The 121896-nt window shown below is 33.7% G+C and overlaps 6 protein-coding genes across 8 annotated transcripts; 3 read left to right on the top strand and 3 right to left on the bottom strand.

Moving 5' to 3' along the window:
• Nucleotides 1-311: 311 nt before the first annotated feature.
• LOC133329837 (eukaryotic translation initiation factor 4H) lies at nucleotides 312-8070 on the bottom strand. 3 transcript variants are annotated; one of them, XM_061538296.1, is made up of 5 exons: nucleotides 7977-8070; nucleotides 4391-4687; nucleotides 4092-4324; nucleotides 3191-3424; nucleotides 312-473 (listed from the first exon to the last, which is right to left on the bottom strand). In XM_061538296.1, exons 1-5 carry the CDS (start codon nucleotides 8009-8011, stop codon nucleotides 313-315), a joined length of 960 nt encoding a protein of 319 aa, XP_061394280.1. In that variant the 5' UTR covers nucleotides 8012-8070; the 3' UTR covers nucleotide 312. The 3 variants fall into 3 exon arrangements, with proteins under 3 accessions (XP_061394280.1, XP_061394281.1, XP_061394282.1); XM_061538297.1 differs by having other exon boundaries at nucleotides 4170-4324; XM_061538298.1 differs by having other exon boundaries at nucleotides 4224-4324.
• A 4121-nt stretch (nucleotides 8071-12191) lies between these two features.
• LOC133329844 (eukaryotic translation initiation factor 2 subunit 1) lies at nucleotides 12192-13327 on the top strand. Its single transcript, XM_061538310.1, has 2 exons — nucleotides 12192-12912; nucleotides 12985-13327. The coding sequence occupies exons 1-2, from the start codon at nucleotides 12218-12220 to the stop codon at nucleotides 13325-13327; spliced, it is 1038 nt and encodes a 345-aa protein (XP_061394294.1). The 5' UTR covers nucleotides 12192-12217.
• Nucleotides 13328-20240: 6913 nt separating this feature from the next.
• On the bottom strand, nucleotides 20241-26669 carry LOC133329840 (protein DDI1 homolog 2). Its single transcript, XM_061538305.1, has 5 exons — nucleotides 26396-26669; nucleotides 22812-23292; nucleotides 22619-22741; nucleotides 22262-22424; nucleotides 20241-20473 (listed from the first exon to the last, which is right to left on the bottom strand). The coding sequence occupies exons 1-5, from the start codon at nucleotides 26667-26669 to the stop codon at nucleotides 20246-20248; spliced, it is 1269 nt and encodes a 422-aa protein (XP_061394289.1). The 3' UTR covers nucleotides 20241-20245.
• A 2884-nt stretch (nucleotides 26670-29553) lies between these two features.
• Nucleotides 29554-47812, top strand: LOC133329835 (CCR4-NOT transcription complex subunit 9). The gene is made up of 5 exons (XM_061538295.1): nucleotides 29554-29677; nucleotides 44223-44603; nucleotides 44671-44865; nucleotides 45752-45843; nucleotides 47602-47812. Exons 1-5 carry the CDS (start codon nucleotides 29630-29632, stop codon nucleotides 47780-47782), a joined length of 897 nt encoding a protein of 298 aa, XP_061394279.1. The 5' UTR covers nucleotides 29554-29629; the 3' UTR covers nucleotides 47783-47812.
• Nucleotides 47813-58253: 10441 nt separating this feature from the next.
• Nucleotides 58254-59020, bottom strand: LOC133329839 (NADH dehydrogenase [ubiquinone] 1 beta subcomplex subunit 8, mitochondrial). Its single transcript, XM_061538304.1, has 3 exons — nucleotides 58914-59020; nucleotides 58537-58766; nucleotides 58254-58470 (listed from the first exon to the last, which is right to left on the bottom strand). Exons 1-3 carry the CDS (start codon nucleotides 58996-58998, stop codon nucleotides 58255-58257), a joined length of 531 nt encoding a protein of 176 aa, XP_061394288.1. The 5' UTR covers nucleotides 58999-59020; the 3' UTR covers nucleotide 58254.
• A 2519-nt stretch (nucleotides 59021-61539) lies between these two features.
• Nucleotides 61540-65265, top strand: LOC133329843 (protein suppressor of forked). The gene is made up of 10 exons (XM_061538309.1): nucleotides 61540-61599; nucleotides 61675-61997; nucleotides 62056-62331; nucleotides 62779-62890; nucleotides 62973-63164; nucleotides 63641-63832; nucleotides 64026-64439; nucleotides 64505-64612; nucleotides 64671-64974; nucleotides 65033-65265. Exons 1-10 carry the CDS (start codon nucleotides 61567-61569, stop codon nucleotides 65263-65265), a joined length of 2187 nt encoding a protein of 728 aa, XP_061394293.1. The 5' UTR covers nucleotides 61540-61566.
• The last annotated feature ends 56631 nt before the right edge of the window (nucleotides 65266-121896 follow it).

Here is a 121896-nt window from a genome sequence, read left to right as displayed (position 1 = left end):
CTTTAAACATATATACCAATATATATGTAGTTATAGTTATTAAGATCTCTCGCTTTGTTTTCTTATGTTTTTGCATATAATTCTCTCTCTCGTTTTTTTGCTTTAGATTGTTTGTTTGTTGGTTGTATTTTGTTTTCATTTATTTTCTCATCGAAAAATAGTTAAAATTGTGTATTTTTTTACTTTGTTTATGTATATTTTTATTTTAGTTAATTCTTGTTGTTCAGCTTCTTCTGCGCTCTGCTTTTATTTGTTAATTTTTATTCTTTCTTAGTTTTGTTGGTTTGCTTTGTTTTTTCTTCTCAGCAGCATTTAATTGTCTTCATTCTGCTCTCTGGCTTCTTCTTGGAGTTTTTCTTCGCGTGGTTTGGCATTACCAAATATAGCAGCTGACTGCTTTGTCTCCGCAAGCCCATTGATGGGTGCATTTACGGTACGGGGTTTCAATTGAAGTCGGGGTCTCTCACTGTCATCTGTAAAAAATGAATAAAAAAACAAAATTAAAATAAAAAAAAAAAAATAATTGGAAAATGGATTTTTAAAAAAATATATTTTTAATCACCCCGAAATTCAAATATATTTTTTAACATAGGGGATGATAGATAACAAGCAACGGCTCTGATTAGCTTTTACATGGCGAAGCCCAGGCTTATCTTGGTCCCCCTTTCATCTTAATTTTGGACACTGACCTCCCCGCGGTGTCACCTGGGGTAGCTATTTTCATCACCCTTTGAAATAGTGAGTTGATATGTACCGCGAGTTCACCCATAAGAACTATAAAAAATGGGTTGAGACGTCGGGTTAGTTGCCCACTCTCGGAAAACCCAACTTACTATGAAAAAGCAAAGAACAAGAAAACCAAACCCCCCTAATGTTGACGACACACGCAAACGTATAAAGGACCACGATTTGCAAATCTGCACTTGGAATGTGCGCACGTTGTACAGAACACGAGCAGTTTCCGCTTTAGCGGATGTATTCAAGAAGTAGAAAGCCGATATTATATCCTTACAGGAAATGCGATGGAAAGGGACTGGCGTAAGTAAATCAGATGATTACGCCCTGTATTATAGCTGCCATGAAACGAGACATGAATTTGGCTGCGGATTTATGGTTAACAGGAGAATAAAAGACTTCGTCTCCAGATACACTAAAGTAGATGAGCGAATTGCTGTAATCCGCATAAAAGCGAAGTTCTTCTACATCAGTCTCATTTGCGCCCATGCTCCGATCGAAGATAAAGATGAACAGACCAAAGACATATTTTACGAGCGCCTAGAAACATCATATGACCGCCGCCCTGGCCATGACATTAAAATTCTGTTAGGAGATTTTAATGCAAAAATCGGAAGGGAAAATATCTTTGGCCCCACCGTCGGAAAATTCAGCCTCCATGAAAAAACATCAGACAACGGCATGAGGTTGATTGACTTCGCGACAGCAAAAAACACCAAATTCAATCATCTCGATATACACAAGGTCACTTGGATTTCTCCAGATCGTACAACGAGAAATCAAATCGATTATGTTGTAATAGACGGAAGGCTCGATCCTTGGAGCGAATATCGATTCGGACCATTACCTTATGGCAGTCAAGGTACCCACCCGTCTTAATGTAGCAGTAAAGGTACGATCTAATGTAACACGGAAATTTGCCGTCGAAAAGCTAAAAACACAACAGATAGCAGAAGCCTACTCCGCTCAACTTACCCAACTGCTTGACGAAAGTACCCCTTGTCCCGATAATAATATAAAAACACAATGACAAAGAATTGCCCACTCCCTACAAACTGCAGCATAAGCAAGACTTGGGTACCAAAGACCACCATCAAGAAATCCGTGGTACGATCGGTAATGCTACCGATGGTAAAAACGCAGCGTTTAGGGCAACCCTGCAGACAGTAGCAACACGTAATGTGATGGAGAATTATTGGAAGAAAAGGAGAGAGGAGAAACGTGTTTTCAGAAAAAAGAAGAAAGAACAAGAAAAACGTGAATGTGAGCAAATCGATGTAAACGATTCAGAATGAAGTCCGGAAATTTTACCAACGAGTAAAACGCCAAACCGAAGGTTTTGGTGCAGGCACATCCTTCTGTAGAGATGACGAAGAAAACCTGGTAACAGATACAGACAGGGTGTTGAGGATCTGGAAGGAGCATTTTGAAAAGCTTCTGGCGGTGAAGAACATACCCCAGAACTAATAAGAGATGATGGTGTATACCACCTAGCCAAGACGAGGTCAAAAAAACAATCAATCGGCTCAAGAACAATAAAGCAGCTCGTGCTGATGTGTTACCAGCCGAACTATTTAAGACTGGTGGTCAGGAGCATGCACCAGCTGTTTGGTACAATTTGGCTAGAGGAATGCATGCCCAATGATTGGAACCTCAGCATCCTGTGTCACAAAAAAGGAGACAAGACGATATGTGCCAACTATAGAGGAATTAGCCTTCTACCACACCACTCCGAAAGATCTACGGGCCGATCTGCGTGGTGGTTGTGTGAATGAATGAGAATGCCCCAGCTCAAAAGGCATATAAAAGCGAGCCTACTGATGGTTCTCGTAGAAGGGGGAGGCCACGAATTAGATAGAAAGACCAAGTAGAAAACAACATCTTGGAACGTGGTCTTCAGATCTTTCTAGAAATTCCTTAACAAATGCATTAGCAGGCAAAAATTCTCTCGAAATTAGTCGATGAAACATACTTTCTTGTACTACGATTTTAAAAGATGATCTACCTTATATCTTATAACAACGTAGAAAGAAATTTCCATCGCTTTTTGATTTTATGTAATAATTTATATCCTCAGCCGAGGTATCTGGTGCAAGCCTAGAAACAAATATCATTTTCATGGTGGGAGCCATAGGTAATGGTCTTTGACCATGTTGGAGGGAACTGCTAGTGACAGCTACGGAAGACGCATTAGATGTTTGAACTGATGATTCCCGATTTTCCTTGAGTAGGTTTTGAAATCTTTTCCAGACTAGCACTACTAATACTCACAGATTTTGGATTAATCACTTCATTTACATCCTTAACGATTTCCGAGGCTGAATGTGACACAACACTAGTATAAGTCTGGACACAATCAGTCTCCGTTGTATCTGTTATATTGACGGATGGTGATTGTGTCACTGTATTCCCAACAAAAACTGTGGGTTTGCGACTTTTTTTGTTTTGTACTCACCTATACTACCAAGGGGTGCAACAGCAGATGGTGGGCGATCATTTTGATTGAAATGACCACCACGTTGTTCCCGATCGCCGCCACGATTCCTACTGAAATTATTATAACGATCGTTGCCGCCATCTCGACTCTGGCCACCAAAACTGCCCTCACGATGATTACGATCCTGATTGCGATCATTGTAGCGATCGTCGTTATTGAAATTACCATAACGGCCACGGGCTGCAGGACGGTCTATATAATGCGATATTTTTTTTAAGTACAAAAATATATAAAAATATTATTTTGAATTCAATGAAAATAAAGATTTAGAAACTAAGCTGCACTATAAATTAAATTTTGAGCATTTTGTATAAAGATCCGAAAGAGATTTTCTTCGAATTTAAAAATTCAATTTAAAATTTCATTAAAAATTATTCATTCGTATTTAAATAGTTTGTGATTTGAATTGTTTTTAATTTATGAAATTTTCTAGTGCAGCTTAATTTTTAATTTTGTTTTTATATCGATTGTTTTGAAAATAGAGAGTTTTGTTACAAAGACAATTTTGTGTGGGGGAAATACATAGATGGAGGATTACTACAGGCGGGTGTAATTTTGATTTGATTTCAAGTTGATTTTTTTTGCTGGTCATGCATTCCAAAAATGTTTGTAGGCAAAACGATAGTTAAGGCAATTAAATGATGTGTGTATGTATGTGTGTTGTGTATCCAAAAAACGGTTTCGAAATTAAAAGTTGAGCAATAACAAACAGAGTAAGGAGGGATTTTTAAATAAACTACTGGAAGAATTAAAAATTTTAAGTAAAACAAAAAGTAAATAAAAAAGTTAAATTAAAGTGCAAATTTGAGTTCGTTTTTTTTTCTGAGTACTGAAATTATTGCATGGCATATAGATTTACCGGAATATCCTCTATTCATACCACCGCCGCCTCCACGATTTCTATCATTGTGACCACCGTGATTATCATTGTACGAACCTCTATTGTCGCGATCACCGCCACGATCGTGGCCGCGATCACCACCTCTATTACCTCCACCACCACCGCCGCCGCGGGAAAAGTTTTGATGGCGACCACCGCCGCCACCACCACCTTCTTGTCGTGGTGGACCACGTTTTTGGAAGCCACCGGCACTATAATAAAAAAAAACAACAAATAATTAAAAAAAAATTCGCAATTCAAATGCCAAGCTAACTTACCGATCATTTTTCCTACGCTCGGCAATATCAATACGCAACGGCGCTCCATTATCATCGACATTGATTAGCCCATCGAGACGTAAAACTTCTTCCAGTGTTTCCAATGTTTCAAATTCCACATAGCAAAAACCCTTGAAGACATCTGTAACGCGATCATTGACCAAACGAACATTTTTCACATTGAAACCTTGACATTGGAAAATTCGTACAACATCGCCTTGTACCAGACGTTGGGGTAAATTGCCCACATATGCGGTGTATGGGGGTTCAGTGGGTAGCTGCTTGCTACCATAATTTCTGGAAATAAAAAGTGAAGAGGAAAATTATTTAATCAATGAATACAAAATTAATGGAGTATCATTTCAGGATTAGAAAAAATCGCCAAATCCCCAAAATACAAACATGTTAGGGGCTACCCCAAATTTGGACCAATATTGATAATATTTGGCGGGAAGATTTTGTAGCTAATAGGAACCCAACATACCAAAATAAAGCCAATTCTATTGAGAACACTGTCCAAAATCCTTAAGATCCGCCTATTTTGAGGGTATCGCTATATAGGGTCTAACCCAAAAAGTTGACCAATATTTATAATTTTTAGTAGAGAAGTTTGGTACCCAATGTGAACCCAATGTACCAAATTATAGCAAATTCGGTCCAAAAACGCACCGAATCTCCCCGAAATATCGACATTTTTGGGGTACCTTTATATGGGACCTACCCGAATAAGTGGACCTATTTTGATAATTTTTAGTGGAAAGATTTGGTTCCTAATAAGAAGCCAAAGTACCAAATTACAGCGAATTCTGTCAAAATACGTGCTCAAAAAGTGCAAAATATGAAAATTGTACGTGTATCTTTATATGGGGGCTATCCCAAAAAAGTTGAACAATATTTATAATTTTTAGTGGAGAGGTTTGGTACCTAATAAGAAGCCTATGTGTCAAATTAAAGCGAATTAATTTCGAAGGTACCCAAAGTATCGAAGTTTTGGGGGTACATTTATATGGGAGCTAAACGATAATGTGGACCTTCTTTATAATTTTTAGTGAAGAGGTTTGGTACCTAATAAGAAGCCAATGTGCCAAATTATAACGAATTCGGATGAAAAACACAATCAAAAACTCGGAAATGTATAAATTATAAGGGTATCTTTATATATGCGAGCTACTAGAAAAAATCGACCGATATCGATAATTTCTATTGGAGAGATTTGGTACACAATAAGAGCCCAATGTGCAAAATTGTAGCCAATTCGGATGAAAAAGATGCTCAAAAACCACAAAATATCGAAATTTTGGGATTTCCTTATATGAGGCATACCCGAAAAATACGACCGATATTCATAATTTTTATTGGAGACATTTGGTATCCAATAAGAACCCAAAGTACCAAATTACAGCGTATTCGTTTGAAAAACATGCCCAAATTCCCAAAATATCGAAATTTTTGGTGTTCCCTTATATGGGAGATACCCGAAAAAATTAACCAATATTGATAATTTTTAGTGTGGAGATTCGGTAGCCAATAAGAACCCAATTTGACAAATTAAAGCGAATTCGGATGAAAAATGCTATTAAAACCCCCAAAATATCGAAATTTGGGGGTGCCTTATATGGGGACTAACAGAAAAAATCGAGCGATATTGGCAAATGTATGCAAAATTTTGGCCATTTATTTCAATACAACAGAAAAAATCGAGCGATATTGGCAAATGTATGCAAAATTTTGGCCATTTATTTCAATACGACAGAAAGACCTGGGCAAATCGTCAGAATTTGAGGCTGATGGGTAATAGACACCTAGAGATGATATCCCCATCTCTTGCTCCCTAATCCATTATATGTAGTTTCCGTTTTTTTTTTTTTTTTTTTTTTGGATTCTTTCCCCACATACAGACGGACCTGGATAAATCGTCACAAAATTTTAGGCTAATGGGAAATAGGAACTTAATAGGTGATTTCCGCACTATCTTCTATAATTCCCTACTTCATTATAAGAAGTTTTCGATTTTTTGGGGGGTTCTTTCTGCATCTTTTTATTTTTGTTATTTGAAACGTAAACAAAAAACCCTCCCAAGTGTATAAAACCAGTAAACGTATCCACGTGCCGAAAAAAACAAAACCTCAAAACAACAAGATATTAAAACAAAAAACTGAAACACAACCAGTCGGAGGAATACCACTACAAATGCATTTGCTTATCATGGAAAATAAAATCGCATGAATGACTATTGGTTATTGTTTTGTTCGTTCGTTTCATTTGAAATCGTCATTATATAATGCCGAAGAAGAAGAAACAGGGACTTCCCTTGATTCCGGTTGCGGAACACCGGCATCAATCAAAATAATAACACACAATTTATATTGATTGACATTGAAAACATAAATAAATAGAAGAGGAAGGGAATGTCATTTAAAAAATTGGAGAAAAAAGGCAAGTGATAGAGGCTTGGTCAGATTTGTTTTTCAAAATTGGAGGCAGGTGATTATCCGAAACGACGTCATTAGGAACTACTAATCAGCAGTGTACCAAAATAAGACCACACACACACACCATTGGGAATAAAACATATTCGTCATTCACACGAAAAAAAATCATCATCACCACCAGCGGCAGCAGCAGAAGCAGTGGCCACAGCTAAAGCACTGTCAAGGTGCGGGCGGCCGGGTAGGTAGACAAATCTAGCAAAGAAACATAACAAATAAAGCCGAAAAGTAAAGCAAAAAAATTCACACCACACACACACATACTCACTCACTACTACTACTATGTGGGATATTAATGATGATGATGATGACGATTTATGACCGATGACGATAAAGAGGAGTTTGCAGGGCAAGTATTTTTTGGGCAACTGCAAAGTAAACAGAGCTCATTGACAGCTCTGCCCTAGGGTGGCAGAGAATTTAATGGAACACATTTTTCCGATTCTGTGTTTCGTTGTTGTTCGCCGCAATAACATTTGTCGTACTTTGACATTTTCCACCCTAAGCCCTCGCAAAAAAAAAACCTTTATGATCGGGCGGAAGGGCATACACAAAGAAGATTTTGCGGCATCAACAAGAAGCGGCAGGCAGCATCAGAAATATTGGCATTATATACTTCCTGATTTGCAACAAAAGTTCCCACCAAAAATTTCCACGGAACTATTTTCAATACAGGCAAAGCAGCAGTAAACCCAAAAGCGGCGGCAGCTCATTGAATTAAATTCATACGGCAACGTTGTCGTTTGGTTGGTCGTTCTGTCGCTTGTTTGAAAGAGTCGTCGGTCGTTTGGTTTCCATCATCATCATTATATCTCTTCTTCATATATTCTTCTTCTGCTACACAAGGGCGGCGAAAATCTTTTTTACCCATTCTTACACACAAGCACACACGCACACACACACTTATATACACCCAAACACACCAGAGAGAAGAAATTCTCGTCACTATTTTTTTCGTTCATCATTTTTTCACTATATTTTGCACATTTCCCGTTAAACTTCATACACATTGCTGACAGCAGCTTAGGGACAATAAATTTCATTAATTTCCAGTTAGCTTTTCTTATTAAAATACACAAAAATTAATAAATATTTACCTAGGTTGATCAAAACCACCTCTTCTTTCAGCCATGTTTTATTTTTATATGTCGGCTAACCATTCACGCATATGCGGCGAAATTCTTCTTCCTCTTCTATGGCGTTGAAGCAAGTAATCATTATTTGATAACTATATCCGCCCACAAGGTAGGCACAATGCACTGGGAATTGATAGCATACAAAGGTGGCGTTAATAAGTGGATGATTTGTTATTTTAACTTTTTAATATTTGTTTCTTTATTAAAAATAATAATAAAATAGGGAACTATATGTGCTATGTACAGGGAATTAATAGCACATAAAGTTGACATTAGGAATTGGATAATGGTTTTTATAGTTTGTAATTATTTTATTAACAATAGATATAAAATAATATTATTAAGCTGAATACTGTGCTATGCACATTGAATTGATAGCACATAAAGGTGGCGTTGGGAATTGAATATTGGGCTTAAGTTGAGTTTAGGGGCTCATCTCCAATTTTTCTGAAATTTTTACCACAGGTAGATCTCGTCTCCCTGATCACGAAAATATATGACATTCATGGGGGAAACCCATATTTCCCGAGATATGGACCTCTGAAGTACCGTAATTCATATGCTCATAACTTGGACATTTATGGGCCGACAATCGTAATATTGACGGATATTTAGATAAACATGTTTATTTAAAAGAAAATTTCGATCGCATAACTGAATTTTCTATCTGTCCATAGGAGAAAGTCTTAAATCCCCGGCCGAAGGCCGGCTATATAAGAAAAACTTTGAAATAAAGGAAATTTTAATCGCGTAGCCAATTTTTCCACCTGTCCATAGCAGAAAGTCTTAAATCCCCGGCCGAAGGCCGGCTATTTAAAAAAAAAAAAATAGTTTAAAAAATATTGTTGATGCGTTAGCCGAATTTTCCGCCTGTCCATAGGAGAAAGTCTTAAATCCCCGGCCGAAGGCCGGCTATTTTTTATAAATTTTTACTTAAAACGAATTTAAGTGGAAATATAATGTGTACGCTTTACAATCATACCAATATTACCTTCACCGATTCATAAATAACGAAGTTATGAGCATAGGAATTTCGGAACTTTAGATTCCTCCATGAAAGTCATATATTTTCGTGATCAGGGAGACGAGATCTACCTGTGACAAAAATTTCAGAAAAATCGGAGATGAGCCCCTAAACTCAACTTGTTCCGAATATTGTGTTGCTATAATTTGTAATAATTTATGTTAAAAATAGAAATATAATAATTCTATAAAGCGGAATACCCAAGCTATTCACCGTGATTTGATAGCATATAAAGTTTACGTTAGTAAATTGGATGATTTCTTTAATTATTTGTTTTAATTATAAATAAATGATAATAAAATGGGCAACTATATTTGTTATGCACAGGGAATTGATAGCACATAAAGGTGACGTCAATGGATAAGGCGTTTCTATAATTCGGAATTATTTATATTAGCAATTGAAATAAAATAATATTATAAAGCTAATCACACAAGCTATTTATAAAAGTAGCGGTAGTAAATTTGATGATGTGTTTCTTTAATTTTGTAATAATTTACAAATAATTTATTTTTTTTTTATAAAAACAACAAACTGGGATTCAGCCTGACCATTTTGCAAAAAATAAAAATGAAAATAAAATAATATTATAAAGCTTATTACACAAGTTATTCACTGTAATTTGATAGCACATAAACGTGGTGTTATTAAAGTAGATGATGTCTTTAATTTTAATTATTTGTTTTAATGAAAATAAATAATAATAAAATAGGCAACTTTGTTTGTTATGCACAGGGAATTGAGAGCTTTAGTGACGTTAGTAAATTGGATAATGTGTTTTTTTAATTTTGTAATAATTTATAAATAAATGAAAATAAAATTATACTACAAAGCTAATTACACAATCTACTCACTGTAATTTTATAGCATATAAATGTGCCGTTAATAAATTGGATGATTTCTTTAATTTTTAATTATCTATTTTAATTACAAATAAATAATAATAAATTGTCTGTTCCCGCACTGCAAGTATCTACTAGTTTTTACTACGATAACGAATTTTCCTTTATGATGTCGAAGAAAATAGTAAAATCGAGTAGATTCTTGCAGTACGGGAACAGACCAAAAATAGGCGACTTTGTTTGTTATGCACAGCGAATTAATAGCACATAAAGGTGACGTTAGTAAATTTGATGATTTTTTTAATTTTTAATTATCTATTTTAATTACAAATAAATAATGATAAAATAGGCGACTTTGTTTGTTATGCACAGCGAATTAATAGCACGTTAGTAAATTTGATGATTTTTTTAATTTTTAATTACTTGTTTAGTGAAAAATAAGAATAAAAAGCAATAATAAAATCGCCAACTGCATTATTTATGCACTATGAATTGATGACACATAAAAGTGAGGTTAGTAAATTGTCTGATTTGTTTCCTTAACATTTTATCAATTGTTTTTTAATTAAAGATAATAATCGAAAAGTATCCAAATATATATGTTATGCACTGAGAATTGATACCCCATAAGGGTGAAATTGAATGATTTGAACTTTGTAATAATTGTTTAAATTATAAATAATATTAAAAAAGCACAACTATATTTGCTATGAACTGCGAATTGACAGCACACTGAGGTGAAATTAATAAATTTGAAATTTTTTTCCTTTAATTTTGGAATAATTTTTAATTAAATATAATTAAAGCCTGACTACGCAAATATAATCAATTATATTAATAATAAAATATTACCATGATTCTGATTTCAGATGTTATTCACGTTGATTTGATAGCACATAAATGAAACGATAGTTATGGTGTTTCTACACGATATGTATTTTACATATGTGCTGTCACTTTTTTACATCGAACTCGTCATGTGAAACATACGTAAATGTCAATGTATCAAAACGATATGCAATTACATATGTATTTTTTCCGAATAGGACGCGCTCTATTTTCGTATGTGAAACATAAGGAAATCATCTGTTTCAATGAAACACATTGTTGGAAGAAAATATTTCAATTGTAATTCAAAAAAATGATGAAAAGGCAACAATTACAAATTATTATTTCGTTTGTAGGTGTTTAATAAAAAAATGATGTTGATTTAAGAAAAAATAAAAGTGTTTTTTTGTTTATAGGTTATGTCATATGTAAAATACATATGCCGATTTGAAAACAAAAATAAATGTTTTGTGTACACTGCTAATTTTGACACACATAAGGAATTACATATGGATCAAATAAGTGACAGCACATAAGTAAAATACATATCGTGTAAAAACACCATTAATAGTATGTCATGGTACAATTATTCAAGGTATGCCATAGCAACTTATAAATTACAATTTTCAGAAAATATATTCGAAAATTGATTTGTTTGAAGATGAATTTTACAACATTTGTAAGAAGTATGTATGAATCAATATATGAATCATATCACCAACTCGATTTAGAAATGAAAACCTGATATTCTATTATTTTTTTTCGCGTTTTTGGTAAAATCTTAAAAATACGTCAAATGAACGGAACGACTTGTTGCATTTGTTTTCATTTATTCTGACATTATTGCCCATAAGGTAGTGGTGTATTTTCTCCTTTCTTACCAAAGCTACCCTACTTTGTGTAATTGTACCAGGGTTAAAAGTCTGTTTCAAATTTTATATTTACTTTTTAAATAAAAGTTGAATAAAAATCCCATTTGGAGTACGTAACCCACTAGATTTTGAATGTCAATGACGTGGCGTATATTTTATTTAACATATACGTTAGGAAATTTACATTTAAGATCGAATGGATTTGGTATATCTAAACGTATCGTTAAAAACAATCACGTGGGCATTCGCTGTGCATTGATAACACAACAGTGTGGCATTTTAGTGCGTTTGGAATATTTTTGGCTATTTATATTGTTGGCTCGCATCCCAACTGGTGAATATTTATACCACCGCCACCGATTTCCGAATTTTTCATTGAAAAATTTGCCTCCATCAGCTGTAGCCTTATTCGTATAAAATAAGGCAACACAGCAACCGCATAAATTGATTTTGACATTCCAACGCCGTTGGTCGTAAAACGATCTACGCAACCCTTTTTATCCGCCCGTAAACGTTGGCACGTTTTTGCTATTTTATTTTAAGTGAAATTTTTTTCTGCAAATTTCAATTACCAGCAACAATTGCAATAAATAATTCCTACATCGTGAACGAGAATTTTACCGGTATTTTGCAAAAATGGCATTAACGTCACGTTTCTACAGTGAAAAATATCCCGAAGTGGAAGATGTTGTCATGGTCAATGTCCTCTCCATTGCCGAAATGGGCGCCTATGTGCATTTATTGGAATACAACAATATCGAGGGTATGATCCTGCTCTCGGAATTGTCCCGTCGTCGTATTCGTTCCATTAACAAATTGATTCGTGTTGGCAAAACCGAACCGGTCGTTGTCATACGTGTGGACAAAGAAAAAGGTTATATTGATCTGTCAAAGCGACGTGTGTCACCCGAAGATGTGGAAAAGTGTACAGAACGCTTTGCAAAGGCAAAGGCTGTGGATCTACTATTGCGTCATGTTTCCAATTTGTTGGGTTACGAGACCAGCGAACAGTTGGAAGAGCTATATCAGAAGACTGCCTGGCATTTTGAAAAGAAATACAATAGCAAATCGGCTGCCTATGATATCTTCAAACAGTCGGTGGAAGATCCCACCGTGTTCGATGAATGCGATTTGGATGAGAAGACCAAGGAAGTGTTGCTGAACAATGTCAAGCGTAAATTGGTATCGCCCACATTGAAAATCCGTTCCGATATTGAGTGTTCGTGTTACGGTTATGAGGGTATTGATGCTGTGAAGGCGGCTCTCAACAAGGGTTTGGAATTGAGCAATGAAGAGTTGGTTATACGCATTAATTTGATTGCGCCACCACTGTGAGTGTTTGGAATAATTATTTTGTTGGAATTTGGAATTTTAATCGTTGTTTTGGTTTTGTTGTTTTCCAGTTATGTTATGACCACCTCAACCACCAAGAAGGCAGAAGGTTTGAAAATTTTGGAACAGGCCATTGAAAATATCCGTACCAAAATCCAAGAATATGGTGGTGAATTTAAGGTGGTTATGCCACCCAAATTGGTTACTGCCATTGATGAGGCCGAATTGGCTCGGCGCTTGCAAAAGGCTGAAGCTGAAAATGCCGAAGTTGGCGGTGATGATGATGAAGAGGAAGATGAAGAAGGCATGTCATTTGATCCCGAAAATGAATCTATTAATAATAAGGGTGGCCGCCACTCAGCCAAGAGTAATGATGACGATGACGAGGATGATGATGATGACGATGAGGAATAAATATGAACAAAGGCCCGGTGTGTAGTTGTTGAAGAAGAAAAAAAACAATAGTTGTTGTATAATTTTTTTCAGAGATTACAACAACAATTACTAACATGTTAAGCAGACCAACAACAAACAATTAATATTTATTACAATATTGAAACGGCTTTTGAGAAAAAACATTTTTTTACTTCGTGTACAGTTTCCATAGATTCCTTTTTTATATATACAAACAAACACACATACATACACATCAATCAACATCAAGAAAATATGATTTTTCTTTTTTTGTGCAAATTTGAGAAAAATAAAATGAAAATGTTTAACCCAATCGACAAACATTACAAGGTGAAAACCCAAAACCAAAAGACACAAATTTGGCGAATTTGGATTTTTTTTTCATTTCAAAGGCGCTAAAAGAAACGGTAAGGATGCTGAAGAAAGACAAAGGAGTTAGAAGAAGGGCAAAGGAGTTACATTGTCTATAAAAGTTCAAGAGGTCTCCAATTGACTATAGAAGACCAAGAGGGATCCTACTGTCAATAGAAGACCAGAAGGACTTTTAATATCTATAGAAGACCAAGAGGTATTCTATTGCCAAAAGAGATCTTGTTGCCTTCTATTATTTAAGGAGACCCTGAGTTCCTCTATAGAACATCCAGAGACCATATATTGCCCACAAAAGTCTTTGAGGTCCTTAGAAGATTTTTTTTAATTTTTAAATTGAAAACAAATTTATTTTTTATCTTATTTTATTTAAATTGTATAACCTGAGGTCTTCTACTATTTAAGGTGACCCTGAAAAAGTCTTTTTAAATTGAGGTGTGATACGTCTTGAGATCATCTATTGTCTTTAGAAGGTCTTGAGATTTCTTCTACTATGTAAGGAGAACCTGAGGTCCTCTATAGAAGACCTTGAGACCATATATTGTACATAAAGGTCTTTGAGGTCCTTAGAAGACTTTTTTTAAATTGAGCTGATGTACGTCTTGAGATCATCTATTGTCTTTAGATGGTCTTGAGGTCTCTTCTACTATTCAAGGAGACCCTGAGGTCCTCTATAGAAGACCCAGAGACCATATATTGTACATAAAGGTCTTTGAAGTCCTTAGAAGACTTTTTTAAATTAAAAACTAAATCATTTCTTTTTTAGTAGTGTTGGCGGGTTATTTGGGATACTATTTGTATTTTGTTTTTGCAAAATAGTCAGGCTTAATCCCAATAAAAAACAACTATTTATTAGTGGGGAATGTATGGCATTGTCCGCCGAGGGGTAAGGCAGGGAAGACTATAGTTCGGATCTCGCCACTGATCCTCATCAGTTCCCTTAGTTTTTTGTTGGGATATTCTCCCCAGAAGCTATTTCTTTTTTAGGATAATAAAACATTTGTTTAAATTGTATACCTTGAGGGAATAATAAACCATTTACTTAAATTTTATACCATGAGGCCTTCTACTATACAATGAGACACTGAGGTCCTCTATAGAAGACCCAGAGACCATATATTGTTCACAAAAGTCATTGAGGTCCTTAGAAGACTTTTTAATTTTTAAATTAAAAACAAAATAATTTATTTTTTGTGAATAGTAAACCATTTATTTAAATTGTATACCATGAGGCCTTCTACTATTTAATGAGACCCTAAGGTTCTCTACAGAAGACCCAGAGACCATATATTGTCCACAAAAGTCCTTGAAGTCCTTAGAAGCATTTTTCTTTATTTTTATAAATTAAAAACAAAATCATTTCTTTTTTGTGAATAATACACCATTTATTTAAACCACCACTTTCAAAACAGATTTTAGTTTTACATTTTGTTTTTGTTGCTGTCCTTAATAACTACGCTTTCAAACTCGGTTCTAAAAGCTATTTGCAAAGTAGATTTTTTTTGCATTATTTATTTATTTTTTTTTTGTAAATTTCGTTGAAGAATTTTATTGTATCCTTTCTTATTGGGGGGAGTATGGGGGAGGGTGTTCACTTGGTCTTAAACTTAAATATCTAGTCTTGTTCTTCTTATGCTATATTTTGTTGTTGTTGTTATTTGTAGATATTTAACGAATCTACATTTTTTGTCTACTAATTCGTTTGAAAAATTTCGTTAATAATTTGTTGTTGCTGTTTTTTATTATTACGAGAAATGCGCTTCAAGCCTGAGGTAGTTAACAGGACTATTAACATGAAATTGGATGAAATAAAATATGTGATATTTATCTAAATGTGAATCTACCTAGATTTGTCCATAAAGTGTGTAAATCGACTTCAAACAAATCATCCGGTTGACTATGTCTGTACTTCTAGAAAACGCAACTACGTAATTCTATGCTCAATTTTGTACGTTGTGCAAAATTTGATGTCAATCTGACTAACATGAGGAGTATGATGCCCAATTTGCTTGATATCGGGCGAAAAAATATATGTAAGCTATATCCACATATTAAGCGATTTCAAACAAACTTGTCACAGGTTAGGTTATACTAACTTTAGAACGTTTTGTTCCTATTGGTTCCTTGGTGCGTCAATTACATAAAATCAATCTATAATAAAATGGAGCTATATCTAAATCTGGACCGATTTTCACGAAACAAGGCAGACATCACTCTAGGCTCAATTCAGTACGTTATGCCAAATTTCGTGCAAATCGAAAGATATATAGCGACTTTGGTGAACCATTTACATGAAATCGGACGAAACTATATGTGGGAGCTATATAGAAATATGGACCGATTTTATCGAAACTTGGCAGACATCACTCTAGGCTCAATTCAGTACGTTGTGCAAAATTTCGGGCAAATCGAAAGATATATATGGATGTTGGTGCACAATTTACATGAAATCGGACGAAACTATATATGGGAGCTATATCTAAATCTGGACTGATTTTCACGAAACTTGGCAGACATAACTCTAGGCTCAATTCAGTACGTTATGCCAAATTTCGTGCAAATCGAAAGATATATATGGATTTTGGTCACAATTTACATGAAATCGGACGAAACTATATATGGTAGCTATATCTAAATCTTGACCGATTTTCACGGAGCTTGGCAGACATCATTCTAGACCTAAATGATTAGGCTGTACCAAATTTCGTGCTAATCGAAAGATATATAGGGACTTTGGGGCCCCATTTACATTAAATCGGACGAAACTATATATGTGAGCTATATCTAAATCGGGACCGATTTTCATGAAACTTGGCAGACATCATTCTAGGCCCAATTAAGTACGTTATGCCAAATTTCGTGCAAATCGAAGGATATATAGGGACTTTGGGGCACCATTTACATGAAATCGGACGAAACTATATATGGGAGCTATATCTAAATCTGGACCAATTTTCTTGAAACTGGGCAGACACCATTCTAGACTCAATTCAGTACGTTATGCCAAATTTCGTGCAAATCGAAAGATATATAGAGACTTTGACATTTACATGAAATCGGACGAAACTATATATGGGAGCTATATCTAAATCTGGACCGATTTTCACGAAACTTGGCAGACATCACTCTAGGCTTAATTCAGTACGTTATGCCAAATTTCGTGCAAATCAAAAGATATATAGGGACTTTGGGGCACCATTTACATGAAATCGGACGAAACTATATATGGGAGCTATATCTAAATCTGGACCGATTTTCACGAAACTTGGCAGACATCATTCTAGACCTAAATGATTAGGCTGTACTAAATTTCGTGCAAATCGAAAGTTATATAGGGACTGTTTACATTAAATCGGTTAAATATATATATGGGAGCTATATCTAAATCTGAACCGATTTTTCCCAATTTCAATAGGGTTCGTCCTTGGGCTAAATAAGTGACCTATGCCAAATTTCATCCAATTCGGATCATAAATGCGACCTGTACTTTGTTTACAATTTAACATGGACAGACGGACGGACAGACGGACATGCGTAAATCGACTCAGAAAGTGATTCTATGCATATTCTCAAAAGGAACCATGGGTCTATCTCGATTATTTTTGCCTGTTACAAACATATGCACAAAGACATAATACCCTGTACCACAGTGTGGTGAAGGGTATAAAAACAAAATGTTAGGCTTCTTCGCTGGATGTTATTAGCTTTTGTTGCAAAGTGTTTTTTCGTTATGAATTGGCTATGGTGAGTTTTTGAATATTTAAAAAAATAATTGGAATTAAAAAAAAAATGAAAAATTAAAAAAATAAATTTAAATACAAACTTCGAACTTTTAATAAAAAATCTGAATTTTTTCATTTTAATTTTCATTTTTATTTTATAAACTTAAATTTTTTTAACAAAAAATTTAATTTTTAAATAGATAATTTGAATATTTTTATAAAAATATTCAAATTTTTTGATAAAAAAATAAATTAAATAAGAAGAAAATAAAATTTTAAATAAAAAAAATTGGATACCTTTTAAATAAAAATTGGACTTTTATATTTTTTAAATAAAGAATGCATTTTATTTAAATAACAAATTTTGGAAGTTAAAGAAAATTGAAAAATTAAAAAATAAATTTAAAACAAAATTCGAACTTTAATAAAAAAATTCTGAATTTTTTTCATTTTTATTTTATAAAAAAGTTATTGAAATTAAATTTTTTTAACATAAAAATTTGATTTTTAAATAGAAAATTTGAATATTTTCAAAAAAAATATTGGAATTTTTGGATAAAAAAAAATAAATTATGAAGTAAATAAAATTTTAAATAAAAAATGGATTTAACCGTGCCTGCGTCTACAACTTCAGAAGTGTTGGCGGTTTATTTGGGATACCATTTGTATTTTGTTTGTAAATGCCTTGTTAACCTCGAAGTGAGGCTCCAGCGAAATTCTCATGCAGTTTATGTCGTTGGTCAGCTAAGTACTTCGCTTTGTTACAAGAGACATTTGGGTATGAAAGGTTTTTTGTATAGAAGCAATAGCTTCTGGGGAGAATATCCCAACAAAGAACTAAGGGAACTGATGAGGATCAGTGGCGTGATCCGAAACTATAGTCTTCCCTGCCTTACCCCTCGGCAAACAATGCCATACATAAAACTAATAAATAGTTTTTTTTTTTTCTATATTAAAAAAAATATTTTTGTTTATTATATAATAAACAAAAATATTTTTTTTTAATTTTTTTAATATTTTTTCTTAGAGATTTTTTTTAAAAAAAAGGATTCTTAAAAATTGAATTATTTTTAATAAAAAGTAAGCTTTTCCAATAAAGATTTGAAATAAATGTATATTTTTTTAAATGAAATTTTTGTTTTTTAAATACATTTTTTTTGAATTTGAAATATATTTTCAAGTTTTTAGAAACGAGAATTTGAAAAAAATTTACCAAAATAAAAAAATTATATTTTTTTTTATAAAAATTATATATATATATATTTTTTTTTGAAAAAAATCATTTTTTTATTATTTTAAGTAAGATGATGTCTTACCCTATAACAACCTAAAATATCAAATTAAAGCCAATTCGGTGCTAAAAATCCCCAAAATACTAAATATTTAAGGATACTTGTTATTTGGGGGGCTATCCTAAAATGTGGACCAATATTGATAATTTTTGGTAGTGAAATTTTGATACACAATAAAGAATTAAAAATATCAAATTACCATACAATTTGTTTGAAAAAGTGCCCATAATCGTCAAAATATCGAGAGAAAAAAACATGTACCGATATACCATATTTTTAGTACCACCAAACATCCTAGGAGTAGTAGCAATGTATGTGCAAAATTTCAAAGCTATGCGAACTCTATCGTGATGTCCGACATGCATAAATCGTCATAGAATTTTATTCGGATTGAGAATAGAAATAGACTTTATGGGGTCCTCCAGTGAATATTTTGAGATCTTGCAAACGAATTCACAAAATTTAAGGTGGAGGGTATACAACATATAACAAATTGAGGTTATGTTTTTTTTCTATAACAAAATTATAAATTTATTTCTTTTCCTTTCACATCTATAGGATTAAAAAAAAAGTATTTCACCATAGCCAAAACTATAGATAAACAATTTTGTTTCCTCAAACCTAGTTTTTACAACTTTTCATTTCCCCCGAACAATATTTTTCTGTTTAATTTTTAAAAATATTTAACTTAAAAAAAACTTAAATATGTGTGTATATAAGTTTTGTTTTTTAAGAAGTTTTTTTTTGCTACTTAATAATATAACATGTGACATTCGTTATACATATTATACAATTTTTCGTTTTGTATTTGTTTTTGTTTTGTTTTTTAGTCTCACAACATTATACTAAAATTTTTATTTAGTTTTATTTTTTTTAATTCAAAGTTCATTCATTGTTGTTTTGTATGTGTGTGTGTACATCATATAGTATATATTTTTTTGTTGTACTTAAAATTTAATTTACTTAAAAATTATTTTCCTTTTTATTTTTTGTTTTCTTATAAAAAGAATGAAATCGCCAAACGAGGTATTACTATTTTTATTTATTTTTTTATAAATCTTTTTTTATGCTTCTGTGCTGTGTGTCCTTTTTTATTAAAATTTTAAAGATTTTGCTAAAAGACCTGCTGTAGCTTGCAATTTATTCCCATTGGAACGGCGTAATTCCTCCAACACCTCCTCGCGAGTAAAACCCATTTTAATGAGATCAGCAACATCCGATTCATTGAAATTATCACCACTCGGTGGTGGTTGAGAGGCTGATGAATTCGAATTGGCTGTGGATGATGTTGCAGCAGCTGCTGTCGATGTTGTTGTGGTTGAGTTGGAGTTGGAGTTAGAGTTTACAGTAGCGGATGAGGTGCAGGCTGTATTTTTTTTTTTTTTGAAAGCAAAAATAAAGAAAAAAATGCAAAACATAGACACACAACACCCACCATATATATTTAGAGATACGTATACAATTTTTTAATAGAGAAATAATTAAGTGTTTTGTTATGTGTTCTATCTGTTTGTGTGTGTGTTTTGTTTTTTTGTTCATTTACCTCCACCACTACCACTAGCCGCATCTCGTTTACTCTGTTCAATTGCCTCCTTAATGGCCTGAGCTTCCGAATCATTGGCAGATTGTTCTAAGGCTTTGAGTTCGTCATCGACATTGCCCGAGAGGCGGGCACAATCGGGCAGTTCATTTTCGGCCAAAAATGGTGTTTCGGTGCCGGTGGTACCAATGCGCAACACATCACGTTGCAAATCGATGTTGCACTGCAAACAAAAAAATGAATTCAGCAATGTTTTAATTAAAAAATTATATTCAGCAAGGTTTTAATTAAAAATCTGAATATACATATATATTTATATTCAGATTTTTTTGTAATTTAACTCAATACAGCAAGGTTCTATTTACAGGAAAACTCAATTCAGTTAAGTTCTTCTGCATTAAACACCAATTCAGCAAGGTTTTCATAGAGGAAATCGTCATTCAGCTAAGTTTTTAAACTAAAAAACGAACATTTTCAAGTTTTTCTATATAAAAAAATCAATTCAGCAATATTTTTCTATGGAAACCGAAATTCAGCAAAGTTATTATGCCAATAAATTCAATTCAGCCAAGTTTTCCTTTGGAAAATCTCAATTCAGCCAAGTTTTCCTTTGGAAAAACTCAATTCAGCAAGGTTTTTATATGGAATTCAGCAAGGTCTTTATGGAAAACTCAATTCAGCAAGATTTTTTTAATGAAAAACATAATTCAGCTAGGTAGTTGTATAGAAAAAATAAATGTAGCAATGTTTGTGCGGAAAAACTGAATTCAGCAAAATTTTTTCGTAGAAAAACACAATTCAGCAAGGTTTTTATATGAAAAATTTGCTATTCAACCAACTTTCTTTAGGGAAAACTCAATTCAGCAAGATTTTTTTTGAATGAAAAACATAATTCAGCAGGGAAGTTGTATAGAAAATATAAATTTAGAATGTTTTTGTGCGGAAAAACTCAATTCAGCAAAAATTTTTTAGAAAAACTCAATTTAGCAAGGTTTTCAATAGAAAACATTAATTCAGTAAGACTTTTCAATAGAAAACATGAATTCAGCAAGGTGTTTTTAATGAAACACACTGAAAAAACATTTTCATGTTTTTCTATATAAAAAAATCAATTCAACAATATTTTTCTATGGAAACCCCAATTCATCAAAGTTATTATGTCAATAAATTCAATTTAGCCAAGTATTTCTTTAGAATTTCAGTTGTTCAAGTTGTTTTTTAACGAAAAACTCAATACAGCAATGATTTTGTATAGAAAAACTCAATTCAGCAACAATTTTCTATAGAAAAACTCAATTCAGCAAGGTTTTTATATGAAAAATTGATATTCAACCAAGTTTCTTTAGGGAAAACTCAATTCAGCAAGATTTTTTTTAATGAAAAACATAATTCAGTTGGGTAGTTGTATAGAAAAAATAAATTTAGCATGTTTTTGTGCGGAAAACTCAATTCAGCAAAGTTCTTCAATAGAAAACATCGATTCAGCAAGGCTTTTCAATAGAAAACATGAATTCAGCAAGGTGTTTTTAATGAAACACACTGAAAAAACATTTTCAAGTTTTTCTATATAAAAAAATCAATTCAACAATATTTTTCTATGGAAACCCCAATTCAGCAAAGTTATCATGCCAATAAATTCAATTCAGCCAAGTTTTTCTTTAGAAAAACTCAATTCAGCAAGGTTTTTTAATAGAAAACATTAATTCAACAAGTTGTTTTTAACGAAAAACTCAATTCAGCACGATTTTCTATAGAAAAACTCAATTCAGCAACGATTTTCTATAAAAAACTCAATTCAGCAAGATTTTTTAATGAAAAATAAAATTCAGCTAGGTAGTTGTATAGAAAAATGAATTTAGTAATGTTTTTGTGCGAAAAAAACTCAATTCAGCAAAATTTTTTCGTAGAAAAACTCAATTCAGCAAGGTTTTTCAATAGAAAACATCAATTTAGCAAGGCTTTTCAATGGATTTTCCTTGCATTGAAAATTGTTGTTTTTAAAAAATCCTACCTGATGTCTCTTGAGCATATCCAAACCCAACAGCATATCCATGGGTTGTTGTTCCAGCACCGAAAAACTCGAGGCCAAATAGTCTTTTTCAATTTGCAACTGGACCATGTGGATGCGGCCAATGATGCGTTGGGTGCCAACACCTTTGGCAATGCCACTCCATCTATAAAAGTATTAAAAAAATTATTGACATATTTTTCTATTAAAAAGAATCTTAGATCAATGGTAATAGACAGAATGCCTTACAGTTTTAATAGAACTGAAAGTAAAGCGCTCATTATTAAAATTCAAAAAAATAGATTTTGAAATTAAAACTTTGTTTTGATTAAAAAAACGTAATGTAAAGGTTTTCCGTACCTGGTGTCAATTAAATGTGTGACATTGCAACGTTTGGCGCATGCTGAACTCATTATGGTGGTTTGGGCCCCAGAATCAACAAATGCCTTGACCGGGACACCATTTACCTTGCAGTTAATGTAACTTGAAAAAAGAACAAGGATAAAAATTATTAATTACAATTAAGTGTTTTGTTTTTTTAATAAGAACCCACAGCATAATAACTGTTCCAAATATTTCCGGATTAAATTCCAATGCCGCTGCCATATTCTCTTGAATATTTTTCTGTTTTATTTCCTCTTCGATTAGACGCTGGGCTTCCGCATCAAATGGATCAGCATTTAGCATACGCAGACGTTGTGCATTACGTTCCTTGCGTGCATCAATTTGTTCCTTTAGAATCGTTTTAAATGTATCCAAATTACCCGACAACAGGGCATCGGCCAAACGTGGATTATTCTGTTTTAACAATGCCAATGATTCGGGATTTTCCAAGAACATTTGACGCACGGTGGCTGGATCGTCATCATAGTTGACATTAAATTCATCCGAATCATTGTAATTGATTAGACCACTGGCCGAGGGTAAGGAACGAAATGCACCACCAGCAGCCAGACTTGAACCGGTTGTTGAGCCTGTACTAGTGCCTGGTATACTTATATTGCTAAAGTCCAAACTGCGTATAGCTGCTTCGTCTGTAAGAAGAAGAAATAGAAAAGAAAATTAATAAAAGTCTTTTTGTTGTTGTTTATAAACTTAGAGGAAGAAGAAGAAGAAAACAAATTGTTTGTTTTGGTGAAATTTGTTTATTTGCCGTAATGGGTATTGCACGTACGTATGTGCCGTGCCACCCACCCTCACAACATATATTTGAACTTGACATTGAACTCTATTAACTGCTTCAATGAATTTTCGGGGAATTCACATTGAAAATAGAAAGTGGTGTGCAACCTTGAAAAATAATACAAATCATGGGAAAAAAAATATTCGGAAATATTTTCAAAGTTCTATCAAGGTGAGGAAAATATTTTTAAAGTTAATAGGGCCCAACAAGGCCTGGTTTTGAAAAAAATTAAATTATTAAGGTCGATCTCAAGGTGTTTTGAAATTTGAAAAAAAAAAAACATTTTTAAATTTTTTTCATGATCTACATTTACAAAAAAATAAGCAGTGGGAAATGTATTTTTGTCAAGGCCTTGTTGACCATGGCCTAGGATTTCAAAAGAAAATACTTTTAAAGGTCCAACAAGGCCTACGTTTTATAAATGAAAATATTTTCCAACCTTTTGAAAAAATTAAGGGAACTGATGAGGATCAGTGGCGAGATCCGAAACTATTCTTCCCTGCCTTATCCCTGTTTCAAATGCCATACATTCCCCACTAATAAATAGTTGTTTTTTATAAAAACAACAAACTGGGATTAAGCCTGACTATTTTGCAAAAACAAAAAAAAATATATATATATATTTTTCTGGATTATCGATGCATGGTTTCAAATTTCCGATTTGTCAGGCTTTTTAATTTTTTTTTTGCGGACTGATGATCCGTTTTTTTTTTTATCAAAAATGTACTTTTTTAAAGAGTGGATTAAAAAAAAAATATTTTCCGAACTTTCGATTTGTGGACCTTTTAAAAATATTTTTTCCGAATTTTTTTATCAAAAATATATTTTTTTGAGTCTATTGAAAAGTGGATATAAAAGAATATTTTTTCGGGACTATCGAGGGCTGGATTAAAACTTCCGATTTGTGGATATTTAAAAAAAAAATCCGGATCGAAGATCCGCAAAATTTTTATCAAAAATATTTTTTTCTGAGTCTATCAAAGAGTGGATATAAAAATAATAATTTTTGGCTGGATTTATACTTCCGATTTGTGGATATTTTAAAAATATTTTTTATCCAAAAATATTTTTTTCCTAAGAGGATTTTTAAAAACATATTTTTTCGGAACAGTCGGTGCATGGATTTAAATTTCCGATTTATGGACATTTAAAAAAAATATTTTTCCGAAGTAAAGATCCGCAAATTTTTTATCAAAAATATTTTTTTTCTGAGTCTATCAAAGAGAGGATTTTTAAAAACATATTTCTTCGGAACGGTGCTTGGATTTAAACTACACTTTAATTCGGTAATTCGGATTGGTAATTTTTTTATCAAAAATATTTTTTTTTTTTTCTGAAATGTATGATCCGAATGAGATGAAATTTGCCACAGTTCACTTATTTGGCCCAAGGACGAACCCTATTGAATTTGGAGAAAATCGGTCGAGATTTCGATAAAGCTCTCACATATATTTTCGTCCGATTTTAGGTGCTCCAAACTCTCCAGATTTGTCTGATTGGGACAAAATTTTGCACAGGGTACTGAATTGAGTACAGATTTGCGTATGCGAAGTTTTGTTGAAATCGGTTTAGATTTAAATATAGCTGCCATATATATTTTCGTTCGATTTTTTGTAAATGGTCCAAAAAATTCTTAGGAATTGTCCGATTGATACCAAATTTAGTACAACGTACTCAATTAAGTACACCTTGTTGTATGCGAAGTTTTGTTGAAATCGGTTTAGATTTAAATATAGCTGCCATATATATTTTCGTCCGATTTTAGGAGCTCCAAACTCCCCAGCTTTGTCCGATTGCAACAAAATTGTGCACAGCGTACTGAAGTAGGGAACGAATGCCGTATATGAAGTTTCGTTGAAATCGGTTCAGATTTAGATATAGCTCTCATATATATTTTTGTCCGATTTTAGGTAAATGTTGCACAAAACTCTTATTATTTATTTAATTGTGACGAAATTTTGCATAGCCTACTGAATTGAGTCTAGAATGATGTGTGCTAAGTTTCGTTGAAATCGGTTCAGATTTACATACAGCTCTCGTATATATTTTCGTTCGATTTTATGAAAATGATGCACCAAACTTCCAGGATTTGTCCGATTGAGAGAAAGTTTTGCACAGCGAACTGAATTAAGAATACGTTGACGTATGCGAAGTTTTGTGAAAATCGATTCAGATTTAGATATAGCTCCCCTTTACATATTCTTCCGATTTTATTTAAATGGTATACCAAACTCCCAAGAATTTTTCGATTTATCCAACTAAACTTCTCACAACGTTTTTCAAATTTGCTTCTCATTATAAAAGGGGTAAAAAATATTGTTCCTTATCACTTCTTCAGTCCCCTTGAACGACCTCACAAAATAAGGTAATCTCTTAAAAAAACGAATCTGCTTTTTTCGGGCATATAATTTGGAAACATTTTAAACTTGTCTACAAAAAATTCCAATCCACTCTTGGTTGTGGTACTATAATAGAGAATTATTGTATTATTAATGTTTTTCGAAAAAGAAAATTTAAAAAACATATACCTGTAATTTAGTGTCATTATATTCAACATTCTATCTTAGATCATTGACCTACTTCTCTTCATGTGGCCAAAGACATATTGTTTTCGTATAAAATGTAGCATCTTTGTAATTTGGACAAAACAAGGCGCAGAGAAAAAAATCAGACAAGCCAAATTAATGGACAATGACACATGCAAATGGTTAGCATGCTGATGATGATGATGAAGTAAACATGCCAACACATGTACGCACACACCACAAAATACCCGAAAAAATGTAAATACGCATTAAGAAAAAAATGACTACAGTTGGAGGATTTCGTTTGCGCGCCCACTCAATTATTTACTTGCATTGCTCATCACACATTGCACTGGATGTACCAGAGAAGACATACCGAAAAAATTACTTTATAAGGTTATTTTTAATGTTAAAATTATTGCTACTTACCCAAATCCATAGGTGTTGGTGGTGGACGGCTGACAGGTTCACGGCGTATTTCACGTTTTTGCAATACCACACAATCACCATCTTTAATGCCAAAATGTTTCAGTGGTTGTTTGTTATCCATCAAGGGTTTACCATTGAATATGATTAACATTTGGGCACCCGCTATACCCGATTCCACCTCACAAAATGCCTTGAAATTTTCCAATTCCAATTCTTCGCTGACATCGAGAAAGAAGACCTTATCGGTCGAGGTGGTGGTTACGGTAATTTTCATATCGGAGATGGATGATGATTATTGTGTGTGGTTGGTTCAGACACCACTAATCTCAATACAAATGGACTTTACTTTTATTATTTTTAAGGTAATAAAACCACAAAAATGTATTCGGCTTTGCTTTATCAACAAAACAACAACACCGGAACTTGAAATGACCCCACAAAAATTTTTCCAAACACTTTTCAATGAACTTTGTTTATAATTTCGAAAAATATCCAATATTTATTACGATTGATGGTTGCACTGGGGACACGCACACCTGAAATGTTAGAAAAAAGAAATTGGACTATTAAAAATTGTTGAATATTCAAAAGCAAGAAAGCCAACAAAGTGAAAACAAAAGAACAATACAGCAAAAACAATAACAACAACAACAACTCAATCTCATATCACGCACAAACACACAACAGCCAACTGGGGGAAAAAGAAGAAGCAGAATATTTATTAATTATTTTGGAAAAAACATTTCATTATTTCTGCATTCTGCTGCTACTATTTACTGCTTGCTGCTGCTTCTGTTGGTTGGTTGTTGTTGATTTGGTTTGTCCTCGTTGTTGTTGTTTTGATTTTTTTCTTTTCTTCCTCTGCATTTGTATGCGTGTGTTTGTCGGCATTTTTTGGCACTTTATCTCATAATTTCACAAGTATTTTCTTATTCAATATTATTTATTATTGTTTTTGGTTCTCCGATTTCATTAATCTCACCTTTTTTCTTGTATTTTTACAATAAATTTGTTAATTTCCAATCTCTGATCGAAATCGTCGTGTGTTTTGTTCAATAGACGAAGCCAACTCCAATTTTTGCAACGTCGCCCGGCTTGATAATGCAGTTTGTTTTTTGAACGGCGTCGTCATAACTTTGAATTGGTTGCTTCTTCTTCTATCTTTGTAAGTTGTAATCATGCACAGGGGATGGTTAGCACACAGACGGGAGATAATGACAATTCTAACCCTATCGTTATAGTTTACGATATAACATCTTTGTCATTTTAATTGACATTTCTGTTGTATGTCAAATAATAAAAAATCTTATGTAATTTCCCATTTACGTGTTTTATGATATATTTTAATTCAATCTTCAACAAAAAACATAAACATCAAAATCACTTTAAAATCCTCGCTAACGAATCCGGGAACCAAAAGTGCAAAACCTTGGAAGATGTGGATACGAAAGCGTATCACATGGCAATCTGCTTCTGCCAATGATATGAAGATAAAGACCTCAACATGATCAGCGAGAAAAAGGTACGAAAGGGAATATCCCATCACGGCCTCTAGGCAATTTCCGGTCGACCCAATTCTTAACCCAGGTACTGTGGCCACCTCTGACGGCACCTCTACCAAGGCTACGGATAAGGAAATCCACAAAGCATGGGCCAAACAGACGAGATCGAAGATAGGAGTTGTATCAGGGACAGCATTGGCGGCTCAATACCTGTGACAATGCATAGGATAAGATCGACGGAGGAACAGCAACCGAAAAACTTTGCTTAAAAAAGGGTAGTAGCCAAGATCGAATGTGAAGACTTTTATTGGAATGAAGAAAGTACCTCCTAAATTTCGGTATTTTGAAGAGTTTGGTCATATTTTCCAACCCGAATTAACTGCAATTTGGTATTTTGGGTTCCCATTCACATCTTCTTACCAAATATTATCAATATTGCTCCAAGTTTTATCATAGCTCCCATATAACGGTACATCCCAAATTTCGGAATGTGGAGAGTTTGGATCGTTTTCCAATCGAATAGGCTGAAATTTTGATATTTGCGATATACATTGGCAAGGAAATCTCCATACCTAAAATTATCAATTTTGTCTTAAGTTTCAGGGTCGAACCCATATAAAGGTACCTTTCAAAATTCGGTTTTTTTATAATATTGGTAATGTTTTTCAACCGATTTGTCTCCAAATTGATATTTTGGGTTCTCATTGGCAAGGAAATCTTCATACCAAAAATGATCAATTTTGACTTAAGTTTCAGGGTAGGTCCCATATAAGGCTACTTTCTAAAATTCGGTTTTTTTTATAATATTGGTCAACCGATTTGTCTCTAATTTGATATTTTGGTTCACGTTTTTCTTTTGACCGATTTGTCTCTTCGATTTTTTGATATTTTGGGTTTTTCACATTGGCAGCAATTTGGTAGAATAGCGTACATGTAACGGTACCTCCCAAACAGAATAGACGGCAAATTGGTATTTTGGATTCTCATTGAGTAGAAAATCTTCTTACCCAAATAATTGATATCGTTCCACCAATCGATCGATATCATTATATTCTCATGTTTTTCTAAAACCATGTTTAATGAACCTTTTTATGGAAAACCATATATTGGTTAATTTTCCTATGTTTTTCTAATTCTACTTTATTAATTTTTTTGTTTCGATATTATAAAGCAAAAATTGTTATCATAGCAAAAAAAAAAATTAAAATTTGTAGGTTATGGAACAGACATTGCAGTAAACCATGTATTTCTACGTTACGTTACTGCATTAATTCCTCTACTCTGTCTCTCTCTATACACACAAATTACAACTCTGACAACTATATGCTTTGCAACGGCGTTAGCTAACATTTCCATTTTAACGGCGTCAGAAAAACCATCTGTCTTCGGGCACTGTTTGGGCATTACTCAAAATAAGAAGAAGCATTGATTGTAGCGATTGTGACGGAAAAAAAATTTATACGGAAAAGCGAGAGAAATAAAGTGGAATCGCCAGAAAAAGTTATAAAAAGATTTGTGATTTAACAACAAGAGGAAGTGAAATATCAGTGCGAATCTAGTAAAAAAAGAAAATATAATATCCCTAGAAAAGCAATAAAGCCTGTGAAAGAAAATAAAAGAAGCCAGTTAGCTAAAAAAAGCAAATAGAAAAAAGTCAAGTCAAGAGAAATCTGGCGAAAAAAAGTGTTTCTGAAGAAGAAAAACGAGCAAGCACGAGCAAAAAGTTTATTTAATGATGACGGACGGCGGGTGTATGACTCCACAAAGTGAACAGGAAAAGGTGAGTGTGTGGATTATTTCGATTATTAGTTAGTTAAATAATTTTAATAAAGTATTTTGTAGGTATTTGTAAGAAGAAGAAAAAAGGGCAATAGGGAAATGAGAAATATTAGTGAGGGTATGGAAAAATAAAATAAAAGCAACAGCAGCAGCTTTGGAACTTTTATTGGCCCTGCCAGCCATACGCTTACACATCTATATATACACACATACAGTTACGTAGCCAAAAAAAAACCGGTGTGTGCGTGTGTTTGATTATCATATATTTTTTTTGGTTCCGTATGGCCTTATTTGCGTTGTTGTTTGTGTTTTTTCTTCTTCTCTGTTTCTTTTTTTCCATTATTCTTTTTTATTTTATTTCATTAATATTTTTATGTGGTTGCCAGGTATTGTGGTAATGGCTTGAAAAGCCAAAAGAAATAAAAAAAACAATGACATTTATTTTTGACAACCAACTCCCACAAATTAAATGGCAGCTGTAAAAAAGTGACGTTTAACAAAAAGGGGTGGCAAGACAAGGCAAAACCAAGCAAAGCTTTCTCTTAAGGATTTAGTTTAGTTGTTTCTCCTGTTTCTTTTTAAATTTAGTTTTTTTTATAATTGCTGCTATCGTAGTTGCTGTTGTTGTTTTCCTTCTATTTTCTTTGCATTGTGCTGCGCTTGCAGCAAAGTTGTTATTGCAAGTATCAACGACCCCAATTGTGAAAAAACCTTCACTCACGACTATTCACAACATGTATAGTGCAAGCAATTTGCAATGAACGTCAACATTTTTACAACAATAACAAAAACAACAACAACGTCATCAGCAACAACATCACAGCGCACCTAGTACCATCCAGCCACCAAGCACTGAGAATAGAAAACAAGAGAAAAAAATTTTTGTATAAAATTAAAAGAAAAGCAGGCAAAAAAACAAAAAATAGAAGCATCGAAATGGCAACAACAATTAAAACTATTATTTCAACACCTCCGCCTCCACCACCAATCACCATCCATACCATCATTCTTAAAATCCATATCATTCATTGTGCCTGATGCCTCCTCCTCCTCCTCCTGCAGCCTCCTTAACTATTCCGTTCAGTTCAGCAGCAAAACAACATGAAATGCTAAGAAAAATAGACAAACAAGTACGGACAGACTCAGGCAGGCAATGCTAGATTTTCTTCTAGCCAACAGAGAGACGAAAAAAAATGCAAAAAATCTCTTGTGGGTATTTTTTTTCTTTAAATTTGATTTACAATTTACATTTCTTTTTCTAATGTAATTTTTCTAGTTTCTTTTAGTAGTTTTCCTTTCGGCTTTTAATGGAAAATAACAAACAAGATTTTTATTTTGAGTTTTTTTTTTTAATTCAGCCCACTGACTTTTTTGACCTCTAGACATAGGATTTTTTTTGAAGATAGCCAATGGAAGGATAGATAACCCAGGCAATGAATTCTGTTAATGGTTATATGTAAGAAAATTTTCCATATTTTAATTCAATTCAATATTAATTTTTATTTATTTACATAGACATACCTATGAGCAGAAAGGAAATAATCTAGAGTTAAGGAATCAGAGTGATAATTTTTTGAAGAGCAAATTGATAGTCTTTTAAATTCAGGACCACAATAGGCAGATAGTCGAAATGGAAAGGGGATAACCTAGGCAAAAGAATTGCCAATACTTTTTTTATTTTCAATACTAATTTAAAATCCAGGCGAGGGAAATTTAATAAGGCAATGAATTCGGTTAATGGCTGTCATGGCACCATGAGGTCGGTTATATGGAAGAGAAACTTTAATATTTTTTTAATTTTTAATATTCATATAGATGTGCAACAGGAGTGTAGTCGATATTAAAAATCTGATGAAAATGAAACCTCGAAAATATCAAATTACAATCAATTCGATTGAAAAACGTGTCCGTACTCCCAAGAAACTTTTGGGGATACCATTATATGGGAGCTATGATAAAAAGTGGACCAATGTTGATAGTTTTTGCGTGGAAAGATTTGGTACCCAATGAGAACCCAAAATTCTAAATTGCGGCCAAATCGTTTGATGAACATGCCCAAAATCTCGAAATTAGCGAAATTTTGGGTGTTCCGTTATATGGAAGCTACCTTATGAAGTAAACCAATATTGATCATTTCTAGTAGGAAGATGTCTTGCCCAGCAAGAACACAAAATCCCAAATTACAGACAAATCGACTGAAAAATATGACCATATTCCCCAAAAACAGAAATTTTAGAGGTACCATTATATGGGAGCTATCATAAATTGGTAGGAAGATTTGGTTGCCAATGAGAACCCAATATACCAAATTACAGCCAAATCGTTTGAAAAACATGCCCAAAATCGCGAAATTAGCGAAATATAGGGTGTGCCCTTTAATAGGAGCTACCTTAAAAGTTACCCAATATTCAGGATTTTTTGTAGGATTATGTGTTACCTAGTCAAAACCAAAAATCCAAAATTACAGCCAAAATGATCGTAAAACATGCCCAAAATCTCGACAAAACACGACAAAAATCCCCAAAATACCGAAATTTTCGAGATACCGTTATACGGGTGGCTATACCAAAACGTGGACCGATATATCTCTTTTTCAATACCAAACATTCTATGAGTAATAACAATGTATATGCAAAATTTCAAAGCTCTATCTTAAATATGGCAGAGCTCTATTGTGATTTTAACGGACCGGACGTTTATTATTCTCCGCCCCTCCTCTTGTAGCACTCAATAACATTATGTTCAAGGTATTCTATATTTGTAGTAGATGTTGTTTTTTTTAATAATACTGATAAAAGAATTGTTTGTAACCTTAAAAAATGCCGATATTCATTCCCTACCTCTCCATAACCTTGACATTGATTGTGTGATGCTACGCATGAATCTGTCTCACACACCACTTAACATCTACAGTAGTTGAAGTTTGTGAATTGTGGCTTTCAGACTGGCGTGAACAATATTAGTCAAGTATGCTTCAAAAATTTGAAAAAAGAACCAAACGGAACTTATAAATTGTCTCTGAGAACAAGTTGGAAAATATCTTATTTTTGGATAGTATATTTTTTACAAAATTTGAAATTTTATAAATATAATTTTTTTTTTTTGGAATGGGCTTGGATTCCAGATATTTTAGAATTCGGTATTAGGTGTGGATTATTAATATAGTATATTTTAAAAAAATCCATCATATGTTCAGATTTTTGTAAAATATTTTTCCAATCTCTCTTTAAAATAAAATTTTCGAAGCAGGGATTTAATCTCCTCCTTTTTTCCTATTTCAAAGCTGCCTCTAGTATTCTATTAAATGGGCTCATGTTGCCATATAATTAGGCCCAGTAGTTGTAGTTGGTATTATTTTATTTATTTATTTTTTGTAATTTTCAAAACCCACACTCCAATTAACACTATTTTTTCCCAGTTGATGGTCAACTCTAATTTAGGGGGGTTATCAACCATTATTTCTTTACCAAACATTGCATGTGTACACACAAAAAACAACAACAACAATTTATATTTTGACAGTTAATTAATGTTTTTCTTTATTTTGTCTACTCTTTTTGTTGATTGTGACTTTTTTTGTATCTGTTTTTCTAACAAATTGCCTACCAAATAGAAAAAATATGATTTATTTACATGTGTTTGAGTGTGTATGTTGATTGTTTTCTTGTCTAGATTGTGGGTGGATAAGTGAATACAGTCCCTGTAGGAAATGTCTATAGTAAATCACTACTGACTTACTATTGACATTTAACATGTGCTAGGTAGAGCCTCAGCGTCACATATGTGAGTTAATAGTTTGTAGATATAGACACATATGTCACTTGGAAACTTTTTATTATTTCGTTTGCTCAATTTTTTTTCTTCGCCAATTATTTAAATTTATAAATATATTATCCAATTATCTTTAATAACTTTAAACTCGCGTTTTTAACAAAATTTCTGTCCATTGCCGTCAAAATTATTTGTAACGCAAGAAAAAAAAAGAAGAAGCATAACCATGCTCAGAAGGCTGTTAACATAACAAATGCTTCTTCTTATCACATGAGACAAGTTGTTTGATATATGGACACATGTCGCCACAATAGTAAACAAAACCACACTAGTATATATTTTATAATTTCTTTTGCTAATTTTTGTTTATTTTTCTATTTCAATTTACTTTCAATTAATTAATTAAATTCTCCAATTGCCTTTAATCACTTAAAAATCGTGTTTGTAACAAAATGTCTGTCCATTGCCGCCAAATTTATTTGCAATAAATGAAAAGATAAGAAGAAGCATAAACATGCTCAGTAGGCTGGTTAACATAACAAATGCTTCTTCTTATTACATGATATGTAGAATATGGACACATTTCGCAACAATAGTAGACAAAGGGATACAGCACACCACATTTCCTTCAGGGGTGACTCAAATATTGTTGAGGTTAGGTTTTGAAAAAGTTAGCTTTTTCCTTATATGTAAATCCCCTTAAATAAATTTAACATCCACTTGGTGCAATTGATCTTCAATCATTGTAATGTTTTTATTTATTTATTTTTTAATTCTCTTCATTAATTAGAAGTCTCTTTTTATTATTTGAGAACAAAAGTAAGGTTAGGTTGAAGCAAAAAATGCACATAAATTCCTTGCGATTCGTGCAGTTTCATGGATATTTATTTTTTTATTTGTATGCATTTCGTTAACTTTTTTCGTTAAATTTTCAATTTCCAAAAAAGTGAGGTTAGGTTGAAAAAATTAATATTTTTCGTACATAACTCCACGTGGATTTAATTACACTTTGATTTAATGTAATTGATCCTTAATCACTGTAGTTAATGAGAATTCTCTTCATTGATTAGAGGTATCTTTATATTCATTTGGGGGAAAATGTGAGGTTAGGTTGAAGCAAAAAAATTCACATAAATTCCTTGCGATTCGTGCAGTTTGATGGATATTTATTTTTTTATTTGTATGCATTTTGTTAACTTTTTTCGTTAAATTTTCAATTGTTTGTATGCATTTCGTCAACCTCATTTCGTAAAATTTTCCAATTTCCAAAAAATGTGAGGTTAGGTTAAAAAATAATTAATTGTTTTCCCACATAACTCCACGTGGATTTAAATGCAAGTTGATTTAAGGTATTTAATCATTGTAATATTAATCAATTTGTTCTTCTCTTCATTCATTTTTATATTTGGAAAAAGTGAGGTTAGGTTGTCACAATAAATTTTCGAAAAAATAAAATTTTTCCTATATAACCTTGATAACATGCAATTGTTACTCAATCTTTGTAATATTTTTCAATTTAGTGTTAACTTCATACATGTGTGTGGTTAGGTTGAAACAAAAAATTCACTATAAATTTCTCGTGAGGCCTCTGTAAAGCATAAAAAATATGGTTACTTAAATTCCAACCACTTTTGTTTGTTTGTGTCTATTTTTATAATTGATTTTTTGTTGATTTTCACAGTTTGCCAGAAGTGAGGTTATGTTGTCAAAATGTAATTTTCTTTTCCTTGTAATTCCTCATGAAGAAACTAAACTTCCATTATGTGCAATTGATCCTCAATCTTTTTACTATTCTTTACTTTTTTTAATACTCTTCATGAATTATAAGAAAATTTTTTAGGTTGTGCAAAAAAAGCTATACATCAAAATGCTTGTGCTACTTAAAATAGAATTGAGGAGCGGGTTATAATATTGTACATAAATTCTAAATTTAATTTTTAAATCAGATTTTTTTAATCTAATTTTGCAGTGGGAAGAAGTGAGGTTAGTTTTTAAAAAGTAGCATTATTAGAACCTTCTGCTCTCATTTTAACAAAAAATTATCCCAAAATCGTTTCCTTAATTAAATTTTTAATTCAGAAATTTATTTTTTTAACCTAATTTTGCAGTGGGAAGAAGTGAGGTTAGGTTTTTAAAATATAAACATACTTTCTCCCCTATGAATTAGCATTATTGAAACTTTCTGCTCCCATTTTAACAAATATAATCACTGCAATAGTTTTCTGTATTGCAGCTGGCAATATTTTTCCATTTCGTTTCCAACAAAGAACTCAGTTTCTATTTCCTGGTGACAGACTGGCCTGGCCCACTGTATCTCTGTGTGTTTATGTGAAAATTGTTATTGTTATCATTTATTTTTCTTCTTCTTTCAATTAACATTTTTGTTGTTAATTGAAATCCAGTCGGCCTAACCATTCCCATTTTCAAAAACAAAAAAAAAAATATTATGAGATAATTTATTAATTAGGCAGGCAATTGTAGTTCTCCGCCCTCACACAACAAATGTTAATATTTAATAATCAAACAACAACAACAACACCACTTTATATTTAATTACACAAAAAAATGCTGATTTAAATAATTGTTATTCTTTTTTATTATTATTTATTCTTAAAAGAGAAAAAAACCTAGTAAACAATAAATTACAGGTATTGGTTTTGTTGATAATAGTAGTGGTAGTAGTGTGGGCAATGCTCGATCAAGCATCGACCTTGCCAGTAGTGTTCAGTTAGTTCACTTTGTGTCTGTCCGTCAGTCTATCGTGTCTAGTTGTTTTGAAACTAAATAACATAATTTTATAAACAAACATTCCTCCACAACTATTGACATATAGCAGCAGCAGTAGCAAACTCATTCATGTACTTGTACGCATGCATAAGCAAAATGAAACCCCCACACTATCATTCATTGCTGTGTTGTTGTTTTCTTTCATTCTCCTCCCCACATATATTATTTATCTAAAATATATGTTAGTCCTTGCGCCCCCATTACCCCACCTTTGTTCGTCTCTCTCTTTGCTCTTTTGCCTTCTTTGAACATCTGTGTATTCTGTTTTTATCAACTATTTTTTTTAATATTATTGCTTTGCCAATTGTTGTTGCATTCACAATAATAATAACAGCAATAACACAAACAACAACAACATGATATAGTGAAGTGTCGTCATGCTCAGCAAAATAAAAACAATAATAACAAAAACAAACACAGCCTAACTACTAGCACAACAACACTCCCTCCCTCCCATACAACTCCTCTCTCATCATATGTGTGTTAACGAACAACAATAACAAACAAGATTTTGTTTTTGTTTCTCGTCGCGTCGTCTCCTCTATCATCAGACGGCGAGAATAGAACAAAACAATAATAGAGGTTATTTTGTGTGTGAGAGAGAGGGAGAAACCGTTCATGAGAGTGTACGCGTAATTGAGATTTGTCACCTTAAAACAGTGTTGCTAATCATTTAGTTGCATTAAAAAGCGCCAAATTTAAGGAATTTGGGAGGGTTTTAAATAAAATGAAAGAATTTAATGAAAATAAGGCATTTTATTGTTATTTAATGTAATTAATTTAAGAGAAGTGGACAATTAATGTCTATTTTAGAAATAATAAAAATCTGCAATTATTACTTTAAATATAAGAAATGACGCTATAGAAATTCATAATTCATAGGGGAACTTTTTAAGAGATTTTTTAAATTATAATTTGATTGTGATGCCAGCATTTAGGATTAAATGCTTTTAATTAAACGCTACAAAAACCGTTTAACCTAAACATCACTGGCACTTATATTAAATCTTAAAAATAGAATAACAAAATTTCAATAATTTTTATGAAATAAAAAATTAAAACATAAAAAATTAAGGAATTTTAAGTTAAAGAAATATATATATAATAACAAAATTTATAACACATATATGAGGGATGATACATATTTTAATTGTTATTTACAAAAAATATTACATTTTAAAAAAAGTAGCCGTTACAAGGACTTTATGTTAATTTTTTAACAACCTAACCTCATTTTTTCAAATGTAAAAATATTTATAATTTGCAAAGAAATTATGAAACTAGAAAATAAGAAGAAGAAACAATGTAACTAGAAAATTACTACAATAAAGGAACAATTTCAAATAATGTTGATATTCTAAACATAATTTTTTTTTAATTTTCAAATTTTTCAAAAAATAATTTTTTGAGGGCAAAAAAAACTGGAAGAAAATATTACAACAACAAAGAATAAATATTAAATATATTTGACATTGAAAAAATACCTTTTGTTATCCTAGTAAACAATTTTTCCGGTCATTTGGGACATTCCAGATTACAATGAGAATTTCTTCTAGAACAAAATTATACACCTGTTTACAGTATCTATTTCATGCATATTCACACATATTCCAATCGTAAACATTATAACTACAAATATTTATTTATTAACCAAACGCTAATTTGTTTTTTTTTGCTTCTTCTTGTTTTTGTTGTTGTTTTTTTTTGTGTTAGTAATTTCGTGAGAAGTTATTTAGATTTTTGTTTTGTTTGTAGAAAATTGCGCCGCATTTTTTTGATATAGTTTTTGTTTTGGCATACATATCAAGTGCGGAACCTAAATCTATGGAGATAAGGTTCTCTAAAAAACTTTTGTGTTTTTGGGAATTTCTCAAACTATAAGGAAGATTTTTTGTATTAGAATCAAACAGGATTTAAATTTTTCAAAAAATCTTTTCAAGATTAGGTTCTCACATACATTTTTCCACTTCTTTCGGACCCTACCTCAAAAAATATGACGTAAACCTGTCGTCAACATGTTTACGAAAATTCTTTTGTTTTTTGTAAAAAAAAAAAAAATCCCAAACAACTGGCAAATATGGTGGGCAAAACAGAATTTGTTGTTATTCTATCTTCAAAGTTTTTGAAAAAAATAAATAAAGAAACAAAAAAAAAATTTAAAAACAATTTTATGACTTTTAATTATTGTTGTTTACTACGCCTTTTTGAATTGGTTGTTTATTTTGTATTTTATTTTTGAAATGCGTCACACTCCGCCAGTACACCCAATATCCACTTCGTACGTGATTACATCATTAAAACAAGATTACAATAAATTATGACCAGGCCAACAAAAAACAAAATGCAGTTGGGTTTTTATTAAAAAAAACTGCAAACCAAAAGGAATAAATGGACAAATCTAACTCTGAAGCGTTTTTAATAAAATTCGGCACACGCTAGGCTATCCTAACTCCAGTACTTTGTGCAAATCGGCCTAACTTTGACCCTTATGTTTGTACCTGTACAACAGTATTTCCAATTTCAAATTTAAAACTAATATTAAAATTTTGTCATTTGTTATGAAATCCATTTTACACAATAAATCCAAGGTTGTTAAAATTAGTTACAAATTAATATGACCAAATAAATTAGGACCTAATTTTACCCTTTATTGGCCTCGACGAGAGAATGTTTTCCCATGAATTCGAAACACCCATTTGAAATTCCAAGGCATGACCCCATTAATGTATCAGGGTTTGGTTTTAATTTTGTGTTTAGAATGTCCGATGCTACCTGTTTGTTTTTTCTTTTTCGGAAAAATAGGAAGAGCAATTCCAAGAATGTAATTTACACATGGACGGACAACAACAAAAGGTTTCATGTTTCCAAATGAGATTTTATTTCTGTTTTGTTTTGACAAACTAAAATTTGTGGTGATTTAAGTGGAAAACACATTTGATACGCATGGACTTAACACACTAAACACCCTGTAGGAAATGTCCGATAGTAAATCATTGTGAATATGAACTAGTGACACAGTCAGTAGTTTGTAGATATAGACACAAGGTGTGACATATGTCACTTGTAAATCTTTTATAATCTTTTTTCACCAATTCACCAAATAGTTATCCAATTACCTTTAATTATTTATTTAACATCACGTTTTTACACAAAAATTCTGTCTTCCGCCGCCAAAGCAATTTCTAATAAAATAAAAATAATAAGCATAACCATGCTCAGTTGGCTGATTAACATAACAAATGCTTCTTCTTATTACATGATATGTAGACAAGTTGTTTGAAATATGGAGGACACATAGTTCCTGCAGGATATAGACACAGCGCCACACTAGTATATATATTATAATTTCTTTTCCTACTTTTTTCAATTTTCTTTCATTTAATTAATTAAATTCTATAATTTCCTTTAATCACTTGCCGCCAAAATTATTTCTCATAAAGAAAAATAAGAAGAAGCATAACCATGCTCAGCTGACTGTTAAAATAACAAATGCTTCTTCTTATTACATGAGACACGTTGTTTGATATATGGACACATGTCACCACAATACTAAACAAAACCACACTAGTACATATTTTATAAATTCTTTTGCTAATTTTTGTTTATTTTTCATTTTTAATTTTCTTTCATTTAATTAATAAAATTCTCTAATTATCTTTAATCACTTAAAAATCGTCTGTCCATTGCCGCCAAACTTATTTGCAATAAAAGAAAATTACAAAGAAGAAGCATAACCATGCTCAGCTGTCTGGCTAACATAAACAATGCTTCTTCTTATTTAATGATATGTCATGACAAGTTGTGGAAAATGTGGACAAATTGTTGGCAGCCAGAACACATTTCGCTAAAAAAAACAATTGGAACAGGTAAAAAAATAACAACAACACATGGGAATATAATCCGCTTCGTTTTCATAATCCATTTTGTTGAAAGATCGAACGATCCGATCCATCCGTCTCGTTGATTATTATCTATTGTTTAGATTTGTTTGGCGTTGGATGGCCTAAGTGAAACAAAGAAGAAGAAGACAAAACCAAAATGGATGCATTTCATTTCTTTTCAAGAGAGAGATGCTTTTACCCACCATCATAAACAATATATGACGATCGACCTACATACCGATGGATGGATGGTGGCATGGAAGAATGGAATGAAAGAATGCCTAACTGAATATACACATCTCATGCAATGCAACAACAAACAAGCAGCCTACATTAATTTCTGCAACATGCTGTGAAACAATGAACCGCTTGGTTGTTTGGATGTTTGTTTTTGCCGAACCACTCAACGGCAGATGTTAAACGATCATATTTCTCTTTCTTTTCTCCCCTAATCCCTCCTCCTCCTCACACTTCTTCTGCATAGAAAAATTTCGTTGAGGCATGAAAAAATGTACTTCTTTCCTCTTTTGGTTGGCTAAAGGGCATGCCAACCGAATGAAGAAGAAGTGGGAAAAAAGAAAAAGGGAGGTAGAACCTCAAATTTTCATTCCAACTAGCGACAGTTGTAACCAAAAATATTGTTTAGAGGGTTGTAAAATACAAACCACAATTAGGCAGAAGATTTGATAAATGTGTTTTCATTTCGGTTTAGCTAATTACTTGGAAGAAGGGTTCGGATCGGTCGATCGATCAGGAAGGCAGGCAAGTCCGACACTTAAGATGTTATGGTGATTAGTACCGACTTTCACAAGAATCTCTCAAGTAGTTGTGTGAAAACAATTCGAAATAAATTTAATTCTTGTTCTAAACAAATTCGTGGGAAAGGGGTTTTTTTTTAAAAATTGACGGGATTTGGAGAAAACAAATTTTCAAAAATATTTTGAAGAGCTCTGTAACGGGTAGAACACAAATACTTCCATAAGCTTCCAAAATATATAATAAATTGGGCTGGTTGGCTATACGCACACGTAATTATATTTTTTTAGGGTTATCCAAGGCGTGGATTTATTAAAAAAATATTGTTTTCAAGGGCGATTTTTTTAATTTTTTGTTCTTATGTTGAATTCTAATTCCGAAAAAAATGTGTTAATTAAATTTGACATTTTCACACGTTTCACATTTCCTTCCTATATATTTTTTATCATCGCTGATTGATGGCAGGTCATTATTATTATTTTCATTTATTTTTGGCACAGTACAATTTAAATGCATACAGTGTGCGAGCGTGGGGTGTAGAAACATCCCACATTACTGGACGGACAAAGAGTAGGCTATCTGAAAAGTAATTTCCATCACGAGCAGAAAGCAATTTTTTTCTCAGGGTCATTCATTCAAAAGTTTCAGTATCATTACTAAAAAATTCTAGTAGTGATGAAAACTTTTGATATTCTATTCTATTTTTTTTTTCAATAATTATAGCTTGAACAATATTGATACTGATTTCTTTCGGAAAGAAATTCTTTAAAAATCTATTCTTAAAAAAAATCCTAAAAAATCCTGGATATCCAATAAAAATTCACACGTATAGACCTGGATCAAATATTCTTTGTATCTGAAAAAATCGTAAAAAATGTATATTCGAAAAAAATCTCTACGTGATTCTACATTCAAATTTTTTTAGGCTGAGAATATTTTTGTCGCCAAAAAAAATTAACTTTTTATTTTGAAAAAAAAAAAAAATGTAAAAAATTATTTTTTTGCGTTAAACGTGTCATTGCATTTTTTTATTTACAAAAAATATTGTTGTTTTGTTGCTGTTGTATACATAAATGACAATCAAGTCATATACTCTGTGTTTATCATCTGTCCTGTATTTTGTTTTCCAAATTGGAATTCCTTGCCATCCAAACACACACAAACCCATGAAAATGTGTGTATTTTCATTTTTGTGGTTCTGTTTTTTTTGTCTGCTATTATTATCGAATCGTTATAATATGGGAGAAATGCGCATTTCATTATAATAATAATAATAATAATAAAAAGTAATAATGCACATACTTGTACACACATTAGGGTGGTCCTCATTCGTTTCTTGCATTTTTTTAAGTTGAAAGAATTTAATAATAGTTCAGATTTTGATTAAGTCTCTGAATGTGATCTCTCTGTTGGTCTCTGGAAAAAAAAATATTCATAAAAATGTTACACCTAACACTCGGTTGGTCTATGGGCAAAATTATTTTTTTTAATACTAATTTGTAGTTCTTTTGTTTTTTTTTTTTTAATACCAGGTTTTGAATATTTTTAGAACTAAGAGCCAAATTTGGTTTTTAGTAAAATCTGGTTTTCTTAGTAAAATAATTGTTTATTTACCGACCTTAATATGCATATGTTCTCGTATGAAGGGGGCGGCTTGCACATTTTACCACCCTATGCTGCAGCCGTAGCACCAATTTTGAAATAATTGCTTGTATTAATATTATTTTTTCATAGTAATATTGGTGGTATCGTTTTTGTTGTTGTGATTGTTTTACGTTTTTTTCAATTTTTTTTTTTTGGTTTTTTTTATCAGCGTCATTTTGTGGTGTGAGGTTTGTTTGCATTTCATATATGCATATAAAAACAATTTTTTTGATTCAATAAATATTTATCAGCAAAAAATTTTATTTAATTTTTTTTTTATATTTTTGAAAATGTAAACACATATTTTAGTGTGGTTGCTGCGTCTATAGGAATGAACGCACGTGCAGTTTAATGAGTTGGGGGAGTGAAGGGGAGAAGGTATGAGGTCTCGAGGGGATTAACTGATATTATTATATGGGGAATTCCATACAATGGGGTGGAAAGTCGTAATTCTTTTGAAGGCACAAAATTGGTCTGTGTGGAAAAAATGTCTTCTGGGAACATATCTTTACAAATTGAAGTCTCCATTTATACCTCTGATAGTCCTCCAAAAAAATCTTATTTTAAAACTCTATTCTATACTTCTGATCCGACAAATATTTTTTACATATTCCCAATTATATCTCCCTCAGTCCCCCGAAAATTATTATATAAAAATACCAATTTATAACTCTGATAGTCCCTCCGAAATATATTGTTTAAAAATCCCATTTTTTTACTTCCTATAGTACCCAGAGAAATTGTATTCAAAAATCCACGCTTATAATTCTGTTATAACTCTGATAGTCCCCCGAAAAATATTATATTGAATTCTCCACTGATATGTTTGAAAGTCCTCCCAAAAATTATTATGTGAAAATCCTCAATAAAGCCTCTGATATTGCCTTGAAAATGTTATTTAATATTTAAGGCTGAAATGTCTAATAGTCCCCCTCGATTGATATTATTTGGAAATCTCCACTTATACCTCTGATAGCGCCCAGAAATATATTATTTTAAAATTCAACTGGTACCTCTGGTAATTTCTAGAAAATTATTATTTGAAAATCCCAATTTATACCTCTGATAGTCACTCCAGGCCAAAAACATATTATTTAAAAATCCCAATTTGTTTTTGATAGTCCCCAGTAAAAAAATATTAATTAAAAAACTCCTTACTTATAGCTTTGATAATCCAATAAAAAAATTTAAATTGCCACATATAGCTTTGAAAGTCCCCAGAAAATTTTTGTTGAAAATCCCCAGATATAGCTTTGAAAGTCTTCCTTCGTTAGACCAGCCGACAAATACTATTTTATTACTAAAAACCCCCCTTGTAGCTTTGAAAGTCCTCCAAAAAATATTATTTTAAAATCTCCAGACATACCTTTGAAAGTCCTCTGAATTTATTATTTAAAAACCCACACTTATTGCTTGAAAGTCCTTCGAAAAATTTTGTTTACAAAAATCCCAAATTATATCTCGTTTGGATCCCCAAAACTTATTTTAAAACCCAAAATTATAGCTCTGATAGTCCTTGGAAAATAATTATTAAAAATATCATATTTAAAGGTCTTAAAGTCTAAAAACCAACGTTTAAGGGTCTAAAAGCCTTTTCAACTGATTTCAAATTTTAACTTTATAGCTCTGATGGTTCTCCTTGGCCTTTCATTATTTATATATATTTTTCCTTAATTTATTATTTTTTTCTTTCCTTATTCTTTCTAGGTATTCCAATGGATCAATGAATTAGCCCATCCCGAAACCCGCGAAGCTGCTCTGCTGGAATTGAGCAAAAAACGTGAAACAGTTACAGATTTAGCACCAATGCTATGGCATAGTTTTGGTACAATAGCTGCCCTCCTACAAGAAATTATCAACATTTATCCCTCAATAAATCCTGCCACATTAACTGCTCATCAATCGAATCGGGTGTGTAATGCCTTGGCACTGTTGCAATGTGTTGCCTCACATCCGGATACGCGTACCGTATTTTTGCAAGCACAAATTCCCCTGTTCCTATATCCGTTTTTGCAGACGACATCAAAGACGCGACCATTCGAATATTTGCGTTTAACAAGTTTGGGTGTTATTGGGGCGCTTGTTAAGGTGGGTTACACTTTTTTTACTTTGTTATATAAAAATATAAAATTAATTTTTTGTTTTTTCATTACAGACTGATGAACAAGAAGTGATAACCTTCCTCTTAACTTCGGAAATCATTCCCCTATGCCTACGCATTATGGAATTTGGCTCAGAGCTAAGCAAAACTGTGGCAACATTTATTCTACAGAAGATACTGCTCGACGAAAGTGGTCTATCGTATGTCTGTCAGACATATGAACGATTTTCACATGTAGCTATTATTTTGGTGAGTAGTTCGAAACACACACGCACACACATATATTTCAAATATTCTCGAAAACATGAGCAGGGTTATAATGAAGCTAGAAATCAATTAATAATAGAAACTATTAATTCATATAATGAATTTTAGATCAATCAAGGGGCCACTTCTGACTGAAATATATTATTTAAAAATAGACCTCTAAAAATATTATTTACAAATCCCCATTTATACTTCTGAAAGTCCCCAGAAAAAAGTATTTAAAAATTCCCTCTAATACCTCTCTCTAATTTAAAATCCCCCACTTTTACCTCTGATAGTCCCCAGAAAAATATTATTTAAAAAACCCTATGATACCATTGATAGCCCTTGAAAAATATTATTTAAAAATACCCCCTTGTAATTCTGATAGTGCTCTGAAACATATTTAAAAAAAAAACACTCTAATACCACTGATAATCCCCCAAAAAATTATTTAAAATTCCAGTCTAAAATATTTAAAAACCCCTCGAAAAATATTATTTAAAAATCGTCATTTATATCTCTGATAGTCCTCTGAAAAATATTATTTAAAAATCGCCATTTATATCTCTGATAGTCCTCTGAAAAATATTATTTAAAAATCCCCATTTATACCTCTGATAGTCCCCAGAAAAATATTATTTTAAAAATACCCTATGATACCACTGATAGTCGTCCCCAAAAAATGTTAATTAAAAATCCCAACACTAACCTTAGAAAATATTCTTTAAAAATCCCCGCAAGGCAAAGGTTTTTAAACAATATACTCAACCTTTCCTTTATTAATCGATATAAAAAAATTTCTTTTTATAACTTCACCTTTGTCTTTATTTAAAATATATTTTCAATAACTAATTTTTAAACATTTTCCTTTCTTTTTCCACAACAGGGTAAAATGGTGATACAATTGGCAAAGGAGCCATCGGCACGTTTGCTTAAACATGTTGTTCGTTGTTATTTAAGATTATCCGACAATCCAAGGTAAGATGAATTTTTAGTTAGAAATATCTCACACAGTCCCCAGAAAAAAACTCCTTCTTATAGCTTAAAAAGTCCTCTGAAAAATATCATAAAAATTCCCATTTACACCTCCTAAATTGCCCCGAAAAAAATATCATAATAAGAAAAAATTCCCATTTACACCTCCTAAATTGCCCCGAAAATATTATTTTGAAATCCACGTTTATACCTATGGTAGTCATCGGAAAAATATGCGTATACCTCAAATAGTCCCCCCGAAAAATACCTTTTATAGTCCCCCAAAAATTTAATTTAAAAATCTTCACTAACAGCTTTGAAAGTCCTCCGGAAAGGAGAATGACTATGTATAAGTATTGTCCTTCAAACATATATTAAAAAAATCCAGGCCCTTGAAAAAATAATGTTTTAAAAATCCACGCTTTTATAATGTTCCCGAAAATATATATTTTAAAAGTTCCTGCCTTTCTACTGTCGCCGAACACAATTTTTTTTTGGATCGACGGGTTTATTTAATACTTCAAGAACATATTTTTTAAATCAATCTATTTAAAAAATTCGACCCCTTTCTGTTATTCTTGAAAAATTCCATTTTAAAAATCCAAGCTCTTCTACTGTCCTCAAAGAAGAGCTTGGATAAATTGAAAAAAATATATATATTTATGTAAAAAATCCTTATCCTTGAAACAAATTTCTACTGTCTTAAAAAAATATATATTTTTTTTTAAATCGATGATTTTTTGCTGTCCTAGAAAAATATATATTAAAAATTCAAGCCCTTCTACTGTCCTCAAAAATATTTTTTTAAACTCGGCTTCTACTGTCCTCAAAAAATATATTTTAAAAATCCAAGCCCTTCTATTGTCCTTGAAATTGTATTTTTAAAAATCCAATCCTTTCTACTGTCCTCAAAAAATATTTTTTAACTCGGAGCCATTCTACTGTCCACAAAAAATATATATTTTAAAAATCCAATCCGTTCTACTGTCCTCAAAAAAAAAAAAAATTTTAACTCGACACCCTGCTACTGTCCTCAAAAAATATATTTTAAAAATCTAAACCCTTCTACTCTCCTCAAAAAATATATTTTAAAAATCCAAGCCCTTCTATTGTCCTTGAAAAATATATTTTAAAACTCCCATCCCTTCTACTGTTCTCAAAAAATTGTATTTTTAAATCAAGACCTTTCTACTGTCCTTGAAAAAATATATTTTAAAAATCCAAGTCTTTCTACTGTCCTCCAAAAAAATTGTTTAACTCGACGCCCTTCTACTGTCCTCAAAAAATATATTTTAAAAATCCACGAATTTCTAGAGTCCTTGAAAAATATATTTAAAAATCCCAGCTCTTCTATTGCCCTCAAAAAAAAATGTATTTTTAAATCGAGGCCTTTCTAATGTCCTCAAAAACATATAATTTTTTTTAAATCGACACCTTTTTTCTGCCCTTGAAAAATATATTTTAAAATCCAAGCCTTTCTATAGTCCTTGAAAAAATATATTTCAAAAATCCCAGCATTTTTTAGTCCTTAAAAAAATATATTTTTTAAAGATCCCCCCTCTGTCCTAAAAATATATACTTAGAACAATGCACGTACTGATTGTCCTTTAAAAATATTTTTTTTTGAAAAAATCTACGCTTTGAAAAGATATATATTTTTTTCAATACTCTCTAAATATTTTTTTTTTAATTTATTGTACATATTTTAATTGTGATTTTATTAATTGTTGTTATTTTTTTCTCTCTTCTTTCTTTTTACAGAGCACGAGAGGCTTTACGACAATGTCTTCCAGATCAATTACGTGATGCCACATTTTCCGTTTGTCTGCAAGACGATAAGTCAACCAAACACTGGTTGCAATTGTTAATCAAAAATTTGGAATTGGGTGCCGTACCACCAACAGATCCCCGTCAAATTGGTATGTCACCATTGACCTCATAAATTAAGTTAATATTATAGCAACAACAAAAATCAGCAACAACAACAACCCAAGTAACTCTACACCACAGTACTACAGACCAGAACAGACTTCTGAGACAAACAAAACAGCAACAATGATGATAAATTAAAAAAAGAATGCAGCTTTTTCTAAAAAAAATTAAATAAAAAACAACAAACAATACTAATTAACAAAAAATCCAAAACAGTCCAATGGCTTAAAGTCTGTCTGTTTTTTTACATATATATAAATATACATATAGAATATATTTTCGTTATTACAATAACAATTATTATTAGAAAAAGAAAATGGAGATATTTTTTACTTAAATACTGAAAGAAAAAAACATGAAAAAAAACAACAAAATTTCGTATAAGTCAACAAACAATATTACTTAAAAAACAACAACAATTTAGAAACAAAGAAACCAACAACAAATAAGTGAACATCATATTTATAAATAAACAAAACAAATTATATATTATATAAATATTAATAATAATGTAAAGTAAACGTGATAAATGTGAATATAATTAAAAAACAACAACAAAAAACTCTCTTATAAAAAAAATTATGGGAAAATTTAATTATTATAAAATATAAATGTAAACTATGTATATGCATAAAACTAAAAAAACAACAACCTAAGTTAAATACAACAAAATCTTATTTTAAAATACATTTTAGAACTAACCAGAGGAGACTGTGACAAACAAAATATTATATGTTTAAACAACAACAAAAAAACAAATGCTAAACATTTCTAAATTAAATTAAAAAAAAACACACACACTAAAACCAAAACATGAAGTTTAAAAAAATATATATAAAATAATAATAAAAAATAAAACAATGATTAAGCAATGGTACCTTAAACATTTATTAGTGAAAAAAAAAACAACAAATGAAACACGTAATTTTTAAAAATAGATTTTTTTCCAAAATATTAAAATAAAAAAAAAATAATAAGGAATTTTAATTATTAATTTAGCAAAAGTAAAATAAAAAACAAAAGTATTGAAAAATTTAAAAAAATAAAATATTTCTTTTTTTATATTAAAAAAAAATAAATAAGTTAAATTATGATTTTTTTAAAAACTACATTTGTTTCCTATTATTAAATAAATTATGCTAGAAAATATTCTATTTAAATCTCATAATTAAACCAAAAGAAACCCATAAGAGATTTGTTTTTTGAAAAAAAAAAATTAAAAAAAAACAAGAAATTTTGAAAAACTTTAAAATTACACACACACAAATTAATTACCACTTTTTTAACCATTGTTTATTTAATTTTTAATAATTAATAATAATAATATTATTTTTTATAAGTCTAAATCATAAGGCCAAAAAACCCCTAAGCGAAAGAGTAATGTCATGCGTTTAGGCGCTTTTATTTACAAAAGAAAATTTGAAAAAAAATCACACAAGCTTTATGATCATAATAATAATACTAATAATATTGAAACCACATAAAAAACCAACCCCTTAAAATTGTAAAATATTTAAGAAATTTGTAATTAACAAACAATACACACCCCAGCAGAAATAGAAATTCGAACTAATATTACTTCCATATTAATTTTAAGTCTTTGTTAAAAAGAGTGAAAGAAAATTCACTTGTTTTTTTACAGGAGTTGTAATGAAAAAGAAAAATTGAAAATTAATAAGTTACACATAAAAAAAATATTTAAAAAATTCCATCCTTTCAGTAGCCCATGAAAAAAATATATTTTAAAAATCCAAGCCCTTTTACTGTCCTCAAAAAATATTATTTTAAATCGACGCCTTTTTATTGTCCTTGAACAATATATTTAAAAAAATATATTTTCAAAATCCTCACCTTTCTATTGTCCTTAAAAAAAAACCTTCTACTGTCCTTGAAAAAATATTTTTTTAACTCGACGTCCTTCTATTGTCCTTGAAAAAATATTTTTTATTAATCCAAGCCATTCTACTGTCCTAAATGATGCTGACAACAATCCAAAAATTCAACACTTTCATGCTTCATATGAGAAATTCAAATTACATCAGAAAAGTTTTTAATATTTTTTCCGTCTAAAAGAAATAAACGAGAAGTCAGGATTTGAATCGCCCTCCGAAGATCAAGATTTCTCTCATATATATTATAGTTAGAGATTTATATTGTTGGTGGACTTTCGTCAAATTTTGTCTAGAGTAAATTTCTTATGGGTCACAAGTCTGAAACACTACGATTTCCTAATGAAATCCGACCAAAATGAAAAATACCCAAATTTTCCCCAAACTGTGTTTTTTAATCTCAATTAAAATCAATATTTTTTCTATATTTTTCTTGTATTCGAAGACTTATAGTAAAAATTAATGGAGAATATAGTTTTCATTGACAGTCCCAGGCCCAAAAATAATGTTGTTGTACCAAAAATTTAACATTTTTGGGAATATATTGTCAAAATGCCCAAAAAAACAATGGGAAATATTTGAAAAGTAGGCCAAAAAATGCTCTTAAGGGAACCCCCCCCATTCTCGATTTTTTATTTTTAAGATTTTAAATGGGCTGGTAAATGAATACCAATGCTTGTTAAGGTTTGTAACTTCGCACATATATATTTGAAGATTTAAAAAAGAAGAAAAATAATTTACAAAAAATTTTTGTTGTTGTTTTGTTGTTGTTTTTTGTGATCAAAGAAAAGTCCTTATTTTTGATGGCGGGCATGATAACTCCTCACTGGAACATCGGAATCCGAAAATTCCAACGGTGTTAGAAAGAGTACATGTCTGGCTCTCGTATGAACTAGGATTATTGACTTCGCTCTAAAATTAACAAAATGGCGGAACTTTGAAAAAATATTTTTGGAAAATCGCCGATTTTTTACCAACAACCAAGTTAAAAAATAAGGAAGATCTTCACCGATTGGCTTTATCCTAGTTCATACGATAGCTATACACTCACAGAGAAACGTGTAAAAATTTGAAATCGATTGGGTTATTAGTTTTTGAGTTATCGTGCCCGCCATTCGCAAAAAAATGTTTAGAGAAAAACGCGTTTAAAGTTTGAGAAGCCCTTCAGCCGTCACTTGATGCTGACACAATAAATCGGCTATATCTTCAAGAGTTCTTGAGATTTTTACTTGAAATTTTGCAGGGACATTCTTGAATTAGTGTAGATTGGAATTAAGTCAACAAAAATTTTGACCCCGAGAATGGGGGGGGTCCCCTTAAACGACTTGCTAGAGGGCTAGCTAGTTCCAGAAAAATGTTCCACATAATGTTATGAGTAATATTGCAAAAGAGGATCTTCATTTAAGGATCACAAGGCTTCCTACAATGTAAAACAAACGGGAAAATCTTTGACAAATTACCCAAAAAATACCAAAAAACGATGCATGTTATTTATTTGAATTGGCTGTAATTTGGTATTTTCGCTTCTTACTGGATAGAAAATCTCCCTAGCGAAAATTATCAATATTGGTCCACTTTCATGGGTTGCCTCCATATAACGCCAAATTCCAAATTTCGATAATTCGGGTAGTTTCAGCTCGTGTTTCAACCTAATCAACTGTAAATTGGTATTTTGGATAATCATTGGGTATTAAATTTTTCGTGGAAAAATTTTCTATATTGAGTGACTTTTTACGATAGCTCCCATATAACGGTACCCCCCAAATATTCGGTATTTTAGGGATTTTTGGCATGTTTTTCATCCGAAATGGCTGTAGTTTGGAATTTTGGGTACTCATTGGGTTACACAGTCTCCTACCAAAAATTATCAATATTTATCGATTTTTGACGATAGCCCCCACGTAACGGTACCCCCAAATATTTGAAATTTTAGGGATTTTTGGCATGTTTTTCAACCGAAATGGCTGTAATTTGGAATTTTTGGTACTCATTGGGTTACACAGCCTCCTACCAAAAATGATCAATATTGGTCAACTTTTTTACGATAGGCCCCATATAACGGTACCACCAAATATTCGGAATTTTATGGATTTTTGGCATGTTTTTCATCTGAAATGACTGTAATTTGGAATCTAGGATTCTTATTGAGTAGAAAATCCATTTTAAAAATTTATTAATAAAAATAAAAAAACAACACCAACAAACAACATGTATACATATTTTTAAATAAAAAAAGATCTCTTGTATATTATGAATATTATAATTTTAACATTTTTTTGTACAATAATAATTTGTTGTTGTTAATAAATTGGTGAAATTAATTTCTTTCAATTTTTTTAACAATTAAGAAGAAATTTCAAACAAAAAAATTGTAAAAAAAAATCTTGTATAATTTAATTTTCCAAAACCATCTGAAAGAAATCCTACTAAATAATAAATGTGTATATTTAATTTCCTGTGAAAATGAATATGTATATAGTGTATAATAAAAAAAAACTTTTTCTAAAATATGTAAATTTAAAATCCAAATCCACATTTTCAATATCACAACCCAATATAAAATAATGGTATTTTATGTTTTGTAAAAATATTTGCTTACAACTCCTAAATTAAAAAAATGGATATTTTTTCTCTTACAAAAACAAGAAAAAAAACAAAGATTTGTAAAAAAAATTCAAGAATTTGCCATCCCATGGAAGTAATGTTAGTTTTAAAACACCCCCTCAGAATTAATTACATTAATAAAAACAATATTCTCATAATTTGTTAAAATCAAGAAAATCTTTAAAAAAAACTTCAAATATTTTATATATAAATATGTAATTGTAAAATTAGTTTGTTAACTAAATTTTAAATTTGTATCATCTTCCACCAAAACTCCCTTCCTCATTTTCTTTAATTTGTAGATTTTTTTCCATTAAATTTTATTATTAATTTTTTATAATTAATTTTTTTCTTTAAGGTGAATTTCGTTTCTAGAAGCTTTCAAACTTGCATTGTAACATTGTTTTTGCCCATATACATATATATATAAATATTTAAATACTATGTTAATTTTTTATTTTAATTTTTTATATATACATATTTATAACTTACACTTTAATTAATCTATTGTAGTTTTTTTACTTACTTTTATATATACATACCTACATTAAAAACAAAAGAAAAAAGCAAAAAAAAAAACAATCCAACAAATGTGTTAATATTTAGTCGCAAGATGAAGTTAAATTTTTTTTAATTTTTGTAACTTTAGCATCTATCCTCCTGCCGCCGCCTCATGATCCTATTTGCATATATAGATTTTAGTTCGTTTCTTTTCTTTTTCATTAATATTATTTTTTTTTTAATTTAATTTTGTTTATTAAATTAGTTTAAGTTATCTTTTTTTAAATAATAATATTAATAATTAATATCTAATATATATAAAAACAAGAAAACCAACAAATACAAATATTGAAGCAATTTTCTAAAAAAAATCTTTTTTGTTTTTATTTTATTTTACTTTGTTTTTAATTTTGATTTTTTTGCCTGCATGTCGCTAAAATTTTCAGGAAAAAGCAAGAATAAAAACAATAGAATTTCCTCGTAGTGACATGAAATGCAACACTACCATCAGCTGTTCATCAAGTCAGCTGTTAATAAATTTCTTTCGAAGTTTGAGAGGAGGGGGACTTTTTGGCAAGTTATATTCAACCGAATTGACTGGAATTTGGTATTTTGGGTTCTCATTGGGTATCAAATCTTTGTTCCAAAAATCGATCGATATTGGTCCACTTTTTACAATGGTCCCAAATATTTGATATTTTAAAGACTTTTTGCATGTTTTTCAACGGAAATGACTGAAATTTGGTATTGTGGGTTGTCATTGAGTAGAAAATTAACCTACCAAAAATTATATAACGGTACCGCTAAATATTCGATATTATTGGGATTTTTGGCATGACTTTTAATCGAATTAGCTGTAATATGAAATTTTTGGTACTCTTTGGGATATACATCCGCCTACTAAAAATTATCAACATTGGTCCAACGGTAACGGTACCCTAAAAAAATCGCTATGTTAGGGATTTTTGGTATGTTTTTCAAAAGAAATGGCTGTAATTTGGTATTTTGGATACTTAATAGATTACACAGTCTCTTACTTATTGGTTTACTTTATTATCATAGCCCCCATATAACAGTACCCTCAAATATTCGGTATTTTAGGGATATTTTGCAGGTTTTTCAACCGAATTGGCTGTAATTTGGTATTTTAGATTATCATTGGGTTGCACATCCTCCCACCAAAAATTTTCAATATTGATCGACTTTTTACCATAGCCCCCATATAACGGTACCCCCTAAAATTCGGTATATTAGAGATTTTTTGCATTTTTTTCAACCGAATTGGTTGGAATTTGGTATTTTGGATTCTCATCGGGTTACACATCCTCCTACTTATCAATATTGATCCACTTTTTACGAAAGCCCCCCATATAACGGTAGCCCCAAATATTCGGTATTCACGGGATTTTTGGCTTACTTTTTAACCGAATTGGCTGTAAGGTGGTAATTTGGATTGCCATTGAGTAGAAAATCTCCCTACCAAAAATAATCAATATTGCTGCACTTTCTAGGCTAGCCCCCATATAAGGCTATATGTCAAATTTCGATATTTCGGGGAGATTGAGATTGTGTTTCAACCTAATCAGCTGTAATTTGGTATATTGGCTTCTCACTGAGTAGAAAATCTCCATACCAAAAATTATCAATATTGGTGCACTTTTTAGGGTAGCCCCCATATATGGCTATATCCCAAAAGCTTGAGCTCGTGTTTCAACCAATTTTGCTGTATTTCGGTACTTTGGCTTCTCATTGGGTAGAAAATCTCCCTACAAAAACATTTGAATATTGTCCCATGTTTCGGGATATCTCCCATATAACGTTAACCTACAAAATTCGGTATTTTGATGCCGTTAGACACATTTTCCAACCGAATGTGGTGTAATTTGGTATTTTGACATCTAATTGGGTACCAAAATTTATCAACATTGGTGCACTTTCTAGGCTAGTCCCCATATATGGCTAGATCTCTAATTTTGGTATTTCGAGGAGATTGAGCTCGTGTTTTAATCACATTGGTTATAATTCGGTATTTCGACTTCTCATTGGGTAAAAACCAAAAATTCTCAATATTGGTCCACTTTCTAGGGTAGCCTCCATATAACCCAATATCCCACATTTCGATATTTCGGGGTGCTTGAGCTCTTGTTTTAACCAAATCAACTGTAATTTGGTATTTTGACTTCTCATTGGGTATGAAACCTCGCTACCAAAAATTATCAATATTGGTCCAATTTCTAGGTTAACCTCCATAAAAGACTATATTCCGAATTTCGATAATTCGGGGAGCTTGAGCTCATATTTCAATAAAATTGGTCGTAATTTATTTTGGATTCTCAATTTGGCTTATTGGATTCCTGATGATGCATCACAAAAAATTAAAAAAAAGTCTCGTTTTATTTTCGTTATCTTGAAGTACAAAATTTGAATTTTCTGTCCATAACCTCAAAATTTTCTTTTTATTATTTTAAATAAATGTCATGAAATTGAGTTTCATTATTTTTTTTATGTGCTGTTATTTAAAAAGAAATATACAAGCAAATTTAAAAAAATAAGTTTAATAACAAATTCTATGAAACCTTTTTTGTACATAATCTCAAATTTCAGTTTCATCTCCAATTTTCACGAAGACAATTTACCAATTAACATTTTTTTAATTAAAAAACACAAAAATAAAACCCAACAACCACAAGTATATATGTTTAGGTATTAAATTATAAAAAAATAACATAAAAATTCCAAAACAAAGAATTAAAAAATGAAGAAAAAAAAAAACGAAAAATACAATACCAAACCAAAAACTACAAGAAAATAATGTTTTTAAAACAACAACAAACCAATTTATTCTAAAAAAACAAATCCTTCAATAATTTAACGAAACTAATTTAGAAATTAAAGAAATAAGTGGAGTCACTCAACCACACACACACAAATGCGATCCATTAAATTTAAAGAAACACAAATAAAAAACAACAAAAAAACAAATATAATAAATAAGGAAATTGTTTAAATGAATTTTAGTATTAGCTTATAAAAAACAATAACAATTGTAACCTATGAAGAAAACAACAACAATTATTAATTATAACTAAAAAAATATTTAAAAAAAAACCAAAAAAATAATTCTCAAAGTTTTGTCACTCCAGTGATGACAATGTTTATGATAATGACGACGATGATGATACTCTATTGAAATGAACAAAAAAAAATAAAAGATGAAAATCTTTAAAAAAATTCATACTAAAAAAAGGTAAAATAAAAAAAATATTACAAAAAAATATATAATACCATTATTATTATTATTAGAAATGTAATGCAAATACAAGAAAATATATGAATCAAAAAAAAAATGTTTGGGAATTTTGTTTTATTAATTTACAGTCTGTTTTAGAACAATTCGGAAAAAAGAATTTTAGAAATACTTTTTTTTAAAAAAATCTGTCAAAACATGGACATGAATGTCAGCCTTCAAGAACCCTTGATATCAAATTACCACCCACATCGGTGGCAATAAATGCCTTAAAAATACCGAAAATCGGCTGGTACCGTTAAATGCAGCTAAATCTAAACGTAAGACCCATGGGAAACCTAGGTACGATTATATGGGGGATACACGTAAACTTGGGACAATATTGATAATTATTGGTAGGGAGATTTTCTACCCAGTGAGAAGCCAAAATACCAAATTACAGCCGATTAGGTTGAAACGGGAGTTCAATCTCCCCGAATTATTGAAATTTGGGATATAGCGTTATATGGAGGCTACCCTAGAAAGTGGACCAATATTGATAATTTTTGGTAGGGAGATTTTCTACTCAGTGAGAAAACAAAATACCAAATTACAGCTGATTAGGTTGAACAACAAGCTCAAACTCCTCGAATTATCGAAATTTGGTATATTACCTTATATGGGGGCTAACCTTGAAAGTGAAACAATATTGATAGTTTATGGTAGGAAGATTTTCTACCCAATAAGAAACCAAAATACCAAATTACAGTCAATTCGGTTAAAAAACAGACCCAAATGTATAAAAAAAGAGAATAATTTGTGGTACCGTTATATGGAGGCTACTCTAAAAAGTGGACCAACATTGATAATTTTTGCTATGGAGATTTTCTACCAAATCAGAAACCAAAATACCAAATTACACGTGTTTAGGTTGAAACACAAGCTCAAACTCCCCGAAATATCGAAATCGGGGATATAACGTTATATGGGGGCTACCCTAAAAAGGGAACCAATATTGATAATTTTTGGTATGGAGATTTTCTACCCAATAAGAAACCAAAATATCAAATTACAGCAAATTTGGTTGGAAAACGTGCCAAAATCATGACACACCTTTAATATGAGGGCTACCCTTGAAAGTGGACCAATATTGATAATTTTTAGTAGGGAGATTTTCTACACAGTGAAAATCCAAAATACCAAATTACAGTTCATTAGGTTGAAAAACGAGCTCAAGCTCCCCAAAATATCGAAATTTGGCATATAGCCTTATAGCATAGAAAGAGGACCAATATTGATAATTTTTTGTAGGCAGATTTTCTACCCAATGAGAAGTAAAAATTCTAAATTACAGCACATTCGATTGGAAAATCATGTCCAACGACATCAAAATATCGAATTTTGTAGAGTAAAGTTACATGGGAAATACCCCGAAATATGGACCAATATTGATTTTTGGTAGGTAGATTTTTAGTTCAATGAGAATCCAAAATATAGAATTATAGCCAATTTAGTTGAAACATAAAATAAATCTCCCCAAAATATCGAAATTGGGGTTATAACGTTATATGGAGGCTACCCTAAAAAGTGGACCAATATTGATAATTTTTGGTAGGGAGATGAGAAGCCAAATAACAAAATTAGAGCCAATTGCTCAGATGTATCAAAAAACTTATATTTTCAGGTCCTGTACCAGGTCCCATGTATACCATTTCCAATACCAATCATCCTAGGAGTAATAGTTATATAAATATGCAAAAATTCAAAGCTCTATCGTACCTAAATCGGCATAGAATCATTGAGGTTCGGGTTTCATGTGTATCCCTTTTCCAACTCAATTTATATTTGGATCTAAAGCAATTATTTCTCTGCCTTAGCAGAGTTACAATGGGGTTTTCATGACCGTTCGAGATAGTTATTAGCAATGGATTACAATAATTTAGTTTTCTGTGTTTTTTTTTTTTAATTTCAAGCATCACAAATTGTATGCCTTCGTATTTGAGCCTTTTTTCTGAAAAACATTCGGGATGACTAAAATCACACATTAATAAATGTCACGCCAACAAACCGGGTTCACATTGTTTAACAAATGGGGTTTTTTTATTTCATTATTTTTTACAACACATCGGATTTTTTAAAATCCTTGTGCAAATTTTGGTTATTTCCCAATAGAAATCACGATTCTTCAGTATCTCGATCTATGTTTAAACTAAATTTAATTGAAACTAAACAATGGTGTTGCCTGTCTGCACATTCGGCCATTTAGTTAGTTTCAAAGGTATAATGTTTACGACCATCACCAGGATATTGTTTAACTGCCACAGGACGATACATGCGATAGTTTTCCAACCAGTAATACAGGGCAAGGCAGCCAGCCATGCAACCCAAAAAGCCCAGCCAATATGTGCTGTTGGCATAACGGGGTGGTGCAGGCTGGGACCAACGATCTTCACTGTACAAATCGGATTCGGCATGGAACTGGAAGCAAAAAAAAAAACCCAAAATCAGTAACCTTCAATAGGAAAATATGCCGAATCTACTCACAGTTTCATGCAAATTCCTCTTCAATTCGGGAAAATCATATGGATAGAAGGGATCACGGGCCTCAATACCCAGACCACCCTTCAACTGGGGATAATCACCATAACCCAAACCATTATCGGCATAGGGTTTGTATTCTTCGGGCAGTAGGAAATACTTTTTGGCAGCAGCCTCACGTTCAGCATCGCTTTGTGGGAATTTACCAGCCTTGTAATCCTTATTCCAACCGGCCACTAGACAAAAGGAGGAACAGCAACAACAACAAAACATTAACACCCATCACATCAAAACATTTTTAGGGTTACGTAAACCATCAAGATTTTTGCTGGATTTCGGAGCAAAAAATTGCGCGAAATCGATTTTGCAGGTTGCGAACTTACTTGACCGGGCTGCCTGACGCAACACAGCTGGATTATTGGCTGTCAATTTTTGTACCAATTTGAAAGTATTCATTAAAGAAGCCATTCTGGCAGCTGGTTAGGAAGTCTCTTTCCTATGATTTTCACAGCACGGTCCAAAAATAGGGATTACTAGATCGAGGATTGTTTTAAACGATTAATCGATAGTCTTTGTTGTTCGCAAATCGATAGTTTTAATGGAGAAGAAATCGACAGTGAGCGCCTATAAGTATGCAAAAATTTAGAATACTGTACAGTGCATGTGTGCATTAGGGTATCATAGGCTAAACCAAAATAGGCGTAGATTTAATAAAAAATATTTTTTATGGACCAAAATAAGCGTAGATTTACTAAAAATATTTGTATGGCCCAAAATAGGAGTAGATTTATTAAAAATAAAAATATATTTCTTCAGGCCTTAAACGGCATTTACATTAAAACTTTTTACCGGATTAAAGTAGTATTTATTTGACAGAATTGACAATTTAAACCTATTGGGTTAACGTAATCCGGTACAATGTAAACGTACTATTAGGGACTTAAAATAGGCGTAGATTTATTAAAAATATTTTACTTCAGGGCCTTAGAACCTAAAATAGCAGCGGAATTATTAAAAATATTTTACTTCAAAGGCTTAAAGCCTAAAATAGGCGCAGATTTATTAAAAATATTTTACTTCAGGGCCTTAGAACCTAAAATAGCAGCGGAATTATTAAAAATATTTTACTTCAAAGGCTTAGAGCCTAAAATAGGCGCAGATTTATTAAAAATATTTTACTTCAGTGTCTTAGAGCCTAAAATAGGCGTGGATTTATTAAAAATATGTTACTTTAAGGTCTATCCTCTGCTGTCGATTTATTAACAATATTTTACTTCGAGGCCTATCCTCAGGCGTAGATTTATTAAAGAGCCCTCCACACGTTGATCACCCTTATGGGTGACATTTTGTTTCGGGATGTTCTCAATAGCCTTTTCCTGTGCCTTTTCACTAGGGTTCTGCTTCGAGTTGGGCTTCAGGTCAGAAGTCGGCTTGGCACCTTTGTCAGAGACTGTGGGCTTCGCCGATTCTACAACTTTTGTGCGAGCAGTAGGATTCGGGATGGAGCTGCTGTTCATCTCGATTTCACGATGGAGAGCGTACGAATAGATTCTTTCGAACTTTCTTATGTATCTCATTTTATCCTTGATGAGGTGTACCCCCCTCTCCGAAATCAAATTCGCGTCTTGCCCCACGAATTTGCGGAGATACGAAACAGCACGTTTGTAATGTTTCGCATCAGCTACTTCTCGGGCTTTCCCAACCTTTGAGCCGCTGTCCGTTGCTGGGGTCTCAACAGATTCCCCATCGTGGGACATCGCCTCCGTCGCAGATTGCCTCTGAAGTTTATTGTCGGCAAGTGCCGACACAGGACCTGTTGTAGTCGGTCAACAGGGTCTGAGCTTCCTTCTTTAATACTACAACAATCCCCCTGTTTAGACTTGATTGCGATCACCGTGGTGTCCAGCTCATCATCAGTTAGGGTAAGATTTAGTAGCAGTTCCTCCGGAAGCGTATCCCCACATTGCTCTTCCGGTATCAGTCTGTCTAACTGCTCGAAGAGTCCCTTACTTTATTGCTCTAGACTATAGCGGATAGCGTCCCAGAACTACAGTCCTGTCAGCCAGAGACTGATTTTTATCAGTCTTGACATGCTCATTTGCCAAATGAATAGCCGGCTCGTCAACGTTTTGATTAAGATTTGATGCACTTGTAACAGATACAGCTGCAGGTGTTAAGGCATCTACACCTAGAACAGCCGGATCACAATCGCTTGATCTCACCAACGATTGCCGCCGGTACTGGGTTATAAACTCCCTGCACCGTAACTTTATTCTTTTTGTTTCTTTTACTCATCGTAGTTGAATTATTTAAGGGCACTACCCCGATCCATTTTGTCCACGAGGGATCCGAAGATCCCTAAAGTTTCCCCGAAGTGCAGAGAAAAGTTGATCTTGGAGACCTAGGTTAGTTTCACTCTGCACATCATGGAGACCCCCTTCCCATCCGCCACCCGGGAAGACGCGCCTAGCAGGATATTGGCAACTCCCCTAATTGGCATTTGAGATCAAGTGGATTTCGTAAATCTAAACGTACCTCTACTGTTTACCGGAATTCTCAATTTTGACCCACTGGAAGTCAAAACTCAAATTTGACTCGGATATTCCATTATAAATTCACATTAAATACAATGTAACTTATAGAATCATGCCTGAAATCCTTGTACGTGTCACCCTCAATATGCCTCTCAGAAATATTCCTTAAAAACAGATCAATTTGTTAATTTAATTCATTTTAACCCATTTCCCATAAAAACAAGGTTTTACAACACTAGAATCAATAAAGTCACATTCGATTTCTAAATCCCTAACTCTAATGTCATCAATGTCATTTGCTTTATACCAAAGACGACTTACAGATCCCTAACACCGGCTTGCCTGACGTGCTGTGTTTTAAGACAAGTTAATTTTTTGTTGAAATAATTTTAACAAAATAGCACCAGGGCTTTAAATTTTTTGCCTGAAGACTACATCAGGGAACACACTAGGCCGCAATTTAAATTTCTACATAAAAAACGCTCCAGAAAAATCCAACAAAATGTCTGTACGGGATCAAATTAAAATCGATATTGTAAGTAGTAATATGGTGGCGAATTCCATGGCGATTTTTTTGGAGGGAATTATTAATAATTGATTATCTTCCTAGGAATGGGGCCATGAACGTTTGGTGCGGGCCCAACAAGTGGTTGAAATGCGTCCCTATGATATTGAATCATGGTCTACACTGCTACGGGAGGCCCAACTGCGTCCGGTCAATGAAGTGCGAAGCTTATATGAGTCTTTGGTAAATGTTTTTCCCACCACTGCCCGTTACTGGAAAATCTACATTGAACAAGAAATGAAGGGTCGGAACTTTGAAAGAGTGGAGAAATTGTTTCAACGTTCATTGGTTAAGATTTTAAACATTGATTTGTGGAAGCTCTACTTGACCTATGTCAAGGAGACGAAGGCGGGATTGAGTACACACAAGTAAGTATAGTGTCAAAATTAATTAATTAGTCAGACCTAATAATGTAATTTGTTACAGAGAAAAATTGGCCCAGGCTTATGATTTTGCTTTGGAAAAAATTGGCATGGATTTACATTCCTTTTCCATATGGCAAGATTACATATCGTTTTTACGTAGTGTGGAGGCGGTGGGCAGTTATGCAGAGAATCAAAAAATCACAGCTGTCCGAAGGGTTTATCAAAAGGCTGTTGTAACACCCATTGTGGGTATTGAACAATTGTGGAAGGACTATATCCAGTTTGAACATGGCATAAATCCTATTATTTCGGAAAAGATGAGCTTGGAGAGATCGAAGTAAGTAAAGAATATAAAAATATATTTACAGAAATTATACATGGAAGATAAAGGAAGAATTTGAAAGTAATTGGGCTGCAGAGAATTTGTGAGAGAAGTATGAATATTAGGTTCTTCCAGGAATTGAAGTTTTCCTATAGAAAACATAATTCAGCCCGGCTGAATTAAAGTTTGCCTATAGAAAACCTAATCCAACCAGGCTGAATTGAAGTTTGCCTATAGAAAAACTAATTCAGCCTGGCTGAATTGAAGTTTTCCTACAGAAAACCTACAGAATCGTATAGAAACCCTAATTCAGCCTGGTTGAATTGAAGTTTTTCTATAGAAAACCTGATTCAGCGTGGCTGAATTGAAGTTTTCCTATAGAAAACGTAATTCAGCCTGGCTGAATTGAAGTTTGAAATATACAATCTTATATTAACTCATGTCTTGCATTTTCCTCCATAGGGATTATATGAATGCTCGCCGTGTCGCCAAGGAATTGGAGAACATAACAAAAGGTCTGAATCGTAATCTACCTGCCGTACCACCGAATTTATCTAAAGAAGAAACCAAACAAGTAAATCAAACATTTTCCACAACAAAAACATCCTCCAAAATTCCCAAATCTAATCCCACATTCTCTTTCCCCACCACCATAGGTTGAGCTGTGGAAAAAATTCATTGCCTTTGAGAAATCAAATCCTTTGCGTACCGAAGATACAGCTCTTATAACACGTCGTGTTATGTTTGCCACAGAGCAATGTTTGCTGGTGCTGACCCATCATCCAGCTGTTTGGCATCAGGCGGCACAATTTTTAGATCAAAGCTCTAAGGCTTTAACTGATAAAGGAGTGCGTATTGTGTTTTCCTATAATTTTATGTTTCAGAGTTTTCAGCATTTTATGGAAATGGTGGTGACGGTGATCCAAGGCGTATTATTGCCAATGCATATTGTTGTACTTGGCCTATTGATAAAAATATCAATAAACTATGAGGCTTTAAGGTCTCATTTAAACATACAAATTGAAACTGAATGGATTTTTTATTTGACTACCCAATGACAATGTCTGGAGGTATTGAAGAAATTGCATTATTGTTGTCCTAATAATTTAAACATTAAATACTGGATTCAACTAAATTTTAAATTTAAAAAAATATTTCTAATATTAATTTAAATATCTTCATTGAAAAAATGCAATTCCTTTGATGCTTCCCAGGACATTTCTTTATTATGTGTGTGTGTTTTATATACTTACTTTATTATATTGAAAATTCTGTATTGATTTTGAATTAAACTAATATTTTATTATTGTCGTCTGCCGATTAGGATACCCAAGCTGCTAAAATCTTTGCTGATGAATGTGCCAATATTTTGGAGCGTTCCATTAATGGCGTGTTGAATAAAAATGCATTGTTGTATTTTGCCTATGCCGATTTTGAGGAAGGACGCATGAAATATGATAAGGTTCATGCCATGTATAATAGTTACCTAGCCATTCCAGATATTGATCCAACATTGGTAAGTAAAAATCGAAGTAATTTTTTAAATTAAAATAAATTTTTGTTAAAAAATAGTCCTAAAGAAAAGATTTCCTAAAGGAAACTTAAATCCGCAGGACTGAATTGAAGTTTTTCTATAGAATTGAAAATTTTCCTAGATCTATTTTTAAAGATTTTATATATATTTAATATAAATCTCATTTCTCTTCCAGGCCTATGTCCAGTACATGAAATTTGCCCGCCGTGCCGAAGGCATTAAATCGGCACGTGCGGTCTTCAAGAAGGCCCGTGAAGATGTACGTTCGCGTTATCATGTCTTTGTGGCTGCAGCTCTCATGGAATACTATTGTTCCAAGGATAAAGATATTGCATTTCGTATTTTCGAATTGGGTTTGAAACGTTTCGGTGGTAGTCCCGAATATGTTATGTGTTACATTGATTATCTGTCGCATTTAAATGAGGATAATAATACTCGGGTGTTATTTGAACGGGTACTATCCTCGGGTGGCCTGACCCCACAACACAGTGTAAATATATGGAATCGTTTCTTGGAATTTGAATCGAATATTGGTGATCTATCGAGTATTGTTAAGGTGGAGCGGCGACGAAGTGCCGTGTTGGAGAATGTGAGTTGAGGAGGAGGCTTATAAGGATTATTTTTTATTAATTGTTCCTCTTTTCTTTTCTTTAGTTAAAAGAATATGAAGGCAAGGAAACGGCCCAATTGGTAGATCGTTATAAGTTTTTGGATTTATATCCCTGTACCACAATAGAATTAAGATCCATTGGTTATACAGAGGTAAGTGTCACCTTTTCGGTTCCTATGTCTATAAATTAAATTAATTTTCTCTTTTTAGAATGTGGGTATAACCCTAAATAAGCTGCCAACGGCCGCTGTTCCAGGTGCCCCTGCAGTCAAAGAGGAGCCTGAAACTGAACCTGCTGTGCAATTACCCAAACCTGATTTTTCACAATTTATACCCTTCAAACCCAAGGCAAATGCCTATCCTGGGGCTCATCCCCTGGCTGGAGGTGTTTTCCCCCAACCACCGGCATTGGCTGCCTTATGTGCAACACTGCCGCCTCCCATTTGTTTTAGGGGTCCCTTTGTGTCCATTGAAATGTTATTCGATATTTTCAATCGTATCAAGCTTACGGATGGTATAGAAATTGTCCTAAATATCTCAATTTTTTTATTAACATGTTTGTTTTGATTTAGCTCCCCCACTACCCTCTGGCGATCCTGGTTGTGATACGAAAATCTTTGATTTGGCCAAATCTGTACACTGGATTGTCGATGAAAGTGTTTGTTCGGGTGATGCCACGGTAGGCATTAAGCGGAGGCGAATGCTGCCCGGCGGCGATGATAGTGATGAGGAGACCCCCACTGCTGCCCCACCGGTTAATGACATATATCGCCTAAGGCAACAGAAACGTTTTTCCAAGGTGTAAATCACCGATGAGGAGGTGAAAAAACGACCACGTTTTTTTAATTAATTTATTGTACAATTGTTTTTTATATATAATTATGCGATGATATACATACCTACATACATATATACACTATAATGATAAAGCTACATATACACACAAATAAAGAAAACAGGTGAACCTTTTCAAAAAAAAAACCTTACCCTGGATCTATTTGTGGACTTATTTTCAAAATAATGGGCAATGGCAAATATCAATGCGATCACCTACCAGAAACCTAATTCAGCCAGGTTGTTGTTTTTTGAATCGCTTTTGGCCCTTTGGGCTAGATTCTCGTTTATGAAATAAATTGAAATTGAAATTGAATTGTTGATTTCCAACCAGAAACCTAATTCAGCCAGGCTGAATTGCAGATTTCCTAACAGAAACCTAATTCAGCCAGGCTGAATTGCAGATTTCCTAACAGAAACCTAATTCAGCCAGGCTGAATTGTAGATTTCCTAACAGAAACCTAATTCAGCCAGGCTGAATTGTAGATTTCCTAACAGAACCTAATTCAGCCAGGCTGAATGGAGGCTTTCCTAAATGAATGTGGGCCCTAATATCATGTTTGTTATCGTATATCGTATCTGTTGAATAAAACACACTTTATTTTACCAAAGCTTTATGTTGTTGTATTTATTTTTTTATTGATATGACATCGGTTTATTTTTTATATATTTTCGTTTACATAAAAAACACTTATTTTGTGCATTTATTTTTATTATTTGTTAGTTAGGCTATTTTACATGGCGAGGAAATTAGTTTGATGGTTGAAATTAAAATTTTGGGTTTAATAAAAAAATTAAAATTAAAAATTATTTTTTTTAATATATTTTTTACACTATACACACAATATAAATATTTGTTTTTAGTTTTCGTTATTTTTTAATATTTATTATAAATATATTTTCTTAATTTAAATATGTTTTATTTTAAATAAATTTTATTTTTTGTTTTTCTTCAAATATTGTAGAAAATATTCTTATAGAAATATTAGGAACTCTAGGATCGTTTTTATTTTAGTTATACATTGTCGCTTATGCTATATATATGTAATAAATATGTATATGCCTTTATATAAATGTGTGTATGTATATAATATCTTAAGTCATTTAATGCGAGCAAATGGTTTCTAGGATTTTTTTTGTTTCAGTAAAGTTTTTATTTTATTAAAATATTAATATATATTAAAAAATAAATTGTAATTTAATAAAAAAAAATCAACTATAAAATGTCGGTCGATCGGTATATATACCAAAAAATCGGGAAGGACATATATTTTGAAAATTCTTTGCAAGGAGTATTTTTATCCTCTTCTGTTGGAAATAAAAAAGGCTGAATTGAAGTTTTCTCAACGGAAACCTAATTCAGCCAGGCTGAATTGAAGTTTTCCTATGGAAGACCTAATTCAGCCAGGCGGAATTGTAGTTTTCGCAACGGAAACCTAATTCAGCCAGGCTAGATTGAAGTTTGCGCAATCGGACATCTAATTCAGCCAGGCTGAATCGATGTTAGCCCATAATAAATGTAATTCTGCATTGAAGTTTTCTCAATGGAAACCTAATTCAGCCAGCCAGAATAGAAGTTTTCGCCATCGGAAACCTAATTCAGTCAGGCTGAATTGATGTTTTCCTATGGAAAACCTGATTTAGCCAAATAATCTATAACCTGAGGAATATTTTTCTATAAAAAAAATTCTCAGAACCCCGAGGAATACCTACTTACTTAGCTGGCTTGTGAAAGCACTTTCGTTCCATAAGCCGAGCTTAAAAAGATTTCCAGGCGCGTCGGCCTTTTGCGCAGTTTTTCCAATGCCTTCTGGGCTGGGCCATCTTCATCCATTCTCATAACATGACCTAGCCAACGTTGTCGCTGCAGCTCAATACGTCTAACAATGTCGATGTCCGTGAATAGCTGGTACAATTCATGGTTCATACGACGGCGATATTCACCGTCAACCCAGATCGGCCCATAGATCTTTCGGAGAATTTTTCTCTCAAACACTCCAAGAGCTGCCTCATCTGCTTGCGTAAGTGCCCATGCTTCAGATCCATATAACAGCACGGGTAGTATCAGTGTCTTGTAGAGTGTGAGTTTGGTCTGGCGGGAGATGGCCTTGCTTTTGAGTTGTTTACTCAGACCATAGTAGCATCGGTTGGCCATCACTATTCTTCTCCGAATTTGAAAACCGATGTCCTTTGTTTTATTTATGGCGGTACCAAGGTATATAAAATCTTTGACTACCTCGAAGCTGTAGTTCTCAAGTTGATACCATCAGCTTGGTCTTCTCGCCGTTTACTGCCAGACACGTTCTCAATTTGTTCAAAGGTGGCTGTTACCGCTATCAATGTTCGACCCATTATGTCTATGTCATCGGCGTAGGCGAGTAACATGTGTTGTTTGGTGTACAGAGTGCCATTTCTGTTCACTTTTGGCTCTCGTATGACCTTTTCCAGCAGGATGTTAAAAAAGGCACACGACAAACTTTCACCTTGTCTGAATCCTCGTTCGATATTAAAGCGCTCCGAGAGGTCCTTTCCGACTTTAACTGCTGATCTTGTGCCTGTTAAAGTTATCCTGCATATCCGAATTAATTTTGCAGAAATTCCAAACGCAAACATGCCTTTATACACCTCTGAACGGATAGGGCTGCCGAATGCGCCTTTATTGTCGACAAATAGGTGGAATGTGTCGATGTGTTTTTCGTGGGTTTTTCCCAGGATTTGGCGCAGAGTGAAAATCTGGTCAATGGTGGATTTGCCAGGCCTTAAGCCACATTGGTATGGTCCAATAATGTAATTGACTATTGGCTTCAGTCATTCACACAGCACGCTGGATAGCACTTTATATGCGATGGGAAGGAGACTTATTCCTCTATAGTTGGCACATATCGTCTTTTGTGCACGGGAGACAGGATGCTGAGGTTCCAATCATTGGGCATGCATTCTTCTAGCCAAATTGTACTAATTAGCTGGTGCATGCTCCTTACCAGCATCTGACAACCAGTCTTGAATAGTTCGGCATGTAACCCATCGACACCTGCTGCTTTATTATTCTTCAGCCGATTGATTGCAATTCTGACTTCATCTTGGCTAAGTGGTATACACTCTATACCGTCATCTATTATTGGTTCTGGGGTATCCACTTCACTGCTACTATTTGATACCAGAAGTTGTTCAAGGTGCTCCTTCCAGATCCTCAGCACGCTGTCTGTATCTGTTGTTGTTGTTGTAGCAGCCCTATTGCTTTTACACAATGGGCTGAGGTGACAGACGTTGGCCGAGTAAGACTCGGGTCGTTTCGGATCGTAGACCCCTCTGTCGTGGAAACGTCTGTATCTGTCATCAGGTTTCCTTCATCATCTCTACAGGAGGATGTGCCTGCACCAAAGCCTTCGGTTTGGTGTTTTACCCGTTGGTAGAATTATCGGACTTCATTCTGACTCCTGTACATCTCGATTGGATCACGCTCACGTTTTTCTAGTTCTTTCTTCTTTTTTCTGAAAATACGTTTTTCCTCTCTCCTTTTCTCACGATAGTTCTCCATCACATTACGTGTTGCTACTGTCCGCAGTGTTGCCCTATACGTTGCGTTTTTCATATCAGTAGCATTACGACACTCCACGGATTTCTTGATGGTGGTCTTTGGTACCCAAGTGTTGCTTTTGCTGCAGTTTGTGGGGAGTGGACAATTCTCTGCCATTATGCTTCTATATTATTATCTGGACAAGGGGTGTTTTCGTCAAGCAGTTGGGTAAGTTGAGCGGAGTAGGCTTCTGCTATCTGTTGTGTTTGCAGCTTTTAATGTCAAATTTCCGTGTTACATTACGATCGCACCTTTGCTGCTACATTAAGACGGGTGTTCGTACCTTGGCTGCCACAAGGTAATGGTAGAATCGATATTCTCCCCGGATTATAGCAATTCGCCCAACACTGGATGAATGCCTTTCGTCTATCACAACATAATGGATTTGATTTCTCGTTGTTCGATCGGGAGAAATCCAAGTGGCCTTGTGTATATCGAGATGCTTGAATCTGTGCTGCTACATACCATGTTTTTTGCTGTCGCGAAGTCAATCAACCTTATGCCGTTGTCTGATGTTTCTTCAGGGAGGCTGAATTTTAATGTCATGGCCAGGGCAACGATCAATGTTGTTTAAAATAAAAAAGAAAATTATTAACCTTTAAAGGGGATTAAGGAAAAATAGCTGATCGTGGGATAAGAAAATATCATTTAAATCAAAACGTAACCTAAAATTTTGATTTTTGGTTAGGTTGTAATTTTTCATAAAATAGTTTTTTTTTCAAAAAATAATAAAATATAAATCCCAATTTAAAAATTAATTTTTAAATAAATAAAAAAACAGAAAAAAATATATTTTTAATTTAATTGTTTTAAAAAACAAAGAATTTATTTTTTTTCAAAATATGTTATGATTTTTTTAATTTTTAGTTTTTTTTCTTATTTTTTAATTTTGTTGTTTTTAAATTATTTATTTATACAACTTATATTTTGAGCTAATTGTTTTTCTTTTTTGTTTCTTTGTTAACATTTTATTATACTATGCGGGGTATTTTTTGTTGTTGTTGGTCTTATATCTGTTATACAGAAATAACAATTAAATAATTAAATTAAATTTAAAAAATAACTTAAAAATTAATGACAAATAATAAAAATAATAACTATATATATATATATATATATATCATTTATATACTAAATATTTATATTTTATATATCATTTTTTTATTTTAAATATATTATATATATTTTTGTATATATTTTTTTGTTTGTATATATAATGTAGTATGTATATATAAATATAAATGTATGTTTTCATAGGAACTCTTGTTGATTTGTTGTCTAAAATTTGATGTTTACGATTTAATTGCAAAGTTTTAATATCCAAAGGATTTAGTTTTTTTATTTCTTAAGAGCAAGAAAAAATAGGAATGTTTTTTAGGTTAGGTTGAGAAAAAATTTACAAAGGTTTTAATTTTCTTTTGAAAAAATTTAAATTTTTTACAAGTTTGTTTTTTGTTCCAATAAATCTCTAGTTTTTTGTTTAACTCTAAGGCCTGTTTAATAGGAAATTTACCGTTTTCAGTTTGTTCGATTTTTACAATATATATATTTTTTTGCCTTATGACCACATTTTCATCTTCTTCTCTCTTCTTATTCTCTATTTCAATTTTTTTCCTTACGCACTATGATATCTCTTTTTGTGTTTGTACAGTCCAGCATATTGCGAAAATCGCTTATCGCAACTATCACACTTAAAACGTTTCGTATCACTGTGCAACATCAAATGGGCATAGTAGGATGAGCCCCTCACAAACGATTTACCACATATCGGACAGTCTTTGTCACGTATATTTAAATGCCAACGGGTATGGCGATCTCGCTCGAATGCCGTAAAGAATGCCTTCGGACAATGATCACATTTGAAATCCTTCCGGCCCGTATGCCGCAACACATGTTGATTCAATTTACTGGCATTCACAAAGGACAGACCACATTTCTCACACACATATGGACATTCTTTGGTGTGGGTGCGTATGTGTATTTTCAGCGAATGATTATTGAAGAATTTCTTGGGGCACATGGTACAGGCGAAATTGCGCACACCCTCATGACGTATCAAATGATGACCCAAATTGCCGCGATTGCTAAATTTCGCCCCGCAGATGTGACACACATTATCCAAATTTGGTGAATCCTCATCATCCAAATTATTGCGGAATTTTCTACGCTTCGCCGTCGGTTCGTGCTCCTTACGCTTATGGCTATTGAAATCCGTCAGCTTTTTGAAATCCATACCACATACTTCACATTCGAAGGGGTCTATGTGGGGATCAATGAAACTAAATTCTTCATAATATTCAAAATCGGGAAAGAATTTTTGTTTGTTATTCAAACAGCGTAGTCGCTTCTTTTTATCGGCGCGATATTGAGTTCGCAGCTCTATGACACGATTTTTAATACGATCAGGACTTATTTGTTTCCGGGTCTCTTCGAGCAGCCGATTGCACATGTAGTTGATGTTGCGCTGTTTCACCGGCCTCTTATTGTAATCGGGATCGTGAATATTCCACAACTGTGGTAAGCCTTTGTAGATTTCAATGAGTTTCAGGGTTACGCTGCGTTCGTGTATCGATTTGCCGATTTCATTGCTGACACCGATCTGGAAAACAAGAAGAAGAATAAATTATTTGAGATTTCAAAACTTAACATAACCTCAATATTTAAATACATAACCTCAAAATAAAAAAACGAATTTTAAATAGTCTAAAAAAATTCATAACCTCTAAATAAAAAAACGGATTTTAAATCGTCTACAAAAACAAAAAAAAAAAAAAAAAAAAAAAAAAACTACCAGATACGACTCCCCAGATATCTAAAAATACGATTTTCTATTTCTCAATATTTAAATACATAACCTCTTAATAAAAAAACGGAATCGTCTACAAAAAGACTACCAGGGTTTTGTAGAGAGGCATCTATAAAGACGATTTTCTATTCGTCTATAGAAAGGACTTGAAGGGAATACAGAGACGACTTCCTAAACCTAAAAAGGTCTTTTTGGTCAGCCATTAAGAGAACATTTAGGCCCAAAAAAACTTCAACCTAACCACAATTTTAAATACATAACCTCTAAATTTAAAAACGGATTTCAGGGTTTTATAGGGACGACTTTCCAGGTGTCTATAAATACGATTTTCTATTCGCCTTTAAAAATGACTTCTACGTGGTCTATAAAGACCTTCCTAGACTTCTACAAAGAGGACTTTTAGGTTGACTATTAAGATGACTTCTAGGCCTTAAAAAACTTCAACCTAACCTAATTACGACTTTCAGATCAACTATAAACAGGACTTTCAGGACTACAAAGACACCTTTCTAATGAAAGGACTTCTCAGTCGTTAACAGAGACGATTTCCTAGACTTCTAAAGAGACGAACTTCCGGTCGAATATAAAGACGAACTTCAGGTCTAAACAGAAGACTTTCAGGTCTTCTCTATGATCCCTACGGCCTTTTAAAATAATGCATTTGTGGTCTTCTATTAACGCACATTTCAGATCCTTCATAAAAATACATTTCAGGTCGGCTATCAAATCTCATTTCAGGTTCTCTATGAAGACACCTTTTAGATCCTCTAGGTCTACAGAGACGACCTCTTAGACTTCTACAAATAGGACTTTTAGGTCGACTATTAAGAGGACTTCTAGCCCTAAAAATACGACTTTCAGATCGACTATAAAGACGACCTTTCAGGACTCCAAATATGTTTTATAAAGAAAGGACATGTCAGTCGTCTACAGAGACGATTTCCTAAACTTCTACAGAGAGGAATTTCCGGTCGGATATAAAGAGGATCATTAGGCCTTAACAGGCTATTTTCAGGGTTACTTTAAAGTCTTTCAGGTGGAATATAAAGACTTTCTGGACTTCTATATGACCCCTACCAAAACCTCTATAAAAACGACTTCAGGTGTCCTATAAAGAAGTTTTTCAGGTCGTGTATAAAGATCCCTTTCAGATCCTCTATAAATAGACCTTTCGGATCTTTAGAAATTATGCTTTTCTGGTCTTCTGTTAACGCTCATTTCATATCCTTCTTAAAACTAAATTTCAGGTCGGCTATAAAAACTCATTTCAGGTTCTCTATGAAGACATCTTTCAGACCCTTTTAGGCTGTCTATAAAAATGTCATTCAGGCCCTTTATATAGATGCCTTTCAGGTTCTCTATAAAGATGCCTTTCAGGTTCTCTATGAATGCGCTTTTCAGTTCCTCTATAATGGACCAATCAGGATCCCTATAAAGATGTCTTCCAGGTCATCTGTAAAGACACCTTTCAGGTCATCTATAAAGACGTCTTTCAGATAATCTATAAAGATGACTTTCAGGTCGTCTATAAAGACGCCTTTGAAGTCCTTTGTAAATACGCCTTTCAGGTCCTCTATAAATATGTCCTCCTTATATAATATAAATATATAAGGATGTCTTTCAGGTCGTGTATTTAGACGCCCTTCAGGTCGTATATAAGTCATATTTTAGGGCCTCTATAAAATCTTCTTTTAGGTTGTCTATAAAAATGTCATTCTGGTCTTCTATAAAGATGACTTTCAGGTCCTCTATAAATAATCTACCAGGTTCTTTTTAAAAATTTCTTTCAGATTTTATATAAGATGCCTTTCAGATAATCTATAAATACGCCTTTTAGGTCCTCTGTAAAGATGTCCTCTATAAATGTGCCTTTCAGTTCCTCTATAAATAATTTATAAGGTTCTCTAAAAAGATGCCTTTCAGGTTGTATATACAGACGTTTTTCAGATAATCTATAAATACGCCTTTTAGGTCCTCTATAAAGATGCCTTGCGGGTCGTCTATAAACAGGTCTTTCAGGCCGTATATTTATACGCCCTTCAGGTCTTCTATAAGACACATTTCAGATCATCTATAAATACGACTTTCAGGTCATCCATATACACCCTTTTCAGGACGCCTTTCAGGACGTCTATAGTAAAATATAAGCTAATTTAAAACATTGTTTTCAGTAGCACAAAACCGCTCTTTTTAGGTCGTCTTTATAGACGTCTCAAAGGCGGATTTTAATGACATTCATGTTATCTATAAAAACGCCCTTTAAGTCAGGGTTGATGACGCCATTAAACTCATTCCCAGATCGTTTCTAAAAAATAAACTTCCACAACGTATATAATGACGCCTATTCGGGCCCCACAAAATTTAATTCTAGTCGGCCTTTTTCCTTTCCTTTTTCTAACCATAAAAAATAACAAAAATTCTTCTCCTCCTTACCACATCATCCAAAAACATTAAATCCTTATAGAATGCCCATTTAATATCACCGGGACTTTGTTCCGCTGCCAACTTCTTATAGTATTTCGCATAATCGATTAACTTTCGATATAGTGACCGCCACGAAAAGTTACGATGTAGAATTTTATTAAATTCCGTTGTCAGAGCAAACCATGCTTGGCGTCTTAAACTTCGCGTATTATAATCCAAATGATTCGGATCCCATAGTTGACGATAACGACGATATACAGAAATCATTAGATGGATTTCATCATCGGATAAGCGGGCACATTGGGCATCACCATCACCGGAGTGGCACTGGAAGCAAGAGAAAGGGAGAGAAAAGTTAGTAAAACTGTGGGGTAGGAATAGAAAAATAAAATATTTACCTCATCATCAGCAATATCCGATTTGGGTTTTACCGATCTTCGCCGCCCCGTAAGTTTTGGAAGATCCTCGTGGCACTGTAATAGGAAAAGAAAAATAAAACAATTAGAATATTTTAAGAGATATCGGAGCAAAATAATTGGAACCAGTTTTCTTTGGCCTCATTTCCCCTGACCTAACACCTTCCAATGTTAAAGCACCTATCCAGGTCCTGTTATACAATTCTGAAACGCGGGCGCATATAACTATTTTTTTTGGGGTTAAACATTTGCATTTTTGAATTTCAAACACAAATGGCGCCCAACAGATTTTCTTTAAAATTTATAAAGGTTACCAAATCTACTCCGGTAATATTTTTTTTGAAAATTCTATAATTAACTTTCTACCATCTATAATTAACTTTCTATCAGTTTAACATGTGTTTTCATGCATTTCAAGCAGAAAATGGCGCCCAACAATTTTTCTTTACACTTTCAAAGGTTGCCTGATTATTCAGATATAAAAAAATAATCGGTTATGCTATTCCCAAGTTGGGACCTCCTATAATTAACATTTCTGAAGTTAAACATTTCAAGCACAAATGACGCCCAACATTTTTTTCCTTACACTTTCAAAGGTAGCTGCATTTACTTCGGTAATAGATATGTTAAAAAAGATATTAAAAAAAATCATCGGTTATACAATTCCGAAGTTGCTACCTCCTATAATTACAAATTGTGTATTTAAACATGTGTATCCTTGCATTTCAAGCACAAATGGCGCCCAACATTTTTCCAATAAACTTTCAAAGGTTGCCGGATCTACTCAGATATTTAAAAGAGTCAGCGGTTATACAATTCCGAAGTTGTGATCTATAAATAACATTCGTGTTGTTAAGCAGGTGTATCCTTGCATTTCAGGCACAAATGGCGCCCAACAGTTTTCCAATATACATTCAAAGGTTGCTGGATCGACTCAGATATTTAAAAGTCAGGAGTTATACAATTCCGAAGTTCGACCTTCTATAAATAACATTCGTGTTGTTAAGCAGGTATCCTTGGATTTCAAGCTCAAATGGCGCCCAACAGTTTTTTCTTACACTTTCAAAAGTTCCGGAATCTACTCAGGTAATGTATATTTCTGGAAAAAATAGCGCTTATACAATTCTGAAACGTGGGCCACAGAACAGTTAATGGACCACAGTTTATGGACCACGAGCTGTGTCGAATGAACCACGAGCTGTATAATTTATACGCGAAACCTCGACCTAGTCAGACGCATCGAGCTGCTGGGACTTTGATGTTTAGGCCATGTTGTGTGAATGGATAATGTTGCCTAAGGTCAAAAGGCATAAAAACAGAGCCTTCTGATGGTTCAAGCAGAAGGAGAAGGTCCAGGATTCGATGGAAAGATAAACTGCGATGGAAACTGCGCACAAGATCCACGCGGTTGGAAATCTTTTTTTTTAAGTTGGGCTGGTGTAGCAGATGAGGCGGCCCATGGAGGGTTTGAGAGAAAATGTCTCCGAAAGTCGTATGAACTACGAGCTATAAAATTGAATTTGTGCGATTGGATAATGATGCCTAAGCTCAAAAGGATCGCTCAAGAGAACCTAAGATCGATGGAAAGATCAAGTGGAAGATAATATGGCTCTTGGAGGGGTTGAGAGAAAATTTCTCCGAAATTCGAATGAACTACGAGCTATAAAATTGATACCCGAAACTTCCACATAGTCAGACATATCGAGCTGCAGCAACGGTGATGGCTAGGCCATGTCAAGGCAGGTCAAGGATTCAATGAAAAGATCAAGTGGAAGATAGTAAATTTAATTCATTGTGGAATCATCAGAGTCTTAATTTTTGTTTGGGCGACCCCCTCTGTTTGTCAGTTTTTTGCTTCGATGTGATTCATTATCCGAAAAAAATCGTTTTTAACTCAATGTCCAACTAATTAGGAATTCAAATAACGTGGGAAATAGACCCACGTAACACTTATCCTCGATGAAGACTTCAACGGAGCTCCAAACAAATTTGCACCTGTAGGAACAGCGATCGTAACATCGTCGTATCAATTAGGCCTAACACTCCCTTTCATCTACGTCAGCCAAAGGGAATCCTCGAAGAAGACTTCAACGGAGCTCCAAACAAATGTTCACCTTTAGGAACAGCAATGGTAAATTTAATTCATTGCGGAATCTTCTACCCAGCCAGGACTCTGATAGATGCCGCACATTAGAGATTTTATTTTTGTTTAAGCGGCTTGAAAATAGTTAGAAATTCCCCGTCCTTTTGTCAGTTTCTTGCAATGATTCCGCACCAGACAAATCGTCTTCAGCTCAAATTCCTGCTAATAGGAATGCAAATATCGTGGAGAATAGACCCTCTACAATTCGAAATAACCCACTATTTAATCTACGCCGGCTGCATGTAATCCTCGAAGACGTCTTCCTCGCAATTCAAAACAAATCGGAACTTTTAGGAATAGCGATGGTAAATTTAATTCATTCAGGAATCTGCTAACCAGCCGATGGTCTGATTGAGCTCGCATCGGAGACTTCATTTTTGTCTGAAAGGCTTCAAAATCATTAGAAATTCCCCGTCTGTTTGTCAGTTTGTGCTTCCAAATGATTCATTATCGGACAGATCATATTCAGCTCAAAGTTCTGAATGCAAATATCATGGGAAATATAAACTCAAGCATTTCGGCGTAACCCTCTCCTCTTAAAATTTAACTCAGCGGTTCGAAGAACAGCAATGGTAAATTTAATTCATTGTGGAATCTTTTACCCAACTGGGGTACTAATAGACCTCGCGCATCAGAGTCTTCCGTTTTGTCTGAGCGTCTTTAAAGCCGTTTGAAATTGTCCGTTTGTCACTTGTGTTTGTCCGACATCGAATAATTTGAAAAAGTCCTACGAATAGGAATGCCAATTTCAACCTAACCTTTTCTTCCATCTATGTCAGCTGCAGGTAATTCTCGACAAGTCTTCTACATAGCTCAAAAATCGGAACTTTTAGGAACTGAGATGGTAAATGTAATTCATTGCGCAATCTCCTACCAAGATAGGGCTAGGTGCTCTCTCAATGCACCATCAATATTTTAAATGATGATCTACTTTCAGAGTAGGCTAATCGAAGCTTGTAGTATCGTAAAAAATCAAACATTTTAACTTTTTTTACTTACCACACTTGCAGTATCCCCATTTTGCCGCTCGGCAAAGTCAGGACTGTTATTATTACTTGTTGCCGCCGAATCTAGGAATGCCGTAACATCACCCTGATCCTCATAGGAGTGAACATACTGAAAATAAGATAAGTCATCAATCAGATGAGGATTACCTTCATCTGCCGCATAAAATACACCTACCGTATCAAGAGTTTGCGGAACAAACTCATTGTCGTTTGATACAGTTTCAATAAGGTCTTCCATTATTTGATCTTCGGTGGGTAAAACGTGGGCGGGAAATTGAGAATCACTGGAATATGTGGTGGTGTTTGAGGTGCTGTTGCTGCTGCTACCGCTAACCGGCAGAGGTTTAATGAAAATATTTACAGAATTTTGATCCTTGGCCTGCATGCTAAATTCAAATTGATCATTGATGCCGCAGGGTATGGCATTGGTGGTATGGGGCGGAGTCTTTGAATTCGCATTGGCGGTGGTGGCAATTATTTCCTGTCCTTCCTCATCCTCTTCCTCGAGTATGTTACCATGACTTGAGGTTTCAACGTGCTCCTTAAACGATGGCAGACTTTCGAATATTTTACTACAAATCCGACAGACAAACGGCTCAATGTGCTTCTCGAGAAATTGCATTTTTTCGTAATGTTTAAAGGTGGGTGCGAATTTTCCCCGCTCAACTTGGGAACGTATTTGACGTATCTTCTCCATGCGATAACATTTACGAAGCGAACGTATACGCTTTTGTACTCCCGACGAGGATAGATAGACTCCAATGCTTTTCAATTCGGCACTGATACTCTGGAAGGCTTTATTCCGCTCTTTGACCTGACGTACTCTATAGTAACGGACATGCCAAAGGATCAGATGTTTCTGATAGATTTCCAAAATCTTTTCGTTCTGCTGTTCGTAGACTTCGCGACGTTTTTGCAGGGAGTGATGTTTTTCGAGGAAGGACAGTTCACGATAGTAGGGGAATTTAATGTTCTCTTCGCGAAAACCGTTGCGTTGAATGCGTTCACGTTCCTTGAGATAACGCTGGCATAGGGTGGAGACGCGTATCCGCACCTCGGTTATGTGGAATTTACGACTGCAGAAGGCATTCCAACGATCGGTAATGTTCTCCCATGATTGCCGACACAAGTGGGGTTCACAAAATTCTGTGTGCGTTTGATCCCATAGTCGGCGTTGTTCTTTGTACAGCTCGATGAGTTTCAGGACATGGACTTTGTTGAGTTTCTCCCTGGTTTCGTGGAACTCAAAGTGCTCCTCTTCGGTACGCGGTGAGGCCGGTGAGGGTGGTGATGATTCGAAAAGATTCTCCCCCGTCAATGAGGTTGAGGCCACCGAGTGGTTATCATCCTCTTCGGGAATTTCATCATAATCCAATACGCTACAGGCCAACGATTCTAAATGTTCGGATAGAGATTGGGGAGACATATTGCCACCATTCGATTCATCGTAAATATTGAGAAGATGATCATTTAGTGGGATGGTGGGTTGTATATCACACACTTCGACGGGGGTTAGGGAGCGACGTCTTCGGGTGGAGGGTTTGCGTCGCAGCTCCCTACTCGACGTTGTGGAGGATGTGGTCGAGGAAGCTGAGGAGCAGGTGGATTTGGTATGTTCTCGGGCGATTTTCTCACATTGCTTAACCAAATCGTTGATCTTTTGTGACTTTTCCGAATTGGGTGAGGTGGCCGCTGAAGAATTATCCGTTTGATTGGGTGTTAGGAAATTATAGGGGACCACAGGGGCCTCTGGGGTGGAGGAGGTTGGGTATGTGGTGTTGGTGGAAATTTGTAGTTCTTCATTGATTTTATTTTTCACGGGTTGTGAGGATTTTTTACATGCCCGAGAATAGGTTCTACGGCGTTTGGGTTCAGGGGAGCTATTAATTTCCGATGTTGTTGGTTCTTTGTTTTCTTCTTCCCCAGGGGATTTTGTTGCTGCTGTTGTTTCCAAAAATTTTTCATACGAATTTAGATATTTGCCCGTTGTTGTTGTGTCTGCTGCTTCGATCGATGTTTTGTTGGGCGCGAAGCTGGCTATGGTATTCCGTCGGCATTTACGTTTACGTGTTGGCGCCCAACGGTTTTCAGTTTGTGGCTGGGCGGCATTTTCTTTTTCTTCTATGGTGACTGGGGTGAGAGGGGGAGAAACAGGGGGAGGGGTTGCTGATTTGGCTGCTTTTTCTTCTCCTTCTTCTTCTTTCATTGTGGAATTTTGTGGAGCTTCTAGAATTTTTAAGACTTCTTTTTCGATTTTTTCCGTTTTTACTTCGTCTTTGATGTTGTGTTTTAGACTTTCTTCTTTCTCATTTTCTTCTCCCTCTTCCCCTCCTCCTCCTTCTCCCCTGTCGTTCTTAATTTCACCTGTTCCGATTACTGGTTTTTCAACACAACTTTCTTCCATGTGATGGTGGTGGTGCTGGTTGTCCGAATTATTCCAACAACAACTACTTGACCCATCTTGTCCAATAGTTTCTGAGGCTGCGTGCGAGATGATTTCGTCGCCAGAGTTTCTGTTGCTGTTGTTGTCGTTGTAGCTGTAGCTGCTGATTTTTGGCTCCTCTTTTGTTAAAATAAAATCTCTTAATCCGCTCTCTTCGTGTAGATCCTCCCTTAAAGAATTCTCTTGCAAGAGAGTGGGGTTGAGATTTTCAATTTGCGTCTCTGTCAAGGTGTCGAGCGGTGGGGGAATTTGTTTCGAGCCAATATCTGCTGATTGTTTTTGGAGGCTGTGGTGTTGAGTTGAGGCTGCTACTTCGGTTTCAGCTTCGGCTGCTGCTGCCGTTAAAACCGTTGTATTATTTGTTTTAACGGCTGTCACCACCAGTTCGGCCACTAATTGATCTTCGTGTTCCGCTCTGCATTTGCCCCCCGAGTCCCCAGAGTCTTTGACTAAATTTTCTTCATTAATTTGACTTGTGTGACTTTCTTCTTCGATTGCTGGTTTTGTATCGGCTTCTTCTTCTTCCTCGGCTTCGTTGTCTTCATGATTGTGGTTTGTGTTTATATAAAGGTCTTGCTGGTGTTGTTGTTGCTGCTGTTGCTGTTGTTCCTCAGCCACCTCTTGTTCAATTAATACCTGTTCGAATGGCTCCAACATTAAATGCGGCTCATATGTGGTGCCCAAGGTTGGCTCACTATCATGATCATATTCGCACAGACCACTGTCCTCGTTATTTTGTTGTGGCGGCAATGCCAAAACATGATATAAATCATTGTGATCATCTTCGTCTTCCTCGTCATCATCCTCGGCTGCAATCTCTTCTTCGTGTTCCCCCTCTTCTCTATTCTCCTCCTCCCCCTCATGCTCCTCATGTTCTCGCAGTAGATCCTCTGCATCATCATCATTACTGCTAACATCTTCCATTTCTTCACCATCAATGGTTAGACGACCCGTCCAATCGGTATGCCACGCCTCCATGTGCAGGGGAAATTCTGATAGGGGACACAGGGGGTGATCATCACACAGACGACATTCCACAGCATAAAATTCACCCTCACAATGCCAGGTGAAAACCTCACCGCAACCTAAGTGGTCGGGTAAATTGCGGCGGCTGGTGGTAGTGGGAAAATTTTCCGCCAAATCACTGTCACAGGAGTTTCTGGAGGAGGTTGGGGAGGAGGGTGCTGCTGGTGCCAATAGCAAAGGCTTTGTCAGAGCCCTATTTAATATGGCCTGACCATTTTCCATCATTAGCGGGGATTTTTTGTGCATTCTATGAGCTTTGCTGAGGCCGGAATCCACCACGTTGGGCAATATCGAAGTGGTTATCATGTTTCCAGAATTTTTGGAATTTTTTTTCGGATTTTTTTAATTTTCCATTTTTTTAAGTTCAAAAAATTTTATTAATTTTTTTAACCTAGAAATAAATAAATTTTTATTTATTTTTTTAATTAATTAATTAAAAATTTATATATATATATATGCTTATTTATTATTATTAATATTATTTATTAAAAATCGCAAAATTTTGGAATATTTTTCCGTTTTTTTATTTCGAAATGGTGATGATCCGAAAAGATTTTCTCCCGTCAATGAGGTGGAGGCCAGCGTGTGGTTATCATCCTCTTCGGGGATTTCATCATAATCCAATACGCTAAATGTTCGGATAGAGATTGGGGGAGGCATATTGTCACCATTCGATTCATCGTAAATATTGAGAAGATGATCATTTAGCGGAACGGTGGGTTGTATATCACACACTTCGACGGGGGTAAGGGAGCGATTATAATTAATTTTTATTTATTATACCCTCCACCCTCATTTCGTTTGTAACTCATCGAAATATTCATTTTCGACCCTATATATATATATTCTTAATCAGGGTAAAATTCTAAGACGATCTAGCCATATCCGACCGTCTTTCTGTCCGCCCGTCTGTTGTAATCACGCTATCTTCTGAAGGAATTGAGATAGGGTGCTGAAATTTTGCATAGGTTTGTCTTTTGTCTGCAGGCAGGCCAAGATCGAAGATGGCATATATCGGTCCACGTTTAGGCATAGCTCCCATATAATGGTACCCTCCAATTATCGGTATTTTGGGGTTCTTGAACGCGTTTTTCAAACGAATGCGCTGAAATTTGTTATATTGGGTTCTTATTGGGTACTAAATATCCCCCCAAAAAATTATGAATATAGGTCCACTTTTTCTGGTACCCCCTCACATAACGGTACCTCCTAATTTTCAGTATTTGGAGGGTTTTGATCGTATTTTTCCACCGAATTGGCTATAAGTTAGTATTTTGAGTTCGTAATAGGTACCAAATCTCTCCACAAAAATAATTATGAATATAGTTCCATTTTTTCGAATAGCCCCCCTATAAGGGTACCCCCCAATTTTCGGTATTCTGGGGTTCTTGAGCGCGTTTTTCAGCTGAATACGCTGAAATTTGGTACATTGAGTTCTTATTAGGTACTAAATATCTCCACAAAAAATTATAAATATAGGTCCACTTTTTCTGGTAGCCCCCATGTAACGGTACCTCCTAATTTTCAGTATTTTGGGGGTTTTGATCGTATTTTCCCACCGAATTGGCTGTAAGATAGTATTTTGAGTTCGTAATAGGTACCAAATCTTTCCACAAAAAATTATAAATATGGGTCAATTTTTTCGGATATTTCCCATATAAGGGTACCCCCCAATTTTCGGTTTTTTGAGGTTCTTGAGCACGCTTTTCAATCGTTTTTCAACTGAATACGCTGAAATTTGGTACATTGGGTTCTTATTGGGTACAAAATGTCTCCACAAAAAATTATAAATATAGGTCCACTTTTTCTGGTAGCCCCCATATAACGGTACTTCCTAATTTTCAGTATTTTGGGGATTTTGGTCGTATTTTTCCACCGAATTGGCTGTAAGTTAGTATTTTGAGTTCGTAATAGGTATCAAATCTCTCCACAAAAAATTATAAATATAGGTCCATTTTTTCTTATTGGGCACCAAATATCTCCAATAAATATTATAAATATCGGTCCACTTTTTCTGGTAGCCCCCATATAAGGGCACCCCCAGTTTTCGGTAGTTTGAGGTTCTTGAGCGTATTTTTCAACCGAATTCGCTGAAATTTGGCAATTATAGTTCATAATAGGTACCAAATCTCTCCACACAAAAAATTATGAATATAGGTTCATTTTTTCGGATAGCCCCCCTATAAGGGTACCCCGTAATTTTCGATATTTTGGGGTTCTTGAGCTGGTTTTTCAATTCAATTTTGTAGTCGTATATGGTTATAAATCTCCGTACCAAAAAGTATTAATATTCGCCCCCTTTTTTGGTGTAGTACCCATATAACCCCCTTTTTATATTAAAATAGTTGTTTGATTTGTTCCGCGTTTTGGGTTTGGTTCGAAGACTCTGTTGTAATAATTTCACCTGCAGAGGATAGCGAGATAAAAAAAATAGAACGTAAGGTTCGATAATTAACTATAGCCCGCATTTTGGCCTAGCCCCTGTGTGGGAGCTTCCAGAAGGAGGTGACCGATATTCCCCAGCTTCGAAGATGAACTAAGTTTGTAAGAAATAATAAGATGGGCAATATTTATATTTCGATGAGGCACATTTTCACCTTGTCAAAGTGTATACACCCTTATTAGCCATAAGGCTGAGAGTGTAATTATCCAATAAAAATTGGTTTACATAATCGGTTTTTAGAAATTTCGGTATAGGTCAACTTTTTGTTATGTTCCCTATATTTTCATTTTTAGTAACCGTCAGTATATCTATGGTGGAGGGCCGGGCCGAACTTTGGATACCCTTTTTCACTTGTTATTATTTTTTTTGTTATTAATTATTTATTTATTATATCTTATAATTATTTTTTTTCCCATTATATTTTTTTAATTTTTTTTTTTTGAACTTTTTATTTATTTTTATAATTTGTATATTTCTTAAATTATTTATTTTTTAATTTATTTTTAATTTTTTATTTTCTTTAATTTATTTTTTTATTTGTTATTTATTTTTTATATATTTTATTATTTTAAAAATTTTAAATTTATGCATTTTTATTTTAAAAATGTTTATTTGTTTTAATTTTATACATATTAATTTTTTTACTATTTGTTTATTTATGTTTAATTAATTTATTTTTTTATAAATTTATTTATTTATTTATTTATTTCTATAAATTTATTTTTTATCTATTTTTTCAATTTTATTTTCTAATTTGTTTTTTTAATTTTTTTATTTATTTAATTTTAATTTATTTTTCGTAAATTTGTATTTTTTATAATTTATATTTATTTTATATTGATTTTTTAATTTATTTGTATTATTATTAAGTTTAATTTAATTTTTATTTTTTAAATTTTCATCTTTTTATTTTTTAAATTTAATTTTTTTTATTTTTTAAATTTTATTTTTTTTTTAATTTTTTAATTTAATTTTTTTTTATTTTTTTAATTTTTATTCTTTATTTTTTAAATTTAATTTTTTTTAATTTTAATTTTTTAAATTTTTATTATTTTTATTTATTTTTTAATGTTTCCTTTTTCAATAAAAATATATTTTTTGTAATTTTATAATGTTTTTTTTTTTAATTTCATTTTTGTGTTTATTTTTTATTTAGTCCCTAATAAATTGTTTTAACTTCATATTTTTTGTAAAGTTTTTTAATCAATATTTTTTACTTACTTTTTAGTTTTTATTAATTTGTTTTGATTTTTTATTTATTTCCTAAATTTTAAAATTTGTTGTATTTTTTATAATTATTTTTTTTTTATTTTATTTTTCCAAAATTATTTTTCTTTTTGTTGTCATCGAAATCTGTAATTAAATTAAAACACCATTTATTTATTATTAATATTATTAGTTGTTGATTAAATACACAAATAATAAAAAAATGGAAATCGCCAACAAAAAAAAAAAAAAAAAAAACAAGAACAACAACATTTAGACACAATGATCCAATAGCAACTAATCAAGAGCTTGGATTTTTTTATTTATGGTTTCATCATCATCATCAGCACGAAAAAAAATATTCTTCTTCTTTTTTTCATTTAAAAAAAATATATATTTATATTCACTCACTTTTATGTGGAGGGGTGCGCTGTTCACCCAAAAGTGTGAGATTTTTTTTATTATTATTATTTTTACAAATTAAACACAATTAAATAATAACTGTAACAACAACAACAACGAATTAAATAAATCACACACACGAAAACGACCTCAAAAAGCAGGCATAGACAATCAGGGACGGACGTTGGTACGAGTTGGCAAGTTTTGTTATGGTTTTGATTTTTGTTTGTTATTTCATTCACAAGAAAAAAATTAAATTTTTCTCTATTTTTTTTATTTCTTAAGAAAAAAATATTTTTGCTTTTAATTTACGCCACACACAGAAAAAAATCTCCGTAACGTGTTTTCCCCGTTTACAATTTTTTCGTTTCGTTTTGATTTCCTTGCGTATTTGATGACGTCTTCACGTTAACGTTCAACTAACAACTAACTGATGTTTTGTGCATGGTTTCAGACAAAAAATGTTATGATCAACGACAACGTCGTCACCATGACACGATCTCTTGAAGGTAGTATCTCACCAAAAATAATGAAAATAACAACAATGAAACGAAAAAAAGAGCAGCTTAAAAATAACTGCTACAAGAACGGCCAAACACCGCAACAAGAGTGAGTATCGAACACACACTCTCATCAATATCTTGGCGATACAAAACAAAAAAACAAACCAATAATAATAACAATAACAACAACAACACAAACAAAATCCATGCAGAAGTCTGCAGCAGCCAGCCAGCAGCAGTAGTAGTTAGTTGGCAGCAGCCCAACAACAACAACACCAACAAGAAGTTGAATGAACGTTAAAAAAAGTTAGAATACCCCCCCCCAACCAAACAAAACAAATCTCCAACCACAACTGCTTCTTCGGCCTCTTCATTACACAGCCAGCAACAACAACACGACGACTGTTTGGTTGATTGAACAGTCATTGAGAAAATTAAAATCGTAAGCCAAGCAAACACGAGTGCGCACACACACACACAGTGGGAAATGAGGAGAACATACAAAAATAACACTCAGTGGACTGAGCATCACACAGCACAGAAGGGAATTAATTATGCTCGGTTTTGCCAATGAGTGGAAATGAGTGTGTGTGAGAGAGAGAGCGAGTGTATGGAGGAGAAATAAAGGTGTGAGTGCAGTTGAACGCAAGGCAAGCACACACAGGCCTGGCTCTTTATAGGTGAAATGTAACAGAGGGAAATAAAAAGGTGAACATCAAATTGAATTGATCAACTGTGAAAGAGAACGAGAGAGAGAGAGAGGCTGATTGCAAAAGAGAATTGTTAAAGGTACGAAATCAATTGATTTGCAACACCGTTACACCAACACTACATAATGCAATGGAAAATCATGATGAAATAGAGATGCCAGTGCGGAAGTCTTGTGGTATAGGCAGAGAGTGTGTGAGAAAAATATAGAGAAGGAAAAACAGAGAGCTGTAGTTGTAGCATGTTTAACCGTGAATTTATTAGTTAAACTCAAATGAAAAAATCATAACAACAAGAGCAAATGCAATGTGAGGCATGTAGCCGTGGTAAGGTAAAAACAAACTACTGTGGCTCACAGCAAGTTTTCAAACAAATTAAAAAAAAATAAAAAATAAATTTAGGACATGACAAAAAAAGCTGCAGTGGCTCACAGAAAAAATATGAAAAAATTAGATAAACAATTATTAAAAAATAGGCATAAAAGATGGTTGGAAATTTAAAAAAAAAACGTAATCACAAAAAATGTTTAAATTATTTTTTAGAGGGGTCCGTCTGAATGTATTTATACAAATTTTTTTAATAAATTTTTTGTAATTAAGTTTAACGACCGAAAATAATTTTGAAAGCATATTTTTGAAGTGTCCTTTGAGCATTTTATTTTAAAAGCTAATCGGCGCGAACATCTTATGTTAGCTGGTTTGTGTCAGAACTTTCGTTCCATTAGCCGTGATTAAAAAAGATTTCCAGGCGCGTCGGTCTTTTGCGCAGTTTTTCCAATTTGAAAGACCATTTTCGGCAATGTTGTCTTCCCCTTGATCTTTCCATCTTATATCGCTTTTATATGCCTTCTGGGCTGGGGCATCTTCATCCATTTTCACAACATGACCTAGCCAATGTAGTCGCTGCGGCTCAATACGTCTAACAATGTCGATGTCCGAGAATAGCTGGTACAGCTCATGGTTCATTCGACGGTGATATTCACCGTCAATCCTCGTTCGGTATTAAAGGGCTCCGATAGGTCCCTTTCGACTTTAACTGCTGATCTTGTGCCAGTTAAAGTTATCGTGAATAGCCGAATTAATTTTGCAGGAATGCCGAACGTAGACATGGTTTTAAACACCTCTGAACGGATAGGGCTGTCGAATGCGACTCTATAATCGACGATATGTTTTTCGTGGGTATTTTCCAGGATTTGGCGCAGAGTGGAAATCTGGTCAATGGTGGATTTGCCAGGTATGAAGCCGCATTGCTGTGATCCAATAATGACATTGACCATTGGCTTCAGTCGTTCACAAGCTGAAAAGCACTTTATATGCGATGGGAAGGAGACTTATTCCTCTATAGTTGGCACATATCATCTTGTCTCCTTTTTTGTGCACGGGACACAGAATGCTAAGGTTCCAATCATTGGGTATGTATTCTTTAAGCCAAATTCTACAAATCCGCTGGTGCATGCTGCTTACCAGCATTTGAACACCAGTCTTCAATAGTTTGGCTTGTAACCCCTCGGCACCTGCTACTTTATTATTCTTCAGCCGATTGATTACTATTCTGACCACATCTTGGCTAGGTGGTATACACTCTATACCGTCATATATTATTGGTTCTGGGGGTATCCTCTTCACCGCTACTATTTAATACCAGAAGTTTTTCAAAATGCTCTTTCCAGATCCTCAGCACGCTGTCTGTATCTGTCACCAGGTTTCCTTCTTCATCTCTACAGGAGGATGTGCCTGCACCAAAGCTTCGATTTGGTGTTTTACCCGTTGGTAGAATTTTCGGACTTCATTCTGACTCCTGTACATGTCGATTTGCTCACGCCCATGTTTTTCTTGTTCTTTCTTTTTTTTCTACGTTTCTCCTCTCTCCTTTTCTCCCGATAGTTCTCCATCGTATTACGTGTTGCTATTGTCCTACTGAGCGTTTTTCATATCAGTAGCATTACGACACTCCTGATCGTACCACGGATTTCTTGATGGTGGTCTCTGGTACCCAAGTGTTGCTTCTGCTGCAGTTTGTAGGGAGTGGGCAATTCTTTGCCACTGTGCTTCTATATTATTATCGGGACAAGGGCTGCTTCCGTCAAGCAGTTGGGTAAGTTGAGCTGCTGCTGCTATCTGTTGCGTTTGCAGCTTTTTTACGTCGAGTTTCCGTGTTGTGTTAGATCCCACATTTGCTGCTAGATAAAGATGGATGCGTACCTTGACTGCCACAAGGTAATGGTCCGAATCAATATTCGCCTCTCGGATCGATCGGACGTCTAGAACACTGGATGAATGCCTTCCGTCTATCACAACATGATCGATTTGATTTCTCGTTGTTCGACGGGGAGATATCCAAGTGGTCTTGTGTATATCGAGATGCTGGAATCTGGTGCTGCTAACTACCACGTTTTTTGTTGCCGCGAAGTCAATCAACCTCATGCCATTGTCGGCTGTTTCTTCATGAAGGCTGAATTTTCCGACGGTGGGGCCAAAGATATTTTCCCTTACGATTTTTGCATTAAAATTTCCTAGCAGAATTTTTTTATGAACATTTTAATTAAAATTTTATGGAATTTTTTAACTCAGAGCCACTGTGCATTGATCACGCACACAGACACACACTCCCACTCTTCAAAGAAAAATTAAGGTAAAAACCGAACAAAAGAAACCCCTTATTTCATTAACGACTATGTAACACGATTTCTTTTCGTTTACTCATTTACACCTGCATCTCTTATGTTGTTGTTGGTTGTTGTCATTTCATGTTAGTTCTTGTTTTGTTTTTTTTTTGTTACCTTTTCCAAATAATTGACCTGCTTGCATTGACGATTTCCAACAACGACATTTTAATTTCTTCTTAAAATAAAAACGAAATAAATGTCATATGTAAGTCGTTTTTCAAATAAACTAATCAAGTTTTTTCATGATCGTCCATCGCTGTAGCTGGTATCATTGTTGTCACTGTGGGCTGGTGGCTGTTACCATCGCCACCAGTCAATGGCTTGACACAGTAAGCAGCAGTAGTAATGAGGAAATATGATTGCACATAAACAACAAAATCGTTAAAAATCCATTAAATACCAGATTTTTCTCAATTTCGTAATAAAAAGACAAAAGAAAAGGAAAAAACAAAAATACGCGAGAGTTTCAGTTGAATGGTTTGGATAACAGAACAGGGGTGGATTTTTGTCAGATGGAGGAATGGCCTCGATACTGATGTTGATTTTTATACTCTTCACCACACTGTGGTTCAGGATATTATGTCTTTGTGCATATGTTTGTAACAGGCAAGAGGAATCGAGATAGACCCATGGTTCCTTTTGAGAATATGCATAGAAACATTTTCTGAGTCGATTTACGCATGTCCGTCCGTCCATGTTAAATTATAAACAAAGTACAGGTCGCATTTATGATCCGAATTGCATGAAATTTGGCACAGCTCATTTGTTTGGCCCAAGAACGAACCCTATTGAAATTGGGAAAATTCGGTTCAGATTTAGATATAGCTCCCATATATAGTTTCGAACGATTTTATGTAAATGGTGCACCAAAATCCCTATATATCTTTCGATTTGCACGAAATTTGGCATAGCGTACAGAATAAGGTCTAGAACAATTTGTGATAAATTTCGTGAAAATCGGTTCAGATTTATATAGCTCCCATATATATTTTCGTCTGATTTAAGGTAAATGTTGCACCAAAGTACCTATATAGATATAGCTCCCATATATATTTTTGTCCGATTTTAAGTTAATGGTGAACCAAAGTCATATACAGCGACTTTGGTTCACCATTTCGATTTGCACGAAACTTGGCACAGCGCACTTAATTGAGTCTGGAATGATGTGCGCTAAGTTTCGTGCAAATCGTTTCAGATTTAGATATAGCTCCCATATATAGTTTCGTCCGATTTTATGTAAATTGTGCACCAAAGTCCCTAAATATATTTCGATTTGCACAAAGTTTGGCACAGATCACTTAATTGAGTCTTGAATTCGCTAAGTTTCGTGAAAATCAGTTCATATTTAGATATAGCTCCCATATATATTTTTTCCGATTATATATCTTTCGATTTGCACAAAATTTGACATAGCGTACTGCATTAAGTCTAGAATGATGTGTGTGAAGTTTCGTGAAAACCGGTTCAGATTTAGTATAGCTCACATATATATTTTCGCCGATTTAATGTATATAAAGCCCCTATATATTTTCCGATTGGGACGAAATTTGGCTTATCGCACCAAATTAAGTCTAGAAGGTTGTGTGTTAAGTTTAGTGAAAATCGGTTCAGATTTAGATATACCTCCCATATATATTTTCGCCCGATTTAATATAAATAGTGCACCAAAGCCCCTATAAATTTTCCGATTGCCACAAAATTCGGCATACCGTACTGAATTAAGTATAGAATGATGCGTGTTAAGTTTTGTGAGTTCCCAAATATATATTTTCGTCAGTTTTTACGTAAATGTTTCCCCGAGGAGCTTACGTCTGTTCCAAATATACACGGGATAAAATTGTGGACGGCGCTTTGTGCTGCAGCATACCAAATATGCATACATAATTTTGCTAGGTTTTATACAAATGGTATACCAAAGAATCTAAGTCTCTCCGATTGACACGGAATTTTTCATTGATTTCAGAATATTATATTTATGGGGTTTTGTAATAGGTTCAAATATATATGTAAATTATACATTTAATTTCGTCCATTTCCAAGGTCCTCTAAAGATGATATGTCTGTCCTATCTACAGGATATTCCATATATTAGCGCCTCTTGTATGTACCCATAGTGGTGAAGGGCATCACATAGTCGGCCCCGACCGACTTTTGAATTTTCCTTACTGTATTTTTGTATTAAAAAAATATTTTTAAATTCATTTCTATTTTTTTTTTTAATTTTTTATTTATTTTGTTATATTAGTAAAGTCAATTTCTTATTCCAAAAAATGTTTTTTTTTTAATTTTATATAATTTTTTTTTATTAAAAGAGATATTTTGCAAAAATATTTAATTTAATTTTTAAAGAATTTTTCATTTATAAATTCTGAATATCATTTCTGTTATTTTTAAATAATGTTTTATTTTCATTTCCTAACCCCACATTCACTGCTTTAATAAACAAAGGCCCTCGTCTATTTCGCAACGTCACCCCTGATTCGTTTTGATCTTGTATTTTTTTGCAGTCAAAGATATCATCGCTTCAGTATTCGCTAAACGGCACAATGCAATTCCTCACCATACAACCAGTAAGTTGCATGCAAAAACCAAAAACACAACATATGATTTTTGTTTACCTGAAAAACACACAACAACAACTAATACAATCAAACACACACCCATATACATGTGCACATTCATGCACTACGATTTGCAACAAAAACAAATGTTGTTTCATAATAAAAACATTTCGCACTAATTCAAGAGTAACCAAAACAAAATATTAACGGAAGAGAGCCAGTATTATCAAAAGAGCCATAACTGGTATAGAGAGTGAGAGCAGAGTGTGAGTAAGTAATCATCATCATATGAACAAAGAGGGGAAATAATGAGCACAACAGCAGCCTCACTGAACACGACGTCTATGCTTAATGAGTTGTTGTTGTGGTAGGGAAGAATAACACAGCAACTACACATATGAGAATAATAGTGATGTTGATGTTGTTGCTGCTGCTTACATGCCTAAATGAATGCGGTGTATGTGTGTGTGCATGTATTTGTTAATGAGTGTTAAATAAAGCCAGCCTACAGGCTGGTTGGCCGAATGGATGACTGCTTGTGTGCTTGCTTCGTTTGTTTGTTCGTGCTTGTTTGCTTGATAATTCTTGCCGAAGAGGGGGTGATTATTTTCATTAGTAAATGACGATGATGCTGTTGTTGTTGTTTTTGCTGCTGCTGCTCTTTATTTGGTATTTATTTATGTATGGCTGGCTGGCTGACTGCTTGTGTATGAAATTGGCAAAACTCCAGTGTTTTATATTTTGTATAAATAATGAGAGGCGATTTTTTGTTGCATGGGGAGTGAGTAAGAGTGTGTATGTTAGTGCTTTTGACTAAATGAGTAGGATATCTGTGTGTGTGTTTGTATGGAGGCTCGTTTTTGTATATATCAGCCAGCCAGCCAGTGAACCAACAGAACCCTAGAACACATCCGTACGCACAGCCAATAACAAACGAGACAGGGTTCGGATTTTAATCAATCACATCTCTTTGGCTTTTTTTGTATTTATAACTTTTGTTTTGTCACTCTCTCGCTGGTCGGTGGTGGTGTTGTGTGATGTGCTGGTAGTAGGAGAAGACCTCCTCAAAAACCATTAATGAGTGTAGGCAGCATCCTGCTTATCATCATGATTGTCACGAATCATTTGCTCTCCCATCCCTATGGAAAATGAATGAAGAAGAAGAAGAGGGACTTGATAACGCCCCAAATAACTAATCCTGCTAATTTGTTGCAATTTTTTTGACATTTTGTGATGCTCTCGTAACAACGTTTTCGCAGTCGACGTTTTGACCACACTCTCTCATATGGAAAAAAATGGGATTCTAGTGAGGGGAAAAATAAATCTCCAGAATATTGGTGTCAATTTTGTTGTAGGATGATATATGACAAAGCAACAACAAAACAAAAACAATTTGCATATAACCAAGTAACAATGTATGTGTATGTGTGTGTGTATTTGTGGCAGAATTATTATGTTCCGAAGCGTTTATTTAAAAATCGGATTTTTTTCTTAAAATTCATAACTTCATCGATTTAATGAGAGCTTGTTGGATGGTCTGCTTGCCTGATCATGGCCGTAGACAACATTGCAGTCGTCGTCGATGACTTCGTGTTAATTGTAAAGCATTTTCAATTGAAACAGGTTTTTTGTTGTTGCTGCTGCTGCTGTTGTCTTTCTTTCTACACCTCAACGACTTTGTTTCGGCTTCAAATCGTTGTACATCGTTTATGGTTATTCGGCGTTGTAGTTGTTCTTGTGTTGTAGAAGTATGGTAAATGGATGGATGATTGTTGTTGGTGTGTGTGTGTTTTGTATTGTGACTGCAGGCATTATTGTATTGATTGTGTGTGGTGTTTGGCGTGGGTGAAATTATAATCTGCATAACTTTGTGCAATTCAAAGTTGTTTTCCTTGCGCTGGGGTACAGTGGCAGGGAAAAGTGGGGCGCACATGAAAAATAAAAGGGAGTTTTTGGAGGGAGGACCTTGGAAAAGGGTTCAAGTTCAAGACTTCAAATTTTAAAAATTTGCCTTAAAATAAAATAATTAAATTTTAAGTTTGTATAACAGTTTTATAAAATTGAAAATCCTCTCAAAGGCGGATCATATTCTATAGAATTAGCTTCAAAATGGATTCATGAGCTTAAAAATGTATATAAAACGGGAAAAATCTAAATTTTTTATTTGTATAACAGTTATGCGATAATTGAAATTCCAACAAAGGGGACTCATATACTACCGAAGTACCCTAAAAAGGATTCAGGATCCTAAATATTTACTTAAAACGGACAAAAATATAATTTTTTGATTTGTATAACAGTTATACTATAATTGAAATTCCCATAAAGGGACTCATATACTATCGAAGTGCCCTAAAAAGGATTCAGGATTCTAACAATCTCCTTAAAATGGACAAAGAAATGTAGTTTTTCATTTGTATAACAGTTATACGATAATTGAAATTCCTATAAAGGGACTCACATACTATTCAAGTACCCTAAAATGGATTCATGATCCTAAAAATCAGCTTAAAATAGATAAAGAAATGCAATTCTTCATTTGTATAACAGTTTTGCGATAATTAAAATTCTAACGAAGGAACCTATATACTGCCGAACTACCTTAAAAAATGTTTCATTTATCAACAGACTCTTTTTAAATGGAAAATATTTGATTTTTAGCATTGTATAACAGTTATAAGTGATCAAAAGTACAATAGAATAGGATTATATTGCTTCGTAGAACCTTAAAAATGTTTTATTTATCGAAAATATGATTAAAATGAACAATTTTTTGAATTTTAGCATCGTATAACAGTTTTAAGAAAACAGTTTTAAGAAAACTGTTATACTATTGGAAATAGCGTGAAATATCTAGAAATTCCTTAAAAAGGGACTTTCAACCTTTTTAGATGGTAAACATTTGATTTTTGGCATTGTATAACAGTTATAAAAGATCAGCAGTTCTCTAGAAGAGGATTATATTCCACTGTAGTGCCTTAAAAATGTTTTATTTATCGAAAATATGATTAAAATGAACAATTATTTGAATTTTAGCATCGTATAACAGTTTTAAGAAAACTGTTATACTATTAGAAATAGCATGGAATGTCTAGAAATGACTTAAAAATGGACTTTAAACCCTTTTAGATGGAAAATATTAGATTTTTAGCTTAGTATAACAGTTATAAAAAATCAAACAAAGGCTCATATTCTATCCAACTGCTTTATCATGTGCTTTAAGTGTTTTATTTATCAAAAATATCATTAAAAAGAGCAATCGTTTGCAATTGAACATTGTATAACAGTTTTAAGAAAACTGTTATACTATTGGAAATGGCGTGAAGTCTCTAAATATGACTTAAAAAGTGACTTTAAACCTTTTTAGATGGAAAATATTTGATTTTTGGCATTGTATAACAGTTATAAAAAATCAGGAATTTTGAAAAAGGCTCATATTCTATACATATGTCTTATCATGTGCTAAAATTTATCAAAAATATAATTAAAATGGACAATTATTTGCATTTTAGCATTGTATAACAGTTTACAGAAAACTGTTATACTATTAGAAATGGCATGGAATGTCTAGAAATGACTTAAAAAGGGACTTAAAATCGCTTTAGAAGGAAAATAGTTTGTTTTTTAGCATAGTATAACAGTTATAAAAAATCAGGAATTCTCAAAAATAGACTCATATTCTATCCAAATGCCTTAAAATTTACATTATTTATCAAAAATTTCCATAAAGTGGGTAATTTTTTTATTTTTAGCACTGTATATCAGTTTGAAGAAAACTGTTATACTGTTTGGAAAACGCTACTTGCATAGGGGTGACTTAAAAATTACCTTAAGTCTCCATACTCGCTTGCAAAGCACAAAAAAATTTATTTTTTAGATTTGTATAACAGTTATAAAAATTAGAATATTCTTAAAAATAGACGCATAATGTACCCAATTACTTTAATAATTACTTTCATTAACAAAAATGTTCGTAAAATGGGTAAATATTTTATTTTTATCGTTGTATAACAGTTACAAGAAAACTGTTATACTGTTGGAAAACACGTGAAATGTGTAGGAGTGCCTTAAAACAGTCTTTATATCTATTTAGATGGATTTTTAAATCTTTTTATTTGATTTTTAGCATTGTATAACAGTTTTAAAAAATCAGATATTATTGAAAAAGAGGCACATATTCCATACAAATGCCTTATAAATTGCTTTATTTAAATAAATGTCCATAAAATGTGTAAATATGTTATTTTTAGCATTGTATAACAGTTACAAGAAAACTGTTATACTGCTGGAAATGACATGGAATGTATTGAAAAGACTTTAATTTACCATACTTCTTACAAATTTGATTTTAAATGCTTAAAAAAACTGTTATACAATGCTAAAAGTAAAACAGTTTTCAAAATACTTAAGTTTGCAAGAAGAGGTTATAATAGAAATTCCTCTATAACAATATATCTTTTATAAAATCGGCATAAAATAAAAAAAAAATTAAAAATTTTTTATTTGTGTAACAGTTATGAGAAAACTGTTATACTGCTAAAAACGACGTGAAATGGGCTGGAGTGACTTATAAATAACTTTGATTCTTAAAAACTTCGTTTAAAACATCTTAAAAATCTATTTTTTTAGATTTCCATTTTTTCTGTGTATAACAGTTTCTTTCTTTTGTATAACAATTATATTAAAACTGTTATACAACAGTAAAAATGTATTTAATAGTTAAAGGCGATCATTTACAATATGTTTCACATGATTTTTCGAAGTATAACAGTTTACATGAAACTGTTATACTGACAAAAAAATGTATATTTGGAATTTTTATAAATAAATTGAAAGTTCTATAGGTGTGGAATATATAATTTTTCGTTTTTAGGAAACAACTGAGTCATAAAATCAAATTATAATTTTTTTTCTGTGTATAACAGTTTAAAATTTGTATAACAGTTGTAAAAAAACTCTCATAAAGTTTTTGCAATATTTATAAGGAATTATTTCTAATATATTTCACAAGAAAGTTTTGAAGTATAACACTTTATATGAAACTGTTATACTGACTAAATATTACTTTTTTATAGAAAAATTTCGTTTTTTAAGGCTACAACATACATAAAATATTAATCTTATAACGATTCCAAGGGACTTCAATGGAATAAATGTCATTTTTTTATAATTTTGTTCTGCGTATAACAGTTTTTTTTTATTTGTATAACACTTACGAAAATATTTTTATTCAACTAAAAATTTATATCGTAGTTATATTGGACCACTTTCAATAAATTTCGCAACATTTTTCCAAGAATAACAGTTTACTTGAAACTGTTATACTGACTAAAAATAGTTTTTTATTGAAAAATTTCGTTTATAGGATATAAAATTTAAATCTTACAATGATCCTAACGGACTTCTATGGAATAAATATCACTTTTTTCTAATTTTGTTCTGCGTATAACAGTTTTTAATTTGTATAACACTTACGAAAAAATTGTTATTCATCTAAAAATTTATATGGTAGTTATAGTGGACCACTTTCCATAAATTTCGCAACATTTTTCCAAGTATAACATTTTACCTGAAACTGTTATACTGACTAAAAATTGTTCTTTTATTGAAATTTTTCATTTTTATGGCTATAACATATAAAATATAAATCTTGCAACGATTCCAAGGGTCTTCAATGGAATAACTGCAACTTTTTCCTTACTTTTTCTGAGTGTAACAGTTTTTCCTTTTGTATAACAGTTATCAAAGAACAGTTATACAGTTAAAAAAGTTATATTTTTGTAAAATATGACCATTTTCTATAAATTTCACCACATTTTTCCAAGTATAACAGTTTATGGGAAACTGTTATACTGAGTAAAATTTACTTTTTATTGAAAAAAATCGTTTTTTGTGGCTATAACAAAAATTACAAGGATCCCAAAGGACTGCTATGGAATGAATGCTACTTTTTCTTCATTTTTTCTGCGTATAACAGTTTTTCCTTTTGTATAACAGTTATCAAAAAACAGTTATACACTTAAAAATGTATATTATTGTTATATATGACCATTTTAAATGATTTTCACTATAATTTTCCAAGTATAACAGTTTATTTGAAACTGTTATACTGATAAAAAATTACTTTTTTATTGAACAATTTAGTTTTTTGTGGCTATAAAATATGACATATAAATCCCAAGGGACTTTTATGGAATAAATGCAACTTTTTCCTTACATTTTCTGCGTATAACAGTTTTTCCTCCGTATAACACTTATGAAAAAATTGTTGTACAACTAAAAAATATTTAATTACTATAAATGAATATTTTCAATAAATTTCACAACATTTTTCCACGTATAACAGTTTACTTGAAACTGTTATACTGACAAAAAATTTCTTTTTTTTTAATTTTCGTTTTTTGTAGACATTTAAAATGAAAATGACAATTTTCAATAAATTTCACAAAATTTTTCCAAGTATAACAGTTTACTTGAAACTGTTATACTGCCAAAAAATTGCAGATTTACTATTTTTATTAAGAGATCGAAGTGTCGACAACATCCTTGCATGAAAAAATTGTCTCTCGCCAATTTTAAGGGACTCCTATCGAACAAAGCCCGAATTTAAAGAGCCTTCTATTCAATATGGCACATTCCCCCTTCCCCTTTTCCCTTTCACTGTTACACAAAACATGGATTTGTGAGTTAATCCACTGGTGGCATTGTTTACGTGGCCTGCTGCAGAAGTTATGATACTGATGTTCGTCGTGTGTAAGAAACAATAAAACACGATGATGACAACGAAGGCTTAAAACACAGATTCTTGCACGCATTTTAAGGCGAATATCTAGCAGCGAGTTTGGATGGAGTGTAAGAGTGTGTTTGTTTCGCACACAAAACACCCATACCAAGAATTCACATTTTGGGCGGGAGATGTAACCAACGGACTATCCAACCAACCATTTGCCATTGCAGCAAAATCGTGGCATTTGTCCATCGCACCAAAAAGGAAACGTGGAGGAAAATCCATTCCAAGTCGTGTTCGTTTCGGTGTGTGTTTGAGCCTTGCATTCAAGGAATTGCAGGGATTTTGTTTTCTGTCACCATTTGTTTGCACAGGTAAATACGAAGTGGTGGTATTGTTAGTTTTTCACCCAGGAGGAGGACAGACACACACAGGTGATAGAGAATGTGTTAGTTTCTAGTTGTTGTTGTTGCTATTTTTCTTGTTGTTGCCTAAGTTTTCGGATTTGTTTTTCATTGGAAAATATTTTCGCTAAGGACTTGTTGTGTTTCCATTTACTGGTTAATTAGTGTTACTTGTAGAGTGGAAAATTTGAATACAAAAAGAAAACAATCACACTTACACACACTTTTCTTTCTTGGGAAAATCCATTAGCGAAGATTACAGGTTTCCTGGAGGTCTCGTGGAAATGTGGATGAAGGAAAATACAGAAGCTAAAAAAACGAGGTTTTGGCATTTTTCTTAAAAGCCGACGGTAAATTTTGGTAAAAACATGAATGGCGCCCAACGTAAAATATCAAAAAGTAGGAAGTATTAAGATTTCTTTTCAAAAGGACAACAGGTGTAGGCCTGTAGGCCACAAGGCGTGGATTTTTAAAGAATATTTCCAGAAGGACCTGTAGGTCACAAGGCGTGGATTTTGAAAGAATATTTCCAGAACGACCTGTAGGCCACAAGGCGTGGTTTTTTAAAGAATATTTCCAGAAGGACCTGTAGGCCACAAGGCGTGGATTTTTAAAGAATATTTCCAGAAGGACCTGTAGGCCACAAGGCGTGGATTTTTAAAGAATATTTCCAGAAGGACCTGTAGGCCACAAGGCGTGGATTTTTAAAGAATATTTCCAGAAGGACCTGTAGGCCACAAGGCGTGGATTTTTAAAGAATATTTCCACAAGGACCTGTAGGCCACATAGCGTGGATTTTTAAAGAATATTTCCAGAAGGAACTGTAGGCCACAAGGCGTGAATTTTTAAAGAATATTTCCACAAGGATACAAAGACCAAAAGGCGTGGATTTTTAAAGAATATTTCCACAAGGATACAAAGACCAAAAGGCGTGGATTTTTAAAGAATATTTCCACAAGGATACAAAGACCAAAAGGCGTGGATTTTTAAAGAATATTTCCACAAGGACCTGTAGGCCACAAGGCGTGGATTTTAAAAAAATATTTCCACAAGGACCTGTAGGCCACAATGCGTGGATTTTTAAAGAATATTTCCACAAGGACCTGTAGGCCACAAGGCGTGGATTTTTAAAGAATATTTCCAGATAGAACTGTAGGCCACAAAGCGTGGATTTTTAAAGAATATTTCCACAAGGACCTGTAGGCCACATAGCGTGGATTTTTAAAGAATATTTCCAGAAGGACCTGTAGGCCACAAGGCGTGGATTTTTAAAGAATATTTCCACAAGGACCTGTAGGCCACATAGCGTGGATTTTTAAAGAATATTTCCAGAAGGAACTGTAGGCCACAAGGCGTGAATTTTTAAAGAATATTTCCACAAGGATACAAAGACCAAAAGGCGTGGATTTTTAAAGAATATTTCCACAAGGATACAAAGACCAAAAGGCGTGGATTTTTAAAGAATATTTCCACAAGGATACAAAGACCAAAAGGCGTGGATTTTTAAAGAATATTTCCACAAGGACCTGTAGGCCACAAGGCGTGGATTTTTAAAGAATATTTCCACAAGGACCTGTAGGCCACAAGGCGTGGATTTTTAAAGAATATTTCCAGATAGAACTGTAGGCCACAAAGCGTGGATTTTTAAAGAATATTTCCAGAAGGACCTGTAGGCCACAAGGCGTGGATTTTTAAAGAATATTTCCACAAGGACCTGTAGGCCACAAGGCGTGGATTTTTAAAGAATATTTTCAGAAGGACCTGTAGGCCACAAGGCGTGGATTTTTAAAGAATATTTTCAGAAGGACCTGTAGGCCACAAGGCGTGGATTTTTAAAGAATATTTTCAGAAGGACCTGTAGGCCACAAGGCGTGGATTTTTAAAGAATATTTTCAGAAGGACCTGTAGGCCACAAGGCGTGGATTTTTAAAGAATATTTTCAGAAGGACCTGTAGGCCACAAGGCGTGGATTTTTAAAGAATATTTTCAGAAGGACCTGTAGGCCACAAGGCGTGGATTTTTAAAGAATATTTTCAGAAGGACCTGTAGGCCACAAGGCGTGGATTTTTAAAGAATATTTTCAGAAGGACCTGTAGGCCACAAGGCGTGGATTTTTAAAGAATATTTTCAGAAGGACCTGTAGGCCACAAGGCGTGGATTTTTAAAGAATATTTTCAGAAGGACCTGTAGGCCACAAGGCGTGGATTTTTAAAGAATATTTTCAGAAGGACCTGTAGGCCACAAGGCGTGGATTTTTAAAGAATATTTTCAGAAGGACCTGTAGGCCACAAGGCGTGGATTTTTAAAGAATATTTTCAGAAGGACCTGTAGGCCACAAGGCGTGGATTTTTAAAGAATATTTTCAGAAGGACCTGTAGGCCACAAGGCGTGGATTTTTAAAGAATATTTTCAGAAGGACCTGTAGGCCACAAGGCGTGGATTTTTAAAGAATATTTTCAGAAGGACCTGTAGGCCACAAGGCGTGGATTTTTAAAGAATATTTTCAGAAGGACCTGTAGGCCACAAGGCGTGGATTTTTAAAGAATATTTTCAGAAGGACCTGTAGGCCACAAGGCGTGGATTTTTAAAGAATATTTTCAGAAGGACCTGTAGGCCACAAGGCGTGGATTTTTAAAGAATATTTTCAGAAGGACCTGTAGGCCACAAGGCGTGGATTTTTAAAGAATATTTCCAGAAGGACCTGTAGGCCACAAGGCGTGGATTTTTAAAGAATATTTCCAGAAGGACCTGTAGGCCACAAGGCGTGGATTTTTAAAGAATATTTCCAGAAGGACCTGTAGGCCACAAGGCGTGGATTTTTAAAGAATATTTTCAGAAGGACCTGTAGGCCACAAGGCGTGGATTTTTAAAGAATATTTTCAGAAGGACCTGTAGGCCACAAGGCGTGGATTTTTAAAGAATATTTTCAGAAGGACCTGTAGGCCACAAGGCGTGGATTTTTAAAGAATATTTTCAGAAGGACCTGTAGGCCACAAGGCGTGGATTTTTAAAGAATATTTTCAGAAGGACCTGTAGGCCACAAGGCGTGGATTTTTAAAGAATATTTTCAGAAGGACCTGTAGGCCACAAGGCGTGGATTTTTAAAGAATATTTTCAGAAGGACCTGTAGGCCACAAGGCGTGGATTTTTAAAGAATATTTTCAGAAGGACCTGTAGGCCACAAGGCGTGGATTTTTAAAGAATATTTTCAGAAGGACCTGTAGGCCACAAGGCGTGGATTTTTAAAGAATATTTTCAGAAGGACCTGTAGGCCACAAGGCGTGGATTTTTAAAGAATATTTTCAGAAGGACCTGTAGGCCACAAGGCGTGGATTTTTAAAGAATATTTTCAGAAGGACCTGTAGGCCACAAGGCGTGGATTTTTAAAGAATATTTTCAGAAGGACCTGTAGGCCACAAGGCGTGGATTTTTAAAGAATATTTTCAGAAGGACCTGTAGGCCACAAGGCGTGGATTTTTAAAGAATATTTTCAGAAGGACCTGTAGGCCACAAGGCGTGGATTTTTAAAGAATATTTTCAGAAGGACCTGTAGGCCACAAGGCGTGGATTTTTAAAGAATATTTTCAGAAGGACCTGTAGGCCACAAGGCGTGGATTTTTAAAGAATATTTTCAGAAGGACCTGTAGGCCACAAGGCGTGGATTTTTAAAGAATATTTTCAGAAGGACCAAGGCGTGGATTTTTAAAGAATATTTTCAGAAGGACCTGTAGGCCACAAGGCGTGGATTTTTAAAGAATATTTTCAGAAGGACCTGTAGGCCACAAGGCGTGGATTTTTAAAGAATATTTTCAGAAGGACCTGTAGGCCACAAGGCGTGGATTTTTAAAGAATATTTTCAGAAGGACCTGTAGGCCACAAGGCGTGGATTTTTAAAGAATATTTTCAGAAGGACCTGTAGGCCACAAGGCGTGGATTTTTAAAGAATATTTTCAGAAGGACCTGTAGGCCACAAGGCGCGGATTTTTAAAAATATTTTCAGAAGGACCTGTAGGCCACAAGGCGTGGATTTTTAATGAATATTTTCAGAAGGACCTGTAGGCCACAAGGCGTGGATTTTTAATGAATATTTTCAGAAGGACCTGTAGGCCACAAGGCGTGGATTTTTAAAAATCCATTGTAGGCCAAAAAATTATTTTTAAAAATCCACGCCTCTTGTAGATATTTCAGAAGGACCTGTAAAAATTATTTTTAAAAATCCATTTTCAGAAGGACCTGTAGGCCACAAGGCGTGGATTTAAACAATATTTCCAGAAAAAATATTTCCAAAAAAATATTCTTTCAAAATCCACGCCCCTTGTAGATCTCCAAAAAATATTCTTTCAAAATTCTCTTTGTTGCCTCAAAAAATGATTCTTTAAAAAAACCACGCCTCTTTGGTGCCGCAAAAAAATTATTTCTTAAAAATCAAAAAAATTATAGAGAACTCAATCCTCCTGTGGAGGATGTATCCTCCTCCTCCATATGAGCTTGAATTGTTTGGCCCCCACCTCCCAGCAGGGGTCCATCATCACATGTTGCCCTGTTTTTCTTCGAATAGACAATTTATGCCAAACTTGCTTTAATTTTCACGATTATGTTTTTTTGGCCATTGTTGTTGTTGTTGTTGTTCTTCTTCTTCTTATTTTTTGTAAATAAACTTTAAAAGGACATAATAACGAATGCGTGAATTGAACAAAATGTAGCATTGAATGTAATGATAAGTGTGATTTATGTTGAAAATACCATTTTGAATAAATTTTACGCGAATGGGGACAAGATGTAGGAGATTCAACGAGGTGAGGGGAAGCGGGGCAGATATGGTAAGTGAACATCTTGTCGTAATTCTGAGAAGAGGATTTAAATGTCCATTGTTTAAGAAAACTAAGTGTATGCAGACGAATTTGGATGGACAGACAGACTGGCAGGCAGCAAGGCAGACAAAAAGACGATCCGACCAAGTGAAGAAACGCATTGACCACATAGATGAGATTGTGTGTGTATGTGTGTGTGTGAGTGTCTCTTTGCACTCCTTAGGGGATAAATATTTTGCAATAATACCAAGGATTTAAAAATAGTTGCAAAGCAATTTGAATTGAAGCCATTGTTTCACCAGCAGCAGCAGCACCACCACTGGCTACCTTTACCTCCATCTTCTTGGACGCATTGTGATGCATCAAATTCGAGAAAAAAAAGAAATCATTTCAATACCTGAAGTTTAATTAAAATTTTTGCATTGGTATTAGTGGCCGAACACACAAATCCAGGCGGCGGATAGTCCATCAGTTCATCATGTCGAATTCAATGCAGGAAAAAATGGTAATGGCAATTCTGCTCCCTTTGTTTTCCAAAAGAGAACTTCAAAGAGCAGTGGGGAAGAGGAATCATTAAAAAATACTGCTGATGATGTCCAGCTCAAGGTTCGATTGGTTGTTGCATCTGCGCACCGAAATATCCATAATAAATCGTTGGCTTTGTATGCATAATCGTCAAGGAGGGGGGGAGTGAGGAATGGTGGACCATCCAACTAGGTGACCATGTGTTGCCGAGGTAAAGAGTAGGAGAGGAAGAAGAGGAATGGTGGACCATCCAACTAGCTGACCATGTGTTGCCGAGGTAAAGAGCAGGAGAGAAAGAAGAACAATAAACATCACCTCAACACCAAGTCAAGAGTAGTTTTGTTAACAATACCTTTTGGTAATCTGCGGCTCAGGAACCAACACAACAACACCAACCGAAAATGGCCAAGAATTAAAACAATTCAATTGTTCTGTTTTATGTTTTTTACTGCGGACCCAATAATCGATTGAGGCCTCCAGTGGTATAGTAGACGTTTTAAACATTTCTGAAATTTAGAACAGTGGTCAAAGATTTTAAAATAATATTTTTTCTAAGGCCTACCAGAGGCGTGGATTTTTAAAGAATAATTTTCTAAGGCCAACCAGAGGCGTGGATTTTTAAATATTAATTTTCTAGGGCCTTCCAGAGGCGTGGATTTTTAAAGAATAATTTTCTAAGGCCTACCAGAGGCGTGGATTTTTAAAGAATAATTTTCTAAGGCCTACCAGAGGCGTGGATTTTTAAAGAATAATTTTCTAAGGCCCATCAGAGGCGTGGATTTTTAAAGAATACTTTTCTAAGGCCTATCAGAGGCGTGGATTTTTAAAGAATAATTTTCTAAGGCCTATCAGAGGCGTGGATTTTTAAAGAATAATTTTCTAAGGCCTACCAGAGGCGTGGATTTCTAAAGAATAATTTTCTAAGGCCTACCAGAGGCGTGGATTTCTAAAGAATAATTTTCTTAAGCCTACCAGAGGCGTGGATTTTTAAGGAATAATTTTTTGAGGCTTTGAAGATTTTTAAAGATTAATTTTCTAAGGCCTACCAGAGGCGTGGATTTCTAAAGAATCATTTTCTAAGGCCTACCAGAGGCGTGGATTTCTAAAGAATCATTTTCTAAGGCCTACCAGAGGCGTGGATTTCTAAAGAATCATTTTCTAAGGCCTACCAGAGGCGTGGATTTTTAAACATTAATTTTCTAAGGCCTACCAGAGGCGTGGATTTTTAAACAATAATTTTCTAAGGCCTACCAGAGGCGTGGATTTTTAAACAATAATTTTCTAAGGCCTACCAGAGGCCTGGATTTTTAAAGAATAATTTTCTAAGAGGCGCGGATTTTTAAAGATTAATTTTCTAAGGTAGGCCTTAGAAAATTAATGTTTAAAAATCCACGCCTTGTGGCCTACAGGTCCTTTAGGAAATATTCTTTCAAAATCCACGCCTTGTGGCCTACAGGTCCTTTAGGAAATATTCTTTCAAAATCCACGCCTTGTGGCCTACAGGTCCTTTAGGAAATATTCTTTAAAAATCCACGCCTTGTGGCCTACAGGTCCTTTAGGAAATATTCTTTCAAAATCCACGCCTTGTGGCCTACAGGTCCTTCTGAGAATATTCTTTAAAAATCCACGCCTTGTGGCCTACAGGTCCTTCTGAGAATATTCTTTAAAAATCCACGCCTTGTGGCCTACAGGTCCTTCTGAGAATATTCTTTAAAAATCCACGCCTTGTGGCCTACAGGTCCTTTAGGAAATATTCTTTAAAAATCCACGCCTTGTGGCCTACAGGTCCTTCTGAAAATATTCTTTAAAAATCCACGGCTATTGGCCTAGAAGTCCTTGTGGAAATGTTCTTTAAAAATCCACGCCTTGTGGCCTACAGGTCCTTCTGAAAATATTCTTTAAAAATCCACGCCTTGTGGCCTACAGGTCCTTCTGAAAATATTCTTTAAAAATCCACGCCTTGTGGCCTACAGGTCCTTCTGAAAATATTCTTTAAAAATCCACGCCATTTGGTTTTTGTTATCTTCTGGACTGCCTCTTAAAAAATCTGCCTTTTTTCGAGGTTGTCTTCAATATTTGAGCCCCATAGGCTATTGGAAAATCTCTCAACTACCCACACATACACTCAAACACTTACATACATATTCATATTTAAATTTTTCACTACTGGTTGCTATTGGAAAAACGTGGAAATAATGAGGGGAACAAAAAGCAAAAAAGAATAGAAAGAAGTTTGAACTCCTACTTACCGCATATATTAGAAAAATAGTAGTTGTTGTGGATGCAATTCTCGAAGTTCTCCAAGTGTTATCCTCCAGACACCCATGTGCCTATTGTTGTTGTTATTCTGCTGTTATTCTTGTTGCTTATTTTCAATATTTTTTGTGGGTTGTTGTTTTTTTCGTTTTGGTGTTCGAATAGAAATCCTAAATACAATTATATTCTAAGTAAAGTTGTTGTGCTTGTTTTTTTGTTGTTGTTGTAGTTTTTTTTTTGTAGTTTATACTACAGTGTGAGTCTACAGAATAGGAACTTTATGTTTTAGATTGATGCTTTTTGGTTTGATTTGTTTTTTTTTCGAAATAGAATTATGTTTCTAAATCAAAATTTTTTGTTTGGGAACAACATTTGTAATTATTGTTGTTGTTGTAGTAGTATTGCTGTTTTAAATAGGAACCATAATTTTTGTTGTAGTTTAGCTGGAAAGAGAAAAAGAAAGGACAAACATATTAGGAAATAAAATGTGGACTTGGAAAAAATATTGTTAAACCAGTTAAGAAAGTAGTAAAGTCGGACGGGGCCGACTATATGATACCCTTCACCACTTTGGGTATATTCGACAGATGAATCCTAACAGGACCAGTAAAATCAAATTGGATCCAAAAAAAAGGTCATTCTGCAGCGGATACTAAATTTTTCATTTGGTCTGAAAATCTGAACCGATTTTAACGAAACTGAACACACATCATTCTAGACCTTATTCATTACGCTGAGCCAAATTTCGTTCAAATCGAATGATATATAGGGACTTGCAATCGAAATTGGTGGACCATTTACATTAAATCCGACGAAAATATATATGGGAGCTATATCTAAATCTGAACCGATTTTCAGGAAACTTTACACACATCATTCTAGACCTAATTCATTTAGTGCACCATTTACCTAAAATCGGACGAAAATATATATGGGAGCTATATCTAAATCTGAACCGATTTTCACGAAACTTAACACACATCACTTTAGACTTTATGCATTACGCTGTACCAAATTTCGTTCAAATCGAAAGATATATAGGGACTTTGGTACACCATTTACCTTAAATCGGGCGAAAATATATATGGGAGCTATATCTAACTATGGACCGATTTTTCCCAATTTCAATAGGGTTTGTCCTTGGGCCAAATAAGTGAACTGTTCCAAATTTCATCCAAATCGGATCACAAATGCGACCTGCACTTTGTTAACAAAAATACATGGACGGACGGACAGACATGTATAAATCGACTAAGAAAGCGATTCTATGCATATTCTCAAAAGGAACCATGGGTCTATCTCAATTATTTTTGCCTGTTACAAACATATGCATAAAGACATAATACACTGTACCGCAGTGTGGTGAAGGGTATAAAAATTCCCACTTATTGTGGGCCTTAAAAAAATATTCTTTAAAAATCCACGCCTCTGTTAGGCCTTAGAAAAAATATTCTTTAAAAATTCCCGCCTCTGGTGGGCCTTAGAAAAAATATTCTTTAAAAATCCACGCCTCTGGTGGGCCTTACAAAAATATTCTTTAAAAATCCTCGTCAGTTGTAGGAATTTAGAAAAAAGTATTTGTTGAAAATCCAAGCCAATTGTTGGCTTTGGAAAACATAATCTTTAAAAATCCACTCGTATTGCAGGTCTCAGAAAAATATTCTTTAAAAATCTACGCCTCTGCTAGGCCTTAGAAATAAATATTCTTTAAAAATCTACGCCTCTGCTAGGCCTTAGAAATAAATATTCTTTAAAAATCTACGCCTCTGCTAGGCCTTAGAAATAAATATTCTTTAAAAATCTACGCCTCTGCTAGGCCTTAGAAAAAAATATTCTTTAAGAATCCACGCCTCTGGTGGGCCTTAGAAAAATATTCTTTAAAAATCTACGCCTATGGTGGGCCTTAGAAAAATATTCTTTAAAAAAACACGCCTCTGGTAGGTCTTAGAAAAAATATTCTTCTGAAATCCAAATCTCTAGTAGCCTTAGAAAAAATATTCTTTAAAAATTCACGCCTCTGGTAGGCCTTAAAAAAATATTCTTTAAAAATCCACACCTCTGCTAGGCCTTAGAAAAAATATTCTTTAAAAAAGCAACGCCTTCGTAGGCCTTACAAAAATATATTCTTTAAAAATCCTCGTCAGTTGTAGGAATTTGGAAAATATGTTTTTAAAATCTGCACCTATTGTGGGTCCCAGGAAAAAAAAATTACCTTAGCTTTTGTCTTTCGCTCGCATTTCCATATTTAATCAAACTCCTTCCTTTTTTTGGAAAATCCTCTTAAGGGGATTACAACCGGATAATCCTCCATGTAAATGCCTTCGAACATAAAATGGTTCGTTGCGATGTGCTGAGCAGCATTTTTGTTGCTTTTTTTTGGTGTGAAACAATGCATTATTTACACATACCAATGGAGTGGCTTTCCAGCTCATGAATATTTCACATGTACGTGTGTGTGTGCGAGTGTTTTTTGGTTAAATTTGAAATGGCGTTATGATACCTTTTACCGGTCGGTCAGCATCTCCTTATGTTAAATTAGTTCATACAAAAATTCCTAGAAAACAAATGCAATTGTAAGACCTCCATTCCACCTCGCCCACCTCTCTTCATCCTCCTCAACCTGAGTAATGCTTAGCTGCTGTAATAAGTTTTCATTTTAAGGCAGATTTTTGTGGTGTTTCATTGTTTGTAGCAAACTGCAACAACAACAACAACAACAACGATTTGGACAAACAACAGATTTGTGGGTTTTGTATACATCTTCGAGATCCAAGAAGTGGCCAAGGGGGTACCGGAGAGTGGGATGGCTTGGCAATTTTAAATGAGTCGTGATTTAAATGAATACCAGATAGTGTCAGGAATAAACAAACAAAATCTGTTTGTTGTATGCGGATGTGTGGATGTATGAGTGTGTGTGGACTCCACACTGTGATGAGGCCATGGTGAGCTTTTCCCCCCCCTCTTCCTGAAACCAAAACTGCATTGTCTCATTTATGGATGCATTTTCAGCATTTTGAATACCACTTAAAGTGTGTGTGTGTGTGCATGTATGTATGTGTGTGTTGGTTTGAATGCAACTGCTACATACATTTGCTTATCTCCTGATGCTGATGTTTGTTGTTTGCAAATGACGTGGAAAAAAAGCAACAACAACATGGCTTAGCAGTTCGTTTGTTTTCTTCATTTCAATTCACTTGGGTGACACTCACGCATACAATTTTAATATACGCACTGTCACAGCATTGTTTTGTCACTTGATTGTAATTTATATATGCAAGTGCGTACGTATGTGTGGGTAGTAGTACCAATGTACTCAATGGATTAGAGTCAATGGAGATTTGGGTTTTAAAGGGCATTGGAGAAGACCTAAAATAGGTCTCGATTTTTAAAAATATATTTTTGGAGGCCTACCAGAATATTTTTTCCAAGGTCTTCCAGAGGCGTGGATTTTTAAAGAATATTTCTTCCAAGGTCTTCCAGGGGCGTGGATTTTTAAAGAATATTTCTTCCAAGGTCTTCCAGAGGCGTGGATTTTTAAAGAATATTTTTTCTAAGGCCTACCAGAGGCGTGGATTTTTAAAGAATATTAATTCTAAGGCCTACCAGAGGCGCAGATTTTTAAAGAATATTAATTCTAAGGCCTACCAGAGGCGCAGATTTTTAAAGAACATTTTTGCAAGGGCTACATAAGGAATATTATTTCTAATGCCTACCAGAGGCGTGAATTTTTAAAGAATAATTTGTAAGGCCTACCAGAGGCGTGGGTTTCTAAAGAATAATTTTCTAAGGCCTACCAGAGGCGTGGATTTTTAAAGAATAATTTTCTAAGGCCTACCAGAGGCGTGGATTTTTAAAGAATATTTTTGAGAAGCATACAATACGCCAGGATTTTTAAAGCCTATTTTTTCAGGTCGACAATAGGCTTGAATTTTAAAGCCTATTTTTTTCAGGTCGACAATAGGCTTGAATTTTAAAGCCTAATTTTTTAGGTCGACAAGAGGCTTGAATTTTTAAAGTATAAATTTTCAGGTTTATATGCGTGGATGCTTAAGGAATTATGTTTAAAGAATATTTCTTTAAGGCATATAAAAGGCCAGGCAAAAGGAATCGAGATAGACCCATGGTTCCTTTAGAGAATATGCATAGAATCACTTTCGGAGTCGATTTATGCATGTACGTCCGTCCGTCCGTCTGTTGATGTTAAATGGTAAACAAAGTACAGGTCGCATTTATAATCGGATTTGGATGAAAATTGGCACAGCTCATTTATTTGGTCCAAGGACGAACCCTATTGAAATTGGGAAAAATCGGTTGAGATTTAGATATAGCTCCCATATATATTTTCGTCCGATTTAAGGCAAATGGTGCACCAAAGACCCTATATATTATAGCTCCCATATAAGGTTTCGTCCGATTTCAGGTAAAAGGTGCACAAAACTCCCTATATAATTTTCGATTTGCACCAAATTTGGCGTAACGTACTGAATTGAGTGATGTCTTCCAAGTTTCGAGAAAATCGGTGCAGATTTAGATATAGCTCCCATATATAGTTTCGTCCGATTTCATGTAAGTGGTGCACCAAAGTCCCTATATATCTTTCGATTTGCACCAAATTTGGCATAACGTATTGAATTGAGCCTAGAGTGATGTCTGCCAAGTCCCATATGTAGTTTCCTCCGATTTCATGTAAATGTACATATCTTTCGATTTGCACGAAATTTGGCATAACATACTGAATTGACCGTAAAATTATGTCTGTCATGTTTCGTGAAAATCGGTCCAGATTTAGATATAGCTCCAATATATAGTTTCGTCCGATTTCATGTAAATGATGCACCAAAGACCCTATATATCTCTCGATTTGCACGAAATTTGGTATAACGTACTAAATTGAGCCTAGAATGATGTCTGCCAAGTTTCGTGAAAATCGGTCCAGATTTAGATATAGCTCCCATATATAGTTTTATCCGATTTAAGCTAAATGGGACACCAAAGTCCCTATATATCATTCGATTTGCACGAAATTTGGCATAAATGGTGCACTGGTGGTCTACAATAGGCGAGGATTTTTACAGAATATGTTTCCAAGACCTACAGTTTAAGGATGTTGATTTTTTCCAAAGAAATTTCATTTAAATCCAATATCCCCCACTTTTTGTGAAGTATTTTAAAAAACGTGTGTGTGTTTTCCAACACTTTGTCACCATAGTGAGACAAACACCCTCCCAGAAGCCTTACTTTACTTTATTTTTGTTGACAATATTCGTTAAAAAACTGTTAGAAAAAATAGTACAGACAACAAACTATCTCCTGGTGTTTGCACTTTTCCCTCTCTCCCCACCACCCACCGTACACTCAAAGTGCTTACTGTCAGCCATAGATTTTGACACCAAATGGGACACGACGTTACAGGATAAAGTGTAAGTGCTGATGCCATGAAAAAAAATGTTTTTTTTTTAAGGGGGGAATTTCAAAATTCAGCTTGGCATGTGTGTGTATTGTGGGAGGGTCAGGCTCAGCCAAAGTGTGCTGTCATACCAGGATACACAAAAAAAAAAACACCGAACAGCATGACCATCACGTTTCCCATACTCGCGTTTTCCCGTGAATTGTGTTGATGACTTGTTGGTATTTTTTTTGGAGGAAAATAACAACAACAAAATTGTGTATATTAAAACACACCTTAGAGACGACAATGTTTTTTTGGGGAGGGGAATTTCTTTTTATTTTTGTAGTGTTTGAAAGCAAATGGATTTTAAAATTGAGGGTGAAAAAAAATCGTTCACAATCAAGGCCACGCCTTTTGTAGGCCCTTAAAAATATTCTTTAAAACTTCACGCCTACTATAGGTCCAGAAAAAATATTCTTTGGAAATACACGCCTACTGGAGGTCCTGAAAAAAAATATTTTTAAAAATCTAAACATATGTAGCCCTAGGAAAAAATATAATCCAGGCTTACTGTATGTTCTGAAAAAATATTTCTTAAAAATCCACGCCTACTCTAGGTCCTACAAATATTCTTTAAAATCTAGATCTTATGTAGCCCTTGGAAAAATTTAAGCTTACTCTAGATCCTAAAAAATATTATTTTTTTTTAAATCCACGGCTTATCTAAGCCTTAGAAAAATATTTGTTAAATTTCCACGCCTTATCTAAGCTTTGGAGAAATATTCTTTATGAATCCACAACTTATGTATGAAATGGAAAATTTTTTCTTTTAAAATCCACGCCTCATGTAGATCTTGGAAAACATTCTTTTAAAATTCAGGATTATTGAAAGCATTGGAAAAATTTGTCGATTTTAGGTTTTGGAAAAAAAATATTTTATAAAAATCCACGTCTATTTTGGGGCTGACAAAAATATTCTTTACTTACAAAAAAAAAAAAATACTTATTAAAATTCCACGCCTCTGGTAGTCCTAGGACGGAGTAAAAATTTAAAAAAAAACCCAAGTTTATGGGTCTTGATTGGGTTGGACAAATCTTTAAAAATCCATCGCCAGCCTTTAGAGGGTTAATTGACATTTTTTGATTTATTTTACACAGTTATTTCCTGAAAGGTGTGAGTAGACGTTGCTAAGCTTTTTTATTTTCCCGTCAAATATTGTCCTAAGGGTAGTTGAGCTCTTTCGATTGATTGTTTGCTAAAATTCTATTTTTCATCACATTTTTGCTAAACAATTTATTTGAAAAATTTCTGCCTTTCTTCTGTGTCCTGGCAATGGGATTAATGGTTTTTGCAGTGGGGGATAAAAAGAAAAAAAAAAAACGAAGGATTTGGGCGTTGCACTACAAAAAAAAAAAAAAAAAAAAAGGAAGGAAAGTTCAAAAGTCGGACGGGGCCGACTATGTGATACCCTTCACCACTATGGGTACATGCAAGACATATTAATATCTACAATATTCTGTAGATACCAATATTGGAAGTTTGGTGCACTATTTACATTAAATCGGACGATACTATATATGGGAGCTATATCTAAATCTGACCCGATTTCAACAAAACTTTGCATTCATCAATCATGACATAATTTAGTACGCGGTGCAGTCGGGATCTAATTCAGTACTCTGTGCAAAATTTTGCTTTAGTCGGACCACTATTGGGAGTTTGGTGCACTATTTACATTAAATCGGACGAAACTATAAATCGGAGCTATATCTAAATCTGAAACGATTTCGACAAACCTTGGCATATAACTATCTAGACCTAATTCAATACTCTGTGCCAAATGTTGTCTCAATCGGACCACAATTGGGAGTTTGGTGCATCAATGCAAAAGTTAAAATCGGACGAAAATATATATGGGAGCTTTATCTAAATCTGAATTGATTTTCTCCAATTTTAATAAGGATCGTCCTTGGGCCAATTAAGTGACCTGTGCCAAATTTTATCCAAATCGGATTATAAATTCGACCTGTACGGACATGCATAAATCGACTCAGAAAGTAATTATATACATATTCACAAAAGGAACCATGGGTCTATCTCGATTATTTTTGCCTGTTACAAATATATGCACAACGACACAATACCCTGTACCACAGTCTGGTGAAGGATATAAAAATGGGGTTATATGGGGACTACCCCTAAAAGGGGGTGAATATTAATAATTTTTTGGAGGGAGGTTTGTTACCATATACGACTACAAAAAACCATATTACAAAGAATTTGGTTGAAAAACGCGTTCAAGAACCCCAAAGTACCGAAAATTGGGGGTACCCTTATATAGGGGCTACCCGAAAAAATGGAGAGATTTGCTACCTAATAAGAACTCGACGTACTAAATTACAGTGAATTCGGTCGAAAAATACGATCAGAACCCCCAAAATACCAAAAATTTGGGGGGGACCGTTATCTGGGGACTAACAGAAAAACTGGACCTATATTTATAATTTTTAGTGAAGTAATTTGGTACACAATAAGAACCCAATGTACAAAATTTCAGAGAATTCAGTTATAAAACGAGCCCAAGAACCCCAAAATACCAAAAACTGGGGGTACCCTTATATGGGGGCTACCCGAAAAAATGGGTCTATATTTATAATTTTTAGTAGGGAGATTTGCTACCCAATAAGAACTCAAAGTACCAAATTTCAGCGAATTCGGCCGAAAAATGCGATCAAAACACCCAAAATACCGCAAAATTGGAGTTACCCTTATATGGGAGCTATCCGAAAATATAGACCCATATTTATAATTTTTAGTGGAGAGATTTGCTACCTAATAAAAACTCAAAGTACCAAAGTTCAGCGAATTCAGGTAAAAAACGCGCTAAAGAACCTCAAAATACCGAAAATTGGGGGGTACCCTTATATGGGAGCTATGCCTAAACGTGGACCGATTATCTCCAATTTCAATAGGGTTGGTCTTTGGGCCAATTAAGTGACCTGTGACGAATTTCATCCAAATCGGATCATAAATGCGATCTGTACTTTGTTAACAAAAATACATGGACGGACGGACAGACGGACATGCATAAATCGACTCAGAAAGTGATTCTATGCATATTCTCAAAAGGAACCAGGGGCCTATCTCGATTATTTTTGCCTGTTACAAACATATGCACAAATACATAATACCCCCTACCACAGTGTGGTGAAGGGTATAAAAATAAAAAAAAAATCTTAGTTTGACTGGGTGAAAATTGGAAGAATGCTTAACAAACAAATAAAACACGAGTGAGCGGAGCATTATAGTCGGACGGGGCGGCCCTTCCACTAAAATCTAACTTTCTGTGGTTCTATGTTCTGAGTTTTGGCAATATTTCACGATATTTGCACCCTCTTGACCGACTAGAGGCCAACAAATATTACTAATATTCAGTACAGACCTTCTAATTACTTGTCCAGATTCCCTTCACCGTGGATTGTGTTGTGATGTACGGCTTGTGGCCTATAGATCGACTCAAAAAAAAAAAAAAAAAACACAAAGAATTAAGTTTTCGGTCCACTTGATCCCAATATTATTATCTGATAATCACCGAAAATTATAGGCGTTGTTCTTGACCATACCTGGACTCTCATGGAAAATTTCAAAGCGATCAGTGCTATATTTCCGCCCTCTTGTGTGGTAATGGGTTACTAAATAATATATGAATACGTAAGCACCTGTAAATATTTAAGTGTAACTCCCACATCCGAGTACATACGACAATGTAATTGGTATCAATTTGAAGGTCAACAACTTCTTTTGGATATACTATCAACATCTCGGGTATATATCCTTCAGGAGCAAGTATATACGCCCTAGAATAACAATTTTGTAATTTTTCACACAAAAGTCAGGGTCCATTTGACCCGCTAAATATTGACCGATCTTTATCAAAACAAGCATCCTTATTCTTTGGCACGATCCTCTTCTCCATGTAAAAATTTGAGATCATAATTGAGGCCTCTGAAGCGACCAGGAAATCAAATATTGCCGCCTCTGGAGCGATCAGGAAATCTGACAAAAATAAAGTTTTTAGTCCATTCCATCCACCAAATATTAATCGATCTTTACCAAAAATACCAATAGGGGTCTTCTTTGGCCAGAACCCATCCTACATTCGTGAAGATTGGTCCATAACTGCGGCCGGTATCGTGTTTACAAATTATAATGGACAGACGAACGGACACACATGCCTTGATCGACTCAGCTAGTCCAGATATGACGATCGGTATACTTTAAGGTGGGTCTAGGACCAATATTTCGCTGTGTTACAAACTCTTGGGGCTGCACAAAGCTATAATACCCTGACAACATAGTTGTGTAGGGTATAAATAGGCCTTAGAAAAAATATTCTTTAAAAATCCACGCCTCTGATAGGCCTTAGGAAAAATATTCTTTAAAAATCCTCGCCTCTGATAGGCATTAGAAAAAATATTCTTTAAAAATCCACGCCTCTGATAGGCATTAGAATAAATATTCTTTAAAAATCCACGCCTCTGATACGCCTTAGAAAAAATATTCTTTAAAAATCCACGCCTCTGATAGGCCTTAGAAAAAATATTCTTTAAAAATCCACGCCTCTGATACGCCTTAGAAAAAATATTCTTTAAAAATCCACGTCTCTGATAGGCCGTAGGAAAAATATTCTTTAAAAATCCACGCCTCTGATAGGCATTAGAAAAAATATTCTTTAAAAATCCACGCCTCTGATACGCTTTAGAAAAAAATATTCTTTAAAAATCCACGCCTCTGATAGGCATTAGAAAAAATATTCTTTAAAAATCCACGCCTCTGATAGGCCATGTACAAATATAGTTAAATAATCCACGCCTATTTTAGCCTTCAAAAAACTGTATTTTAAAAACCACGCCTATTTTCGGGCTCCAAAAATTATTCTTTAAAAATGGTAGGCCTTCATAAAAATAAAATTCTTGAAGAATCCTCGCTTATTGCAGACCTCCAAGAATATTCTTTAAAAATCTACCCTTAAAAACTTTAATGCAATTAAAAATACCCCCTTCCTTGCCAAAGTCTCCACGCTAATCCCCTTGAAATTCCGCCAACATTAAAACCCCATTTCAATTTAAGATTAGAGAATACCCCTCTAAAACAAAAAAATACAGAAAACCTGCAAAAACATCCTTCAAAAATTACTTTCCTTTTTGTTGCAGGTATTGATTGGTTTCCGGTCCGTGTTGTTGTTGTTGCTGCTTTTTTTTTTTTTTCTTAACTACCATTTGTTTACTTCTTGTCTGGCCTAATCTTAAATGTCATCTAAAGTCCTTAAGTTTTTTTTTCTTTTAACCAACTTCTCCTTTGGTCAGTTAAAAGCAATTTTCACTTTGAAGTGCAGAAAGTTGGACAAAGAAATTTAAAAAAGCCAACCATGTGGATAGTCAGTCATCGGACTAGCCTTAAATTTAAGTGTCCCCTTTCCGGCTAAGAAGTCGTAAATTGAGAACTTACTGCCAAAGAAGAAGAAGGGTATATCTTTAATTTGATAATGGGGCACACACACACACACACAGTCAGCAATTGGGGATGGTCATTTGAAGTAATTCGACAAAATTGCAAAAAAAAGAAAGCAATTTTGAGTGAGAGGGGAGAAAGGGAGAGAAGAGAGATTAAAGGGTGTAGGCATTTGGAATTATACAAAAATATTTTTCAAGGATTTTTAAAGAATACCTTTTCCAAGCCCTAAAATAGGCGTGGATTTTTAAAGAATAATTTTTCCATGGCCTAAAATAGGCGTGGATTTTTACAGACTAATTTTTCTAAGGCCTATCAGATGCGTGGATTTTTAAAGAATACTTTTCTAAGGCCTATCAGAGGCGTGAATTTTCTAAGAATACTTTTCTAAGGCCTATCAGAGGCGTGGATTTTTAAAGAATATTTTTTCCAAGGCCTATCAGAGGCGTGGATTTTTAAAGAATACTTTTCTAAGGCCTATCAGAGGCGTGGATTTTTAAAGAATACTAGCAAAGTACCCGCTACTTCGTATGCGGAAAGGGAATTAAAAAATATTTCATATGGAAATCGTGAATGCCGTATAATTATTTGTACTATAGTTCTGAATTCCACCTCTGTTCCTACATTTAATATCAAATTTATTATCATTAAGTACTCTTCATACACATAAGCACTATTTTCCGAAATCCACACTTTAGCAAAAACGTACAGGTTCCACATGTAATTCCATTTAGAACTTTTCGAACACATTATTATAAATTTTCAAGACTGCCTCTATACCGTCACCTCCACTAAATTTAGTACCAAAAACCCTTTGGTCCTTCTTTCTAACTCTCTGTCAATGACCAACATTCTAAATTTTAGGTTTCCAGCTCTCTCCGTTACCCAAATTCAAATTATTCCAAATTTAGTGAATTTTCTTTCACCATAGTCCAAATTGTTCCAAATTTAGTGATTTCCGTACTCATAAGTACAAATTTCCAAATGTACCTCAATCCTTCTTTCAAATAGTCCAAATTTAAGAATTTCAGCTCTGTGTGAACCCATTCCGCACTTTTCGTACCCATATACCAAACCAATCTCAATATTCCAAAACTGCTTTCAATCGTAAGTCCAAATTTAAGAATTTCAGCTCTATCTGTTCACTAAACTGTACCATATTTTGGTACCATTCTGTACTTTCCCTACACTCCCAGAGTAACCTAAGTTGCAACATTCAGGATTCGAGTTCTACCCATTCACCGAAGTCCAAATTGTACCAAATTTTTTGGTTGTCGTACCCAAAGTACAAATTTCCAAAAATACCTCAGTCATGCACTCCAATAACAACCTTAGGTCCACATTTAAAGATTCCAGCTCTATTCGTTCACCAACATCCAAATTGTACCATTTATTACTTTTTGTAGACGTTAGTATGAGTTTCTAAAACTGCCTCAATTTCCCACTGAAACAGTAATTTTATTCATTAATTTCAGGATAACAGCAATATCTCTTCACATAGATCCAAATTGTACCATATTTAGTACTTTTCGTACTCATGAGTTCGAATTTCCAACACTGTCTCAATCCTTTGCTATAAGAGTAATTTTATTTTCAAATCCATCCATCTCTATCCTTTCACTCAAATCTAAATTGTATTAACTTAGCACCATTTAGTACAGATATTTACGTATTTTTAAAACTACCTCATCCTACACTCCAACCTTATTTTTAAGTCCAAATATTAGGATTCCCGCTCACACAAAACGAATTGTACCATATTTAGTACCAATTAGGTCTTCTCGTATCCATAAGTACGAAATTTCAATACTTCCTTAATCTTGTAATTTTAATTCCAAATTTACGTTTACTATCTCTATCCGTTAACTCGAATCAAAATTGTACCAATTTTTTTACCATTTACCATAATGACGAATTTTAAAAAACTGTAATATTAATTCAAAATTTCAGAATACAGCCCTATTCGTTCACACATTTGTAAGTTTTTCGGTACCATTTAGTACTTTTTGTTTCTATAATTAAACATTTCCTAAACTATGTCAATCCTACACTCCAACAATAATTTTAATTAAAAAATTCGGGAGTCCAGCTCTATCCGTTCACATGTAATCAAGTTGTACCAAATATAGTACTATTTGGTAGTAGGTAGGTGATATGTTTCCATATCTCAATTCTATATTCAAACATCAACCATTAGTCCAAATTATTGGTTTCCAGCTCCCTCCGTTCACCCAAATCCATCTAGTGCCGTTTAGTACTTTTCGTACACATAAATACGAGTTTCCAAAGATGTCTCTATAGCTCAATCTTCAACAGAAATCTTAATTCCAAATTTCAGTGTTTCAGTTCTATCCTTTCAAGCAACATACAAATTGTACTAAATTTAGTACCATATATACCTTTCGTACCAAATAGTACGAATTTCATAATCTACCTCAGACCTACACTCCAACAGTTATTTTAATTCCCAATTTGAAGACTTCAGCTCTATCTGTTCACCTAAATCCAACTTCCACCAAATTTAGTACCAATTAAGTACTTTTCATACAAATAAGTACGATTTTTTAAAGCTAATTCCGATTATCAAGATTCCATCTCTACACACTCAACTGAAGGTAAATAGTACGGAATTTAGTACCATTTTACACTTTTTATACACATAAGTACGAATGTCTTAAACCATTTCCGTACATCAACACCACTTCCCAACATGTTTTCCATTTAAAATGTCAAGATTCCAGCTATATATGTTCAATATATATACAATAGGAAATAAATTCAGTAAAGTTTAGTACCTTTAGTACACTTATAGGTCGAATTTCCAAAAACCCTTTTGCACATCTTTCTAACTTCCATCAGTGACCAACATTCCAAATTTCAGAATTCTAGCACTTCCCGTTCGCTAATAAAAAGGGTACCATATTTGGTACATTTTAGTATTTTTCGTACCCTTCTACTTCCAACAAAACTTCCATACCCTGATCCTACACCCCATAATGATTCGAAATTCAAATTTAAATGTACTAAATTTATTACACAGTAGTACGAATTTCCAATACTTCTTACTAAACCCACACCCCCACAGTTATCCAAAATCCAAGTTTCAGAATTCCAACTCTATCGGTTCATCCACAATTCAATATGTACCAAATTTAGTACACTGTAGTACGAATTTCCAAAACTTCCTACTTAACCCAAACCTACACTCCACAGTGATCCTAATTCCATGTTTCGGAATTCCAACGCTATCGGTTCACTCACAATCCAAATTGTACCAAATTTAGTACACAGTAGTATGAATTTCCAAAACCTCCAACTTACCCTAACCCTACAAACCCACAGTGACCCTAAATCCATGTTTCAGTATTACAACTCTATCGGTTCACTCACAATTCAAATTGTACCAAATTTAGTACACAGTAGTACGAATTTCCAAAACCTCCAACTTACACTAACCCTACAACCCCACAGTGACCCTAACTCCAAGTTTCAGGATTACAACTCTATCGGTTCACTCACAATTCAATTTGCACCAAATTTAGTACACTGCAGTACGAATTTCCAAAACTTCCTACAGACCCCAATCCTACACCCTCACAGTGATCCTAAATCCAAGTTTCAGGATTCCAACTCTATCGGTTCACCCTCAATTCAAATTGTACCAAATTTAGTACATAGTTGTACCAATTTTCAAAACTTTCTAAATATCCCAATCCTTCACCCCCACAGTGATCCTAAATCCAAGTTTCAGGATTCCAACTCTATCGGTTCACCTACAGTTTAAATTGTACGATATTAAGTACACAGCAGTACGAATTTCGAAAACTTCTTACTTACCCCAAACATAGATGCTAAATCCAAGTTTCAGGATTACAACTCTTTCGGTTCACTCACAATTCAAATTGTACCAAATTTAGTACACAGTAGTACGAATTTCCAAAACGTCCCACTGAACCTAAACTTTTACCCCCAGAGTGATCCTAAATCCAAGATTTAGGATTCCAACTCTATCGGTTCACCCACAATTCAAATTGTACCAAATTTAGTACACATTAGTAAAAAATTTTTAAAACTTCCTACATATCTCGATCTTACACCCCAACAGTGATCCTGACTCCAAATTTCATGATTCTAGCTCTATTGGTTTGCATAAAATTCAAATTGTACCAAATTTAGTACCATTTAGTACCCATGAATAAAAATTATTGAAACTGGGTAAAAAAAATTCCAAAACTACGTACATTCCCAATCCTACACTCCGACGGTAATGTTAATTTCAAATTTCAGGATTCCAGCTCGATTTTTATCTCCAAATTAAATTTGTACCAAATATAGTATCATATAGTACTTTTCGTACACATGAGTACACGCTTTCAAAACCATCTCCTTAAATAGACTCTACATCTCATCCCTAAGTCGCATTCCAAATTTCAAGTTTTTAGCTCTATCAATTCACATGCTACGAAATTGTACAAAATTAAGTACATTTTAGTACTTTTCGTACCCTTCTATTTCGAATTTCCAAAAACCCGTTGGTACATCTATCCTACACTCAGCGACCGCCAATCCAAATTTCAGAGTTCTAGCTCTACCGGTTCGCCAAATACAAATGGTATCACATTTAGTACTTTTTAGTACTTTTCGTACC

This window comes from Musca vetustissima, unplaced genomic scaffold (genome assembly GCF_032173495.1).
Source record: "Musca vetustissima isolate MV318-11 ecotype Yass unplaced genomic scaffold, APGP_CSIRO_Mvet_v1 utg12221, whole genome shotgun sequence".
Taxonomy (NCBI): Eukaryota; Metazoa; Arthropoda; class Insecta; order Diptera; family Muscidae; genus Musca; species Musca vetustissima.
This window is presented reverse-complemented; position numbering and strand designations above follow the sequence as displayed.

Excerpts from the sequence above, each read along its gene's own strand:
- LOC133329839 (XM_061538304.1), bottom strand. The coding sequence starts at position 58,998 with ATGGCTTCTTTAATGAATACTTTCAAATTGGTACAAAAATTGACAGCC. Across the intron at positions 58,767-58,913 it reads GCGTCAGGCAGCCCGGTCAA|TGGCCGGTTGGAATAAGGAT; the intron begins GTAAGTTCGCAA and ends CCTTTTGTCTAG. Across the intron at positions 58,471-58,536 it reads AGAGGAATTTGCATGAAACT|TTCCATGCCGAATCCGATTT; the intron begins GTGAGTAGATTC and ends TTTTGCTTCCAG.
- LOC133329844 (XM_061538310.1), top strand. The coding sequence starts at position 12,218 with ATGGCATTAACGTCACGTTTCTACAGTGAAAAATATCCCGAAGTGGAA. Across the intron at positions 12,913-12,984 it reads AATTTGATTGCGCCACCACT|TTATGTTATGACCACCTCAA; the intron begins GTGAGTGTTTGG and ends GTTGTTTTCCAG.
- LOC133329840 (XM_061538305.1), bottom strand. The coding sequence starts at position 26,669 with ATGAAAATTACCGTAACCACCACCTCGACCGATAAGGTCTTCTTTCTC. Across the intron at positions 23,293-26,395 it reads ACCAACACCTATGGATTTGG|ACGAAGCAGCTATACGCAGT; the intron begins GTAAGTAGCAAT and ends TTCTTCTTACAG. Across the intron at positions 22,425-22,618 it reads ACACATTTAATTGACACCAG|ATGGAGTGGCATTGCCAAAG; the intron begins GTACGGAAAACC and ends ATACTTTTATAG.
- LOC133329843 (XM_061538309.1), top strand. The coding sequence starts at position 61,567 with ATGTCTGTACGGGATCAAATTAAAATCGATATT. Across the intron at positions 63,833-64,025 it reads CAGATATTGATCCAACATTG|GCCTATGTCCAGTACATGAA; the intron begins GTAAGTAAAAAT and ends TTTCTCTTCCAG. Across the intron at positions 64,440-64,504 it reads GAAGTGCCGTGTTGGAGAAT|TTAAAAGAATATGAAGGCAA; the intron begins GTGAGTTGAGGA and ends TCTTTTCTTTAG.
- LOC133329837 (XM_061538296.1), bottom strand. The coding sequence starts at position 8,011 with ATGGCTGAAAGAAGAGGTGGTTTTGATCAACCTAG. Across the intron at positions 3,425-4,091 it reads TATGAATAGAGGATATTCCG|ACCGTCCTGCAGCCCGTGGC; the intron begins GTAAATCTATAT and ends CGCATTATATAG. Across the intron at positions 474-3,190 it reads TGCACCCCTTGGTAGTATAG|ATGACAGTGAGAGACCCCGA; the intron begins GTGAGTACAAAA and ends CATTTTTTACAG.
- LOC133329835 (XM_061538295.1), top strand. The coding sequence starts at position 29,630 with ATGATGACGGACGGCGGGTGTATGACTCCACAAAGTGAACAGGAAAAG. Across the intron at positions 29,678-44,222 it reads CACAAAGTGAACAGGAAAAG|GTATTCCAATGGATCAATGA; the intron begins GTGAGTGTGTGG and ends TATTCTTTCTAG. Across the intron at positions 44,604-44,670 it reads TTATTGGGGCGCTTGTTAAG|ACTGATGAACAAGAAGTGAT; the intron begins GTGGGTTACACT and ends TTTTCATTACAG.